Source organism: Centropristis striata, chromosome 18 (genome assembly GCF_030273125.1).
Source record: "Centropristis striata isolate RG_2023a ecotype Rhode Island chromosome 18, C.striata_1.0, whole genome shotgun sequence".
Taxonomy (NCBI): domain Eukaryota; kingdom Metazoa; phylum Chordata; class Actinopteri; order Perciformes; family Serranidae; genus Centropristis; species Centropristis striata.
In genome coordinates, this window is record NC_081534.1 from 33,237,950 (window position 1) to 33,382,128 (window position 144,179).

At 40.1% G+C, this 144,179-nt stretch overlaps 3 protein-coding genes and 1 pseudogene across 3 annotated transcripts in view; all 4 read left to right on the plus strand.

Annotated features, from left to right (window-relative positions):
- The first annotated feature begins 18,823 nt into the window (after positions 1-18,823).
- On the plus strand, positions 18,824-35,400 carry LOC131990704 (NLR family CARD domain-containing protein 3-like; annotated as a pseudogene).
- Positions 35,401-52,172: 16,772 nt separating this feature from the next.
- On the plus strand, positions 52,173-85,937 carry LOC131990706 (NLR family CARD domain-containing protein 3-like). Its single transcript, XM_059355822.1, has 9 exons — positions 52,173-52,270; positions 52,738-52,851; positions 57,404-57,470; positions 57,661-57,898; positions 58,092-59,892; positions 59,984-60,157; positions 68,146-68,319; positions 84,813-84,859; positions 85,017-85,937. Exons 1-9 carry the CDS (start codon positions 52,203-52,205, stop codon positions 85,559-85,561), a joined length of 3,228 nt encoding a protein of 1,075 aa, XP_059211805.1. The 5' UTR covers positions 52,173-52,202; the 3' UTR covers positions 85,562-85,937.
- Positions 85,938-89,720: 3,783 nt separating this feature from the next.
- LOC131990750 (NACHT, LRR and PYD domains-containing protein 6-like) lies at positions 89,721-118,513 on the plus strand. Its single transcript, XM_059355865.1, has 14 exons — positions 89,721-89,736; positions 92,891-93,026; positions 93,983-94,096; positions 98,233-98,346; positions 99,962-100,075; positions 100,680-100,801; positions 101,854-102,259; positions 103,576-103,617; positions 104,937-105,178; positions 105,373-107,170; positions 107,262-107,435; positions 108,046-108,219; positions 117,765-117,811; positions 117,969-118,513. The coding sequence occupies exons 1-14, from the start codon at positions 89,721-89,723 to the stop codon at positions 118,511-118,513; spliced, it is 4,044 nt and encodes a 1,347-aa protein (XP_059211848.1).
- Positions 118,514-137,077: 18,564 nt separating this feature from the next.
- LOC131990705 (NLR family CARD domain-containing protein 3-like) overlaps positions 137,078-144,179 on the plus strand; it is a 7,562-nt gene continuing 460 nt past the window's right edge. The window contains exons 1-7 of the mRNA XM_059355821.1: positions 137,078-137,250; positions 137,445-139,245; positions 139,337-139,510; positions 139,908-140,081; positions 140,208-140,381; positions 143,607-143,653; positions 143,808-144,179. The exon at positions 143,808-144,179 is cut by the window's right edge and continues 460 nt beyond it. Of these exons, the coding sequence (XP_059211804.1) occupies positions 137,214-137,250; positions 137,445-139,245; positions 139,337-139,510; positions 139,908-140,081; positions 140,208-140,381; positions 143,607-143,653; positions 143,808-144,179 (2,779 nt within the window). The 5' untranslated portion in view covers positions 137,078-137,213. The remainder of the gene's footprint in view (positions 137,251-137,444; positions 139,246-139,336; positions 139,511-139,907; positions 140,082-140,207; positions 140,382-143,606; positions 143,654-143,807) is intronic.

Consider the following 144,179-nt stretch of genomic DNA (forward strand, 5'->3'; position numbering starts at 1 on the left):
ATATGAACCCAAACTGCTTTCAGTAGCCTTGATTCAGATACAATTCTGAAGAGAAATTTTGAAATGTTGCATTAAAGAAGTTGTGGATTAGTGAATTTTAATCAGCTGGTTCAGAGCAAATAAACAAAGCTGCAGTAACGTTCTTTGGTCAGCAGTGGGCAGTGTGATGTGTTACTGTAGGATAATCATCAGTAAACAGGAGAAGAGGATAGAAAACAACAACATAATGAACAATGGATGTAATATCGTTTAAAAAGGAAGTAATATTTGCATGAAAATCTTTCTGTTTCCTCTTTATATACAGTGAGCTATAGAAGCTGTAAACACAAAACAAAGACACTGTCTTCAGTTCCCCACAATCATGTGATGCATCAGTAACATGAACATAAAAAATAAGTAATATTAGCATTAAAATCCTTCTGTTTCCTCAATAGATATGTAGATAAACCAGCTCTAAACACATGGGAGAGACACTGTCCTCATAAACTGTAGGAGTCCCCATATAGACCCCATATACTGTTCTTGTACCCCCATGACCCCCATTAACATGCATGTTGTCCGCAACCCCCGCTCACTGAACAGAATCTCGCTTGCACAGTTCAGATCACCCAAAAAAGAATCAAAATTACCAAAAAAAGGAAACAAAATTACCAAAAAAGACACAAAATGACCAAAAAAGACACAAAATGACCAAAAAAGACACAAAATTACCCAAAAAAAGACACAAATTGACCAAAAAAGGCACAAAATTACCCAAAAAATAAACAAAATGACCAAAAAAGACACAAAATGACCAAAAAAAGACATTAAGTGACCAAAAAGACTAAAACACATGAACACTTTATCACAGTGGAGACAGAGCTGACTTCCAAAATGATTTGGCGACCCCAGAAATCATCTCAAGACCCCAATTGGGGATCCCGACCCCAAGGTTGACAATAGCTGCTGTAGAACACTGCACACAATCACACCTTCCTCAAATGTCTTTCTGCCACTTTGTATTGTTTTGTTAGTAATAAGTCACTGAGTATAAACCATATCATGAGACCTTTGTGATAATGTTTGATACTGTTAATGTTTAACTTGAGCTCACTCCAAAGTTCAGAGCTGCTCTGTCATCATATTTCCTTAAAGAACACTTTAGTCTGGAGATGAGTTCAGAGAGTTCCTGCTGTCAGTTACATGTTTGTTCTTTCTCTGGTTGGTTTGAATTCATTTCACCTTCCCTCGTCAGCGTGATGCAGATTATTTCCACCATCAGAAGGTAAAGTAACCAAACGTTTTCATCCTGTTTGTGTCAGCGTGAGTTAAACTGATCTGATAACAGTAGAGATGGTGCTGATGTTGCTTTGTTAAAAGTGGATACAAGATAATTTAGTTTTGCTGGTTTTGTTGGTACTGTAAATCAGCTATTCTCAACCTTGGGGTCAGGACCCCAATTGGGGTCTCGAGATGATTTCTGGGGGTCGCCAAATCATTTTGGAAGTCAGCTCTGTCTCCACTGTGAAAAAGTGTTCATGTGTTAATGTGTTTTAGTCTTTTTGGTCACTTAACGTCTTTTTTTTGGTAATTTTGTGTGTTTTTTGATCATTTTGTGGTCAATTTGTGTCTTTTTTGGTCATTTTGTTTCCTTTTTTGGTCATTGTGTGTCTTTTTTTTAGTAATTTTGTGTCTTTTTGGTAATTTTGTTTCTTTTTTGGGTAATTTTGTGTCTTTTTTTGGTCATTTTGTGTCTTTTCTGGTCATTTTGTGTCTTTTTTGGTCATTTTGTTTCCTTTTTTTGGGTAATTTTGTTTCTTTTTTGGGTGATCTGAACTGTGCGTGTGAGATTGTGTTCAGTGAGCGGGGGTCGCGGACAACATGCATGTTAAATTGGGGGTCGCGACTCAAAAAGGTTGAGAACTACTGTATTACAGGACTGTTTTTATCAATCGCAGTAAAAAAGACAATAACGTACGTCAGCGTGAATGTTCATGTAATTGTTTCACTCGTGCTACAGCAGCATTAACTGAACATAAAACAGTTAATGCATACGAACATGTAATTCATGCATCAAAAGACTATCTTATTAAAATAATTTCCATCTGCAACTTATTGCTCAAATATTCAGCAAATTATACAAATTTAACTGGGTGTTAAAGAGTTACAGTACAGTAGCATTGCTTTTAACACATTTGTTAAATAAAATCATATATTATGCATATCAGTTTTATTAAATGTTCATTATTAAAGTGAAGTATTTTGTTTTTAGGCGTGTCCGTTCACCCATCCCATTCTGGTGAATCTCAGGAACACCTCAAGGTAACTATGAGAGAAGTTTGAAGTGGAATTTTGTCTTTGGTTGAAGTGGATTTGTGAAATGTAACAATGGCCCAAACAATGTGTAAGAGCTCAGGAACCACTGGTGTTATATATATATAAATATTTAGTATGTTATAAATGTGAAGACCCCTCCTGCTTCCCCACTCTGCACATTTTACCGTCACTCATTAAGTGCTTGAAGTTCAGGGTCTGAAGTTATTTACAGGTGGGGTGGTTAGATATCAGCAGGTAATAAAATGTAATTAAATATTATACAGGAAAAGTTCTCAGAGCATTTTCAACAACAATGTGTTGGAAATAATTCTGTATTTATGATATTTAATCATTTAGAGCTGCAGCAACTTAAAAAGAGTTTGGGACAAACAATGTTTATCATCTTTATTATAGATGAATATGAATGATCATTAATGTTACAATATACAACAAAATGTGAATCACTGCGTTTGACCAAAGTCAACTTTTTCTGGAACAACTGAGTATCTTTATCACATTGTGTCTTCATTTTATATTTAATCAGACAGACTTCAGACATTCTGTCAATCATACATTTATCACTCAAACAATTCAACCATAAAATCATGAAAACTTTCCACTGGCGTCCTCATCATCCAAGAATGATTAAAGTCCAAAAGTCCTATCAAGATAAAGTCAATAAAATAAGATTAAATATGATACGACCGTAGCAAGTGTCCAAGAAAATGATGGACTCACGATACAAAGATGCCTTTCATTTAAATACATTAACAATAACATGTCAACCCTGTAAAATTAGGTTTTATTATTACTGATTTGAACAGCTAATAGGACTTGAGAAACATGATGCCATCCAGATAGATCAACTCAATCAGCATAAAAAACTAAACAGATGAAAGTATTTCCTTTGCTTTCCAAATGTTAATTGTTTTAAATGTTCTGTTTTGACACTTTCTTGGATAAAAATGGGAAAAAGTCAACAGTACAACTTCTATGTGTTCCAAAAACTGATCCCTCCCTTCAAACTGAATATAATTATTTCAATAATTACATTTTCTTTTAAAAATATTTTTTTGGTGGCTAGTTTTGCTGTCTAATCTAAATAAGTATTGTTTCGTGTAATGACAGGCCGAAAAAAAATGAGCGAAAAAGAACAATAATTGGAGATTTTTAAACATCTACTTCTCTGGCATAATTTCACCTAGAGACTCCATTTAAACTTTAAACAGTAGACACAAGTCTTGTGTATCGGTGTATTAATCCACGTTTCAATAGGTCATATAGTTTTTTATCAATCCCTGTTCAATGACCATGATGATTTTTGGAGAAATTCTGAGATTATAATGGGTGTGTATTGCACGGAATGTTCGTGTCACAGTGTGTGACATCATCACCAGAGTGTAGAGGGGGAGAAAAACTGTCAAAAAATAAATTTGAAAACTGCGCTCCAGGCCGCAAATTTAACTCTACAGAAATAATCTATACATAGAAACGTAGGAAAATTAGTCTTCTCACTCACAATCCTCTGGTAAAGCTGTCAGAGTTATAGTTTGGGCGTAGGACGCACAGATGATCCACCAACACGCACCAACAGCCTCATTGGCTCCCATATTAAAAACCCCGGAAAATTTATGAAAAAGGGAGATGTAACAGTTTTTTTAGATCGATCTAACAAAGCTATTTTTTCATTTTTCTTAAAAAGAAAACATATGTAGACGTTCAGGATGAATTCAGGACTCTCAAAGTGAAGTCGAATCAGTGATAGGTATTATGGTTTTGCCAAAAATGCTTTCTGTTCGAGGCCAGAAATTCCAGTCTGTCCACCTCTGTTACGGACATTGGCAGTTGGTGGCAGTTAATTCTGTTGATTGCTTTGATCTGATTGCCTTTGATCTTTGATGTGATTACAGTTACAGATACACACACACACACACACACACACACACACACACACACACACACACATGCGCGTTAGCACACACACAAACACACATGCGTGTTAGCACACACACACACACATAACTTTGTACGATTTTCGTTACACACGCACACTCCTCCAGATACACATGGTTCACACACACACACACACACACACACACACACACATTTTGAGGTTAAAGGGCATAGGTTGCTGTATAAATAAATACTTGAAAAGGAATGCTTGTTGTAGGTGTGCTCCTTGTATATAATATAGTATCATAACATTACTAGTATTAATTGTTATAAATCTCTGAATAATCTCATCATAGTGTACACACACCGGCAGTAGCCCCCGTGGCCCTTTCAGAATTTCCCCAGAGGAAATTTTCTAGTTTTAATGTTGAAGTTGTGTTGCAGTATCAAGGGTCACTGCAAACTGACAAACATTTTACTGTTGCTCATTAAGTGCTTGAAGTTCAGAGTCTGAAGTTATTTACAGGTGGGGTGGTTAGATATCAGCAGGTAATAAAATGTAATTAAATATGATACAGGTAAAGTTCTCAGAGCATTTTCAACAACAATGTGTTGGAAATAATTCTGTATTTATGATGTTAAGTCATTTAGAGCTGCAGCAACTTAAAAAGAGTTTGGGACAAACAATGTTTATCATCTTTATTTTTGATGAATATGAATTATCAAAGTAAACTTTTTCTGGAATAACTGGAAGAACTGAGTATCTTTATCACATTGTGTCTCCATTTTATATTTAATCAGACAGACTTCAGACATTCTGTCAATCATACATTTATCACTCAAACAATTCAACCATAAAATCATGAAAACTTTCCACTGGCGTCCTCATCATCCAAGACTGATTAAAGATAAAATCACTTTATCAAATCAAGATAAAGTCAATAAAATAAGATTAAATATGATATGACCTTAGCAAGTGTCCAAGAAAATGACAGACTCACAATACAAAGATGCTTTTCATTTAAATACATTAACAATAATATGTCAACCCTGTAAAATTAGGTTTTATTATTATTGATTTGAACAGCTAATCGGATTTGAGAGAAACCTGATGCCATCCAGATAGATCAACTCAATCAGCATAAAAAATGTTAACAGATAAAAGTATTTCCTTTGCTTTCCAACTGTTAATTGTTTTAAATGTTCTGTTTTGACACTTTCTTGGATAAAAATGGGAAAAAGTCAACAGTACAACTTTTATGTGGTACAAAAACAGACCCCTCCCTTCAAACTGAATATAATTATTTCAACTAGAAAATTTCCTCTGGGGAAATTCTGAAAGGGCCACGGGGGCTACTGCCGGTGTGTGTACACTATGATGATATTCTTCAGAGATTACAAACTATGCTCTTTAACCTCAAAATGTGTGTGTGTGTGTGTGTGCACGTGTGTGTTTGAAGCATATGTATGCATGTGTGAGGAGTGTGCGCGCTTACGCGCATGTGTGTGTGTGTGTTTCTGTAACTGTAATCACATCAAAGATCAAAGGCAATCAACAGAATTAACTGACACCTGTTCCGGCTTAGTGACAGCAGAGGTGGACAGACTGAAATTTCTGGCCTCGAACAGAAAGCATTTTGGGCAAAACCATAATACCTATCATTGATCCGACTTCACTTTGAGCGTCCTGAGTTCTTCCTGAACGTCTACATATGTTTTGTTTTTTAAAGAAAAATGAAAAAATAGCTTTGTTAGAGCGATCTACAAAAACTGTTAAATGTCCCTTCTTCAGAAATCTTCCTCCGTTTTTAATATGGGAGCCAATGAGGCTGTTGGTGGCGCATCTGTGCGTCCTACGCCCAAACTATAACTCTGACAGCTTTACCAGAGGATTGTGAGGGAGAAGACTAATTTTCCTACGTTTCTATGTATAAATTATTTCTGTAGAGTGGAATTTGCGGCCTGGAGCGCAGTTTTAAAATTAATTTTTTGACAATTTCTTCTCTCCCTCTACACTCTGGCGATGATGTCACACACTGTGACACGAACATTCCGTGCAATACACACCCATTATAATCTCAGAATTTCTCCAAAAATGATCATGGTCATTGAACAGGGATTGATAAAAAACTATATGACCTATCGAAACGTGGATTAATACACCGATACACTAGCCTGGCTAACACCAGACCAAATCTAATTGGAGATTAGGTCTGGACACCTTCAATGCATTTCTCCGTAGAGGAGGTGTGGTTTACGATCCTCCGGAGCCGTTTATTGGACGCTTAGAATGTCTATCAAAGCGTCTGTAGGTAGCTCTTAGCCAATCAGATCAGTTATACCAGATGACGTAGTAGAGCAACAGAGATGGATGTTTGTTGTGTGTGTGTCTGTGAGAGAGTGTTGCTGCTGCTTTGCTTCTCCAGTTCTCGCTTTCTGCAAGATTATTTATTTTCACGCTTTATTCCCCCTCATGTCATTCAGCCACACACATCCACTGATTTTATGGGCAATAAACAAGCTGCTGGGGGTCTCTGGGGGCTCCGCTGTCCCCCGATTCGGAGCGAGATCACCGGCGGTGACCGGCGGTCTCACCGGCTCGGCGCAACGAGCCGCAGAAGCCGCCCGTGCGGCGCTAATAGCCCCGCTACCGGTGATCTCGCTACCAGCCGGGGGACAGCGGAGCTGCCGAGAGACCTTTCCCCTTTCAACTTTCGCTCTAAACTATTTAAAACACCGTCTACAGCTAAAGAGAGTTTCGCGTCCGCAGCAGCCATGTTGGATCCGGAAAGCTTCCAAGTGCCGAGTAGTACGCGTCATCGTCTCACCGTCCCTCCCCGCTCTGTGATTGGATCCCTAAAACAGGGCTAAGATAATCGCCTCGTTTCCAGACTGCCTGGAGGTTCGAAATCAAATTCGAGCGCGCAAGGCAGTCTGGGTATACCCAGGCTACCGATACACAAGACTTGTGTCTACTGTTTAAAGTTTAAATGGAGTCTCTAGGGGAAATTATGCCGGAGAAGTAGACGTTTAAAAATGTTTTGCTATTTCCACTATTTTCATAAACATATACCAAATTTCACTCCGGAGATAAATAAAGTATTTCTGATTCTGATTAATATGGAGCACACACATTTTTCACAGATAACATTAAGCCTTAATCACTGTGTCAAAATCCCGATCGCTGACTGTTTCCCCTTTGGTTTAACATGGAGATGTTAACGCTGCAGGTGCACAGCGATCCATGACACACAGATCTCTCTCCGAACTCCATTTGTTTAACAAGTGTAAATCTATTTCAGTTTTAAAAACACTATGTTAAATTTGTTTGTTTTTAATAAGATAAAGGACATTTGTATTTCTATCGTATGTCTGTCTGGTTTCTTTAAGTATTCTCATAATTTTATGTGAACCCCAGGAAGATTAGCAGTGCACAAGCTAATGAGTTTAACGAAACACACATATCCTCAAATATCCTCTCTCTTAATCAGGCCAAAACTAACGAAACTTGGGAGAGAAAGAGCCCTAAAATTCTAAGGCAAATGCATTTAGGGATCACAGCCAGTAGGGGGGATCATGTAACACACCAATAACATGAACATAAAAAAATAAGTAGCATTACCATGAAAATCCTTCTGTTTTCTCACTATATATAGAGATATATATTTTCAAACTCTAAATTAATGGCAAAGACAATGTCCTTATAAACACTAGGAAAACCCCAGTCCCCATATAGACCACTGTTCTTTAGTACAATATACATACACATTGTTGTTTTATCTACTTCTTCAAATATCTTCTACTTAAGTACATTAAGTAACGTGTTCTCTCACACACACACTGTCCTCATAAACCCTGTTTGAAACTATGTTCATCATACAGGCTGGAGTCCTCACACACACTGTAGACCATCACACTTCTCTCTCTCAGCTCCCACATGCTCCCCTTTGTTTGTTTGCTTCGTTTGTTAGTTTAGTTGTTCCCTCGTCCATTCACTCATCTACATTACTGATTATTCACATAATATAACTTCATTCATGTGAATAGTTTAATCAAGCACGTGTGTTCTCCCTCCTTCTTTGTCTGGACTGTGAGTCAGTTCATGACAGAATAAGGCTCCTTTAAGTTAGTGAGAGGACCTGTGTTTGTTTCAGCCTCATTCTAACTGCTAGTTCAGTCAGTGTTGTGTCACATCTGATGATCTTTGGTGTTTGACTGTTTCTGTGGAAGAATGAAACATGTTGGTTTGATATATTTGGTGATTGTAGTGATGAGTGAGAGCTCAGTCACTTCTGTCAGTTTGGATCCAGTTTTATTAAAGTGTGCTCAGAACCAGTTTGGCTTTTAGTTTGGAGAGCTCTTCTGTTTAAAAAGTTTTTCTTGTTGCCAGGAGTTGTGTGTGCCATTAGTTTTATTGTTGAAGTTGTGTTGCAGTATCAAGGGTCACTGCAAACTGACAAATTTATTGTCACTCATTAAGTGCTTGAAGTTCAGGGTCTGAAGTTATTTACAGGTGGGGTGGTTAGATATCAGCAGGTAATAAAATGTAATTAAATATGATACAGGAAAAGTTCTCAGAGCATTTTCAACAACAATGTGTTGGAAATAATTCTGTATTTATGATATTTAGTCATTTAGAGCTGCAGAAACTTAAAAAGAGTTTGGGACAAACAATGTTTATCATCTTTATTATAGATGAATATGAATTAATGTTACAATATTTAACAAAATGTGAATCACTGCATTTGACCAAAGTAAACTTTGCTGGAATAACTAGAACAACTGAGTATCTTTATCACATTGTGTCTTCATTTTATATTTAATCAGACAGACTTCAGACATTCTGTCAATCATACATTTGTCACTCAAAAAATTCAACCATAAAATCATGAAAACTTTCCACTGGCATCTTCATCATCCAAGACTGATTAAAGTCCAAAAGTCCTATCAAGATAAAATCAATAAAATAAGATTAAATATGATACGACCGTAGCAAGTGTCCAAGAAAATGACAGACTCACGATACAAAGATGCTTTTCATTTAAATACATTAACAATAACATGTCAAACCTGTAAACTTAGGTTTTATTATTACTGATTTGAACAGCTAATAGGATTTGAGAAACCTGATGCCATCCAGATAGATCAACTCAATCAGCATAAAAAATGTTAACAGATAAAAGTATTTCCTTTGCTTTCCAAATGTTAATTGTTTTAAATGTTCTGTTTTGACACTTTCTTGGATAAAAATGTGAAAAACATTTCTTGGTTTTGCTTCAGAAACAGCATTTTTGATGTCACCCCACAAGTTCTCAATTGGATTAAGGTCCGCGGATTGGGCTGGCCACTCCATAACATCAATGTTGTTGGTTTGGAACCAAGATTTTGCTGGTTTACTAGTGTGTTTGGGCTCATTGTCTTGTTGAAACACCCATTTCAAGGGTCATGATTTGATATTTATCACATGCCATGATCCCTGGCATGTAATAAATAGGCCCAATACCATCCAATGGGGTTTACACTACACACATTCACACACACATTCATACTGGTGGCCGAGGCTACCAGGGCACACCGGTGCCACCTGCCACCATTGGGAATTCATTCACACACTGATGAATGCAGCATCAGGAGCAATTTGGGGTTCAGTATCTGCTTCGACATGTAGGCTGCCATGGTCAGGGATCAAACCACCAACCCTCCGATCGCTGGACGAACGCTCTACCAACTGAGCCGCAGCCGCCCCATAGTAGAGAAACATGCCCATATCATGATGCTGCACTGTCTTCACTGTGTGCTGTGGCTTGAATTCAGAGTTTGGGGCTCGTCTCACAAACTGTCTGCGGCCCTCGGACCCAAAAAGAACAATTTTACTCTCATCAGTCCACAAAATGTTCCTCCATTTCTCTTAAGGCCAGTTGATGTGTTCTTTGGCAGATTGTAACTCTTCTGCCTTTTTTCAACAGAGGGACTTTGCGGGGGATTCTTGTAAATAGATTAGCTTCACACAGACGTCTTCTAACTGTCACAGCACTTCCAGGTAACTCCAGACTGTCTCTGATCATCCTGGAGCTGATCATTGGCTGAACCTTTGCCATTCTGATTATTCTTCCATCCATTTTGATGGTTGTCTTCCGTTTTCTGCCATGTGTCTCTGGTTTTCCTCTCAATTTTAAAGCACTGGAGACCATTTTAGCTGAACAGACTATAATTGTTTGCACCTCTTTATAAGTTTTCCCCTCTCCAATCAACTTTTTAATCAAAGTACGCTGTTTGTCTTGAACGACCCATTTTCCTCAGGCTTTCAAAGAGAAATGCATGTTCAACAAGTGCTGCTTCATCCTTAAATAGGGGCCACCTGATTCACACCTGTTTTTTCACTAAATTGATGACCTCAGTGATTGAATGCCACACTGCTATTTTTTTTAACACACCCCTTTCAACTAATTGCCCAATTGCACAGCCTTAAGAGCTGCATATCACCAATGCTGGGTCTTGTTGGTTTTCTGAGAATCTACTGCACCTACTGGTACCTTGTTTGCCATGTAGCAATAAAAAATACACTAAAAACCTGGATTAATCTGGTTAGTCACATTGGACTATTATTATTTTGAAGACTACATCACACCTAAATATTTTGTTTTAGCTCTTCTTTAAATAAAGAGACATTTTAAGGTTTTGTAACAGATTCTCTTTTTTGTATGAAAACTCAACATGCTTATTCCTTTTTGTATGTATAAGGCAAAAATGAAGACATGGAGAAAAATGCAGTTTTCCGCCCTCTATAACCCGTTATAAATATGAGGAGGATATGATTTTTATCATCTATTATTATGTTTTATATTTCACCTGCATACTGCTGTTTATTTGTGCAATAATAGTAAATTGAAGTCTGTATACTTTTGCGTCTGTTTGTTTTTTAAGATTGTATATTTACTAAAGTCCACATATTTTTTTGTTTTTCCACTATTTTTATAAACATTTATACCGAATCCCTCTGGGGATCAATAAAGTACTTCTAATTCTGATTAATATGGAGCAGACAATTTTTTCCACAGATAACAACATTAAGCCTTAATCACTGTTTCAAAGTCCCGATCGCCAGTTGTTTCTCCTTTGGTTTAACAGATGTTAACGCTGCAGGTGTACATCAATCCATGACGCACAGATCTCTCTCCTCAGAGAAAAAACGTGTGTGGGAAATCCTTTCAGCATAAATCAGGTGTGGTGAATAATTGATCCCGTATGTGATGTTTAATTGGGATAACAAGTAATGCGTAAGCACAGTTTGCGAACGTACTTTTCTAGTTTTGGGATAACGCCATATTTCAGCATGAAAGCTACGTACTCTTTGATACATGAGGCTCCTGGTGAGGATTATATATATTCTTCCTCACAGCAGAATGGAAGTATTTCCATGTCCTTTGTTTTTACACATATAACTATAAATTGTTGTGGTGTTTTGAATTATTATTTACTTTAATGTCATCTGCTGGTAGAATGAAGTATGACAGTGTGTCCTGTGATGTGCAGCTTGTTGTAATGACTGAGCATGTTGTGTTTGTGTGAAGGTGTGGACTCTGCTATGGATCAGTGTGAAGACGGAGAGGAGGGAGTCCCTGTATACTGCAGGAAGTCCATCAAGGATCTCCGGTTGTTGTTTGAACCTCCTGAGCTCAGAAATGTGCAGCAGTCTGCAGTTCCAAGGTGAGCATGGCTTGACACTAACGTTTTTTTTCGCCAGCTACTTTGGCTCATGGTTTTTAGTTATGCTTACCTGAAAGATCGTATCAGTTATGCAGAAGATGAGCTCTGTTAACCCTCCACAGCTGCGCTGTAGGAAATTATTTGGCCACAAAGGTTGGCTTTTAAAGTTTCCAACAAAGTGTTCTGGACATATTTTATTGCATCAAATGTTTGAAATGTGGTGAGTGATTGTATGGGTATTAAGGAAACACCTAATTAACTTAGCAGATATTGTCAGTGATTGGGTTTTTATTCGATGACCTTTCTAGTTTGAGGTCAAAGGCACAGTTACAGTCACCAACCCATGATTAGGACATGAGTACGTAAATCAGGAAGGTATGAAACATTTTTTGAAAGGAAATGCTCATCATCACAGTTACGGATGTAAACATTAGCTTAAAATAGGTGTGTTATGTAGTGTTATGTGTGACATGTTATGTCTGTTTAAATAAAATGGCACCATGCCGTCTCTCTTCAGATTTTGTCTTTAGTCCTTTTTAAATATCTCATGGCTTTATATAGCAGATAAAGTTCCACAGTTGTAAAATGAATGTTTTACTTGTTATCAGGTGAAACCCCAAAGTTTTAAGACACAATTATAGCGTTAGATTATTTGCAGATAATTTTATTGAGACTTTAAACTTTTTCTCAGGATCCATAAGCAGAGACCGGACTCTCCTGAACCCAGCTGTGTGTCCATGAAGAGTGACCGGTCTATGTTTAAACCTATTGACTTCAGAGATGGACACCACTCAGCTCAGCAAAGGTAAGAATCTAAACTCATGGTACCCTTTTTCTTTGTAGACTTTCAATCTTGTAAATTAATTCATTTTTGGGTTCCCATGAGGTGTTTCTTTGGGTTTATGCAGGATGACATAGTTTTCGGGGGTTCTGCTTTTAAATCCATCAGGGGGAAGTGGCACAATGTGTTTTTCACTTTAATTTTACAATTTTTGTTCAGTACTTTTTAAATTTTGTGAGGGGTGAGATCAGCTTTAGCTTTAGTCAACTTTTTTTGCTCTTGCTATAAACATACTGGCCAAATCAGCAGAGGCAGAGTGTAGAGGCCCCCTTTCCAAGTTAGGTGTACGCCCGCCACCAATTCTGGCATTCATGGACAACCTCAAAGTATGTCCACAACATTGGCCCCAGGCTGCAGATGGCTGCTGAAGAGCCTGGAGAAGCTTGTCTCATGAGCACAGATGAGCTTCAAACCAACAAAGGCCAGGTCCTTAGTGCTGATAAAAGGAAAGGTGGCTAACCCCCACACCACATAGAAAGACCTACTGGTAACAACCCTTGCTCAGGCCTGGAAGAACTCCACAGAGCCTGTAACCTCCTGCACCTGTAGCTTCATGCCCAAGTAATCCATCAGAACAGCAAATTAAATGGCCTCGAACCAGCTAGATGGAAGAATGACGGCAGTTTGAGGATGTGAGCACAGTCCCTTGGACACTTCAGCCAAAGAGGATGCAGACAGGGGGCTTGAGTGTATGATAATTATTATCCTTGGAGCAGAGAGGTTTGGATTGGAGAAAAAACAATAGGGAAGGACCCCTCAGTTAAGAACCAAAGGGCAGCAAAGATTAGCCAGCTACGCTATGTTCTAAGAAAAACTTAACACTCTCTGAAGGTTAGATTCTCACAGGCACCTCGAAAAGAGAGGACCAGCGAGCAGGTACTCTTCATAGTGGACCCGTTTGGGTTCTCTAGGTAGCTAAGTGGCTGAAACGCAATGGCAATTAGATTATTTACAGGTAATTTTATTGAGACTTTAAACTTTCTCTCAGGATCCATAAGCAGAGACCAGATTCTCCTGAACCCAGCTGTGTGTCCATGAAGAGTGACCGGTCTATGTTTAAACCTATTGACTTCAGAGATGGACACCACTCAGCTCAGCAAAGGTAAGAATCTGAACGTATGGGACCCTTATATTACACTTTACTTTTAGGTTAAGTCAACTCTCAAGAGGAAACATGTATGAGCCATATTTCCTCATCACCAGTGTCCAATTTGTTTTTCTCTCTCACCAACTGTCTGGTTTGTTGTGTTGTATTTTTTCTTCGTAAACTTTCAATCTTGTCAGTTTGTTAATTTTTGAGGTTTGGATTGGAGAAAAAACAATAGGGAAGGACCCCTTCAGTTAAGAACCAAAGGGCAGCAAAGATTAGCCAGGTGCGCTGTGTTCTAAGAAAAACTTAAATCTCTCTGAAGGTTAGATTCTCACAGGCACCTCGGAAAGAGAAGACCAGCGAGCAAGCAGCCTTCATAGTGGATCCTTTGGGTTCTCCAGTCAGCTACTTGTCCAAAATCACAGTGGCATGCTTTTGTTACCCAAGGAAGATGTTTACATGTATCTCCACAACACACACGTGGAAACAGAGAGAAAAGAACCTGGGTGCCTGCCAAATCCTGGTGAGGCCACCAGCACCAAACATTGAGCAGTTGAGCACCTTTTTGCTGCTCAGTGTGAAGGGAAAGGTGTTCTTAAGCTATATTGCCTGAAGCCTGATTGAATATCTCTTAAAGAACCAGTACCTCCATACAGCAGTGCAGATGGGGGGGATTCCTCAAGTACCTGGGTTCCTTGAACATACAGGTGTAGTCACCAGCTGGTCCGCGAAGCACTATAAGAGAGAAGAAATCTATCTGTGCTTTGGTTTGACCTGACCAATGCTTATGGCTACATAAACCAGAAGCTTTTTTGTAGCTGCCCCAGATCACCACCATGTCCTAGGGGAGGTCAGAGACCTTATACTTTAGTCAGCTTTTTTTGCCCTTGCTATAAACATACTGGCCAAATCAGCAGAGGCAGAGTGTAGAGGCCTCCTTTCCAAGTTAGGTGTACGCCCGCCACCAATTCTGGCATTCATGGACAACCTCAAAGTATGTCCACAACATCGGCCCCAGGCTGCAGATGGCTGCTGAAAAGCCTGGAGAAGCTTGTCTCATGAGCACAGATGAGCTTCAAACCAGCAAAGGCCAGGTCCTTAGTGCTGAGGAAAGGAAAGGTGGCTATCTCCCACACCACATAGAAAGACCTACTGGTAACAACCCTTGCTCAGGCCTGGAAGAACTCCACAGAGCCTGTAACCTCCTGCACCTGAAGCTTCACGCCCAAGTAATCCATCAGAACAGCAGCGGGTTAAATGGCCTCGAACCAGCTAGATGGAAGAATGACGGCAGTTTCAGGATGTGAGCACAGTCTGTTGGACACTTCAGCCAAAGAGGATGCAGACAGGGGGCTTGAGTGTATGATAATTATTATCCTTGGAGCTGAGAAGTTTGGATTGGAGAAAAAACAATAGGGAAGGACCCCTCAGTTAAGAGCCAAAGGGCAGCAAAGATTAGCCAGCTACGCTGTGTTTTAAGAAAAACTTAACACTCTCTGAAGGTTAGATTCTCACAGGCACCTCGAAAAGAGAGGACCAGCGAGCAGGTACTCTTCATAGTGGACCCGTTTGGGTTCTCTAGGTAGCTAAGTGGCTGAAACGCAATGGCAATTAGATTATTTACAGATAATTTTATTGAGACTTTAAACTTTCTCTCAGGATCCATAAGCAGAGACTGGATTCTCCTGAACCCAGCTGTGTGTCGATGAAGAGTGACCGGTCTATGTTTAAACCTATTGACTTCAGAGATGGACACCACTCAGCTCAGCAAAGGTAAGAATCTGAACGTATGGGACCCTTATATTACACTTTACTTTTAGGTTAAGTCAACTCTCAAGAGGAAACATGTATGAGCCATATTTCCTCATCACCAGTGTCCAATTTGTTTTTCTCTCTCACCAACTGTCTGGTTTGTTGTGTTGTATCTTTTCTTCGTAAACTTTCAATCTTCTCAGTTTGTTAATTTTTGAGGTTTGGATTGGAGAAAAAACAATAGGGAAGGACCCCTTCAGTTAAGAACCAAAGGGCAGCAAAGATTAGCCAGCTGCGCTGTGTTCTAAGAAAAACTTAAAACTCTCTGAAGGTTAGATTCTCACAGGCACCTTGGAAAGAGAGGACCAGCGAGCAGGCAGCCTTCATAGTGGATCCTTTGGGTTCTCCAGTCAGCTACTTGTCCAAAATCATAGATGCCAGCTTTTGTTACCCAAGGAAGATGTTTACATGTAACTCCACAACACACACGTGGAAACAGAGAGAAAAGAACCTGGGTGCCTGCCAAATCCTGGTGAGGCCACCAGCACCAAACATTGAGCAGTTGAGCACCTTTTTGCTGCTCAGTGTGAAGGGAAAGGTGTTCTTAAGCATTGTTGCCTGAAGCCTGATTGAATATCTCTTAAAGAACCAGTACCTCCATACAGCAGTGCAGATGGGTGGGATTCCTCAAGTACCTGGGTTCCTTGAACATACAGGTGTAGTCACCAGCTGGTCTGCGAAGCACTGTAAGAGAGAAGAAATCTATCTGTACTTTGGTTTGACCTGACCAATGCTTATGGCTCCATAAACCAGAAGCTTTTTTGTAGCTGCCCTAGATCACCACCATGTCCTAGGGGAGGTCAGAGACCTTATACTTCAATCAGCTTTTTTTGCACTTGCTATAAACATACTGGCCAAATCAGCAGAGACAGAGTGTAGAGGCCTCCTTTCCAAGTTAGGTGTACGCCCGCCACCAATTCTGGCATCCATGGACAACCTCAAGATGTTCATCAGCTCACTAAATGATGCTGATTACATCAAAGCAACAGGGCAAGAAGTGGAGAATCACCTGAGGGCAGTAGACAAGACTGGCCTCCCAGACACATTCAAGACCGAGATCTACCAGCACACAATCCTTCCTCGAATCCTGTTGCCTCCTTTTGTGTATGAACTCTCAATGTCCACAGTCGGTCAGAAGATCAACCAGTATCTCCACAGGTGGCTGGGGCTCCGTTTGGGTCTAAGCAGTATTACACTATATGGGCAGGAGAACAGACACACACTACTACTCAGCATTGTTAAGGAGGGGTTATGGTCACATGCACAAGAGAGGTACTGCTGTACAGAGATTCCGGGGAACCTAAGGCATCTGGTGCCGAAAATTGAGGTGAGGACAGGGAGGTAGTGGAATGCTTTTATGCTATGAGTCCTGGCTTTGGCACAGGATGCTTGTGGGCCATGTGCTGTTAGGAAGGGCTGGGTTAGGCAGCAACCCATCAAAATGCTGAGACCAGGCACTGGATCACAAAATAGGCTGGTCCTCAGCATATCAGGTTCCTTATTCAGTCAGTTTACGATGTGCTTCCAACCCCAGTGAACCTCTGCTGCTTGGGAATAGCCAACACCCATGCTTGCTCCTTGCGTTCTGGGACTGGGACTTTGGAGGACATTCTCAGCTGCTGCCCAAAAGCCCTCAGAGAGGGCCATGACCATCTGCTCCATGACCAGCTGCTGAAGACAGGAGCTGTGTCCATCTGCTCAGCCATCGCCCTCTCCAAACATCAGAAACCAGCAAAACAGACCATCCACTTCATTAAAGCTGTAGAGACATCAGGACGACACCAGAGGGCACTGACAGGTCTCCTGGCAATGGCCAACGATTGGCAGTTGATGGTGGACCTGGGCGAACAGCTCCAGTTCCCAGAATTCATTATAACAGTCAATCTGAGACCAGATATAGTCCTCCTGACAGAAACAACAAGACAGGTGGTCATGCTTGAGCTCACAGTACCATGGTAGGACCAGATTTCGCAGGCTACAGAGTGAAAGCGAGCCAGGTAAGCTGACCTGGTAGACGACTGCCACAGACAAAGGTGGAGGACTTCCTTCCTGCCTGTTGAAGTTGGCTGCAGAGGATTTGCTGCCGGAATAGTCTGCAGGGCATACAATCTCCTGGGCATCGCAGGTGTCCACAAAAGGCAGACCATCAAGCACAGCATTGAGGCAGCAGAGAAGGTCTCAAGATGGTTGTGGTTAAGGAGGAGTGAGCCGTGGAGGAATGCTATTCGGACACAAGTCAGGATCTGATCAGCCCCGGTTTCAGAGGATTTCAGTGTATATATATATATATATATATATATATATGTTATATCATCTGCCTCTCATCCACATACACACACACACACACACACACACGCACATACACCTGTGATGCCTCTGTGCACATCGTTGTACATTTGTGTTTTTCTTTGTTGTTGTCTGCGCTGTATGTCTGCTGTCTTTACTTGTGGTCCACATGGTGTAGTGTATTTGTTCCTCATGTCACCTTGTTTGTTACGTCATTTCACCAATAAAAAAAATTAATTAAAAAAATCAGAAAAACATCAGGATGATCATGTTATTTGACAACTGTATCGCTCGCAGCGCTGGGACCAGCAGCTAACTCTCTAACTTTCTGCCACCGGTTAGGCTCCGCCCAGAAAATACATCATCATTGTTGGTAAACAGTAAACTGGTCTATTAAAAATGATTTCCTACTGTACAAGCCCGCTGTGAAAGCGCACTTTCATACTTTCATTTTCATTATTTATTTATTTGATTAAACTCTTTTAATTGTTCCATTCAACATTTTCAGAGTGAAGATTTCAACTTTGAATAATTTGTGACCGAACAACTTCTGCACGCATGTTTTATTTACAGACTTGATCCAGAGACCTCAGAGATCTTGAGTGGTCAGCGTTCACAACAGCAGGACTCTATATTTATGGTGTGTATTGGAAGTGTACAGAGTTACAACTGGCACCTACAACCATAAACAAAATACTGAAATATCATTCTGATCAGAACATTTTCCATCCTGTACTCCTTCAACTGTTTTTCTGTCTTTGACAGATGAACTGGAGTTTTCTTCTTTTTCTTCTTTTCTTCTTCTTGTACTGAAAGCAACATTTATGTACTATTCTGTTCCAGCTGCTGGAGGAGAACATTGTCAGTTTTGTGAAGAACGAGCTGAAGAAGATCCAGAGAGTCCTTAGTCCAGATTTCCCAGAATGCTTAGAGAGTCAGAGGGAGGATGAGGAGGTGTTGGACGGTGAGGATGAAGAGCAGAGGAGGAGCAGCAGAGAGGCATTTCTGAAGATCACACTGATCTTCCTCAGGAGAATGAAGCAGGAAGAGCTGGCTGACTGTCTGCATAACAGTAAGAGGATTTTAGTAGATTAAACATGAAGGAACAAGTTTGTATCACGTCTATGAATTATTCTTCGCTGTCGCCAGAAACTGTCCTAGAGCGATGAGAGCAGGTTAAAAAAAACACTTTGATTTCTTTAACTCTAAACTTATCAGATTTATAGCATCCAATTAGTAATTCAATATTTTTCTTTGTTCATTAAGGAACTGTTGTTCCAGTGTGCCGTCGTAACCTTCAGTCTAACCACCAGAAGAAGTTCCAGTGTGTGTTTGAGGGAATCTCTAAAGCAGGAAACCCAACCCTTCTGAATCAGATCTACACAGAGCTCTACATCACAGAGGGAGGGACTGCAGAGGTCAATGTTGAACATGAGGTCAGACAGATAGAAACAGCATCCAGGAAACCAGACAGACCAGAAACAACAATCAGACAAGAAGACATCTTTAAAGCCTCACCTGGAAGAGATGAACCAATCAGAACAGTGCTGACAAAGGGAGTGGCTGGCATTGGGAAAACAGTCTTAACACAGAAGTTCACTCTGGACTGGGCTGAAGACAAAACCAACCAGGACATCCACTTCACATTTCCATTCACTTTCAGAGAGCTGAATGTGCTGAAAGAGAAAAAGTTCAGCTTGGTGGAACTTGTTCATCACTTCTTTCCTGATATCAAAGAAGCAGGAATCTGCAGTTTTAAAGAGTTCCACATTCTGTTCATCTTTGACGGTCTGGATGAGTGTCGACTTCCTCTGGACTTCCACAACACTGAGATCCTGACTGATGTCACAGAGTCCACCTCAGTGGATGTGCTGATGACAAACCTCATCATAGGGAATCTGCTTCCCTCTGCTCGCCTCTGGATAACCACACGACCTGCAGCAGCCAATCAGATCCCTCCTGGCTATGTTGACATGGTGACAGAGGTACGAGGGTTCACTGACCCTCAGAAGGAGGAGTACTTCAGGAAGAGATTCAGAGAAGATGAGCAGGCCGGCAGAATCATCTCCCACATCAAGACAACACGAAGCCTCCACATCATGTGCCACATCCCAGTCTTCTGCTGGATCTCTGCTACAGTTCTGGATCTGTTGAAGACCAGAGAGGGAGGAGAGCTGCCCAAGACCCTGACTGAGATGTACATCCACTTCCTGGTGGTTCAGTCCAAAGTGAAGAACATCAAGTACGATGGAGGAGCTGAGATAGATCGACACTGGAGTCCAGAGAGCAGGAAGATGATTGAGTCTCTGGGAAAACTGGCTTTTGATCAGCTGCAGAAAGGAAACCTGATCTTCTATGACTCAGACCTGACAGAGTGTGCCATCGATATCAGAGCAGCCTCAGTGTACTCAGGAGTGTTCACACAGGTCTTTAGAGAGGAGAGAGGACTGTACAAGGACAGGGTGTTCTGCTTCGTCCATCTGAGTGTTCAGGAGTTTCTGGCTGCTCTTCATGTCCATCTGACCTTCATCAAGTCTGGAGTCAATCTGATGGCAGAAGAACAAACAACTGCCAGACAGCCAAAATTCTTCAGAGAGAAACCTAAACTAAAACATCTCTACCAGAGTGCTGTGGACAAGGCCTTACAGAGTCCAAATGGACACCTGGACTTGTTCCTCCGCTTCCTCCTGGGTCTTTCTCTGCAGACCAATCAAAGACTCCTACGAGGCCTGCTGACACAGACAGGAAGTAGCTCACAGACCAATCAGAAAACAGTCCAGTACATCAAGAAGAAGATCAGTGAGGATCTGTCTGCAGAGAGAAGCACCAACCTGTTCCACTGTCTGAATGAACTGAATGATCGCTCTCTAGTGGAGGAAATCCAACAGTCCTTGAGATCAGGACGTCTCTCCACAGATAGACTGTCTCCTGCTCAGTGGTCAGCTCTGGTCTTCATCTTACTGTCATCAGAAACAGATCTGGACTTGTTTGACCTGAAGAAATACTCTGCTTCAGAGGAGGCTCTTCTGAGGCTGCTGCCAGTGGTCAAAGCCTCCAACAAAGCTCTGTGAGTAGATATATGAACAACATGAAACATGCTTTCTGTAATACAAGACAAGTAAAACATTTTGTTCACGTTCATCTGTAATCCTCTCCAGGTTGAGTGGCTGTTACCTCTCAGAGGAAAGCTGTGAAGCTCTGTCCTCAGTCCTCAGCTCCCAGTCCTCTAGTCTGAGAGACCTGGACCTGAGTAACAACAACCTGGAGGATTCAGGAGTGGAGCAGCTGTCTGTTGGACTGAAGAGTCCAAACTGTACACTGGAAACTCTCAGGTCAGTATTAAACTTCTCCTAAAGTATCACACTGGTTTTGAAGAGCCATTTCCTTTAGTTAATCTCCAATTTCATTGATACAGAAAAATCTCAAATCTACCTGCTTATCTTCGGTTTGTTTTTTTGTTTGTTTGTTTGTTTGTGTTATTTGTCATTAGCAAACTGAAAAACAAGACACAGATGATAATCAAATTACATTTTAAACACAGTTATTTCAATTATGTACATCTCTGTTAAAGCTGACTGTCAACCACAAATCTGCACAGACAAATGTCTCTTAGCTCAAAAAATAAAATAAAATTAACACACTAAAATAGGAAATTTAGATAATTGAAAACATGTCCAAACAAGTTAAATATTTAAACCAATGCTGATGAATGTCTACATTTCTTTTAAGGGTAACGGGCTGTAACCTCTCAGGGAGAAGCTGTGAAGCTATGTCCTCAGTCCTCAGCTCCCAGTCCTCTAGTCTGAGAGAACTGGACCTGAGTAACAATGACCTGAAGGATTCAGGAGTGGAGCAGCTGTATGTTGGACTGAAGAGTCCAAACTGTACACTGGAAACTCTCAGGTCAGTATTAAACTTAGTTTAATGTATCACACTGGTTTTGAAGAGCCATTTCCTTTAGTTAATCTTCAATTTCATTGAAACAGAAAAATCTCAAATCTACCTGCTTATCTTTGGCTTGTTTTTTTTGTTTGTGTGTGTTGGGCCTACGCAACGGGGCATCAAATATGTTGAGGTATTTCATTTCATTTCACCTTTATTTATTCAGGGAGGGCCAATTGAGAGCAAGCTCTCATTTCCAATGGCACCCTGATTACAGCACAAATACAATTCAACACATTACAATACATATCCATAATAATATATACTTAAGAGAAGCACATAATGAATTCAACAAGCACATGTACATTCAGAAATCATTAGATCAATAAGAATGTCTTTAAAATGATTAAAATGAATCAGTGTATCCAACTGAAGCTGAGACAGTAGATTATTCCATTTAAAAGGAGTGAAATAAACAAAAGCGAATTTCCCTACCTCCGTTTTAACAGCAGGGATATTAAGAGCCAGCGGGTTATTTGAACGAGTGGGATAGTTAAAAGATCTGAAGCTCAGTAGGCTCGATAAGTAGAGTGGAAGTTTTTTTAGTAGTGCCTTATAAATAAACAATATACAGTGTTGCTCCCTTCTTAGAGCCAGGGAAGTCCAAGCTACATTCTGATAGAGATGGCTATGAGGGGTCATGAACCCATCACCACTAATAAATATAATAGCAGAATGATAAATTGTATCAAGTGGTTTAAGGACAGGCATGCATAAATAATGTCACCATAATCTAAAACAGATAGAAATGTAGCATGCACTATCTGCCTTCTACAGTGCTGAGGAAGACAGGATATATTTCTATAAAAGAATAACAATATAGGCTTCAGCGTCTTTAAGAGTGCTGCAACATGTAATTTAAAAGACAATTTATCATCCAACCAAATACCCAAATACTTATAACAAGAAACCCTTTCCAAGGGAGTCCCATCTTCTGTGTCGAGGGTGAACTTATTTAAGTCAACAGTACGTTTTTTGGTAAAAATCAAGTACTTTGATTTTCCTGGATTTAGAACCAATTTAAGGTTAGAGAGAGTTCTCTGGATAATGCAGAAATCATCTTGAAGATTATTTAGAGCGTGTTCAACTGATGAAGGTTAATAATAAATGATTGAATCATCAGCATAAAGATGAATTAAGTTATTAGTGACACCACAATTAAAATCATTGATATAACAGAAAAAAGCAGAGGTCCTAAAACCGAACCCTGCGGTACACCTTTGTATATGTTTAAAAATTCTGATGTAAAACCATTGCCAGCCACAGCTTGGGATCGATCAGATAAATAATTCTCTACCTATTTACAAGAGTTATAATCAAAACCAATATTATGCAAATGCTCAAGAAGGATGGTATGGTCAACCGTATCAAAGGCCTTAGAGAGGTCTCTAAGAAGGGCAACACAATCAAGATTGTTGTCTAGTGCTTCAGCAATATCGTTCACAACCTTAGAAGTAGCTGTAACAGTGCTATGCCCAGGCCTAAAACCAGACTGAAAAACATTTCAAACTGAAAATTCAGATAACAAAGATCTAATTTGGTTGCTAATCAAGCGTTCTAAAATTTTCGCCAAGCAGGGTAATTTTGAGATTGGACGGTAATTATTCAATTAATTTGTAGGGCCACCTTTGTGCAGGGGAATTACAAATGCTGTTTTCCATATATTAGGAATACAACCAGTTAAAAGGGTTAGATTAAAAATGTGCAAAAGGATGTCAACAATAACAGGTGCAGCTCGTATAAGAAGTCGGGTATTCAACTGGTCAGCCCCAGTTGGCTTCCTAGGATCAAGACTACACAGAGCACTGAGAACTTCAGATCTAAAGGGCCTAAAAGAAAAAGATATGGGGACTAGTATTTGCAAGAGTAGGATTAAAATTGCTGACCGAACTGGTAGTATGAAAGATATCACCTGCAGCAATAAAATGTCTGTGAAAAAGAAGACATTGTTTTTTTTTATCAGAAATGGAGATGGAGCCCTGAAAAATCTGAGTGGGTAAAGATGAGGTTGTTCTATTTGAGAGCGTTTTGATTGTTCTCCAGAACTTAGATGGGTTACCAGAACAATCTGATAAGGATGTGACATAGTAAAGAGATTTAGCATTACGTATAGATACAAACATTTATTACGAAGATGACGAAAATATTTCCAATCACTAGTTAAACCTGAGGTGCAAGCCTTATTCCAAGCAGTATCCCTAGCATGCAATAATTCAGCAATTTCTTGTGAGAACCAGGGGTTGCATCTGTTCTTTATTCTCAATTTCTTAAAAGGGGCATGTCTATTTGCTACTGAATTAAAAGCTATAATAAAATTATTTAAAGCTAGGGTAGGATCAGAGAAATATCATTTAAAAAATCCTGGTCCACAAACTTTTTTAAATTCCTCTTTTCTTTTTTGTAATGAACTTTTTATTGAAGTTTAACAAACAAATATTACAGACAGGGAGGAATACATTCATTCAATCAGGGAGCCATCAAGGCCAGGAATTCACTCCCTAAGTTGTTTTCTTTCCTTTTTTTTCAGTAAATGGGTTGAAAAAACAAACAAACAAAAAAACAACAACAAACAAACACAACCACAGATCACCACACTGACACCTCTCAACAGATAAGCACACCAAATCAATGACAACACTGCGTTGTGACGGCAACCATTAACCCACAGACAACCAGTCAGTAAAAGGGCTCCAAGTGAGCATATATTGATTCAGTTTATCCAGTAGGGAGTATGTCACCCTCTCGTAGGCAGATAACTGTGCCATCGTTGTAGTCCATTCTTCATAAGGAGGTGGCTGTTTTTTCCTCCAGTGTCTTAGTAGTGTCCGTTTTGCTGTAGTGAGAGCTAAAATAATCTATCTTTTTTCAAAACATGTAAAGTCATTGTCCTTAAGCTCAGTGGTCGATCCCAAGACACACACTTCTGCAGAGATTTGAAACCTTTTGCACAGGACTTCAAATATCACCTGATGAATGTTGTTCCACCAGTCCTTAAGCGCTGGACATGTCCAAAGTATATGTAGTATAGAGGCACCATTCCCGTCACATCTCCAGCAAGAGTCTACAGGTATTAAGTTCCATTTATAAAGTTGTTGTGGCGTCCGATGCTGTTACGACCCTGACAGAGCAGAAAGTAGTCCAGGGGAATATAGGGAGGCAACAATTAAAACAACGACAAAGGTAACTAATGACCGTCTGCAATCGCAGGGATTTATTCACCAAAAACACAGGTATCACAAACAAAAGGCTTTCTTAAGAATGACACGACGCCGGCCAGAAACGTCCACACCGCACACACAGCGCACACCACGACCCACTGGCTGCAGGAGCACACTCCTTACTGAAATAGCCGGCCGCTGTCAATCAGCTTATCACCTAATTGAGGCCGAGAGGTAATGGGAAAAGAGAAACAAAAACAACAAGCCATACCCAGGCCCGTAACAGATGCCATCTATGTAGTATTTTCAATTGAATAAATCTACTACCCATTTCTTTATACATTGTATTGATGTTATTTAAACATGACTTCCAATCTTCAGGAGATATGTCTATAGCCAAGTCACCTGCCCAGTGTTTCTTAACCTTGAGCAAAGGGTCACATAATTGTTCCTGTAATAAACTAACAATCTTAAAAGTAATGCCCCTACCTGAACTTGATTTATTTAGCAGTTCCTCAATTGGGCTGCCTTTAGGGCAGGTAAACGGGCCTCCTATCCATTTAGACAGGGTGCTTTGCATTTGGACATATCTCCAATATTGATTACGAGGTAATTTGTATCTATCCACTATTTGGTTAAAGCTTAAAAATAACTTGGTGTTACTATCAAATAAATGTAACATGTAGTTTATCCCTGCTTTTTGCCAAATAGGCCAGTTAACTGTTTTGTTCCCGATTAGTATTCGCTTGTTATTATACATAAAAAAATAAAAAAAAAGTCAAAGAAAATTGACCGGCTCCATTGACATAGTAGTATCAGAATAATCATTACATTATAATTAGGAGCCCATCAGAGTTTAATATTTAACCCCAATTTTATCTTTAGCTCAGCTTTCCTTTATAATCTTCCTCTTAACGAACTCCGATGCTTCCTTGGCCGAGGTGAAGCGGTGACGTGCCCCGTTATGTTTAATCTCCAGGGTGGCAGGGAAGCGGAGCATGTATTCTACTCCTCTATTCCTCAAATCGGTTTTAACTTGCTTGAAGGACGCCCTCCGCTCAATGGTCTGCTTAGAGTAGTCTGGAAAAAACATGATCCTGGCTCCTTGCCACATGATCTGACCTTTTTCCCTGGCTGCTCTTAGTATCTCCTCTTTCCCCTGGTAGCGGAGCATGTTGATCATCACGGGCCGCGGTCTGCCCCCCTCTCTCTGCTCTTGTCTCGGCGGGCCAGTGGGAACTCGATGTGCGCTCTGTATCTCCAGTGTCGGGAACCGATGCTCCAGCATGACTGGGATTTCTTGTTGTAGAAAATGAATCATGTCGTTCCCTTCTTTTAACTCCGGTATGCCAAGGATTTTGATATTGCAGCGTCGTCCTCTAATATCCAAATCCTCAATGCGCTCCTGAAGTTGTTGTATTTTCTCCTGGAAAGTTTTGGCGTGCTGCTTGGTTGTGTCAGCGGTGCTTTCCAGTGCGGCGACCCGTTCTTCTGCCTCGTCCATGCGGGAGCTTAACGAGCTAATCTTCCCTTCAATGTCCTCCACAATAGTCTTGATTTCTTTTGTATCCTTCTCGATGTTCTGTGTTGACATACGGATTGCTCTTATCTCTGTAGCAAGGAAGCTCAGCGAGGGCTCCTCAGCAGCAGCTGTACTTGACATAGCGGCTGCATGCAGTGCAGCTGGAGTGTCGTCTGAAGCCTGGCTAATATAGTCATCCATTTTCTTGCTAGCTCTCGTTGACCATGCTAGTGGTGAATCCTTGAGGCCCTGAAGCATCCGGAGTTCTTGGTTAGACATTTGTATTTTGCGCTCGAAAAGAAGAAAATATATCCCCGTTACTGAGACACTATAATTCTTGTAGAATAATAGGAATAATTATCCATAGTATCGATTTTTTGTGTCGGGTTTTACAGAGCAACTCTCTACGCCGCCATCTCCGTCGAGAGCCCATGTGATCCTCCCTTTTAAATTCCTCCTAACAATTAAATGAGGCTTTGATTTTACTTGTTTAACATCTCTAATACAAGCAATTGGACAATGGTCACTAAAATCAAGCGGGAGAACCCCAGATAATTTAAAATTATGTGGCTTATTTGTTAGTGTAAGATCCAATAATGTAGAATTCCCGAGATTTGATGGGTCTGGTCTTGTAGGAGCAGATATCAGTTGAGAGAGATTTAAGCCAGTGCACAGATCTTTTAGACCATCAGATGCGTTACTAAGCCAATCAAGGTTTAGGTCACCCATTAAAATGATCTCGGAGGAAAGGTAAGATGAGATCAGATTAGCCAAATCAGAAATGGCAGTTGATGGTGCAGACGGGGGACGACAGACACCCAAGACAGTGATTTTTCCACCGTTAGCACTGTTACTTAAGGAGACACTTAAGGCCAAGTATTCAAAGCATTTTGGCATGGCCACAGAGTCAACAACAGTTACAGAAAAACTCTTCTTAACAAAAATGGCCACACCACCACCTCTTGTAGGCTTACATCTATCTGTTCTGAAAACATTATAACCATCAAGAGCAATATCATTATCACAATGGATTATCAATCCATTTTCAAAATCAGACGCACATTCATATGAATAAAACTCAGTCCATTTTGCACCTTAAAATATGCCTGAGACTTAAGGACAGATTTAGAAGATACCTGCTGTGAATTGCAGCACTGAATAGTTATTGTTTTAATCTTAATTAAATTAGAAGGGTTTCTGAACGAAATCTGCTTCATTTGATTACCAAACCATTTAGTACTCGAATTTGGAATAGCATAAGTAGACAGTGGGGTAAAAACAAGCTCAGGTCTTTCAGAAATCCTCACAGGAATGAGAGAGTCATACATGGGGAGAGCCCCACCATTTTTTACAGCATTTTTTACAGCAGCAACAAGACCCGCACTGTCAGGTACAGGGCTGTGAGGAGAGCAGGTTGTAGACTGGGCAGGGTCTTGCTGCAGACAGCATCAATGTGAACTAGAAGCAATGAAATTTATAAAGTTGCGAGTCAACTTTTCAGCCCCCATCTTGTTCAAATGTAGACCATCCACTTTGAACAAGTCACGCTCAGTCCAAAAATAATCAAAATTGCTTATGAAGCCAAGTCCAGTGGCAGTGGCAAAGTTGCGCATCCAGTGATGTAGACTGTAAAGGCGACTGAAACGCTCTGATTTTTGTTGACAATGGGGGTATTGGGCCAGACAAAACACAAATCTTCCCAAGACTTTCAACTGTGTTTACTAGTGATTCCAGATCATGATGGAGTTTAACAGATTGTCTAGACATAACATCATTTGTACCCGTGTGTAACAGGACATGATGAACAGAAGGATGGAGATCAATAACGATAGGAATTAGCTCTATGAAGTCAGTTGTTTCCCCACCAGAGAGACACTGAGTAATAGAGCCTGGGAGATTCACGTTTCTAATAATGGAGTCACCAATTACAAGAATTTCCAGAAGCTGGTCTTTACAGCCTTTATCATACACAGACAGTCTAGGCGACAGGAGTACAGTTAGAGTCACCGGCACAGATGACGTCATCACTCACCGTCCCGGTGAGCGTCTCCACGAATGCCGGAGGGAGCGAGGACTGTGGGGCAGGGAGAGGGGGCCAGGATTCAACATCGGTTACTGGTGGAGATGGTGAACATCTAGCCTGTTTACTATGGGACATCGGAGGAGTAGTTGGAGGAGTACGGCGCTTTCTGCCCCGCGGGTGAAGCGCGGCTGGAAGCTCTGGCATGTTGTTTGAACGTGTAGCCGGTAGCATTAGCTCAGCTAGCGGAGCGAAGAAGCTTGACAGCGAAATGAGGCCATCATCATGTTCTATATCAGACGTAAACAGGGGGAGAGAAATCCGTTTCTGCGTCTTATCAACAGACGACCATGAGGAAGAGTGAGCGTCCGATATGCGGGGGACATCAGGGTTGGCAGATGCGGCGAGGACATCTTCGGGAGCCGACGCCGCCAAGGACAGAGTGAGTGTTCGGAGCTTCGAGGATTGCCAGGCGGGAGCACAGGTCGGATTGCCGCTGGAGGAGCTCATTGGTGAGACGTTCTATGGACTGGAGTTCCCCCTTTAGGACCATGAACTCTGTGGTGGGAGCCATATGCAGTGGCGAGTTGGTCTTGTTCTTGTTAGCCCGCTTGCGCTAGCACGCTATCGATCGGCGGCTAACTACCTCATTATTTGAGAGTCTGAGCACCTTTTATTAGAACATTCAACACTGTAATGTTGACTGTAAAGCCTGATAGAGAAGCTTCAGATTTCTAAAGCTGTTTGTCCAACAAACCGGCACTTATGAGAGTCTACGCAGGAGAGAAACAGATACCAATTGCCTCCATCACGGGTCACCAAAAATGTTGGGAATTAAGGATGGCTCTTTTATGAATAAATGACGACCTTACACAGGCCGTCAAATATGTTAATAAAAGGGCGTTATCATAAATGCTATCCCTCCCATAAGGATACCAAATATGTAGGGATGAACCTGAGCAACACTTATGTGAGTCTCACGGTTCAAAAGTGTGGTTAGATGGCTATAAGAATTATTAATAATTATCATAAATAATTGTTAATTATAAGCATGAGTCCCACACAATGAGTCGTAAAAATTCTGGTGAATCCAGGCCTCTGGATTCCCTCCTGAAGAAGAGGGGTTGCTTCTCTGGGGAGCGGTGGAGAGAGAGAGAGAAGGGAGGGAGGACTGGCTCCCTTGTAGCAGACCAGTGGACCTCCTGTAGTGTCAAGGTGCCTTGAACAATGAGGTGAACTGGGAGGTGTCGTAAATTTCGAGCATTCTGAGAGGGAAGTTCTTGAGAGGGGACAAAATGGTGCTGACCTGCCATTTTGTGAGTTGACTCAGAAAGTGGTTTCATTCAGTCCACAAATGTTAAAGTCCACAAATGAACCCAAGATTCACCTGTGGTACGATCCCAACATTTGTTTGTTTGTGTTATTTGTCATTAGCAAACTGAAAAACAAGACACAGATGATAATCAAATTACATTTTAAACACAGTAATTTCAATTATGTACATCTCTGTTAAAGCTGACTGTCAAACACAAATCTGCAGAGACAAATGTCTCTTAGCTCAAAAAATAAAATAAAATTAACACACTAAAATAGGAAATTTGTATCATTGAAAACATGTCCAAACAAGTTAAATATTTAAACCAATGCTGATGAATGTCTACATTTCTTTTAAGGGTAACGGGCTGTAACCTCTCAGGGAGAAGCTGTGAAGCTCTGTCCTCTGCTCCCAGTGCTCTAGTCTGAGAGACCTGGACCTGAGTAACAATGACCTGGAGGATTAATTATTAATTATTCAGTTAATCTTTTTTCTTCCGCTCATCCTGCTTTAGGCTCATGTTTGGGAAGACTGTCAACATCTTTTGAATTTCCTGTCCTCTGATTTTTTCTATCAGTCTATCAGGCTGTCTGATCTCAGAGGAAGGCTGTTCTTCTCTGGCCTCAGCTCTGAGCTCCAACCCCTCCCACCTGAGAGAACTGGACCTGAGCTACAATCATCCAGGAGACTCAGGAGTGAACCAGCTGTCTGCTCTACGAGAGGATCCACACTACAGACTGGAGACTCTCAGGTATGGACAGACAACAGGAGCTTACACTGCAGGTGTCTCCAGTTTCTTTATTTAAATTTTCTTCAACTCTTTCTTAGAACAGGAACCGTGAAAACAAGCTTTCATACCGAAGTTCATTATTGACCTTGACAATAATAATTTGAATGCCATGTGTTGTGGTTTCAACCTCTGGACAGAGATTCTTTCATTAAAAAAAAATCAAATATATATTCTGGAGAATATATGTATGAGTCATCAATATTACATGCATGCAATTACATTGTAAATGGTTTTCTGCTGGGGGAAAAAAAGTCTTTTTTTAAAGCAGAGACTGTCCCCGGAAAAAAAACACCATTGTTTTTATTTTTTTCAAACCTTAGAAATCTGCCCTAAAAGGCTTACATTCCGACAGCCCTTTGAGTGCTCTGAGTGTGAGATGTGAAAAAATAAAACTTTGTCATAGAGCTAATCCATCACCAGAAAGGTCTAGGCCTGGAGAGTAACATATATCAATTTGAAGGTTCTATAATATTCTTGCTTTGAGATATTGACCTTTGAACCTTAACCCTGGGGCATATTTTAATTATTATAACTAAGAGACAAAAAGGGTTACAGACATGAGACCTACTGTTATAGAAAGGTGTTGACATGGACTATAATGTGAGCATAGTCACTAAGGGGTGGGAGTGGGGGGGCTTCAGGATATAGGGTTGTGAAAACCTAATTCTACCCAATATATGGAATATCAAACACTGTCTAATGAATAACTACACTGCATGTATATTATCTATGCTAAAAAAAGACGTTTGTTTAATGAAGATATTTTAACTAAAACAGGAGAGCAGCGCTGACTGCTCTGCTCACAAAATGGAATGGAAGCGCAATTCAATGAGATCGCACCACATCCGGTAGGATCGCACCACATCCGGTAGATTACAAAATAAAATACCGGACAAACATAGATCGTAACTCGTAGATCGTAACTCGTCACTTTGTCAACATTAGTGTCTCCCGCTGCAACAGAATAACATGTTGATCAGCAAATCAACCTCAAACACAAGGCATGTAATGGGCGAAGGTTTGATTCGTTAAATACACATTGAGTGAATATTTAGAAAATAAAACATATATTTATCGCTAGAAATGTAATCAAAATCCATTTTTATGCAGAAACAAAGTCAAAATATTGATTTTTTTCACTAAAATTAAGAGAACTGTCCGCCATGTTTTTTGTTCTGACCGCCGGAACCTTGAAAGTCACGTGACTTGGAACAAACCAATAGGAAAAAAAATCCATGGAATAGCCGCGGGATCTGACTGTCATTAACTTGCATTGTAGGGAAATCCGTGTAAGTTTCACGGAAATTTGAGTGATTCCGTGGCTATTCTACGTATTTTGAGTTAAGCAAATCCGTGGCTATTCCACGGATTTCTGTGAGACCATGTTGTCTATGGTGCCAGATAAGCAAGAAAAAGAGCATTAGTGTTTGAAATGACCAAAATGAAACATATAGATGTCCCGTTTTTACAAGAAACACACAGTGATGTTGGTAACGAGGCAGACTGGAGCAGAGAATGGGAAGAATTCATTTTAAGTCACAACACCACCCTCAGTGGAGGAGTGGGCTTCCTATTCTCGCGACGTTATACTCCAACCTCCCTGGAGGTCAGACATGGTGTGGAGAGGAGGTGCCTTTTAGTAAAGGCTATTTTTGAACATTTTAATATTGTTTTTATCAATATTTATGCTCCAAACAAAGGTACAGAGAGGAAGCACTTCTTTGAGAGTTTGAATGATATTTTAAATGGCATTAGCTCGGAGGATTATTTATTTGTGGGTGGGGATTTTAATTGTACTGAAAATTATATTTTAGATGGTAACCATGCAGAGCCTCATCCAGTATCCCAGCATGCCTTGAGGCAGCTGGTCTCCTCCCGTGGCCTGGTGGACGTGTGGAGAAGGATGCACACAGGCTGCAGACAGTATACATGGTCCCATGTTAGTGAAAACAGAATCTCCTCAGCTCGACTAGATCGGTTTTATGTTTTTAAGCACAGAATAAGTGCTGTGAAAATGTGTTGAATTTTACCAGTTGGTTTTACTGATCATTCTCTGGTTTTATGTAGCGTTTTTATTAGAAATATTTCATCCAAAAGCGCCTATTGGCATTTTAACTCAGTTTTAACTGTTGATAAATCTTTCAAGGAGGCTTTAAGCTTTTTTTGGAACGATTTTAAACAGAGAAAAAGCGAGTTTGTCAGTCTGAGGCAGTGGTGGGACCATGGAAAGGTTCAAATTAAGCTTTTATGTGATGTGATGAGATCTGGAGATTGATATTGTGGATCTCGAGTGTGAAAGTGAGTCCACGGGAAATCGAGGATATTTTGAAATCCTCAAGACTAAAAAGATGGCGTTAGCCAACCTGCTGGACACTAAAGTACAGGGTGCGCTGGTCCGGTCCCGGGTTCAAAACATTAAGGAGATGGATGCTCCATCAAGCTACTTCTTTGGACTAGAGAAGAGACAAGCGCAGAGGAAACAAATTCACTCTCTGCTCTCTGAGACGGGGCAAGAGCTGACAGAGCCAGGCCTGATTAGGAAGAGAGCTGTTGAGTTTTACGCCTCACTATTCAAAAGTGAATTAAAAGAAAACGAGGATCTCATGGAAGAGGTCTGTGGTAGACTGCCTCAGTTACCTGAAGAGACCAGTTCACAGCTGGACAGGCCACTGACTCCACAGGAGCTCTACGCTGCAGAGCTGCAGGGGCCAAAGGCTCCAGGCATTGACGGCCTTACTGTGGAGTTTTATAAGGCTTTCTGGGACATCTCGACCCACGACCTTTTAGATGTTTTTAATGAAAGCTTGGTGTCGGGGTCACTGCCTTTGTCTTGTCGGAGAGCCATAATCACCGTCTTGCCAAAGAAAGGGAACTTGCAAGACATCAAAAACTGGCGTCCTATCTCTCTCCTCTGCACAGACTATAAAATAATGTCCAAAGTCTTGGCCAATAGGCTGAGAGGAGCCATGGAGCAGATTCTCCCCCGGGACCAGACGTACTGTGTGCCCGGCAGGTCCATGGTAGATAATATCTACCTCATTCGGGATGTTATGGAGGTCTCCAGTTCATGAGGCATAAATACAGGATTGATCTCATTAGATCAAGAAAAGGCTTTTGACGGCATTGAACACGGCTTCCTCTGGGAGGTCATGGAGAAGTTTGGGTTCAGCGCTGGTCTCATAGCCAGGATCAAAGTCGTTGTACAGTGACATTGAGAGTGCGCTGAAGATTAATGGTAGCTTGTGGTAGTATGGTAGTAACTAATTTTTTTAATAAGTAACTGTTTGTTTTTTATGTGCCAACTGTCAATAGAGTGCTGTTTAAAAATAAAGATACAATCTTCTTCTTCTTCTTCTTCTTCTTCTTCTTCTTGTCTTTTCTCTCAGAAATCATGCAGACAGTTGACTCAGAAGAGTTTCAGCCTGTTTCTCTGTCACACTGACAAACTGAGGAGCTCTGCTTCATGTTGAACAGCAGTTAGGACTCATGTTGGATAGAAAATCATTGTGACTGTGTTTCTTCCTCCAGGGTGGACCATGGTGGAGAGCAGTGGTTAACACCTGGTCTGAGGAAGTGTAAGTGTGATATTTATTCATTAAAACATGACTGAAAACACGTGTCATCATTAAACTTTATAGAAATGAACAACATCAGGACACACAGAAAGAATAAACCCTTCAGATGAGTCTGATGATAAACTGCTGCTGTGTTGTGTCTTTTTCGCTCCATCAGATTTCTGTCAACTCACACTGGACACAAACACAGTAAACAGAAGACTCAAACTGTCTGAGAACAACAGGAAGGTGACAGCAGTGACAGAGGATCAGTCATATCCTGATCATCCAGACAGGTTTGACTCCTGGCAACAGCTGCTGTGTAGAGATGGTCTGACTGGTCGCTGTTACTGGGAGGTCGAGTGGAGAGGAAGAGTTCATGTAGCAGTGAGTTACAGAGGAATCAGACGGAAAGGATTCAGTAAGGACTGTGTGCTTGGAGAGAATGATCAGTCCTGGATTCTGTACTGCTCTGATGATGGTTACTCTGTCTGCCACAATAACATTAGAACAGACCTCTCCTCCTCCTCCTCCTCCTCCTCCTCCTCCTCCTCCTGGTCTGGTAGAGTAGGAGTGTATGTGGACTGTCCTGCTGGCTCTCTGTCCTTCTACAGAGTATCCTCTGACTCTCTGATCCACCTCCACACCTTCAACACCACATTCACTGAACCTCTTCATTCTGGGTTTGGGTTGTTCTCTGGTTCCTCAGTGTCTCTGTGTCGTCTGTAGGACAGAGACAACTTCCTGTCCTGTGGTTTAAATGTTGGACAAGGCTTCACTTTGGCTCATATATAATTCACTGATTGTTCCTTTAATATCAGACTTTTTATTGTGCAGGAAAATGTTGAAACGATCTCCTGAACTTGTTGTGTACAAACTGTGTTGAACATTTGTTTTTATGAATCTATTTCAGTTTTTAAGACACTGAATGTTAAAACTGTGTGTTTGAGATGTCTGACCTGCTGGTGAACTCTTGTGAAGAAACTGAGGCAAAACTTTGACCTTTGACATGTCATTTTTAGATAAAGGAGTTTGGGTCTGTTTTGCACCAAATTAATGTATATTGCCTCATTTAAAACATGCAAATCAAACCATCAATAAAAAAATATATATTAGTAAATAATGTTCTGTCTGTTTTTACACATCCGGTCACAAACATCTATTTCAGTTTTATTTATTAACTTATTTGTTTTTTCCCTTTATTTTTTACTCTTAAATGAATACACTTTCCCTCCAGTTTTAATGCTTTATTTAAAACATTTTTAAACTTTTAAACCTTCATTTTTCTAAATTGATTAAATTATTATTATTATTATTGTTATTATTATTAATAATAATAATAATAATAATAATAATAAAGACATTAATAAGTTTCCTCCATTATGAAAATCAAAATAAAGAAATAAACTTTCCCTCCAGTTTTTTTTTATGTTTCTAAATTATCTTCAATAAATAAGTAAATATAAATAAAATAAATAAACCTTCCCTCCTCTCTAATATACTTTCATGTTTCTAAATAAATTATATTCAGTAAAAAAATAAATAATAATATATGTATATATATATATATATATATATATATATATATATATATATATATATTCCCAGTTAATGATTCTAAATAATATTCAATTACTACATAAGTAAATATAAATAAAATAAATGAATGTTCCCTCCAGGGCTCTCCCCAGACCGACGGACGAGGCGGCCCCCAGGATCAGGTTATAGGGTGATAACTAAATGGGTTGCAAAAGTTTAAGTTAAAAAAAAAAAAAATTCTGCTCCCCAGAGACACTGTGATTGATTCTGCTGAGACCAACGGTGATGTGACAAATACTCACTGAGCAGAGAGGAGAGGACAGGAGACAATACTTCAATATGTACAATATGTGGAGAAAACTTCATTTTTAAATTGTGAAATTCAGGACACGTGTGAAAGGAAAATGACTCAAACTGTGTCTCATTGGTGAGACTGTTTGTCCTTTACATCTTTCTTTAGTCACCACCATTTAGTGGACAGATAGTCAAACTACATCACCTGATTTCTCTCACTCTGAAACACGTCACTGTTTACGAAATTTTTATCCCATTTTTATTTATCACCCAGTTTGTCCTATTTCATGATCCTGGGCGCTACCTCGTCCCTGAACTGGCCACATGCTTCCTCCCATACATGCAGAGTTAGCAGACCGCTTCTTGTCACCTGAGATTCCCCGACCGACCAGAGGGAGGCTCTACAGCCACCAGGATCAATGCATGTTTTTGTGAGAGGTCCCTGTAAGGGGATCCACCGTGCCCCTCACTGTGAAGTGTTGAGGGTTTGACTTCCTCAACTTAGACACTCAAACACACCAGGAAGAAGAAACGAGCAGCTTTTTCTCTCCCAGAGTTTCCTCGGCACATGAAGGTGGAAAGTGTCTTTAAGTCCTACCAGAGGAATCTGTAAATGTTTTACAGTTGTTGTTTGTCGTGCTGCGTCACTGTTGAACTGCCAGAACTTCCCCTTCTCTCTTCCTCTAGACTGATTGATCTCTGGCTTGCTGTTGTCATGTTATCTCAGCTTGTGACTGCTCCAGCGAGGGTCTTTATAGGGACCCAGTAGTATCTCATGTGGTGTTAGAACCATCATTGGTATTGTGTGATGTCATTTCTAACTAAACAGATGTCTGTCAGCTTGCATTCAATTCATATCCTGGAATTAATCTAAAATGCTTATTGTAGGTACGCTATCTGCTCATTAAATACTCAAATTTTATAACTATATTTCCTTTTAATCGTGTACTCTTAACCTTCTGCCTTAGAAAAAATGTTGGACCACCTGCAGCACTACTATTGGGCCCGGGTGGGCCTGGGCCCACCCATTTTGACCCAGGCCTATCGTGAGTAGTGAGTGATTTTTTTCCCGCTGTTCATCCAGCTTGGGAAAGTGAGTGAAAGCTTCTCAGCCAATCAGCGGCTTCTACCCCACGTGTGGACTCTTAAGCCCGCCCACAGGCTGCATCGTCACCAGCAAGCGATCCAATGAAATGAGTGAAGTTCGCGTGCAAGCTTTTCAAGCAAACTAAATACAGACAGGCTAGTTAAAATAAAACTTAAACATGGCAAAGCAAAGGAGCTTGTTTTCCTTTAAATTTACACATAAACGCTCCGAGGAGCAGGAGGAGGAAACTCCTGGCAGTTTGCCATCCAGCTCAGACGCCCTCTCTCCATCACGTCCTCTCGTAGCCACACCCTCATACCAGCAAGGCAAGTAACAGTTAGGCCAACATTAACGTTCGTGTCTGGCTGTCTGGAAGCACATTTTCTAGAGGGAAAATAAAAATAATATTGGCAGTAGGCAGAGGTAACTTATGATAGCGTTTTATGTGTTATAGGAGACAGGGTTCAGCAGCCGAGCACAAACGGCGTTCCCCAAGAAGACCTGTCACAACCTCCGCTAGACCTGTCATCCATAGATGAGCCGGCAAGCCAGCCCAAACTCCGGAAATTCCCTGCCACACAAATATCGCGGAAAGATAGGAGTTTTTCTGACAGGTGGTACTCAAAATTCCCGTGGCTGGAATACAGCATCTCAAGAGATGCTGTTTTTTGTAAGTCCTGTCGTCATTTCCCTGAAGCAGCATATGGGGATAGATTCATTAACACAGGCTTCAAAGACTGGAAACATTTATCTGAGGGTTGTGGCAAACATGAAGCCAGCAGGGCACATGCTGCAGCACTGGGGAAAATGGGTGGTTTTAAGCAAAGACACCTGCCAGGACGGGGAAATATTATTAACCAGCTGAACAACGATGCGAGCAACAAGTCCTTCATTGAAAAACATAGACAGCACATCATGATGGTAATAGATCTCGTCCTGTTCTGTGCAAAACAAGAAATCCCATTGCGTGGGCATCGGGAAAACCCAGACACGTTAAACAAGGGTAACTTTTTGGAACTACTTGACCTGGTTTCCAAATATGACCCAGAAATAAAAAGGCGACTGGATGAATTACCCAAGAACGGTAAACTACTGCACCACGACATACAAAACGAGATACTGGAAATCGCAGCATCACTCCTTCTAAAAAAAATATGGCAGATTTGCATGATGAGCCGGACACATATTATGCTATTTTAGCAGATGAGTGCAAAGACTTGTCAAAAAGAGAGCTAGTGGCAGTATGCGTCAGATACCTGCACAACGCCACATTGAAAGAACGGGCTGTGGGATTTGTGGAAACGGACAACATGACTGCAGAGGCAATATCGGCTAAGATTTTGGAAGTGCTGGAGCCATTGCAGCTGGACCCGGGGCTGTGCGTCGGATTTGGGTTTGACGGCGCATCAGTCATGTCGGGGAACAGAGGAGGGGTACATGTGATACTGAAGAAGACGTTTCCCCACGCTATATATGTGCATTGTAACTCACATAGACTTAACCTTGTCCTGTGCACAGCAGCTAAAGTGTCTCCTGGCATTTCAATGTTTTCGATGTTATAAACAGCTTGCATACCTTTGCATGACTGGGGCGCACAGACATGCCAAATTTCTGGAAGTTCAAAAGCAGATGCGACCAGGGCAAAAAACACTGGAGCTGGAGAGATCCTGTGATGTGAGGTGGAGCTCATGGTCAAATGCAGTCAGTAAGGTGTTGACGCTCCTGGGACCTATTTTGGAGACCCTCGCCACATTCTCCGAAAGTTCTGGCCAAACAAAGCTTGAAGCTGACTCCCTACTGCACCAAATGCAAACGAAAAAGTTTTTGTTTCTGCCTGTCGCTTTCCACCAGATATTTGAAGTCAGCGACTACGCCACCAAGGGCTTGCAATCGTCCACACAGTCAGTTACAGATTGCATTGATCTGATTGAAGGGCTCAAGGAAAGCTACACCCAATTCAGGAATGAAAATGTTGCATTTGATAAAGTAATGGCACTGACAGATGAGCTGATGAATCAACATGAGATTTTGCGCTGGGATATCAGTGGATCACGCAAGAGGAAGTTGCCGGCCAAGTTAGACAACACGCACGTTGATTCTACTCTGGGCAAATCATCACCTGTACAGCAAAACTCGGACCTACAGAAATTATGGAATGACATCCTGGACAAGCAGATGATGGAGCTGAACACTCGTTTCAAGCCCGACACATACGGCTTTATGAGAGCCGCTGCTGCCTGCTTGCCACGGTCAGACACCTTTGGACGCCTGCGCACACTTTTCCATCATCGTGGAAGACGCAAAGCACACTGTGTTTGTGCAGCAGCTTAAAAGAAAAGCAAAGGCAAATATGACCACAAACGAGAAAAAAGTGCTCGACGCATGCCCCCGTGATATTTTCCCCAACATGAATGGTCTCCTCCGGGCTCTCCTCACATTGCCAATGACGACATGCACTGTGGAGAGACTCTTTTCAGCTGTCAATCGGGTAAAAACAGGCACCAGGGCAACAATGTTGACAGGTAGACTGAACTCTTTGTCCCTGCTTTCACTTGAAAGGGAATTAACTGATTCACTTGAATATAAAGACATTCTTGCTGTGTTCAGCATGAAACCCCGCCGTCTCCTGCTGTAACAAGCCCCAAGTCCCACAAGCAAGTTTGAGTTTAACTGTGTACATGTGTGATAATTGATCAGTTATCTCGTATTGTTATGATGTTGTTCAAATGGTTAGATATGGTATTCTTATAGTATTCTTGTAAATCATTTTGAATGGTTTTCTTGCTCTTTGTGTTGCAGTCGGATTTAATGCTGCTGTTATTTCATGTCTAATTCATGTCGATCCAGTTCTTCTATCATTCTGTATTTTAAAAAATCAGTTAAATCAATTTGTACAGTTCCCTGCCCGCCGTGCTGGATAAATAAATGGAGAGAGAAACAGACCCTCCAAAGATATAATTCCGTTTCAGTCTTTTTGTGCATTTAACGTCCAAAAGAGATAAATGAAGTTACTGCCAAGGTGTATGTCTTGTCCGTTTCAGCACTGAGCTGAGGACAGCGACACAAGAGCCACACAGGTAGGCTACTGATTCGCTGCCCTCAGTGCGGCAGAAAAGCACTGAAACGGAGATGAAGGGGAACACTTTTTTTTTTTGTGGCTTATTTTAACTGTCCCATCCCAGGAGTGTGTGTGTGTGTGTGTGTGTGTGTGTCTGTGTGTGTGTGTGTGTGTCTGTGTGTATAGACCCCAGATACTGTTCTTGTAGAACAGTAGATCTCAACCTTTTTGAGTCGCGACCCCCAATTTAACATGCATGTTGTCCGTGACCCCCGCTCACTGAACACAATCTCACACGCAGTTCAGATCACCCAAAAAAGAAACAAAATTACCAAAAAAAGGAAACAAAATGACCAAAAAAAGACACAAATTGACCACAAAATGATCAAAAAAGACACAAAATGACCAAAAAAAGACACAAATTGACCAAAAAAAGACACAAATTGACCAAAAAAAGGCACAAAATTACCCCAAAAAAAGGCACAAAATTACCCCAAAAAATACAAAATGACAAAAAAAAGACACAAACTGTCCAAAAAAAGACACAAAATGACCAAAAAAAGACATTAAGTGACCAGAAAGACTAAATCACATTACCACATGAACACTTTAACACAGTGGAGACAGAGCTGACTTCCAAAATGATTTGGCGACCCCCAGAAATCATCTCGAGACCCCAATTGGGGTCCCGACCCCAAGGTTGAGAATAGCTGTTGTAGAACACTGCACACAATCACACCTTCCTCAAATATCTTTCTGCCACTTTGTATTGTTTTATTAGAAATAAGTCACTGAGTATAAACCATATCATGAGACCTTTGTGATAATGTTTGATCCTGTTAATGTTTAACTTGAGTTCACTCCAAAGTTCAGAGCTGCTCTGTCATCATATTTCCTTAAAGAACACTTTAGTCTGGAGATGAGTTCAGAGAGTTCCTGCTGTCAGTTACATGTTTGTTCTTTCTCTGGTTGGTTTGAATTCATTTCACCTTCCCTCGTCAGCGTGATGCAGATTATTTTCACCATCAGAAGGTAAAGTAATCAAACGTTTTCATCCTGTTTGTGTCAGTGTGAGTTAAACTGATCTTTTTTCTGGTTTTGTTGGTATTGTAAATGACCAAAAAAAGACACAAAATGGCTAAAAAAAGACACAAAATGACCAAAAAAGACACAAATTGACCACAAAATGATCAAAAAAAGACACAAAATGACCAAAAAGACACAAATTGTCCAAAAAAAGACACAAAATGACCAAAAAGACACAAAATTACCCAAAAAATTAACAAAATGACAAAAAAAGACACAAAATGGCTAAAAAAAGACACAAAAAATTAACAACAAAGACAAATTGACCACAAAATGACCAAAAAAAGACACAAAATGACCAAAAAAGACACGAAATGACCAAAAAAAGACATAAATTGACAAAAATATGCACAAAATTACCCCAAAAATAAACAAAATGACCAAAAAAAGACACAAAATGGCTAAAAAAAGACACAAAATGACCAAAAAAGACACAAATTGACCACAAAAAGACACAAAATTACCCCAAAAATAAACAAAATGACAAAAAAAGACACAAATTGTCCAAAAAAAGACACAAATTGACCAAAAAAAGACACAAAATTACCCAAAAAATTAACAAAATGAAAAAAAGACACAAAATGGCTAAAAAAAGACACAAAAAATTACCAAAAAAGACACAAATTGACCACAAAATGACCAAAAAGACACAAATTGACCAAAAAAAGACACAAAATGACCAAAAAAGACACACAATGACCAAAAAAGACACAAAATGACCAAAGAACACACAAAATGACAAAAAACACACACAAAATGACCAAAAGAAGACGTTAAGTGACCAAAAAGACTAAAAACACATGAACACATGAACACTTTAACACAGTGGAGACAGAGCTGACTTCCAAAATGATTTGGCGACCCCCAGAAATCATCTCGAGACCCCAATTGGGGTCCCGACCCCAAGGTTGAGAATAGCTGTTGTAGAACACTGCACACAATCACACCTTCCTCAAATATCTTTCTGCCACTTTGTATTGTTTTGTTAGTAATAAGTCACTGAGTATAAACCATATCATGAGACCTTTGTGATAATGTTTGATCCTGTTAATGTTTAACTTGAGTTCACTCCAAAGTTCAGAGCTGCTCTGTCATCATATTTCCTTAAAGAACACTTTAGTCTGGAGACGAGTTCAGAGAGTTCCTGCTGTCAGTTACATGTTTGTTCTTTCTCTGGTTGGTTTGAATTCATTTCACCTTCCCTCGTCAGCGTGATGCAGATTATTTTCACCATCAGAAGGTAAAGTAACCAAACGTTTTCATCCTGTTTGTGTCAGCGTGAGTTAAACTGATCTGAGAACAGTAGAGATGGTGCTGATGTTGCTTTGTTAAAAGTGGATACAAGATCATTTAGTTTTGCTGGTTTTGTTGGTATTGTAAATCACACTACACTGTAAAAAGATAAACAATAGCTACTCAATAACATTGAGGCAACAGATTGCACGCAATATTATTAATTAAATCTAACTACGTTACAAGTTGAGTTAATAACAACTTAACAGGAAGTGCCTGTAAATTAAAAACGGACTAATTCTATTGTGTTGGATTCATTCAAAATTCTCTTGATTTAGAATTACATACACATAAAGATTATATTTAATGTGATCAGAATAAGTAGATTCCATCTCAAACATTTTTATATTAAAGTTACTTAAACAACTGCCTCAAAATCAAGGACGCATTTATATTTAATACATTTTATCACATATATTAAGTAAAATGAAATGACTACAGAATAATTTATTACAGTGTACGTTAGGGTGCATCAAATTTGAATGGGAATTTTTAATTTCAAAATATCAATTTGGCTGGGATTGCATTTTGTTCCACTTAACATAAAAATGACTTTTGCAAAGTTTTGAGGAATTCCATTGAGATTTAGGGGTGCCACCTAACAAATGAACTTTGGTGAAATTTCGAAAAATTTGCAATTTTTGGTCTAATTGCCAAAAGGTTGACCTGGAAATGTTGAGTACAGTGAACTTTTATACACTAACATGTTCTATAGGGTTATCAAAGCAAAAGTTGTTTGTTTGCCCTTTGGGCAACTAGGGCATTTCCCAGAATTCAACTTTCAAGATTGTCCATTCATTTGTCCAATAGACGAAATGAATGGAAGTCAATGGGACATGTTCACATGGCCTTACCCTGAATTTTGTGCAGCAGTGATGGATGTTGGACACACATATAAAGTTTAATTGACTTTATTGCTAAACACAAGGTGCGTTACTGAGACACCCTCTCTAGTGGCTAACTCACTGGCAACTAACAGGGCCTAATGGTAAGAGCTGACACTAACTAAACTTGTGCCAGAGTCTGCTCCACTGAACAACATCACCAGGGAGAAAGAGAGAGGAAATGGAACCTGACCTCTGAACCTAGCCAGTGCACCACAGCAATGTTTGGCTGTTGGTAGGTCATGCTCAACTGCCTGCTGCACTATATAGTAGTAGTGGATAGTAGTAGTGTACAAGGATGGTGATAGTAGTAGTGGTCTAAGTGGTAAATGGATGGACTGCACTTATATTTTATCCAAAGTGCTTTGCACTACAGATGGCGCATTCATTCATTCACCCATTCACACTAGTGCCACCTGCCACCATTGGGAGTTCATTCACTGATGAACGCAGCATCGTGGGCCTTTTGGGGTTCAGTATTGCCCAAGGATACTTTGACATGTGGCTGCCATGGTCAGGGATCGAACCACCAACATTCCAATCAGTGGGCGAATTGCTTTACCAACTGAGCCACAGCCGCCTCTAGTCTATGATGTGATAGGAGTACTGGTCTGTGGTGATGTGATAGGAGTACTGGTCTGTGGTGATGTGATAGGAGTACTGGTCTGTGGTGATGTGATAGGAGTACTGGTCTGTGGTAATGTGATAGGAGTACTGGTCTGTGGTGATGTGATAGGAGTACTGGTCTGTGATGATGTGATAGGAGTACTGGTCTGTGGTGATGTGATAGGAGTACTGGTCTGTGGTGATGTGATAGGAGTACTGGTCTGTGGTGATGTGATAGGAGTACTGGTCTGTGGTAATGTGATAGGAGTACTGGTCTGTGGTGATGTGATAGGAGTACTGGTCTGTGGTGATGTGATAGGAGTACTGGTCTGTGGTAATGTGATAGGAGTACTGGTCTGTGATGATGTGGTAGGAGTACTGGTCTCTGATCATGTGATAGGAGTACTGGTCTGTGGTGATGTGATAGGAGTACTGGTCTGTGGTGATGTGATAGGAGTACTGGTCTGTGGTGATGTGGTAGGAGTACTGGTCTGTGATGATGTGGTAGGAGTACTGGTCTCTGATCATGTGATAGGAGTACTGGTCTGTGATGATGTGATAGGAGTACTGGTCTGTGGTGATGTGATAGGAGTACTGGTCTGTGGTGATGTGATAGGAGTACTGGTCTGTGGTGATGTGATAGGAGTACTGGTCTGTGGTAATGTGATAGGAGTACTGGTCTGTGATGATGTGGTAGGAGTACTGGTCTCTGATCATGTGATAGGAGTACTGGTCTGTGGTGATGTGATAGGAGTACTGGTCTGTGGTGATGTGATAGGAGTACTGGTCTGTGGTGATGTGGTAGGAGTACTGGTCTGTGATGATGTGGTAGGAGTACTGGTCTCTGATCATGTGATAGGAGTACTGGTCTGTGATGATGTGATAGGAGTACTGGTCTGTGGTGATGTGATAGGAGTACTGGTCTGTGGTGATGTGATAGGAGTACTGGTCTGTGGTGATGTGATAGGAGTACTGGTCTGTGGTGATGTGATAGGAGTACTGGTCTGTGGTGATGTGATAGGAGTACTGGTCTGTGGTGATGTGATAGGAGTACTGGTCTGTGGTGATGGCAATAGTAGTAGTGGCCTATGGTCATGTGATAGTAGATACTCAAATTTTAACTGTATATAGTCTAAATACCTAAAAATATGACTTAAATGACTTATGATAAATAAGTATACAAAGACACAACTACAGATATGATGGTAATATGTAATAATACATACCCAACACAGAAAGATCACCTCAAACAGAAAGATTACCTCAGTTTTCTTGAGCTCTAGTATTGTTTAACTCAGATCTCCATGGCGACCACTGAGCACTGTTAACCACTTTATCCAACAAAAACAGGTGTGCGGTGGCACCCCTAAATCATCATGTACTGGGGAAATATTTTGCATGTGTTGTTTCTACATATATTGGAACACTTTTAGCACCCAGCCATATCAAAATTCAAGAATTGTGTTTTTTGATGCACCCTAGTGTACGTGATCAGAAAAAACACTTGTGTGATGTTTAAGTTTTGACTGAATTATTATTATTTTTTTCATATTGAGCCTCGACTTTGTGCTGGTGTCGCAGTTATGTGTTAATATTTTGTCTGCAGCATTTACATACATTTATAGAGGAGAAGAAATATTAGAAATACAATAAAATGTTCCTGCCATCGACAATTATCTAAAGTTCCACCAAGGTTTGATTTATTACAGCAGCTATTCTCAACCTTGGGGTCGGGGCCCCAATTGGGGTCGCGAGATGATTTCTGGGGGTCGCCAAATCATTTTGGAAGTCAGCTCTGTCTCCACTGTGTTAATGTGTTCATGTGTTAATGTGTTTTAGTCTTTTTGGTCACTTAACGTCTTTTTTTGGTCACTTAACGTCGTTTTTGGTCATTTTGTGGTTTTTTGATCATTTTGTGTGTTTTTTTGATCATTTTTTGTCTTTTTTTGGTCATTTTATGTCTTTTTTTTGCCATTTTGTGTCTTTTTTTGTCATTTTGTTATTTTTTTTGGGTAATTTTGTGTCATTTTTTGTCATTTTGTTAATTTTTTGGGTAATTTTGTTTCTTTTTTTGTCAATTTGTGTCTTTTTTGGACAATTTGTGTCTTTTTGGTGATTTTGTGTCTTTTTTGGTGATTTTGTGTCTTTTTTTGATCATTTTGTGGTCAATTTGTGTCTTTTTTTGATCATTTTGTGGTCAATTTGTGTCTTTTTTGGTCATTTTTTGCCATTTTGTGTCTTTTTTTTGTCATTTTGTTTATTTTTTGGGTAATTTTTTTTTTTTTGGTCAATTTGTGTCTTTTTTTTGTAAATTTGTGTCTTTTTTTGGACAATTTGTGTCTTTTTGGTCATTTTGTGTCTTTTTTGGTAATTTTGTGTCTTTTTTGATCATTTTGTGGTCAATTTGTGTCTTTTTTGGTCATTTTGTTTCCTTTTTTTGGTAATTTTGTTTCTTTTTTGGGTGATCTGAACTGTGCGTGTGAGATTGTGTTCAGTGAGCGGGGGTCGCGGACAATATGCATGTTAAATTGGGGGTCGCGACTGAAAAAGGTTGAGAACTACTGTATTACAGGACTGTTTTTATCAATCGCAGTAAAAAAGACAATAATGTACGTCAGCGTGAATGTCCATGTAATTGTTTCACTCGTGCTACAGCAGCATTAACTGAACATAAAACAGTTAATGAATACGAACATGTAATTCATGCATCAAAAGATGATCTTTTAAAAATAATTTCCATCTGTAACTTACTGCTCAAATATTCAGCAAATTATACAAATTAAACTGGGTGTTAAAGAGTCACAGTACAGTAGCATTGCTTTTAACACATTTGTTAAATAAAATCCTAAAATATGCATGTCAGTTGTGTTTAATGTCGACTGTTAAAGTGAAGTATTTTGTTTTTAGGCGTGTCCGTCCACCCGTCCCATTCTGGTGAATCTCAGGAACACCTCAAGGTAACTATGAGAGAAGTTTGAAGTGGAATTTTGTCTTTGGTTGAACTGGATTTGTGAAACGTAACAATGGCCCAAACACTGTGTAAGAGCTCAGGAACCACTGGTGTTATATATGTATAAATATTTAGTATGTTATAAATGTGAAGAGCCCTCCTGCTTCCCCACTCTGCTTGGTTTGTTCAGTCTCCTCTTTGTTTGTTTGCTTTGTTTGTTAGTTTTGTTGTTCCCTCGTTCATTCACACATCTACATTACTGATTATTCACATCACATAACTTCATTCATGTGAATAGTTTAACCAAGCACGTGTGTTCTCCCTCCTTCTTTGTCTGGACTGTGAGTCAGTTCATGACAAAATAAGGCTCCATTCAGGCCCCGTTTACACCAGGACGTTTGCGGGTAAAAATGACAAAATATTTTATCAGAAGTGCCTTTCGTTTAGACGGTGACGGCGTTTTGGGGGCTTAAAAACGCAAAAATCAGTTGAATCCGCTCCACCGCAGCGTGTCCGTCTACACTGCCAAGACACAAAACTCTGCTCAGATCTGCTCACGTCACGTACGTGTTTACATCCATGCTCCAGTACAGGGAAATAAACAAATCAATCATACATTTATCACTCAAACAATTCAACCATAAAATCATGAAAACTTTCCACTGGCGTCCTCATCATCCAAGACTGATTAAAGTCCAAAAGTCCTATCAAGATAAAGTCAATAAAATAAGATTAAATATGATATGACTGTAGCAAGTGTCCAAGAAAATGACAGACTCACAATACAAAGTTGCTTTTCATTTAAATACATTAACAATAACATGTCAACCCTTACGTTGCAAAATACTGCCCAAAATTTTGCATTGAAATGAATGGGACGGCCGAAAACAAATGAGCGAAAAAGAACAATAATTGGAGATTTTTAAACGTCTACTTCTCCGGCATAATTTCACCTAAAGACTCCATTTAAACTTTAAACAGTAGACACAAGTCTTGTGTATCGGTGTATTAATCCACGTTTCGATAGGTCATATAGTTTTTTATCAATCCCTGTTCAATGACCATGATCATTGAACGAGAAATTCTGAGAATATAATGGGTGTGTATTGCACGGAATGTTCGTGTCACAGTGTGTGACATCATCACCAGAGTGTAGTGGGAGAGAAAAAATTGTCAAAAAATAAATTTTAAAACTGCGCTCCAGGCCGCAAATTCCTGTTTTTTTTTAAGAAAAATAAAAAAATAGCTTTATTAGAGCGATTTAAAAAAAACTGTTAGATCTCCCTCTTTCAGAAATCTTCCTGCGTTTTTAGTATGGGAGCCAATGAGGCTGTTGGTGGTGTTGGTGGATCATCTGTGCGTCGTACGCCCAAACTATAACTCTGACAGCTTTACCAGAGGATTGTGAGGGAGAAGACTAATTTTCCTACGTTTCTATGTATAAATTATTTCTGTAGAGTGGAATTTGCGGCCTGGAGCGCAGTTTTCAAATTTATTTTTTGACAGATAAAAAACTATATGACCTATCGAAACGTGGATTAATACACCGATACACAAGACTTGTGTCTACTGTTTAAAGTTTAAATGGAGTCTCTAGCTGAAATTATGCCGGAGAAGTAGACGTTTAAAAATCTCCAATTATTGTTCTTTTTGCTCATTTTTTTTCAGCCGTCCCATTCATTTCAATGCAAAATTTTGGGCAGTTTTTCACGACTTATGTCGCGAAAAATTCATTTTCTGTAGAGAAAAGTAATAGCACACCGATCCCGATCAAACCGCACGTTTTGATATATAATTTGTCCTGCAACTCTTCAAGTTGTGGGACTAGTAGCGGGACGAAATTGCGTCCGGAAGAGGAAGAAGAAGAAATCCACAGTATAACAGTAGTGCAGCACTGGTCCCTACAGTTATTGCTGTATGGGACCAGTGCTCGGTGAGATTGCCCCGAGGCCCTAATTACTGTGTCAAAATCCCGATCGCTGACTGTTTCCCCTTTGGTTTAACATGGAGATGTTAATGCTGCAGGTGCACAGCGATCCATGACACACAGATCTCTCTTCGAACTCTATTTGTTTAACAAATGTAAATCTATTTCAGTTTTAAAAACACTATGTTAAATTTGTTTGTTTTTAATAAGAAAAAGGACATTTGTATTTCTATCGTGTGTCTGTCTGGTTTCTTTAAGTATTCTCATCATTTTATGTGAACCCCAGGAAGATTAGCAGTGCACAAGCTAATGAGGTTAACGAAACACACATATCCTCAAATATCCTCTCTCTTAATCAGGCCAAAACTAACGAAACTTGGGAGAGAAAGAGCCCTAAAATTATAAGGCAAATGCATTTAGGGATCACAGCCAGTAGGGGGGATCATGTAACACACCAATAACATGAACATAAGAAAATAAGTAGCATTACCATGAAAATCCTTCTGTTTCCTCACTATATAGAGATATATATATTTTTAAACTCTAAATGAATGGCAAAGACAATGTCCTTATAAACACTAGGAAAACCCCAGTCCCCATATAGACCACTGTTCTTTAGTACAATATACATACACATTGTTGTTTTATCTACTTCTTCAAATATCTTCTACTTAAGTACATTAAGTAACGTGTTCTCTCACACACACACTGTCCTCATAAACCCTGTTTGAAACTATGTTCATCATACAGGCTGGAGTCCTCACACACACTGTAGACCATCACACTTCTCTCTGTCAGCTCCCACATGCTCCTCTTTGTTTGTTTGCTTTGTTTGTTAGTTTTGTTGTTCCCTCGTCCATTCACACATCTACATTACTGATTATTCACATCATATAACTTCATTCATGTGAATAGTTTAATCAAGCACGTGTGTTCTCCCTCCTTCTTTGCCTGGACTGTGAGTCAGTTCATGACAGAATAAGGCTCCATTCAGTTCGTGAGAGGACCTGTGTTTGTTTCAGCCTGATTCTAACTGCTAGTTCAGTCAGTGTTGTGTCACATCTGATGATCTTTGGTGTTTGACTGTTTCTGTGGAAGAATCAAACATGTTGGTTTGATATATTTGGTGATTGTAGTGATGAGTGAGAGCTCAGTCGCTTCTGTCATCAGTTTGGATCCAGTTTTATTAAAGTGTGCTCAGAACCAGTTTGGCTTTTGGTTTGGAGAGCTCTTCTGTTTAAAAAGCCTTTCTTGTTGCCAGGAGTTGTGTGTGCCATTAGTTTTATTGTTGAAGTTGTGTTGCAGTATCAAGGGTCACTGCAAACTGACAAACATTTTACTGTCACTCATTAAGTGTTTGAAGTTCAGAGTCTGAAGTTATTTACAGGTGGGGTGGTTAGATATCAGCAGGTAATAAAATGTAATTAAATATGATACAGGAAAAGTTCTCAGAGCATTTTCAACAATAATGTGTTGGAAATAATTCTGTATTTATGATATTTAGTCATTTAGAGCTGCAGCAACTTAAAAAGAGTTTGGGACAAACAATGTTTATCATCTTTATTATAGATGAATATGAATTATCGTTAATGTTACAATATATAACAAAATGTGAATCACTGCGTTTGCCCAAAGTAAACTTTTTCTGGAACAACTGAGTATCTTTATCACAACGTGTCTTCATTTTATATTTAATCAGACAGATTTCAGACATTCTGTCAATCATACATTTATCACTCAAACAATTCAACCATAAAATCATGAAAACTTTCCGCTGGCGTCCTCATCATCCAAGACTGATTAAAGTCCAAAAGTCCTATCAAGATAAAGTCAATAAAATAAGATTAAATATGATATGACCGTAGCAAGTGTCCAAGAAAATGACAGACTCACGATACAAAGATGCTTTTCATTTAAATACATTAACAATAACATGGCAACCCTGTAAAAGCAGAATGGAAGTATTTCCATGTCCTTTGTTTTTACACATATAACTATAAATTGTTGTGGTCTTTTGAATAATTATTTACTTTAATGTCATCTTGTGGTAGTATGAAGTATGACAGTGTGACCTGTGATGTGCAGCTTGTTGTAATGACTGAGCATGTTGTGTTTGTGTGAAGGTGAGGACTCTGCTATGGATCAGTGTGAGGACAGAGAGGAGGGAGTCCCTGCACACCGCAGGAAGTCCATCAAGGATCTCCGGTTGTTGTTTGAATCTCCTGAGCTCAGAAATGAGCAGCAGTCTGCAGTTCCAAGGTGAGCATGGCTTGACATTAACGTTTTTTTTTCACCAGCTACTTTGGCTCATGGTTTTTAGTTATGCTTACCTGAAAGATCGTATCAGTTATGCAAAAGATGAGCTCTGCTCGCCCTCCACAGCTGCGCTGTAGGAAAGGATTTGGCCACAAAGGTGGGCTTTTAAAGTTTCCAACAAAGTGTTCTGGACATATTTTATTGCATCAAATGTTTGAAATGTGGTGAGTGATTGTATGGGGATTAAGGAAACATCTAATTAATTTAGCAGATATTGTCAGTGATTGGGTTTTTATTCGATGACCTTTCTAGTTCGAGGTCAAAGGCAAAGTTACAGTCACCCATGATTAGAACATGAGTACGTAAATCAGGAAGGAAAAACTTTTTGAAAGGAAATGCTCATCATCACAGTTATGTAAACATTAGCTTAAAATAGGTGTGTTATGTAGGTGGACAGTGACCACAACAAACCTACCAGATGGACCAGAAGTAACATGGGAGGGAGGAAAGGAGTGTTCCTATTTAATAAAATTGCAGTTTCCCAAAATTAAAATGGACGCTTGAGTGAAACATTTGGGTGACTTACCATTTTACAACAAATGTTCTTGGCTTTTTCAAATGTTTCCTATAGAAATTCAATTTTTCAGTTTTATAAAATGAGTCAAAGCTTTTCCCTCTTTCACAACGTTACAAAGAAATCCTGAACAAACAGTGGGGTGGTGGTCAGCAAAAATTAGGTCTGTCTAAATAAAATGGCACCATGCCGTTTCTCTTCAGATTTTGTCTTTAGTCCTTTTTAAATATCTCATGGCTTTATATAGCAGATAAAGTTCCACAGTTGTCAAATGAATGTTTTACTTGTTATCAGATGAAACCCCATAGGTTTTAGACACAATTATAGCATTAGATTATTTACAGATAATTTTATTGAGACTTTAAACTTTCTCTCAGGATCCATAACCAGAGACTGGACTCTCCTGAACCCAGCAGTGTGTCCATGAAGAGTGACCGGTCTATGTTTAGACCTATTGAGTTCAGAGATGGACCCTACTCAGCTAAGCAAAGGTAAGAATCTGAACGTATGGGACCCTTATATTACACTTTACTTTTCGGTTCAGTCAACTCTCAAGAGGAAACATGTATGAGCCATATTTCCTCATCACCAGTGTCCAATTTGTTTTTCTCTCTCACCATATGTCTGGTTTGTTGTGTTGTGTTTTTTCTTTGTAAACTTTCAATCTTGTCAGTTTGTTAATTTTTGAGGTTTGGATTGGAGAAAAAACAATAGGGAAGGACCCCTCAGTTAAGAACCAAAGGGCAGCAAAGATTAGCCAGCTATGCTGTGTTATAAGAAAAACTTAACACTCTCTGAAGGTTAGATTCTCACAGGCACCTCGGAAAGAGAGGACCAGCGAGCAGGCAGCCTTCATAGTGGACCCGTTTGGGTTCTCTAGGTAGCTAAGAGGCCGAAAACGCAATGGCAATTAGATTATTTACAGATATTTTTATTGACACTTTAAACTTTCTCTCAGGATCCATAAGCAGAGACTGGACTATCCTGAACCCAGCTGTGTGTCCATGAAGAGTGACCGGTCTATGTTTAGACCTATTGAGTTCAGAGATGGACCCTACTCAGCTAAGCAAAGGTAAGAATCTGAACGTATGGGACCCTTATATTAGACTTTACTTTTAGGTTCAGTGAACTCTCAAGAGGAAACATGTATGACTCATATTTCCTCATCACCAGTGTCCAATTTGTTTTTCTCTCTCACCAACTGTCTGGTTTGTTGTGTTGTGTTTTTTCTTTGAAAACTTTCAATCTTGTCAGTTTGTTAATTTTTGAGGTTTGGATTGGAGAAAAAACAATAGGGAAGGACCCCTCAGTTAAGAACCAAAGGGCAGCAAAGATTAGCCAGCTACGCTGTGTTCTAAGAAAAACTTAACACTCTCTGAACATGCTATTGCTATAAATATACTGGCCAAATCAGCAGAGGCAGAGTGTAGAGGCCCCCTTTCCAAGTTAGGTGTATGCCTGCCACCAATTCTGGCATTCATGGACAACCTCAAAGTATGTCCAAAACATCGGCCCCAGGCTGCAGATGGCTGCTGAAAAGCCTGGAGAAGCTTGTCTCATGAGCACAGATAAGCTTCAAACCAGCAAAGGCCAGGTCCTTAGTGCTGATAAAAGGAAAGGTGGCTAACCAGTTCCGCTTTTCTTTAGTGACACTCAGATTTCATCCATCTCAGAAAAAAAGTATAGGGACTGGGCTAGATGTTCATCAGCTCACTAAATGATGCTGATTACATCAAAGCAACAGGGCAAGAAGTGGAGAATCACCTGAGGGCAGTCGACAAGACTGGCCTCCCAGGCACGTTCAACACCGAGATCTACCAGCACACAATCCTTCCTCCAATCCTGTTGCCTCCTTTTGTGTATGAAGTCCCAATGTCCACAGTCGGGCAGAAGATAAACCAGTATCTCGACAGGTGGCTGGGGCTCCGCATGAGTCTAAGCAGTATTACACTATGTGGGCAGGAGAACAGACACACACTACCACTCAGCATTGTTAAGGAGGGGTTATGGTCACATGCACAAGAGAGGTACTGCTGTACAGAGATTCCGGGGAACCTAAGGCATCTGGTGCCGGAAATTGAGGTGAGGACAGGGAGGTAGTGAAATGCTTGTATGCTGTGAGTCCTGGCTTTGGCACAGGATGCTTCTGGGCCATGTGGTGTTAGGAAGGGCTGGGTTAGGCAGCAACCCATCAAAATGTTGAGACCAGGCACTGGATCACAAAATAAGCTGGTCCTCAGCGTATCAGGTTCCTTGTTCAGTCAGTTTACGATGTGCTTCCAACTCCAGTGAACCTCTGCTGCTTGGGAATAGCCAACACCCATGCTTGCTCCTTGCGTTCTGGGACTGGGTCTTTGGAGGACATTCTCAGCTGCTGCCCAAAAGCCCTCAGAGAGAACCATTACCATCTGCTCCATGACCAGCTGCTGAAGACAGGAGCTGTGTCCTTCTGCTCAGCCATCGGCCTCTCCAAACATCAGAAACCAGCAAAACAGACCATCCACTTCATTAAAGCTGTAGAGACATCAGGACGACATCAGAGGGCACTGACAGGACTCCTGGCAATGGCCCACGATTGGCAGTTGATGGTGGACCTGGGCGAACAGCTCCAGTTCCCAGAATTCATTGCAGTCAATCTGAGACCAGATAAAGTCCTCCTGTCAGAAACAACAAGACAGGTCGTCATGCTTGAGCAAGCAGTACCATGGTAGGACCAGATTTCGGAGGCTACAGAGTGAAAGCGAGCCAGGTAAGCTGACCTGGTAGACGACTGCCGCAGACAAAGGTGGAGGACTTCCTTCCTGCCTGTTGAAGTTGGCTGCAGGATTCACTGCCTGAATAGTCTGCAGGGCATACAATCTCCTGGGCATCACAGGTGTCCACAAGAGGCAGACCATCAAGCACAGCATTGAGGCAGCAGAGAAGGTCTCAAGATGGTTGTGGTTAAGGAGGAGTGAGACGTGGAGGAATGCTATTTGGACACAAGTCAGGATCTGATCAGCCCCGGTTTCAGAGGATTTCACTGTATATGTCTGTTGCTGACACTCAACGGAGGCGGTCGCATCTTTTTTTCTCTCTCCCTCCCTGTGTTTTTCCCTGCTTCGCTCCTCTCGTCTCCTCTTGTCTCGTCTCGTCCACTGTCTAACTTTTGGAAGACTCTCTCTACACTGCTCTCAAAAACCAAAAACCATGGATTTGATCAACTGGTCTCTTAACGCAATTGACACCATCTTCTCGACGAGAAGCCGGGGCTCAGGGGAGCCCGCCTGTCCCGAGGGGACTTTTGTGGCCGGTTAAACGATGGACGCCTGGAGCAGGTGGCGTGTCTTGTGCCTGGCACCTCTGTCTCTGGAGGACATTGAAGATCTTTACCTATTCGGAACCGTGATAACAGGGTTTTCGCTGATGGGATTGGGCTTTGCTCTGGTTTATCGAAACACAAAGGAAACGGTGTCAGCTGTAAAAGGCCCCATCAAGCTGCCCGTGATGATTGAATCAATGGCCAGGGCTGTCGGAACTCAGACTGTGGTTACAAACCGCACCGTGGATACCATTCAGGGAAGGGTGACAGCCCTGGAAAGGGATCGAATCGGAGACCAGTAGGGACATTTTTACCATCGAAAGGATTAGTAGCAGAAAATCGCTGCAACTTCCTCCCTCAGTACAAATTCCAATCTTATCTGGCTTCCCCAAACAACAGCCTTGGCTCGATGGCCGTTGCTAATCTTCCCTGCTGAGGAATGTAGTGAGACACTACCATCCCATCCTCCCCCCTCTCAACTCCCACAACCACCTGTTGAACTGTCTGCCTTTGCCTCGGAGCCCAGGAAGGAAGGTCATCTCCTTAGCAACGTCCAGGCTTATCGCTTTTGTTATTCCAGCGAACTGAGACGAACTGTTTGGTGCTTGACAAAGGCGGGTCTCAGGCCTACACACACGAACTTCCACATAAACAGACATGCATACACCCCCCCCCTACCTACCCCCCAACCCAACGCCTCCGACGCTTCGTACCCCCAGCGAGACAGGCGGGTACGTCGAATGCGCGGTAATCTCTGCAGGTCCGGATGACCGCCTGGCTATGCCGGTTCCCCCCTTCCCATGTGGCATGTCAAAAGCCTGTTCATGTTGTTGTGAAAATGTATTATGCTGATGTGCTGAGGTTTTTTTCACGCTTTTTTCCTCCTTTCCTCTCCTCACGTGTGCTGTATTTCTCTCTCTTCTCACCCTGTCGTCCTGTCCCGTTTACCTTCGTCATATTGATTGTTTGTGTGTGTTGTATACGTTTGGATAGGATGATGGCCAATTTCGTTGTAATGGTACTTGTTACTTGATCAATTACAATAAAGGGAATACTGAACTGTACTGATACTGATATATATATATATATATATATATATATATATATATATGATTGTATAGAGCTATTGGTGACTTCAGATTCCTGCTCTAATTTAGCTAATCATCACAGGCTGAGAGGATTTGTCCAGTCCGCCGTTTAACGTCTGCAACCATAAACGTATCCGTTCAGCTCCAAAAGGAGTGTTTGATGAAGTAATTGATAAGAATGAATGACAGTTCTTTTTCAACTATTCCTGTTCTGACATCCAACAGCAGCGAAATATCGTTACCCTGAAACTCTTCTGTTTCTCTCTATTTCCTTATTGTTTTTATAGATTATTGTTAGTAGTAGTTGTTTCTCTCTGAGTTTCTGCAGACTTAAAGTAACATTTACATACATAGTAGCAGTACCTCTGTCAATAACACACAAAAATCCTCTGACAAATCTTGATGTTCAGCCTCTCTAATGTTGGCCATTTAAGCTTTTGGGTCCTTTACCATCCTGACAGTGAAACAGGAAATCTCACAGCATTGTTAAGGGTTAGCTTACTCGTGTCTTTTGCTGATAAACCATTTATATAATCAGAAAAAGCGACCCAAGGCAAAATCAAGAAAAAAAAAAAAAAATAGGAGCTCTTGTTCTGTCTTACCTGCCTCCCACTGGGGCGCCCGACTGTGCTACTTGGGGCCGGTTTGGAAGTCCCCTGGCCTGCCCCCCTGATGCTCTGGTCTAGCCTCGCCCCCTCACTGTGGCGTATGTTGTTGTTATGGTTGTCATTGTCATGATGTGTTGGTTTATGTTGGGTTGATTATGTGTATGATCTTGTTCTGTGTTGTACATTTGTGTTTTTCTTTGTTGTTGTTTGCGCTGTATGTCTGCTGTCTTTACTTGTGGTCCACATGGTGTAGTGTATTTGTCCCTCATGTCACCTTGTTTGTTACGTCATTTCACCAATAAAAAAAATCAGAAAAACATCAGGATGATCATGTTATTTGACAACTGTATCCCTCGCAGCGCTGGGACCAGCAGCTAACTCTCTAACTTTCTTCCACCGGTTAGGCTCCGCCCAGAAAATACATCATCGTTGTTGGTAAACAGTACACTGTTCTATTAAAAATGATTTCCTACTGTACAAGCCCACTGTGAAAGCGCACTTTCATACTTTCATTTTCATTATTTATTTATTTGATTAAACTCTTTTAATTGTTCCATTCAACATTTTCAGAGTGAAGATTTCAACATTTGTGATCGAACAACTTCTGCATGCATGTTTTATTTACAGACTTGATCCAGAGACCTCAGAGATCTTGAGTGGTCAGCGTTCACAACAGCAGGACTCTATATTTATGGTGTGTATTGGAAGTGTACAGAGTTACAACTGGCAGCTACAACCATAAACAAAATACTGAAATATCGTTCTGATCAGAACATTTTCCATCCTGTACTCCTTCAACTGTTTTTCTGTCTTCGACAGATGAACTGGAGTTTTCTTCTTTAAGCTTGTACTGAAAGCGACATTTATGTACTATTCTGTTCCAGCTGTTGGAGGAGAACATTGTCAGTTTTGTGAAGAACGAGCTGAAGAAGATCCAGAGAGTCCTGAGTCCAGATTTCCCAGAATGCTTAGACAGTCAGAGGGAGGATGAGGAGGTGTTGGACGGTGAGGATGAAGAGGATGAAGAGCAGAGGAGGAGCAGCAGAGAGGCATTTCTGAAGATCACCCTGATCTTCCTCAGGAGAATGAAGGAGGAAGAGCTGGCTGACTGTCTGCATAACAGTAAGACGATTTTAGTAGATTAAACATGAAGGAACAAGTTTGTATCACGTCTATGAATTATTCTTCGCTGTTGCCAGAAACTGTCCTAGAGTGATGAGAGCAGGTAAAAAAAACATTTTGATTTCTTTAACTCTAAACTTATCAGATTTATAGCATCCAATTAGTAATTCAATATTTTTCTTTGTTCATTAAGGAACTGTTGCTCCAGTGTGCCGTCGCAACCTTCAGTCTAACCACCAGAAGAAGTTCCGGTGTGTGTTTGAGGGAATCTCTAAAGCAGGAAACCCAACCCTTCTGAATCAGATCTACACAGAGCTCTACATCACAGAGGGAGGGACTGCAGAGGTCAATGATGAACATGAGGTCAGACAGATTGAAACAGCATCCAGGAAACCAGACAGACCAGAAACAACAATCAGACAAGAAGACATCTTTAAAGCCTCACCTGGAAGAGATGAACCAATCAGAACAGTGCTGACAAAGGGAGTGGCTGGCATTGGGAAAACAGTCTTAACACAGAAGTTCACTCTGGACTGGGCTGAAGACAAAACCAACCAGGACATCCACTTCACATTTCCATTCACTTTCAGAGAGCTGAATGTGCTGAAAGAGAAAAAGTTCAGCTTGGTGGAACTTGTTCATCACTTCTTTCCTGATATCAAAGAAGCAGGAATCTGCAGGTTTGGAGAGTTCCACGTTGTGTTCATCTTTGACGGTCTGGATGAGTGTCGACTTCCTCTGGACTTCCACAACACTGAAGTCCTGACTGATGTCACAGAGTCCACCTCAGTGGATGTGCTGCTGACAAACCTCATCAGGGGGAAACTGCTTCCCTCTGCTCGCCTCTGGATAACCACACGACCTGCAGCAGCCAATCAGATCCCTGCTGACTGTGTTGACATGGTGACAGAGGTCAGAGGGTTCACTGACCCACAGAAGGAGGAGTACTTCAGGAGGAGATTCAGAAATAAGAAGCAGGCCGGCAGAATCATCTCCCACATGAAGACATCACGAAGCCTCCACATCATGTGCCACATCCCAGTCTTCTGCTGGATCTCTGCTACAGTTCTGGATCTGTTGGAAACCAGAGAAGGAGGAGAGCTGCCCAAGACCCTGACTGAGATGTACATCCACTTCCTGGTGGTTCAGTCCAAAGTGAAGAAGATCAAGTACGATGGAGGAGCTGAGACAGATCCACACTGGAGTCCAAAGAGCAGGAAGATGATTGAGTCTCTGGGAAAACTGGCTTTTGATCAGCTGCAGAAAGGAAACCTGATTTTCTATGATTCAGACCTGACAGATTGTGCCATCGATATCAAAGCAGCCTCAGTGTACTCAGGAGTGTTCACACAGGTCTTTAGAGAGGAGAGAGGACTGTACCAGAACAGGGTGTTCTGCTTCGTCCATCTGAGTGTTCAGGAGTTTCTGGCTGCTCTTCATGTCCATCTGACCTTCATCAAGTCTGGAGTCAATCTGATGGCAGAAGAACAAACAACTGCCCGACAGCCAAAATTCTTCAGAGAGAAACCTAAACTAAAACATCTCTACCAGAGTGCTGTGGACAAGGCCTTGCAGAGTCCAAATGGACACCTGGACTTGTTCCTCCGCTTCCTCCTGGGTCTTTCTCTGGAGACCAATCAAAGACTCCTACGAGGCCTGCTGACACAGACAGGAAGTAGCTCACAGACTAATCAGAAAACAGTCCAGTACATCAAGAAGAAGATCAGTGAAGATCTGTCTGCAGAGAGAAGCATCAACCTGTTCCACTGTCTGAATGAACTGAATGATCGTTCTCTAGTGGAGGAAATCCAACAGTCCCTGAGATCAGGAAATCTCTCCACAGATAAACTGTCTCCTGCTCAGTGGTCAGCTCTGGTCTTCATCTTACTGTCATCAGAAACAGATCTGGACTTGTTTGACCTGAAGAAATACTCTGCCTCAGAGGAGGCTCTTCTGAAGCTGCTGCCAGTGGTCAAAGCCTCCAACAAAGCTCTGTGAGTAGATATATGAACAACATGAAACATGCTTTCTGTAATACAAGACAAGTAAAACATTTTGTTCACGTTCATCTGTAATCCTCTCCAGGTTGAGTGGCTGTAACCTCTCAGAGAAAAGCTGTGAAGCTCTGTCCTCAGTCCTCAGCTCCCGGTCCTCTAGTCTGAGAGACCTGGACCTGAGTAACAATGACCTGGAGGATTCAGGAGTGGAGCAGCTGTCTGTTGGACTGAAGAGTCCAAACTGTACACTGGAAACTCTCAGGTCAGTATTAATCTTCTCCTAAAGTATCACACTGTTTGTTTGTTTGTTTGTGTTATTTGTCATTAGCAAACTGAAAAACAAGACACAAATGATAATCAAATTACATTTTAAACACAGTAATTTCAATCAAGTACAGCTCTGTTAAAGCTGACTGTCAAACACAAATCTACACAGACAAATGTCTCTTAGCTCAAAAAAATAAAATAAAATTAACACACTAAAATAGGAAATTTGAATCATTGAAAACATGTCCAAACAAGTTAAATATTTAGACCAATGCTGATGAATGTCTACATTTCTTTTAAGGGTAACGGACTGTAACCTCTCAGGGAGAAGCTGTGAAGCTCTGTCCTCAGTCCTCAGCTCCCAGTCCTCTAGTCTGAGAGACCTGGACCTGAGTAACAACGGCCTGAAGGATTCAGGAGTGGAGCAGCTGTATGTTGGAATGAAGAGTCCAAACTGTACACTGGAAACTCTCAGGTCAGTATTAAACTTCTTCTAAAGTATCACACTGGTTTTGAAGAGCCATTTCCTTTAGTTAATCTTCAATTTCATTGAAACAGAAAAATCTCAAATCTACCTGCTTATCTTCGGCTTGGTTTTTTGTTTGTTTGTGTTGGGCCTACGCAACGGGGCGTCAAATATGTTGGGGTATTTCATTTCATTTCACCTTTATTTATTCAGGGAGGGCCAATTGAGAGCAAGCTCTCATTTCCAATGGCGCCCTGATTACAGCACAAATACAATTCAACACATTACAATACATATCCATAATAATATACACTTAACAGAAGCACAATAAATTCAACAAGCACATGCACATTCAGAAATCAGATCAATCAGATCAATAAGAATGCCTTTAAAATGATTAAAAGGAATCATTGTATCCAACTGAAGCTGAGACAGTAGATTATTCCATTTAAAAGGAGCAAAATAAACAAAAGCGAATTTCCCTACCTCCGTTTTAACAGCAGAGATATTAAGAGCCAGTGGGTTATGTGAACGAGTGGGATAGTTAAAAGATCTGAAGCTCAGTAGGCTCGATAAGTAGAGTGGAAGTTTTTTTTAGTAGTGCCTTATAAATAAACATTATACAGTGTTGCTCCCTTCTAAGAGCCAGGGAAGTCCAAGCTAAATTCTGATAGAGATGGCAGTGATGGGTCATGAACCCATCGCCACTAATAAATATAATAGCAGAATGATAAATTGTATCAAGTGGTTTAAGGACCGAGGGACAAGCATGCATATAAATAATGTCACCGTAATCTAAAACAGATAGAAATGTAGCATGCACTATCTGCCTTCTACAGTGCTGAGGAAGACATGATTTATTTCTATAAAAGAATGTCAATATAGGCTTCAGCTTCTTTAAGAGTTCTGCAACATGTAATTTAAAAGACAATTTATCATCCAACCAAATACCCAAATACTTATAACAAGAAACCCTTTCCAAGGGAGTCCCATATTCTCTGTTGAGAGTGAACTTATTTAAGTCAACAGTACGTTTTTTTGAAAAAAAAAAAAAAAAAAATCAAGTACTTTGATTTTCCTGGATTTAGAACCAATTTAAGGTTAGACAGAGTTCTCTGGATGATGCAGAAATCATCTTGAAGATTATTTAGAGCTTTTTCAACAGATGAAGCAAAATAATAAATGATTGAATCATCAGCATAAAGATGAATTAAGCTATTCGTGAGACCACAATTAAAATCATTGATATAAATAGAAAAAAGCAGAGGTCCTAAAACCTAACCCTGCGGTACACCTTTAGTTTAAAAATTCTGATGTAAAACCATTGCCAGTCACAGCTTGGGATCGATCTGATGAATAATTCTCTACCCATTTACAAGAGTTATAATCAAAACCAATATTATGCAAACGCTCAAGAAGGATGGTATGGTCAACCGTATCAAAAGCCTTAGAGAGGTCTACAAAATGGGCAACACAATCAAGATTGTTGTCTAGTGCTTGAGCGATGTCGTTCACAACCTGAGAAGTAGCTGTAACAGTGCTATGCCCAGGCCTTAAACCAGACGGAAAAAATTTTAAAACAGAAAATTCAGATAAAAAAGATCTAATTTGTTTGCTAATCAAGCGTTCTAAAATTTTCGCCAAGCAGGGTCATTTTGAGATTGGACGGTAATTATTAAATTCATTTGTAGGGCCACCTTTGTGCAGAGGAGTTACAAATGCTCTTTTCCATATATTAGGAATACAACCAGTTAAAAGGGTTAGATTAAAAATGTGTAAAAGGACGTCAACAATAACAGGTGCAGCTAGTATAAGAAGTCGGGTATTCAACTGGTCAGCCCCAGTAGGCTTCCTAGGATCAAGACTACACAGAGCACTGAGAACTTCAGATCTATTAAAGGGCCTAAAAGAAAAGATATGGGGACTAGTATTTGCAAGAGTAGGATTAAAATTACTGACCGAACTGGTAGTATGAAAGATGTCACCTGCAGCAATAAAATGTCTGTTAAAAAGAACACATTGTTCTTTTTTATCAGAAATGGAGATGGAGCCCTGAAAATCTGAGTGGGTAAAGATGAGGTCGTTCTATTTGAGAGCATTTTGATTGTTCTCCAGAACCTAGATGGGTTACCAGAAACTTGTCAAACACAAATCTACACAGACAAATGTCTCTTAGCTCAAAAAAATAAAATAAAATTAACACACTAAAATAGGAAATTTGAATCATTGAAAACATGTCCAAACAAGTTAAATATTTAGACCAATGCTGATGAATGTCTACATTTCTTTTAAGGGTAACGGACTGTAACCTCTCAGGGAGAAGCTGTGAAGCTCTGTCCTCAGTCCTCAGCTCCCAGTCCTCTAGTCTGAGAGACCTGGACCTGAGTAACAACGGCCTGAAGGATTCAGGAGTGGAGCAGCTGTATGTTGGAATGAAGAGTCCAAACTGTACACTGGAAACTCTCAGGTCAGTATTAAACTTCTTCTAAAGTATCACACTGGTTTTGAAGAGCCATTTCCTTTAGTTAATCTTCAATTTCATTGAAACAGAAAAATCTCAAATCTACCTGCTTATCTTCGGCTTGGTTTTTTGTTTGTTTGTGTTGGGCCTACGCAACGGGGCGTCAAATATGTTGGGGTATTTCATTTCATTTCACCTTTATTTATTCAGGGAGGGCCAATTGAGAGCAAGCTCTCATTTCCAATGGCGCCCTGATTACAGCACAAATACAATTCAACACATTACAATACATATCCATAATAATATACACTTAACAGAAGCACAATAAATTCAACAAGCACATGCACATTCAGAAATCAGATCAATCAGATCAATAAGAATGCCTTTAAAATGATTAAAAGGAATCATTGTATCCAACTGAAGCTGAGACAGTAGATTATTCCATTTAAAAGGAGCAAAATAAACAAAAGCGAATTTCCCTACCTCCGTTTTAACAGCAGAGATATTAAGAGCCAGTGGGTTATGTGAACGAGTGGGATAGTTAAAAGATCTGAAGCTCAGTAGGCTCGATAAGTAGAGTGGAAGTTTTTTTTAGTAGTGCCTTATAAATAAACATTATACAGTGTTGCTCCCTTCTAAGAGCCAGGGAAGTCCAAGCTAAATTCTGATAGAGATGGCAGTGATGGGTCATGAACCCATCGCCACTAATAAATATAATAGCAGAATGATAAATTGTATCAAGTGGTTTAAGGACCGAGGGACAAGCATGCATATAAATAATGTCACCGTAATCTAAAACAGATAGAAATGTAGCATGCACTATCTGCCTTCTACAGTGCTGAGGAAGACATGATCTATTTCTATAAAAGAATGTCAATATAGGCTTCAGCTTCTTTAAGAGTTCTGCAACATGTAATTTAAAAGACAATTTATCATCCAACCAAATACCCAAATACTTATAACAAGAAACCCTTTCCAAGGGAGTCCCATATTCTCTGTTGAGGGTGAACTTATTTAAGTCAACAGTACGTTTTTTTGAAAAAAAAAAAAAAAAAAAAAAAATCAAGTACTTTGATTTTCCTGGATTTAGAACCAATTTAAGGTTAGACAGAGTTCTCTGGATGATGCAGAAATCATCTTGAAGATTATTTAGAGCTTGTTCAACAGATGAAGCAAAATAATAAATGATTGAATCATCAGCATAAAGATGAATTAAGCTATTCGTGAGACCACAATTAAAATCATTGATATAAATAGAAAAAAGCAGAGGTCCTAAAACCTAACCCTGCAGTACACCTTTAGTTTAAAAATTCTGATGTAAAACCATTGCCAGTCACAGCTTGGGATCGATCAGATGAATAATTCTCTACCCATTTACAAGAGTTATAATCAAAACCAATATTATGCAAACGCTCAAGAAGGATGGTATGGTCAACCGTATCAAAAGCCTTAGAGAGGTCTACAAAATGGGCAACACAATCAAGATTGTTGTCTAGTGCTTGAGCGATGTCGTTCACAACCTGAGAAGTAGCTGTAACAGTGCTATGCCCAGGCCTTAAACCAGACGGAAAAAATTTTAAAACAGAAAAATTCTGATAAAAAAGATCTAATTTGTTTGCTAATCAAGCGTTCTAAAATTTTCGCCAAGCAGGGTCATTTTGAGATTGGACGGTAATTATTAAATTCATTTGTAGGGCCACCTTTGTGCAGAGGAGTTACAAATGCTCTTTTCCATATATAAGGAATACAACCAGTTAAAAGGGTTAGATTAAAAATGTGTAGAAGGACGTCAACAATAACAGGTGCAGCTAGTATAAGAAGTCGGGTATTCAACTGGTCAGCCCCAGTAGGCTTCCTAGGATCAAGACTACACAGAGCACTGAGAACTTCAGATCTAGTAAAGGGCCTAAAAGAAAAGATATGGGGACTAGTATTTGCAAGAGTAAGATTACAATTACTGACCGAACTGGTAGTATGAAAGATGTCACCTGCAGCAATAAAATGTCTGTTAAAAAGAAAACATTGTTCTTTTTTATCAGAAATGGAGATGGAGCCCTGAAAATCTGAGTGGGTAAAGATGAGGTCGTTCTATTTGAGAGCATTTTGATTGTTCTCCAGAACCTAGATGGGTTACCAGAAACTTGTCAAACACAAATCTACACAGACAAATGTCTCTTAGCTCAAAAAATAAAATAAAATTAACACACTAAAATAGGAAATTTGGATCATTGAAAACATGTCCAAACAAGTTAAATATTTAAACAAATGCTGATGAATGTGTCCATTTCTTTTAAGGGTAACGGGCTGTAACCTCTCAGGGAGAAGCTGTGAAGCTCTGTCCTCAGTCCTCAGCTCCCAGTCCTCTAGTCTGAGAGACCTGGACCTGAGTAACAACAAACTGAAGGATTCAAGAGTGGAGCAGCTGTATGTTGGACTGAAGAGTCCAAACTGTACACTGGAAACTCTCAGGTCAGTATTAAACTTCTTCTAAAGTATCACACTGGTTTTGAAGAGCCATTTCCTTTAGTTAATCTTCAATTTCATTGAAACAGAAAAATCTCAAATCTACCTGCTTATCTTCGGCTTGGTTTTTTGTTTGTTTGTGTTGGGCCTACGCAACGGGGCGTCAAATATGTTGGGGTATTTCATTTCATTTCACCTTTATTTATTCAGGGAGAGCCAATTGAGAGCAAGCCCTCATTTCCAATGGCGCCCTGATTACAGCACAAATACAATTCAACACATTACAATACATATCCATAATAATATACACTTAACAGAAGCACAATAAATTCAACAAGCACATGCACATTCAGAAATCAGATCAATCAGATCAATAAGAATGCCTTTAAAATGATTAAAAGGAATCATTGTATCCGACTGAAGCTGAAACAGGAGATTATTCCATTTGAAAGGAGCAAAATAAACAAAAGCGAATTTCCCTGCCTCCGTTTTAACAGCAGAGATATTAAGAGCCAGTGGGTTATGTGAACGAGTGGGATAGTTAAAAGATCTGAAGCTCAGTAGGCTGGATAAGTAGAATAGAAGTTTTTTTTAGTAGTGCCTTATAAATAAACAATATACAGTGTTGCTCCCTTCTTAGAGCCAGGGAAGTCCAAGCTACATTCTGATAGAGATGGCAGTGATGGGTCATGAACCCATCGCCACTAATAAAGATAATAGCAGAATGATAAATTGTATCAAGTGGTTTAAGGACCGAGGGACAAGCATGCATATAAATAATGTCACCGTAATCTAAAACGGATAGAAATGTAGCATGCACTATCTGCCTTCTACAGTGCTGAGGAAGACATGATTTATTTCTATAAAAGAATGCCAATATAGGCTTCAGCTTCTTTAAGAGTTCTGCAACATGTAATTTAAAAGACAATTTATCATCCAACCAAATACCCAAATACTTATAACAAGAAACCCTTTCCAAGGGAGTCCCATATTCTGTGTTGAGGGTGAACTTATTTAAGTCAACAGTACGTTTTTTTGTAAAAAAAAAAAAAAAAAAAAAAAAAAATCAAGTACTTTGATTTTCCTGGATTTAGAACCAATTTAAGGTTAGACAGAGTTCTCTGTATGATGCAGAAATAATCTTGAAGATTATTTAGAGCTTGTTCAACAGATGAAGCAAAATAATAAATGATTGAATCATCAGCATAAAGATGAATTAAGCTATTTGTGAGACCACAATTAAAATCATTGATATAAATAGAAAAAAGCAGAGGTCCTAAAACCTAACCCTGCGGTACGCCTTTAGTTTAAAAATTCTGATGTAAAACCATTGCCAGTCACAGCTTGGGATCGATCAGATGAATAATTCTCTACCCATTTACAAGAGTTATAATCAAAACCAATATTATGCAAACGCTCAAGAAGGATGGTATGGTCAACCGTATCAAAAGCCTTAGAGAGGTCTACAAAATGGGCAACACAATCAAGATTGTTGTCTAGTGCTTGAGCGATATCGTTCACAACCTGAGAAGTAGCTGTAACAGTGCTATGCCCAGGCCTTAAACCAGACGGAAAAAAATTTAAAACAGAAAATTCAGATAAAAAAGATCTAATTTGTTTGCTATCAAGCGTTCTAAAATTTTCGCCAAGCAGGGTCATTTTGAGATTGGACGGTAATTATTAAATTCATTTGTAGGGCCACCTTTGTGCAGAGGAGTTACAAATGCTCTTTTCCATATATTAGGAATACAACCAGTTAAAAGGGTTAGATTAAAAATGTGTAAAAGGACGTCAACAATAACAGGTGCAGCTAGTATAAGAAGTCGGGTATTCAACTAGTCAGCCCCAGTAGGCTTTCTAGGATCAAGACTACACAGAGCACTGAGAACTTCAGATCTAGTAAAGGGCCTAAAAGAAAAGATATGGGGACTAGTATTTGCAAGAGTAGGATTAAAATTACTGACCGAACTGGTAGTATGAAAGATGTCACCTGCAGCAATAAAATGTCTGTTAAAAAGAAAACATTGTTCTTTTTTATTAGAAATGGAGATGGAGCCCTGAAAATCTGAGTGGGTAAAGATGAGGTCGTTCTATTTGAGAGCATTTTGATTGTTCTCCAGAACCTAGATGGGTTACCAGAAACTTGTCAAACACAAATCTACACAGACAACTGTCTCTTAGCTCAAAAAATAAAATAAAATGAACACACTAAAATAGGAAATTTGGATCATTGAAAACATGTCCAAACAAGTTAAATATTTAAACCAATGCTGATGAATGTGTCCATTATTTTTAAGGATAACGGGCTGTAACCTCTCAGGGAGAAGCTGTGAAGCTCTGTCCTCAGTCCTCAGCTCCCAGTCCTCTAGTCTGAGAGACCTGGACCTGAGTAACAATGACCTGGAGGATTCAGGAGTGAAGCAGCTGTCTGTTGGACTGAAGAGTCCATTATGTAAACTGAAAACTCTCAGGTGAGTGTCTGTATGTAAACAGTTAATCTTTTTTCTTCCGCTCATCCTGCTTTAGGCTCATGTTTGGGAAGACTGTCAACATATTTTGAATTTCCTGTTGTTCCTCTGATTTTTTCTATCAGTCTATCAGGCTGTCTGATCTCAGAGGAAGGCTGTTCTTCTCTGGCCTCAGCTCTGAGCTCCAACCCCTCCCATCTGAAAGAACTGGACCTGAGCTACAATCATCCAGGAGACTCAGGAATGAACCAGCTGTCTGCTCTACGAGAGGATCCACATTACAGACTGGAGACTCTCAGGTATGGACAGACAACAGGAGCTTACACTGCAGGTGTCTCCAGTTTCTTTATTTACATTTTCTTCAACTCTTTCTTAGAAGTTATTATTAAGCTAACAGGAACCGTGAAAACAAGCTTTCATGCCGAAGTTCATTATTGACCTTGACAATAATAATTTGAATGCCATGTGTTGTGGTTTCAACCTCTGGACAGAGATTCTTTCATTAAAAAAATCAAATATATATTCTGGAGATTATATGTATGAGGCATCAATATTACATGCATGCAATTACATTATAAATGGTTTTCTGCTGGGGGGCGGCTTTTTTTAAAGCAGAGACTGCCCCCGAAAAAAATCCACCATTGTTTTTATTTTTTTCAAACCTTGGAAATCTGCCCTAACAGGCTTACATCCCAACAGCCCTTTGAGTGCTCTGAGTGTGAGATGTGAAAAAATAAAACTTTATCATAGAGCTAATCCATCACCAGAGAGGTCTAGGCCTGGAGAGTAACATATATCAATTTGAAGGTTCTATAATATTCTTGCTTTGAGATATTGACCTTTGAACCTTAACCCTGGGGCATATTTAAATTATTATAACTAAGAGACAAAAAGGGTTACAGACATGAGACCTACTGTTATAGAAAGGTGTTGACATGGACTATAATGTGAGCATAGTCACTAAGGGGTGGGAGTGGGGGGGCTTCAGGATATGCTGAAAAAATAAAAAAATCCCCCATTGAACAAGACAATATTTAAACTCTGATGCCAAAAATGTGATTGACATCCCCTCAAACCCCTGGAAAGCCAATAATTAAGTATTTCCAACTTCCAATTTTAGGGCAAACCCTGTTTTATTAAAAAAACTACAACTCTTCAGTACTTTTGTCGACATCAGCACCATTGTTGTAGTTCTTCCGTTTTAGGGTTGTGAAAACCTATTTCTACCCAATATATCGAATATCACACACTGTACTGCTTCATCCAGTGTAACCAGTGTTGTATACTGAAATTCACAGCCAGCTAAACTCTCTCTGTCATTTTCCATCCAAGGAACAGGCAAAGTTGTATTTGGATCATGTTTATTGGCAGAAATTGTGAAAATTCAAGAAATAGAAAGAAAGTATAGATAGAAATAAATAGAATAGAAAGTTTATATGAAGCCTCCTACAGAGGTAGCGGATCTAATAGCACAATGGTCAAAGTCCATGATAGCGCCTCGCTGGTTTCATTAACAAATTACACACTGATAAACTATGGTAGAATTTGCAATCTATTAACTGTAAATAAAATTTTACTTACTCATATTGCCACTACAAAGGGCTACAGACAAATGCGTGAGGAGGAGCATCTCTTGCTACCAGCTTGCTATGGAGAAGGTAAACACAATAACATCCGGGTAACCTACATCACTTCCTGTGACCTGTCACAAAACATGGATGCCATAAAAAAACACCTAAATGAACGTACTGCGCCCTCTACTGGCTCAAAATGCAACTGCAAGTATATATGAACACAGTTCCAAGACACACACTGTCTAATAAATAATTATACTGCATGTATATTATCTTTGCTAAAAAAAGACAACAATGTTTGTTTAATGAAGATATTTTAACTAAAACAGGAGAGCAGCGCCGACTGCTCTGCTCGCGAAATGGAATGGAGCCCGAGGCATTTACACTGAAGCGCAAATCAATGAGATCACACCACATCCGGTAGGATCGCACCACATCTGGTAGATTACAAAATAAAATACCGGACAAACGTAGATCGTAACTCGTAGATCGTAACTCGTAGATCGTAAGTTGTCACTTTGTCAACATTAGTGTCTCCCGCTGCAACAGAATAATATGTTGATCCGCAAATCAACCTCAGACACAAGGCATGTAATGGGCGAAGGTTTGATCCGTTAAATACACAGAGGATCAGGGAGATTTCAAAATAAAACACAGTGTATCGTCTTTTTCTGGCAAGATCTTTGCCACAAAGTGATTTTGTACATTCACTGAGTGAATATTTAGAAAATAAAACATATATTTCTCGATAGAAATTTAATCAAAATCCATTTTTATGCAGAAACAAAGTCAAAATATTGATTTTTTTCACTAAAATTAAGAGAACTGTCCGCCATGTTTTTTGTTCTGACTGCCGGAACCTTGAAAGTCACGTGACTTGGAACAAACCAATAGGAAAAAAAATCCATGGAATAGCCACGGGATATGATTGTCATTAACTTGCATTGTAGGGAAATCCGTGTAAGTTTCACGGAAATTTGAGTGATTCCGTGGCTATTCCAAGTATTTTGAGTTAAGCAAATCCGTGGAATAGCCACGGATTTCTGTGAGACCATGTTGTCTATGGAGACGGAGAAGCAAGAAAAAGATCATTAGTGTTTGAAATGACCAAAATGAAACATATAGATGTCCCGTTTTTACAAGAAACACACAGTGATGTTGGTAACGAGGCAGACTGGAGAAGAGAATGGGAAGAATTAATTTTAAGTCACAACACCACCCTCAGTGGAGGAGTGGGCTTCCTATTCTCGCGACGTTTTACTCCAACCTCCCTGGAGGTCAGACATGTTGTGGAGGGGAGGTGCCTTTTAGTAAAGGCTGTTTTTGAACATTTTAATATTGTTTTTATCAATATTTATGCTCCAAACAAAGGTACAGAGAGGAAGCACTTCTTTGAGAGTTTGAATGATATTTTAAATGGCATTAGCTCGGAGGATTATTGATTTGTGGTGGGGATTTTAATTGTACTGAAAATGATATTTTAGATGGTAACCATGCAGAGCCTCATTCAGTATCCCAGCATGCCTTGAGGCAGCTGGTCTCCTCCCATGGCCTGGTGGACGTGTGGAGAAGGATGCACACAGGCTGCAGACAGTATACATGGTCCCACGTTAGTGAAAACAGAATCTCCTCAGCTAGACTAGATCGGTTTTATGTTTTTAACACTTTATTGCAAGGCTTCTTACTTTCACAAACATAATGAGTCATTTCGTTTTCTTTACAATATTGTACCTTGCATTTTTTCCCCCCTTTTTTTCAAGGTATATATTCACAAAGTAAATAACAAAAACATAAGGTAAACAGACAAACAATATATGCAAGGCAAACTGGTATTCCCCAAATGAGGATCTCTAATAAAAGAAATAAACAACAAACTAAAAAAAAAAAAAAAGCTAATATAATGAAAAAATGAGCGGTGGTGCATGTATGCGTGTTCATGAATCTCTCTCTGTGTGTGTGTGTATGCATGTGAGTGTTCGTGTTGGGGAGGGGAACATTTAGTTCATCTCCTTAATTTGATTAAATATTTCCACTGTTTTTACCAGCCTTTCTTTACAGTATAACTTGTTCCAAATATGTATTTGTTCCCTATTTCTAAAAGTTAGTTTTTCCATCTCTAAACTTTGTTCTGCTGTTAATACCCATGATGTTAATTTTGTGTCCATGCTTTAATCACCTGCTTCACCTACTTCAAGTTTACTCTCAGTAAATTAAAAAAATAAATGTCCTTTGCTCTTATCTTCCCTTTTAAATAAATACCTAACCAATGTTGTACCTGCAAAGGTTCTTTAAACTCAAAAATGTACTTTAGTATTTCCTCAACTCCTTCCCAGTATGTTGTTAATACTGGGCATGTAAAAAGCATATGCATATAATTAGCCTCATGTTCTCCACATCTTCGCCAACATCCCTCGTCTAATCCAGGGAAGCATTTCTTGAGATTCTTAGGTGTAAAAAAAAATCTCATGCACACTTTCCATGAAAACTCTCGCCAATATTTTGATTGTGAGATTCTGAAGGTTTCACCTAATGCTCTTCTCCACTCTTCTGTTGTTATGTTGATTTTTAAATCTTTTTCCCACTTCTCTTTTGTTACTCTCTACCTCATTATACTTCTGCAAGATCTTATACATTTTTGACAGGTGTCCTTTGTTTTTATTTCTATTTTGCGTCATATATTTAATCAGTTCATGCTCTGATGTCCCCTCTTCTAAAAATCTACTCATGTAGCTTCTGACCTGCAGGTACTTAAAGAAATGTTTCGATTCTATTTCATATTTGCTAGATATAATTTCATAGGAGTTTATTGTATGATTTGTAATTAATTGTGAATATTTTGTCAGTCGCTTTTTAGCCCAACTTTCCAGGATTTTATCTGTTCTATTGGGGATAAAGTCTGGATCTTCTGCCATTTCTCTAACTAATACACATTCGTTATCCATTTTTGAAATTTTACACACGCGTTTCCAATTGGCCAATGTATTGTCAATGCAGTAGTTCTGACCTGTATAATTTTTCCATTGCGTTCTTCCGATGAAGGGCAATGTCCCTATGGATATTCTTGCCATTTCTTTTTCTATATTAATCCATTTAGTTTCTGTTTCCTTTTCTGTCCATTTCATTATTGCGAGGAGTTGTGTAGCCAGGAAATAACCCTGTAAATTTGGGAGCCCTAATCCACCTTCCTCTTTTGGTTGACATAAAGTTTTAAATTTAATTCTCTGCTTTTTGTTGTTCCAGATAAAATTTGAAATAGTTCTGTTGCAGTTTTTAAAGTATTTCTCTGGTACTACAATAGGCAATGTGTGGAATAGAAATAAGAATTGTGGAAGAACCATCATTTTAATAGTTTCTACTCTGTTAAGGAAACTCTGTGGCATTAATCCCCATCCACTCAAATCTTGCCTTATCTTAGTAATCAACGCACAGTGGTTGTTCTCATACAGTTCCTCTAGATGTTCACTAATATTAATCCCTAGGTATCTTACCTTCTTATTCACCCATTTAAAGCTGTAACACTCTTTCAATGCCTGGCTGGGTTGTCTCCCTATTATTAAGGATTCACATTTACTCCTGTTTAGTGTGTACCCAGAGACTTTACCAAATTCTGCAATTGTTTTCATTAATTCATGTATTGAATCCTCTGGTGATGTTAGGTATACAATAATATCATCGGCATAAAGTGACATCTTGTGAGTTTCTTTTCCAATCTGTATCCCTTTTATCTCAGTATTCTGTCTCACTGCAGCTGTTATATTTCAATGTACATAGCAAAGATAAGGAGAGAGGGTCTCCCTGTCTAGTACCTCTCTGTATTCGAATTCTTCTTGACAAGGTGCCATTAGTTTTAATTCTTGAGGTTGGGTTACTATATATCGCTTGCATCCATGAACAAAATGTATGATCTACCCCAAAACTGTCTAGCATCTCAAACATAAAGGGCCAGCTCACTAAATCAAAGGCCTTTTGAGCATCTAATGTTAATAATACCGCATCAATCTTTTTATTTTGAGCATAGTCAATTAAATTTATTGTTCTCCTAATGTTGTCTGCCAAATACCTTCCAGGAATGAATCCACATTGATCTGCATCAATAAAATCAGTGATTATGGTCTTTAGTCTGTTTGCTAATATTGCTGATATTATTTTATAGTCTGTATTTAGCAATGATATAGGTCGATATGATGAGCATTTTGTAGTATCCTTTCCCTCTTTCGGAATTAATGTTATAATTGAAGATTGCCATGTTTGAGCCCATTTTCCTGTTTCTAATGCATAATTATATGCTTTCTTAAGTATTGGTGCTATTTGCAATTTAAATTTTTTGTAAAATTCATTTGTGAATCCATCATCACCTGGTGATTTTCCTCTTTTCAATCTTTGTTTTTGTTGATTAATTTCTTCTATAGTGATTGCTTTCGTCAAAACCCTATTTTTTTCCTGGGATACTTTTGATAACTGAAGCTCCCTTAAAAACATTTTAATCTGAGTATTATCCATTTTAAATTCATCTTTGTACAGGGATTCACAATATTTGGCAATTTCCTCTGCTATTTCTTAATTGTCTGTTATTATTTCACCTTGTTCTACTTTTAATTTTGTAATATAAGCTTTTTTTATTTGACTTTTAAGTTTATATGCCAGGATTTTCATAGAATTTGGTCCTCCCTCATATGTTTCCTGTTGTGTAAATCTTATTAATCTATCGATCTCAGATATACGCCCATTATCTAACTCAGTCCGTTTTCCCTTTAATTTCTTCCAGTCCTCATCACTTTTAGTCTCCCTATGTCTGACCTCTAATTGTGTAATTTGTTCTGATAGCCTTTTAAGCTGTGCTTCTCAAGTCATTTTCTTTGCCGATGCATATGCAATAATATGTCCCCTTATAACTGCTTTGGCTCCTTCCCATAGTATAATTGGGTCTATTTCTTCAGTGTCATTTATTTTTACATATTCAGTTATTATACTTTGTGTTCTTTCTACAAAACTTTTATCTTGCAGAAGAGAGTTGTTTAAACTCGAAATTGATGTTCTTTTTGTATTTTTTAGTTTAACTGTGAGTGAGATTGCAGCATGGTCCGCTATATTTATAGAGCTAATTGTACAGTTTTGAACCAGTGATACATCTTTTTTAAACATAAAGAAATAATCTAATCTGTTGTAAACTAGATGCCTCCCTGAGTAAAATGTAAACTCTTTCCTGTATGGGTGGAGGGTCCTCCATATGTCCACTAGACCTATCTCTGGACACGTTGTTCTGAGGATGCTGGCCTTTTTCTCTGCTCTATGTGTATTAGCATTAGATGCATCTCATTTTGGATTTAATAGCAGATTGAAATCCCCCCCCCCCCCCCCCCCCCCCCCCCCCATGGTCATTCATTCTATTAATTCTAGCATGTAATCTGATCCTATGTCTAGCGGGTAGTAAACATTAAGAAATTATATTTCCATGCTATCTATTTTTCCAACTACTAACACAAATCTCCCCTCTTTGTCTTTAATACAACTTTCTTTGTCAAAGCCTATTTTGGACTTAATTATTGTTACCACTCCTCCACTGGCTGATGTATATGTGCTATAGTATACCTGACAATTTAATTCTTTCTTTAATTTTTCGTGCTCCTGACTCCTCAAGTTTGTTTCTTGCAGAAATATTACATCTGCTTTATCTCTCTCCATCTGCAGTAGAATCTTCTTCCTTTTTACTGCATTGTTCAATCCATTAGCATTCAATGATATTATCTTCAAATCACTCATTTAGCAGGTGACAAAAGCATGGGTCTATCTGTCCTCTCCCCCTTGTTAGTAAGTATGAGATTATCAGTAATGGTGTAGTGCAAAGAAAAGAAAAAATAAATTAACTTACCCCACCAGCAGGTACATAAGATAGAAACAAAACAAGAAATGCAAATCAAAACATATTGTCTACAAGTGTCAGTTCCATAAACATTTTTTATTTCAACCACGTATCCCATCATGATTGTTGTAGCGGCACTCCGTTTGGTCTTCCTTCTTAACTGCGCCACTTCTATAGTCAGTCGATAAAAACACTCTTTTTCCACGCGAGCGACGAGACATGACAACTTCTTTGTCTTTTAAAATGTTTACTTAAAAACAACAAAGTAAATTACAAGTCTGACGCACGGTCAAAAGACTGTGTTGCTTCCACCATGTTCTGACTAAAAACGAAACTTAAGATACACAGTCAGTTACCATAGTTACCACTATATAGTGACATTACAATGTAAAATTTAAAGGCATAGAAACATTTTCAACCCTTTAACCATTTCTAATTGTATATTTTAAACTAACATACTCTTAGCATTTCATGAATTACAATGAAATTATTATCATTCATTTTTAACTGTTTTTTAACTTAAATTATTATTGATGAACTGGCCCTTATTGGCCCTTACAATTGTATTGGCGTACTTTTAGTCGCCTCTAGAAATTATACTAACCAAGTTTACTATATACTCATGTCCACAGTGTCAACCGTTCCTCTTACCCCACTATCTATGTTCTTTTCATCCTGTAGCCTACAAAAAGCTAATATGAAGCACGAAATGAAGAAAGACAAATAAATCACAACTAAACAAATACACAGATTTACTTCTCCTAATCCCCCCATCCCATCTTCATCTCCAAAGTTCTTGTTTCCTCACTTACAGCTTCGCCTATGGCGATTGGCCCTCAGTTCTTTGGACTGGGATAGACGTTGTCCATTCAGCCTCCGCTCCTTCTTTTGCTGTGAAGATACCGCTCTGCTCCAAGTCCCTCCTTGCCGCCTCTGCGTTTATGTAGGTTGTTGTAGTGCCATCCGCGTTAAACACCTTAAGTCTCGCAGGGGCCAGAATGTGTGATTTGATCTTGTGCTGTCGTAGATGTTCCCGTATCTTTCTACATGCCGCTCGTTGTTGTTTCACTCTGGTCGTGAAGTCATGATCCATATAGATCCTTGCTCCGTTAAATAACAGCTCCTTCTTTGACCAAGCTGCTTTAAGCAGATCTCTTTTACCATCATAGTTCGCCAGACTTACTATGGTCGGTCTCCTGGCACGTTCCCCTTCCTTCCATGTGCCAATTCTGTGCGCTCAGGTAATTTGGGGTACAGTTTCCATGAGTAAAGTATCTTTAAAAAGCTTCGGTATGAAGGCATTAATGTTATTGCCCTCAACCCGTTCGGCAATGTTGTAGATACACACATTTTTCTGTCTAGACTTGTTTTCAATATAGTCCACCTGATCCCCCATCTCCACAATGATGCTCTTACATTGTTTCAGAGTTTTCTGATGAGTTATACTCTCGTCCTCGAGCACGCTTACCCTGGCTTCCAGTTCCAATACTCTGGCGTTTGTGGTTTCCGCGTCTCGTCTAAGTTTCGTAGTTTGTTGCATTATTTTCTTCATGCCCTGCCCTGAGTGCTTTGATTTCTCCCGTAATTGAGTCTTTCAAATCAGCAAGCAGGTGTTTAATCTCACCTGCGTCTGACATTGTTTGTGCCTGTGCTGTTCGGCTTAAGTTTCGATCTCGCCCAGCGTTGTTTCCTCTCAGGTCTCTCGCTCTTGTCCTCGTTGGCATCCCACAAACTTTTTCCTCATTACATGCTTCCTTTTCAGTTTACATTATCTCTAGTTTTAACACTTCCTTTGGGGCTCTGAGGCCGCGTTTTCACACTGTCGCCATTAGTCACATGACCGGAACCCCTGACTTAAAGTTTTATGTTTTTAAGCACAGAATAAGTGCTGTGAAAATGTGTTGAATTTTACCAGTTGGTTTTACTTATCATTCTCTGGTTTTATGTAACGTTTTTATTAGAAATATTTTATCCAAAAGCGCCTAATGGCATTTTAACTGAATTTAACTAACGTTTTAACTGTTGATAAATCTTTCAAGGAGGCTTTAAGCTTTTTTTGGAACGATTTTAAACAGAGAAAAAGTGAATTTGTCAGTCTGAGGCAGTGGTGGGACCATGGAAAGGTTCAAATTAAGCTTTTATGTGATGTGATGAGATCTGGAGATTGATATTGTGGATCTCGAGTGAGAAAGTCAGTCCACAGGAAATCGAGGATATTTTGAACCCCTCAAGACTGAAAAGATGGCGTTAGCCAACCTGCCGGACACTAAAGTACAGGGTGCGCTGGTCCGGTCTCGGGTTCAAAACATTAAGGAGATGGATGCTCCATCGAGCTACGTCTTTGGACTAGAGAACAGACAAGCGCAGAGGAGACAAATTCACTCTCTGCTCTCTGAGACGGGGCAAGAGATGACAGAGCCAGGCCTGATAAGAGTTTTACGCCTCACTATTCAAAAGTGAATTAAAAGAAAATGAGGAACTCATGGAAGAGGTCTGTGGTAGACTGCCTCAGTTACCTGAAGAGACCAATTCACAGCTGGACAGGCCACTGACTCCACAGGAGCTCTACGCTGCACTGCAGAGCATGCAGGGGCAAAAGGCTCCAGGCTTTGACGGCCTTACTGTGGAGTTTTATAAGGCTTTCTGGGACACCTCGGCCTACGACCTTTTAGATGTTTTTAATGAAAGCTTGGTGTCGGGGTCACTGCCTTTGTCTTGTCGGAGAGCCATAATCACCGTCTTGCCAAAGACAGGGAACTTGCAAGACATCAGAAACTGGCGTCCTATCTTTCTCCTCTGCACAGACTGTAAAATAATGTCCAAAGTCTTGGCCAATAGGCTGAGAGGAGCCATGGAGCAGATCCTCCCCCGGGACCAGACGTACTGTGTGCCCGGCAGGTCCATGGTAGATAATATCTACCTCATTCGGGATGTTTTGGAGGTCTCCAGTTCATGAGGCATAAATACAGGATTGATCTCATTGGATCAGGAAAAGGCTTTTGACCGCGTTGAACACGGCTTCCTCTTCATCGCTGGTCTCATAGCCAGGATCAAGGAGTTGTACAGCGACATTGAGAGTGTGCTGAAGTTTAATGGTAACTTGCGTGCTCCTTTTAGAGTGCATAGAGGCGTCCGGCAGGGCTGTGCCCTGTCTGGGATGCTCTATGCACTCTCCCTGGAACCCCTCCTACAAAAGATCAGATCATCTGTCCAGGGCCTGTTTTTACCTGGTTTTAATAGTAGGGTTGTTTTATCTGCTTACGCTGATGATGTTGTTGTTTTTATCAAAGACCAACAGGATGTGTGTATTTTAGAATCTGTAATCCAGAAGTTTTCTGTTGCGTCGGCGGCGAGGGTGAACTGGAGGAAGAGTGTGGCTCTTGCTGTTGGTGAGTGGCGTGATGGCTCCCCTGTTCTCCCTCAAAGCCTGACCTGGAAGAGAGAGGGCTTAAAATATCTGGGCATTTATTTAGGAAACAATGACATCAACAAAAAAAACTGGGATAGCATATTAAATAAAGTAGATAGCAAATTGGCTAAGTGGAGGTGGCTCCACCCACAAATGTCTTTTAGAGGGAGGGTCCTGGTCTTAAATAATCTGGTGGCCTCCCTGTTATGGCACTGATTAGTCTGTCTGGACCCTCCGTCAGGTCTTATTGCTCAGATTCAAGCAAAGAAGGTCAATTTCTTCTGGAATAAATTTCATTGGGTACCACAATCTGTGTTGTTTTTATCTAGAGATGAGGGGGGCCAGGGCCTGGTCCACCTGGCCACTAGGACAGCCACCTTCAGGCTCCAGTTTATTCAGAGATATCTGACTGGACTGGAGGATTTGGTGTGGAGAGACGTGACCAGCTGCATATTCAGGCGTGTTAACAACCTGGGGCTGGATACTGCTCTGTTTTTAACTGATTTAAAATTTTTAAAGTTAGGTGGGTTGCCTCCATTTTATCAGGGTGTTTTTAAATCCTGGGCACTATTTAAGAGTAAAAGAAGTGAGAAGTGTGACTCTCTGTACTGGTTGTTAAAAGAGCCTCTAATATGTGGTGCCAGGCTAGATGTGTGCTGCAATGCTGTGCCTGGACTGATGGGGGCACTGTGCAACTCAAAGGTCACCTGCCTGAGTCAGCTGGTGAATGCAGCAGGACCGGCGCTCACAGACAGCCAAGCTCTGGGCTCTCTACTGGGAGTGCGCTCTGTCCAGCTGATGGAGAGGAGCCTGGAGTTCTGGAGGAAGAAGCTGACTGAGAAGGAAAGAAGTCTTCTCCTCAGGTACAGCAGGGGAGGAGCTGAACCTGACCCCAGAGACTCTTACCCAGAAATCCATCTGAGCCCTGGGTTCGCGGAGCTCAGCGGCCCTCTCTTAACAAGAGGCAATGAAGAACAGTTAAGCCTGCACAAAGCCGGGAAAAAGACTTTATACACAAATTGTGTTAAAATAATACACAAAACAAGTTTGTGCAATAGAACGGAGTGTGTGTGGACTGAGAAGCTGGGTGGGCTGAGGCCACAGTGGAGAACACTGTACAAACCTCCTTTAAAAAAGAGAGTTGGAGATCTCCAATGGAGAATTTTACATGGTGCCATTGCAACCAATGCCTTTTTATCCGTGTTTAATCACAGTGTGTTAAATAAATGTCCTTTCTGTGGTCTGACTGAAAACATTTTTCATGTTTTTTACTGAGTGCAGGAGATTGACAGGAATTTTTAATGTTTTAAATCATGTTTTTAACCTTTTTGGTGTCATTTTTGCTATCCCTGGTTTTATTTGTGGAGTTAGACAAAAAAAGACAGAAAAAGAAAAGTGTCAACTCCTAAACTTTTTAATTGGAGAAGGTAAAATGTAAATCTACGTGACTCGAAGGGACAGACTACAGGGAGGGCCGACTCTTGACGCTGTGACCCTGTGGAGGCACAACGTGAAGGCCAGACTGAAGCTGGAGTTTTGCTTCCACAGGGTCACATGAAACTTAGATGTTTTTGCACAACAGTGGGCTCATAAAGAGCTTTTGTGCCGGGTAAACAGTGGAGAACTGGAATTTTTAATGAATGAATGAATGCTTTATTTCGGTTACAAAAAACAACAAAAAAAAGACAACAAAATAAAATCATGTTTTTGCCTCTCCTGTACCATCTACATGCATATACATTACATTATATACATTACATTAACTGAGTAATTCACATTGTTACAAAACACATGATACCTTAAACTAAAAAATCAAATTCAATCAAATTTCATTGTAACCCTTGATAATTTTAGATTTTAAAGTCTTCTTGAAAACTAACATAGAATTACACATCTTTATTTCATCATTTAGTCCATTAATCCATAATTTTACACCCAAAACGGACACACATCTGTACTTGAGATTAGTTCTGACTTTCTGAGTTTCAAACATTAGCAATCCTCTTAAGTTATAAATCCCCTGCCTTAATTTAAACATTTTTTGAATACAAACAGGAATTGACATGTTTACCACTCGAAACATAATTTCTAATGTTTTTCAATATACAATGTCCTGAAATTTCAACGTGTGATCTTATAAAAAGCTGATTTGATCACGGTATCCAACTCCATTTATTATACTGATAGCTCTTTTCTGCTGTTTAATTATTGGATCTAGGTTTGTTTTATATGCATTTCCCCAAATTTCAACACAGTATGTCATATAAGGCAACACAAGTGAAAAGTACAGCAAATGAAGGCAGTTCTTATTCAGTAGATCTCTTGTTTTGTAAAGGATAGAAATAGACTTGGGTAATTTCTGTTTTATATATTTTAGCTGAGGCTTCCAACAAATTTTATCTTTTATCTTTATCTAATTTCATCTATTATTACTCCCAAAAACTTTGTTTCATGTACTCTTTCAATTTCAACATTATTAAGATTTATTTTTACCTCAGTGTTAGTCCTTTTACCACCAAACAACATAAATTTGGTTTTACTTTCATTTAGCGACAGCTTATTTAAAGCAAACCATTTGTTTAATTTCATCAATTCCATTTCTACAGTTTTTAACAACTCCTTTATATTGCCTCCAGAACAAAATAAATTAGTATCATCTGCAAACATAACATATTTTAATGTATCACTTACAGTACAAATATCATTTATGTAAAGTATGAATAACTTTGGTCCCAACACTGATCCTTGTGGAACTCCACAGGTTACATGTTTAAGTTGAGATTTAATATCATCAATACTCACATATTGAAACCTATTATTTAAATAACTTCTTAACCAAAGTTGTGCTATACCTCTTATGCCATACCGTTCACATTTCTGTAGAAGTAAAGAGTGATCGATCGTATCAAATGCTTTACGCAAATCAATAAACACACCTACTCCAAACTGCTTATTATCACTTTGGCTGTTTTCATCTTATCTGGAAAAATACCAGTTTGAAAAGATTTGTTACAAATATAAGTTAATGGCTCAAGGACACAAAAAATAACCTCATTTATAAGTGACATATTTAGATCATTGCAATCAGTAGATGTTTTACTCTTAAATTCTCTTACTACTTCTAAAATGTCACTTTCACAAACTCCCCCGAGAAACATTGTGTTACATTTATTGAAAGCTAAATTAAAGGTTTCATTTTTTCCACCTGTAATGGGAATCTCTTTTGCTAAGTTAGGACCAACATTAACAAAGTAATCGATGAACTCATTAACCATACTCTCAATATCCTCAGTCACTGAATTGTCACCTTTAACTATGTTTCTTGGAAAACACCTGTCAAACACCTGTCATTACGATTTTTGATCACCTCATTCAATACACTCCAGGTAGCCTTAATATTCTTTTTATATTTTCGAAACAATTGTTCGTAATACATCTTCTTTTGACATCGCATAATAGATGTCAGTCTGTTTCTATATTTTTTATAATTATCCTCCCTTTCCTTTGTTCGATGCTTTAAAAATTCCCTATATAGCTTGTTTTTCTTTTTACAAGCCTTCTCCAGTCCATTTGTTAACCATGGTTTTCTACTCTTTTTAGAATTTTGTGTAAACTTTTTCACTGGACAATATCTGTCATAAAGTGTCAAAAACGTTTTCAAAAAATGCATTGAAGCATCATTGGGATCCTCCACATAAACTTCCTGCCAGTCATGATTTGCCAATCCAGTTTTGAGAGCTGCAATTGCTTCTGGTGTTTTCACTCTACCTGAATAATGACTGTGAATTTTTTCAGAAAAAATAATCTTATTGTTCTTTTCAAGAATTGCAAAGACTGTCACTATATCTGTCACTAACAGTCCACTATTTATCTTCCCATCAATCATGCTTATAAAAATATTATCAATCAAAGTAGCACTGTCCTTAGTTATCCTGCTGGGCTTTGAGATCAACGGATATAAACCAAAACTGAACATAGCATCAATAAATTCAGCAGTTTTCTTATGATCATTTGACTTTAGTAAATCAATGTTAAAGTCACCACAAACAAAAGTCATCCTCCCTTTTTGTTTTTCAAGTATTTCCAAAATCTTTGTGTTAAAATGATCAATGCAGGACCCTGGTGTGCGATAAATGCAGCTAATTAACATATTTTTTTTCTCTTTCCACCTGAATTTCAATGGTCAAACATTCCATCAGATTATCAATTGCAGCTGACATATTGTTAATAACTTTACATTTGAAACCCAAAGCTACAAATATAGCAACCCCCCCTCCCCTTCTGTTCACTCTGTTTTGCCAAAACATTTCATATCCCTCTAGTCCATCTTCCAGCTCTTTATCATTACTCAACCACGGCTCTGATGTTGCTACAACAGTAAACTTTTCTTCGAACTGGTTAAGATAGTCTTTAATTTTGGAAAAATTACTATGAAGACTCCTGCTGTTAAAGTGGATCACAGTTTTTAACTCTTCCTCATAATAATATTCACAGGTCATATTAACATTCTAATAGAAATGGATTTCTGGATCAATGCCATTTTCTAACTCATAAAACCTATGATCTTGAAAATCAAAAGATTTTAACTTTGTGTGTTCACACATTGTCATGCCCAAGTATTGTTTCCTACATGTATCATATTGATCACATCACACAGTAAACACAAAAAGAATAACATTTCTCCATTAATTTATCATTTATATCTCTCGAGGTCCTTGATATCTCTGACAGCAATGACTTTGGCCTGTTCTGGTCTACCATTGAGTCTAATGAATACCTTGCAGTTCCTTGTCCAGGTGTCTTGAATGCGCTTTTCCTTCTTCAGGAGTCTTGCCTGCCGTGCGATTTCAGCATTTCTCTTTGTGAGATGCTCGTTAACATAAACTCCTGTTCCCTTCAGTTTCTTTCCCAGCTTTAGCACCTCCATTTTATGTTTTCTGTTCACAAATTTGGTTATGATAGTTGGCCTCTTGTTTTGTTTTTGTAGGATAGTGTGACATGCTGCTATATTTTTACTGTCCAAGGGAATGTCTTTATCATTGAAGAATTTAATGACTTGCTGCTCAAGTAGAAGTTTTTCACCTCTTGGTGCGTCCTCCCGCTCCTTGTCTCCTGCTGTGATCCGTGCGTAGGAGTAGTGGTTTATCTCCAGCCCAGATATCACCAAATCTTCCATTCCTGTGTACTGTTCCAGGTCTTCTACTCTTCTTCCCAGCTCCTCTATCTTCATGTCTTTTTCTTTTATCACAGCCTTCAGTTGTCTGACTTCATCAATTAAATCCAGTAGGCCCACCTGTTGTTTACCCACCTTGCTCAGCTCCTCTGACATAAAGTTAAGGGACTTGTTAACTTCTTCCATATCTTCTGATAACTTCTTAGTTGCCATGTTTCTCTTCATCAATAGACGTTCTTAGAAAAGGTTAAGTTCAGTAGAAACAGAAGACTTTGAGGTTCCAGGTAATCCAGTGATGTTGACTGCAGAGCACATGTCATGAAAAATACCAACATTTTCAAAAATACCAAAAGATAACCCTGCAAACTGGCTTAAGATTTCTTTGTGAAGTTAAGAAACGTAACTAATCTCTCAGATGTTAAATGATTCCCATGATATTCAGGAGATTGTTAGAGCTGATCAGCACAGAGCTTCCAACCAGCAGCCATTTTGTGACACCTGATGAGGTGAATTTGCTTCATTTTTAAACTGATTCTTTGAATAAGTAACTGTTTGTTTTGATAAGTGCCAATTGTAAATAAAGTGCTGTTTAAAAATCAAATCTTCTTCTTCTTCTTCTTGTCTTTTCTCTCAGAAATCATGCAGACAGTTGACTCAGAAGAGTTTCAGCCTGTTTCTCTGTCACACTGACAAACTGAGGAGCTCTGCTTCATGTTGAACAGCAGTTAGGACTCATGTTGGATAGAAAATCATTGTGACTGTGTTTCTTCCTCCAGGGTGGACCATGGTGGAGAGAGGTGGTTAACACCTGGTCTGAGGAAGTGTAAGTGTGAGATTTATTAATTAAAACATGACTGACAACATGTGTCATCATTAAACTTTATAGAAATGAACAACATCAGGACACAAAGACAGAATAAACCCTTCAGATGTGTCTGATGATAAACTGCTGCTGTGTTGTGTCTTTTCCTCTCCATCAGATTTCTGTCAACTCACACTGGACACAAACACAGTAAACAGAAGACTCAAACTGTCTGAGAACAACAAGAAGGTGACACATGCTGGAGAGTATCAGTCATATCCTGATCATCCAGAGAGATTTGACTACTGGGAACAGCTGCTGTGTAGAGATGGTCTGACTGGTCGCTGTTACTGGGAGGTCGAGTGGAGAGGAGAGGTAACTGTAGCAGTGAGTTACAGAGGAATCAGCAGGAAAGGATACAGTAAGGACTGTTGGTTTGGATGGAATGATCAGTCCTGGAGTCTGAGGTGCTCTGATGATGGTTACTCTGTCAGGCACAATAACATTAGAACAGTCCTCTCCTCCTCCTCCTCCTCCTCCTCCTCCTCCTCTGGTAGAGTAGCAGTGTATGTGGACTGTCCTGCTGGCTCTCTGTCCTTCTACAGAGTCTCCTCTGACTCTCTGATCCACCTCCACACCGTCAACACCACATTCACTGAACCTCTTTATCCTGGGTTTGGGTTCTCGTCCCCTGGTTCCTCAGTGTCTCTGTGTCGTCTGTAAGACAGAGACGACTTCCTGTCCTGTGGTTTAAATGTTGGACATGGCTTCACTGTGGCTCATATATAATTCACTGATTGTTCCTTTAATATCAGACATTTTATTGTCCAGGAAAATGTTGAAACGATCTCCTGAATTTGTTGTGTAGAAACTGTGTTGAACATTTGTTTTTATGAATCTTTTTCAGTTTTTAAGACACTGAATGTTAAAACTGTGTGTTTGAGATGTCTGACCTGCTGGTGAACTCTTGTGAAGAAACTGAGGCAAAACTTTGAGTTGGACATGTCATTTTTAGATACAGGAGTTTGGGTCTGTTTTGCACCAAATTAATGTATATTGCCTCATTTAAAACATGCAAATCAAATCATCAATAAAGAAATATATAATAGTAAATAATGTTTTGTCAGTTTTTTTACACATCCGGTCACAAACATCTATTTCAGTTTTATTTAATAACTTATTTGTTTTTTCCCTTTATTTTTTACTCTTAAATGAATAAACTTTCCCTCCAGTTTTAATGCTTTATTTAAACATTTTTTTAATGTACCTTCATTTTTCTAAATGAATTAGATTATTATTATTAATAATAATAATAATAAAGACATGAATAAGTTTCATCCATTCTGAAAATCAAAATAAAGAAATAAACTTTCCCTCCAGTTTTTTTAATGTTTCTAAATTATCTTCAATAAATAAGTAAATATAAATAAACGTTCCCTCCTCTCTAATATACTGTCATGTTTCTAAATAATGGGTTACAAAAGTTTAAGTTAAAAAAAAAAAAAATTCTGCTCCCCAGAGACACTGTGACTGATTCTGCTGAGACCAACGGTGAAGTGACAAATTCTCACTGAGCAGAGAGGAGAGGACAGGAGACAATACTTCTATACTTTCAATATGTGGAGAAAACTTAATTTTTAAATTATGAAATTCAGGACACTTGTGAAAGGAAAATGACTCAAACTGTGTCTCATTGGTGAGACTGTTTGTCCTTTACATCTTTCTTTAGTCACCACCATTTAGTGGACAGATAGTCAAACTACATCACCTGATTTCACTCACTCTGAAACACGTCACTGTTTACGAAATTTTTATCCCATTTTTATTTATCACCCAGTTTGTCCTATTTCATGATCCTGGGCGCTACCTGGAGTTGTAGGGCAGGGGAGTGTGTGTGTGTGTGTGTGTGTGTGTGTCTGTGTGTGTGCGTGTGTGTGTGTGTGTCTGTGTGTGTGCGTGTGTGTGTGTGTGTGTCTGTCTCTGTGTCTGTGTGTGTGTCTGTGTGTGTGTGTGTGTGTGTGTGTCTGTGTGTGTCTGTGTATAGGTGTGTGTCTGTGTGTGTCTGTGTATAGGTGTGAGTCTGTGTGTGTGTCTGTGTGTGTGTGTGTGTGTGTGTGTGTGTCTGTGTGTGTGTGTGTGTCTGTGTGTATAGACCCCATATACTGTTCTTGTAGAACAGTAGTTCTCAACCTTTTTGAGTCGTGACCCCCAATTTAACATGCATGTTGTCCGCGACCCCCGCTCACTGAACACAATCTCACACGCACAGTTCAGATCACCCAAAAAAGAAACAAAATGACCAAAAAAGACACAAATTGACCACAAAATGATCAAAAAAGACACAAAATGACCAGAAAAGACAAAAAATGACCAAAAAAAGACACAAATTGACCAAAAAGACACAAATTGTCCAAAAAAGGCACAAAATTACCCAAAAAATTAACAAAATGACCAAAAAAAGACACAAAATGGCTAAAAAAAAAGACACAAAATGATCAAAAAAGACACAAAATGACCAAAAAAGACACACAATGACCAAAAAAGACACAAAATGACCAAAAAGACACAAATTGTCCAAAAAAAGACACAAATTGACCAAAAAAAGGCACAAAAAAAGACACAAAATGGCAAAAAAAGACACAAAATGGCAAAAAAAAAGACACAAAATGATCAAAAAAGGACACAAAATGACCAAAATACACATAAAATGAACAAAAAAATATGTTAAGTTACAAAAAAGACTAAAACACATGAACACTTTAACACAGTGGAGACAGAGCTGACTAACAAAATGATTTGGCGACCCCCAGAAATCATCTCAAGACCCCAATTGGGGTCCCGACCCCAAGGTTGAGAATAGCTGCTGTAGAACACTGCACACAATCACACTTTCCTCAAATATCTTTCTGCCACTTTTTATTGTTTTATTAGTAATAAGTCACTGAGTATAAACCATATCATGAGACCTTTGTGATAATGTTTGATACTGTTAATGTTTAACTTGAGTTCACTCCAAAGTTCAGAGCTGCTCTGTCATCATATTTCCTTAAAGAACACTTTAGTCTGGAGATGAGTTCAGAGAGTTCCTGCTGTCAGTTACATGTTTGTTCTTTCTCTGGTTGGTTTGAATTCATTTCACCTTCCCTCGTCAGCGTGATGCAGATTATTTTCACCATCAGAAGGTAAAGTAACCAAACGTTTTCATCCTGTTTGTGTCAGCGTGAGTTAAACTGATCTGATAACAGTAGAGATGGTGCTGATGTTGCTTTGTTAAAAGTGGATACAAGATCATTTAGCTTTGCTGGTTTTGTTGGTATTGTAAATCACACTACACTGTAAAAAGAGATAAACAATAGCTACTCAATAACATTGAGGCAACAGATTGCACGCAATATTATTAATTAAATCTAACTACGTTACAAGTTGAGTTAATAACAACTTAACAGGAAGTGCCTGTCATTTAAAAACGGACTAATTCTATTGTGTTGGATTCATTCAAAATTCTCTTGATTTAGAATTACATACACATAAAGATTATATTTAAGGTGATCAAAATAAGTAGATTCTATCTCAAACATTTTTATATTAAAGTTACTTAAACAACTGCCTCAAAATCAAGGACGCATTTATATTTAATACATTTTATCACATATATTAAGTAAAATGAAATGACTACAGAATAATTTATTACAGTGTACGTGATCAGAAAAAACACTTGTGTGATGTTTAAGTTTTGACTGAATTATTTTTTGTTTTTTTCATATTTAGCCTCGACTTTGTGCTGGTGTCGCAGTTATGTGTTAATATTTTGTCTGCAGCATTTACATACATTTATAGAGGAGAAGAAATATTAGAAATACAATAAAATGTTCCTGCCATCGACAATTATCTAAAGTTCCACCAAGGTTTGATTTATTACAGCAGCTATTCTCAACCTGGGGGTTGGGGCCCCATTTGGGGTCGCGAGATGATTTCTGGGGGTCGCCAAATCATTTTGGAAGTCAGCTCTGTCTCCACTGTGTTAAAGTGTTCATGTGTTAATGTGTTTTAGTCTCTTTGGTCACTTAACGTCTTTTTTTGGTCATTTTGTGTCTTTTCTGGTCATTTTGTGGTCAATTTGTGTCTTTTTTGGTCATTTTGTGTCTTTTTTTGCCATTTTGTGTCTTTTTATTGTCATTTTGTTTATTTTTTGGGTAATTTTGTTCATTTTTTTGGTCAATTTGTGTCTTTTTTGGGACAATTTGTGTCTTTTTGGTCATTTTGTGTCTTTTTTGGTCATTTTGTGTCTTTTTTTATCATTTTGTGGTCAATTTGTGTCTTTTTTTCTTCTTTTTTTTGGTGATCTGAACTGTGCGTGTCGCAGACAACATGCATGTTAAATTGGGGGTCGCGACTCAAAAAGGTTGAGAACTACTGTATTACAGGACTGTTTTTATCAATCGCAGTAAAAGAGACAATAATGTACGTCAGCGTGAATGTTCATGTAATTGTTTCACTCGTGCTACAGCAGCATTAACTGAACATAAAACAGTTAATGCATACGAACGTGTCATTCATGCATCAAAACATGATCTTTTAAAAATAATCTCCATCTGCAACTTATTGCTCAAATATTCAGCAAATTATACAAATTAAACTGGGTGTTAAAGAGTTACAGTACAGTAGCATTGCTTTTAACACATTTGTTAAATGAAATCATAAAATATGCATGTCAGTTTTATTAAATGTTCATTATTAAAGTGAAGTATTTTGTTTTTAGGCGTGTCCGTCCACCCGTCCCATTCTGGTGAATCTCAGGAACACCTCAAGGTAACTATGAGAGAAGTTTGAAGTGGAATTTTGTCTGTTTTGTTTGGTTGAACTGGATTTGTGAAACGTAACAATGGCCCAAACACTGTGTAAGAGCTCAGGAACCACTGGTGTTATATATATATATATATATATATATAAATATTTAGTATGTTATAAATGTGAAGACCCCTCCTGCTTACCCACTCCGCACATTTTACTGTCACTCATTAAGTGCTTGAAGTTCAGAGTCTAAAGTTATTTACAGGTGGGGTGGTTAGATATCAGCAGGTAATATAATGTAATTAAATATCATACAGGAAAAGTTCTCAGAGCATTTTCAACAACAATGTGTTGGAAATAATTCTGTATTTATGATATTTAGTCATTTAGAGCTGCAGCAACTTAAAAACAGTTTGGGACAAACAATGTTTATCATCTTTATTATAGATGAATATGAATTATCATTAATGTTACAATATATCACAAAATGTGAATCACTTCGTTTGACCGAAGTAAATTTTTTCTGGAACAACTGAGTATCTTTATTACATTGTGTCTTCATTTTATATTTAATCAGACAGACTTCAGACATTCTATCAATCATACATTTCAACTCAAACAACTCAACCATAAAATCATGAAAACTTTCCACTGGCGTCCTCATCATCCAAGACTGATTAAAGTCCAAAAGTCCTATCAAGATAAAGTCGATAAAATAAGATTAAATATGATACGACCGTAGCAAGTGTCCAAGAAAATGACAGACTCACAATACAAAGATGCTTTTCATTTAAATACATTAACAATAACTTGTCAACCCTGTACAATTAGGTTTTATTATTACTGATTTGAACAGCTAATATGATTTGAGAGAAACATGATGCCATCCAGATAGATCAACTCAATCAGCATAAAAAATTTTAACAGATAAAAGTATTTCCTTTGCTTTCCAAATGTTAATTGTTTTAAATGTTCTGTTTTGACACTTTCTTGGATAAAAATGGGAAAAAGTCAACAGTACAACTTTTATGTGGTACAAAAACAGACCCCTCCCTTCAAACTGAATATAATTATTTCAATAATTACATTTTCTTTTTAACATAATTTTTTGGTGGCTAGTTTTTCTGTCTAATCTAAATAAGTATTGTTTCGTGTAATGAAGTCACGAAAAACTGCTCAAAATTTTGCATTGAAGTAAATGGGACGTCCGAAAAAAAATGAGCGAAAAAGACACAATAATTGGAGATATTTAAACGTCTACTTCTCCGGCATAATTTCAGCTAGAGACTCCATTTAAACTTTAAACAGTAGACACAAGTCTTGTGTATTGGTGTATTAATCCACGTTTCGATAGGTCATATCGTTTTTTATCAATCCCTGTTCAATGACCATGATAATTTTTGGAGAAATTCTGAGATTATAATGGGTGTGTATTGCACGGAATGTTCGTGTCACAGTGTGTGACATCATCACCAGAGTGTAGAGGGAGAGAAGAAACTGTCAAAAAATTAATTTGAAAACTGCGCTCCAGGCCGCAAATTCCACCCTACAGAAATAATTTATACATAGAAACGTAGGAAAATTAGTCTTCTCCCTCACAATCCTCTGGTTAAGCTGTCAGAGTTATAGTTTGGGCGTAGAACGCACAGATGCGCCACCAACACCACCAACAGCCTCATTGGCTCCCATATTAAAAACGCAGGAAGATTTATGAAAAAGGGAGATGTAAATTTTTTTTTAGATCGCTCTAACAAAGCTATTTTTTTCATTTTTCTTAAAAAGAAAACATATGTAGACGTTCAGGAAGAACCCAGGACGCTCAAAGTGAAGTCGGATCAATGATAGGTATTATGGTTTTGCCAAAAATGCTTTCTGTTCGAGGCCAGAAATTCCAGTCTGTCCACCTCTGTTACGGACATTGGCAGTTGGTGGCAGTTAATTCTGTTGATTGCTTTGATCTGATTGCCTTTGATCTTTGATGTGATTACAGTTACAGATACACACACATGCGCGTTAGCACACAAAAACACACACACACACACACACACACACACACAGATAACTTTATATGATTTTTGTACACACACACACACACACACACACACAAATGCGCACATAAGCGCGCACGCTCCTCCAGATACACATGGTTCACCATCTATTGTGGCTCTGCTCACACTACTGATTGGACCACACACACACACACACACACACACACACACACACACACACACACACACACACACACATTTTGAGGTTAAAGGTCATAGGTTGCTGTAAAAATAAATAATTGAAAAGGAATGCTCGTTGTAGGTGTGCTCCTTGTATATTATATAGTATTATAACATTACTAGTATTAATTGTTATAATTCTCTGAATAATGTCATCATAGTGTACACACACTGGCAGTAGCCCCCGTGGCCCTTTCAGAATTTCCCCAGAGGAAATTTTCTAGTTTTATTGTTGGAGTTGTGTTGCAGTATCAAGGGTCACTGCAAACTGACAAACATTTTATTGTCACTCATTAAGTGCTTGAAGTTCTTGAAGTATTTACAGGTGGGGTGGTTAGATATCAGCAGGTAATAAAATGTAATTAAATATGATACAGGAAAAGTTCTCAGAGCATTTTCAACAACAATGTTCTGGAAATAATTCTGTATTTATGATATTTAGTCATTTAGAGCTGCAGCAACTTAAAAAGAGTTTGGGACAAACAATGTTTATCATCTTTATTATAGATGAATATGAATTATCATTAATGTTACAATATTTAACAAAATGTGAATCACTGCGTTTGACCAAAGTAAACTTTTTCTGGAACAACTGGAAGAACCGAGTGTCTTTATCACATCGTGTCTTCAGTTTATATTTAATCAGACAGACTTCAGACATTCTGTAAATCATACATTTCAACTCAAACAATTCAAGCATAAAATCATCCAAGACTGATTAAAGTCCAAAAGTCCTATCAAGATAAAGTCAATAAAATAAGATTAAATATGATACGACCGTAGCAAGTGTCCAAGAAAATGACGATACAAAGATGCTTTTCATTTAAAAACATTAACAATAACATGTCAACCCTGTAAAAGCAGAATGGAAGTATTTCCATGTCCTTTGTTTTTACACATATAACTATAAATTGTTGTGGTCTTTTGAATTATTATTTAGTTTAATGTCGTCTGGTGGTAGAATGCAGTATGACAGTGTGTCCTGTGATGTGCAGCTTGTTGTAATGACTGAGCATGTTGTGTTTGTGTGAAGGTGAGGACTCTGCTATGGATCAGTGTGAGGACGGAGAGGAGGGAGTCCCTGCACACTGCAGGAAGTCCATCGAGGATGTCCGGTTGTTGTGTGAACCTCCTGAGCTCAGAAATGTGCAGCAGTCTGCAGTTCCAAGGTGAGCATGGCTTGACATTAACGTTTTTTTTCACCAGCTACTTTGGCTCATGGTTTTTAGTTACGCTTACCTGAAAGATCGTATCAGTTATGCAAAAGATGAGCTCTGCTCGCCCTCCATAGCTGCGTGTAGGCAATTATTTGGCCACAAAGGTGGGATTTTAAAGTTTCCAACAAAGTGTTCTGGACATATTTTATTGCATCAAATGTTTGAAAGGTGGTGAGTGATTGTATGGGTATTAAGGAAACATTTAATTAATTTAGCAGATATTGTCAGTGATTGGGTTTTTATTTGATGACCTTTCTAGTTTGAGGTCAAAGGCACAGTTACAGTCACCAACCCATGATTAGGACATGAGTACGTAAATCAGGAAGGTATGAAACACTTTTGAAAGGAAATGCTCATCATCACAGTTACGGATTTAACATTAGCTTAAAATAGTTGTGTTATATAGGTGGACAGTGACCACAACAAACCTACCAGATGGACCAGAAGTAACATGGAAGGGAGGAAAGGAGTGTTCCTATTTAATAAAATTGCAGTTTCCCAAAATTAAAATGGAAGTTTGAGTGAAACATTTGGGTGACTCACCATTTCGCAACAAATGTTCTTGGTTTTTTCAAGTGTTTCCTATAGAAATGCAATTTTACAGTTTTATAAAATGAGTCAAAGCTTTTCCCTGTTTCACAACATTGCAAAGAAATCCTGAACAAACAGTGGGGTGGTGGTCAGCAAAAATTAGGTCTGTCTAAATAAAATGGCACCATGCAGTTTCTCTTCAGATTTTGTCTTTAGTCCTTTTTAAATATCTCATGGCTTTATATAGCAGATAAAGTTCCACAGTTGTCAAATGAATGTTTTACTTGTTATCAGGTGAAACCCCATAGGTTTAAGACACAATTATAGCATTAGATTATTTGCAGCTAATTTTATTGAGACTTTAAACTTTCTCTCAGGATCCATAAGCAGAGACCGGACTCTCCTGAACCCAGCTGTGTGTCCATGAAGAGTGACCGGTCTATGTTTATACCTAATGACTTCAGAGATGGACACCATTCAGCCAAGCAAAGGTAAGAATCTAAACTCATGGTACCCTTTTTCTTTGTAGACTTTCAATCTTGTCAATGAATTAATTTTTGGGTTCCCATGAGGTGTTTCTTTGGGTTTATGCAGGATGACATAGTTTTCGGGGTTCTCCTTTTAAATCCATCAGGGGGAAGTGGCACAATGTGTTTTTAACTTTAATTTTACAATTTTTGTTCAGTACATTTTAAATTGTGTGGGGGGTGAGATCCCCACATAGAAAGACCTACTGGTAACAACCATTGCTCAGGCCTGGAAGAACTCCACAGAGCCTGTAACCTCCTGCACCTGAAGCTTCACGCCCAAGTAATCCATCAGAACAGCAACGGGTTAAATGGCCTCGATCCAGCTAGATGGAAGAATGACGGCAGTTTGAGGATGTAAGCACAGTCCCTTGGACAGTTCAGCCAAAGAGGATGCAGACAGAGACCAGAGATGTTTGGGTTGGAGAAAAAACAATAGGGAAGGATCCCTCAGTTAAGAACCAAAGGGTAGCATAGATTAGCCAGCTACGCTGTGTTATAAGAAAAACTTAACAGTCTCTGAAGTTCAGATTCTCACAGGCACCTCGGAAAGAGAGGACCAGCGAGCAGGCAGCCTTCATAGTGGATCCTTTGGGTTCTCTAGGGAGCTAAGTGGCTGAAACGCAATAGTGGAGCAGCTAAGTGCTCATTTTTGCCAGAATCTTTCAGTTTATGATACAAGCGTGAAAATTGGCATGAACATTCTCCATGGGTCACTTAACAAGAAAATTGTCCGAGACATTTGAAATTTTAAGATGGCAGCCATTTTTCAAGATGGCCGACACCTAAGTGGAGCAGTTAAGTGATATAATGGTTTATTTGGTAATACAAGCATAAAAATTGGCATGAGCAGTCTCCGTTGGTCACTTGACAATGACCCACCCACAGTTATTTGAATTTCCAAAATGGCGGCCATTTTTCAAGGTGGCCGACACCTTAATGGAGCAGTTAAGTGATATAATAGTTTATTTGGTGATACAAGCATACAAATTGGCATGAGCAGTCTCTGTTGGTCACTTGACAATGACCCACCCACAGTTATTTGAATTTCCAAGATGGCGGCCATTTTTCAAGATGGCCGACACCTTAATGGAGCAGTTAAGTGAAATAATGGTTTATTTGGTGATACAAGCATACAAATTGGCATGAGCAGTATCTGTGGGTCACTTGACCATAACCCACTCACAGTTACTTGAAATTCAAAGATAGCGGCCGTTTTTCAAGATGGCCGACACCTTAGTGGAGCAATTAAATTATATAATGGTTTATTTGGTGATACAAGCATAAAAATTGGCATGAGCAGTCTCCATGGGTCACTTGACAATAAGTCACCCACAGTTACTTGGGTTGACAAAAAAACACTCCCAGCCACTTGAAATTTCTATTTTCAAGATGGCCGCCCCCTGGATCCTCAAAAGATCAATTTTCTCATAGAAATGTATTGGGTTTTAGATTATTCTGGAAAACAAGTTTTAACACATCGTAATACAGTTGTGTTGATTTGTTGATCATGGACAGATTAGACACGAGTGAGTATCTGCACTACCAGGGCACACTGGTGATATATGACTGCTGTTAAACTCAGAGTGGGGTTCAATGTCAGCCAATTGTAAAGTTAGTCAAAGAAGAGACGACAACTCTCTGAGTAGTTTTAGTTAACTGGGTGGTGTACAGATTGTACAGGGTAAAAATGTCATTGGATGAACGATTGGACTAAGTGTAGGGTTAAGGCATGAACTTAGGCAAGATAGTTGTATCCCATACATCAACGTGCTTATTAAAAGGTGGTAAAAGGCTAGACCCTCGGCCTCTGCCTTTGAATTTGCTGCAGACATTGCAGAAGCCATCATAACAGTTGAGAAAACAAACAGCAGGACACCAAGATCATACTGGTTATGATACCATTGCAAGAAATGTTCCATTATTTCATAAAATAAATGCTCTGCCTATCTTACGTAGTCCAACCCGACTAGATGAAGGTGATGGCATAGAAAGCACATTGACAAGAAACAGAGCAAAATATCATTCAAGCTGTAAACTTATGTTCAACAACACACAGCTGGAAAGGGCACAAAAAAGGCATCTACTGCTGCTAAAGACACTAAAGATAACAAAGATATCCATGTCAAGAGGTCAAGAAGATCCCAGACTTCTTATGAGGCTGGATATGTGTGGGGACAGGCATTGAAGAGAGACATCCACAAATGCCGAGCCCGTCCGACTGGGGATGGGTTAAACAGGACAAGGAGTAGAAAGTCTTCTGGACTCCACTTCCACCTATTGCGGAGAGTTGTTGGGAGTTGACAAAATGTGGGTGCACCAAGGCTTGTACTGGAAAGTGTAAGTGCTACAGATATGGACTCAGTTGCCCCTGCTAGAACTTATTTGCTTGTTTCTTTTGCCAGTGTTATTCCTTGTTGTCCTTTGTGTTTTCAAGTGTAGGCCTATGGCTCGGCTTCCCCTCGCCACATCGGCGCATTATGTTCTATTTTGTCACCAGCCTATTACTGTGACATGTTCAGTTTTCACTTTGTAACAATGCTTTCACATTTTCAGTTTAGTTCCCTAGTATAGTTTCAGATACTGTTTGTCATGGTTCCGTGTCAGCCAGAGCTGCTGTTGCCTCTGGATCTGTCATTATTGCCATTTAGTATTAACCATTGCTCAATTATTATTTTGGAGCACTGTCCGTTCAGCACCACAACTTTGTTTCCCCACCCCTTAGTATTTATTTGGCATGTTTAATGGCAGTAGTAATGGTAAGTTATAAAAAAAGTCATTTAAAAAAGTATTTTAAAAAGCCCTCATTGTAAGGGAGCCTGTGTACCTCGGTGAACCCGGAGAGCTACGCCGGTGGGAGGGAACTCCTGTCAGGTTTTACCAAACTGGGCAGGTCGTGGGCAAGGAGTCAGACAAAGCACAGTCAAACAACCTCTCTTGAGGAACCCAATACATTTCTATGAGAAAATTCATAATTTAAAGGTCCACATGGCAGGCGGCAGTCATCCTGAAAAAAAAAATTGCCGCCTTGAAATTTCAAGTAGCTGTTGCTGGCTTATTGTCAAGTGACCCACAGATACTGCTCATGCCAGTTTTTATGCGTATATCACCCAATAAACCATTGTATCACTTAACTGCTCCACTAAGGTGTCAGCCATCTTGAAAAATGGCCGAAATCTTGGAATTTCAAGTAACTGTGGGTGGGTTATTGTGAAGTGACCCACAGATACTGCTCATGCCAATTTTTATGCTTGTACCACCAATAGACCATTATATAATTTAATTGCGCCACTATGGTGTCGGCCATCTTGAAAAATGGCCGCCATCTTACAATTTCAAATGTCTCGGACAATTTTCTTGTTAAGTGACCCATGGAGACTGCTCATGCCAATTTTTTTGCTTGTAGCACCAAATAAACGATTATATCATTCAATTGCTCCACTAAGGTGTCGGCCATCTTGAAAAATGGCCGAAATCTTGGAATTTCAAGTAACTGTGGGTGGGTTATTGTGAAGTGACCCACAGATACTGCTCATGCCAATTTTTATGCTTGTACCACCAATAGACCATTATATAATTTAATTGCGCCACTATGGTGTCAGCCATCTTGAAAAATGGCCGCCATCTTACAATTTCAAATGTCTCGGACAATTTTCTTGTTAAGTGACCCATGGAGACTGCTCATGCCAATTTTTTTGCTTGTAGCACCAAATAAACGATTATATCATTCAATTGCTCCACTAAGGTGTCGGCCATCTTGAAAAATGGCCGCCATCTTACAATTTCAAATGTCTCGGACAATTTTCTTGTCAAGTGACCAACAGAGACTGGTCATGCCAATTTGTATGCTTGTATCACCAAATAAACCATTACATCACTTAACTGCTCCACTTAGATGTCGGCCATCTTGAAAAATGGCCGCCATCTTAAAATTTTAAATGTCTCGGACAATTTTCTTGTCAAGTGACCCATGGAGAGTGTTCATGCCAATTTTCACGCTTGTATCATAAACTGAAAGATTATATCACTTAGCCGCTCCACTACAATGGCAATTAGATTATTTACAGATAATTTTATTGAGACTTTAAACTTTCTCTCAGGATCCATAAGCAGAGACCGGACTCTCCTGAACCCAGCTGTGTGTCCATGAAGAGTGACCGGTCTATGTTTAAACCTATTGACTTCAGAGATGGACACCACTCAGCTGAGCAAAGGTAAGAATCTGAACGTATGGGACCCTTATATTACACTTTGCTTTTAGGTTCAGTCAACTCTCAAGAGGAAACATGTATGAGCCATATTTCCTCATAACCAGTGTCCAATTTGTTTTTCTCTCTCACCAACTGTCTGGTTTGTTGTGTTGTGTTTTTTCTTTGTAAACTTTCAATCTTGTCAGTTTGTTAATTTTTGAGGTTTGGATTGGAGAAAAAACAATAGGGAAGCACCCCTTCAGTTAAGAACCAAAGATCAGCAAAGATTAGCCAGCTACGCTGTGTTCTAAGAAAAACTTAAAACTCTCTGAAGGTTAGATTTTCACAGGCACCTCGGAAAGAGAGGACCAGCGAGCAGGCAGCCTTCATAGTGGATCCTTTGGGTTCTCCAGTCAGCCACTTGTCCAAAATCATAGTGGCCAGCTTTTGTTACCCAAGGAAGATGTTTACATGTATCTCCACAACACACATGTGGAAACAGAGAGAAAAGAACCTGGGTGCCTGCCAAATCCTGGTGAGGCCACCAGCACCAAACATTGAGCAGTTGAGAACCTTTTTGCTGCTCAGTGTGAAGGGAAAGGTGTTCTTAAGCATTGTTGCCTGAAGCCTGATTGAATATCTCTTAAAGAACCAGTACCTCCATACAGCAGTGCAGATGGGTGGGATTCCTCAAGTACCTGGGTTCCTTGAACATACAGGTGTAGTCACCAGCTGGTCCACGAAGCACTGTAAGAGAGAAGAAATCTATCTGTGCTTTGGTTTGACCTGACCAATGCTTACGGCTCCATAAACCAGAAGCTTTTTTGTAGCTGCCCCAGATCACCACCATGTCCTAGGGGAGGTCAGAGACCTTATACTTCAGTCAGCTTTTTTTGCCCTTGCTATAAACATACTGGCCAAATCAGCAGAGGCAGAGTGTAGAGGCCCCCTTTCCAAGTTAGATGTACGCCCGCCACCAATTCTGGCATTCATGGACAACCTCAAAGTATGTCCACAACATTGGCCCCAGGCTGCAGAAGGCTGCTGAAAAGCCTGTAGAAGCTTGTCTCATGAGCACAGATGAGCTTCAAACCAGCAAAGGCCAGGTCCTTAGTGCTGAGAAAAGGAAAGGTGGCTAACCCCCACACCACATAGAAAGACCTACTGGTAACAACCCTTGCTCAGGCCTGGAAGAACTCCACAGAGCCTGTAACCTCCTGAACCTGAAGCTTCACGCCCAAGTAATCCATCAGAACAGCAGTAGGTTAAATGGCCTCAAACCAGCTAGATGGAAGAATAACGGCAGTTTGAGGATGTGAGCACAGTCCCTTGGACACTTCAGCCAAAGAGGATGCAGACAGAGACCAGAGATGTTTGGATTGGAGAAAAAACAATAGGGATGGACCCCTCAGTTAAGAATCAAAGTGCAGCATAGATTAGCCAGCTACGCTGTGTTATAAGAAAAACGTAACACTCTCTGAAGGTCAGATTCTCACAGGCACCTCAGAAAGAGAAGACCAGCGAGCAGGCAGCCTTCATAGTGGATCCTTTGGGTTCTCTAGGTAGCTAAGTGGCTGAAATGCAATGGATATTAGATTATTTGCAGATAATTTTATTGAGACTTTAAACTTTCTCTCAGGATCCATAAGCAGAGACCAGACTCTCCTGAACCCAGCTGTGTTTCCATGAAGAGTGACCGGTCTATGTTTAAACCTATTGACTTCAGAGATGGACCCTACTCAGCTGAGCAAAGGTAAGAATCTGAACGTATGGGACCCTTATATTACACTTTGCTTTTAGGTTCAGTCAACTCTCAAGAGGAAACATGTATGAGCCATATTTCCTCATCACCAGTGTCCAATTTGTTTTTCTCTCTCACCAACTGTCTGGTTTGTTGTGTTGTGTTTTTTCTTCGTAAACGTTCAATCTTGTCAGTTTGTTAATTTTTGAGGTTTGGATTGGAGAAAAAACAATAGGGAAGGACCCCTTCAGTTAAGAACCAAAGATCAGCAAAGATTAGCCAGCTGCGCTGTGTTCTAAGAAAAACTTAAAACTCTCTGAAGGTTAGATTCTCACAGGCACCTCGGAAAGAGAGGACCAGCGAGCAGGCAGCCTTCATAGTGGATCCTTTGGGTTCTCCAGTCAGCCACTTGTCCAAAATCACAGTGGCTAGCTTTTGTTACCCAAGGAAGATGTTTACATGTATCTCCACAACACACACGTGGAAACGAGAGAGAAAAGAACCTGGGTGCCTGCCAAATCCTGGTGAGGCCACCAGCACCAAACATTGAGCAGTTGAGAACCTTTTTGCTGCTCAGTGTGAAGGGAAAGGTGTTCTTAACCATTGTTGCCTGAAGCCTGATTGAATATCTCTTAAAGAACCAGTACCTCCATACAGCAGTGCAGATGGGTGGGATTCCTCAAGTACCTGGGTTCCTTGAACATACAGGTGTAGTCACCAGCTGGTCCACGAAGCACTGTAAGAGAGAAGAAATCTATCTGTGCTTTGGTTTGACCTGACCAATGCTTATGGCTCCATAAACCAGAAGCTTTTTTGTAGCTGCCCCAGATCACCACCATGTCCTAGGGGAGGTCAGAGACCTTATACTTCAGTCAGCTTTTTTTGCCCTTGCTATGAACATACTGGCCAAATCAGCAGAGGCAGAGTGTAGAGGCCCCCTTTCCAAGTTAGGTGTACGCCCGCCACCAATTCTGGCATTCATGGACAACCTCAAAGTATGTCCACAACATCGGCCCCAGGCTGCAGATGGCTGCTGAAAAGCCTGTAGAAGCTTGCCTCATGAGCACAGATGAGCTTCAAACCTGCAAAGGCCAGGTCCTTAGTGCTGAGAAAAGGAAAGGTGGCTAACCAGTTCCGCTTTTCTTTAGTGACAGTCAGATTTCATCCATCTCAGAAAAAAAGTATAGGGACTGGGCAAGATGTTCATCAGCTCACTAAATGATGCTGATTACATCAAAGCTACAGGGCAAGAAGTGGAGAATCACCTGAGGGCAGTAGACAAGACTGGTCTCCCAGGCACGTTCAAAACCGAGATCTACCAGCACACAATCCTTCCTCGAATCCTGTTGCCTCCTTTTGTGTATGAAGTCCCAATGTCCACAGTCGGGCAGAAGATCAACCAGTATCACCACAGGTGGCTGGGGCTCTGCATGAGTCTATTCAGTATTACAATATTTGGGCAGGAGAACAGACACACACTACCACTCAGCATTGTTAAGGAGGGGCTATGGCCACATGTACAAGAGAGGTACTGCTGCACAGAGATTCCGGGGAACCTAAGGCATCTGGTGCCGAAAATTGAGGTGAGGACAGGGAGGTAGTGGAATGTTCATATACTGTGAGTCCTGGCTTTGGCAAAAGATGCTTGTGGGCCATGTGTTGTTAGGAAGGGCTGGGTTAGGCAGCAACCCATCAAAATGTTGAGACCAGGCACTGGATCACAAAATAGGCTGGTCCTCAGCGTATCAGGTTCCTTGTTCAGTCAGTTTACGATGTGCTTCCAACTCCAGTGAACAACTGCTGCTTGGGAATAGCCAACACCCATGCTTGCTCCTTGTGTTCTGGGGCTGGGTCTTTGGAGGACATTCTCAGCTGTTGCCCAAAAGCCCTCAGAGAGGGCCATGACCAGCTGCTGAAGACAGGAGCTGTGCCCATCTGCTCAGCCATCGCCCTCTCCAAACATCAGAAACCAGCAACACAGACCATCCACTTCATTAAAGCTGTAGAGACATCAGGACGACACCAGAGGGCACTGACAGGTCTCCTGGCAATGGCCCACGATTGGCAGTTGATGGTGGACCTGGGCGAACAGCTCCAGTTCCCAGAATTCATTACAACAGTCAATCTGAGACCAGATATAGTCCTCCTTTCAGAAACAACAAGACAGGTTGTCATGCTTGAGCTAGCAGTACCATGGTAGGACCAGATTTCGGAGGCTACAGGGTGAAAGTGAGCCAGGTAAGCTGACCTGGTAGACGACTGCAGCAGACAAAGGTGGAGGACTTCCTTCCTGCCTGTTGAAGTTGGCTGCAGAGGATTCGCTGCCTGAATAGTCTGCAGGCCATACAATCTCCTGGGCATCGCAGGTGTCCACAAAAGGCAGACCATCAAGCACAGCATTGAGGCAGCAGAGAAGGTCTCAAGATGGTTGTGGTTAAGGAGGAGTGAGACGTGGAGGAATGCTATTTGGACACAAGTCAGGATCTGATCAGCCCCGGTTTCAGAGGATTTCACTGTATATATATATATATATATATATATATATATATATTAGGGTGACCATATTTTGATTTCCAAAAAAAGAGGACAATCGTCACGGCCTCGAGACACAAATTCAGACAGGCCTCTCGGAGGTTGATGAACATGCTTTATTATGCTTCAATGGTGCAAAATTAACTTCTGTAATAAAATAAAATGAAATCTGTAAAAACTTGTAACAAAATAATAGCTCTCGTAGACTCTTTTCAAATAAATGAATAAATAATATGAAATAATGTTCTAAATATGAACTCTTCTGTTAGAAAATCTAGCTTCAACAATACATCTCTTAATAACTGTAATAAGATAAATAATAGCTGTTGTGGTGTTTCACAGTATGAAATGCCATTGCACCTTCCACTGCATTTACAGCATCCTCTGTTTTCCCAGGTCTAACAAAGAACTCAACTTTGCAGAAGAACTCTCACCTCTTTGAGATCTCCAGCACCTTTATTAGACACTGAGACATATGTGCCAGCTTTGCAGACGGTGCACTCCGCCTCCCACCTGTCCCAACCGGGACGGTATGTCGGAAATATTTTTTGCAGTTCATCTGTGAAGCTGCACTTACGGTTCGGCATTTCCCGTGCAATGGTGCTCCACTGTTCGATCTGCCCTCTGTCTGCTCTGCTCTCTGTCTCTCTCTGTGTGTGCGCGGCGCTGACCCGCCCACAAGGCAGCCTCTTGGTAATTACGTCTCACAAAATTGTGTGCAAAGCGCCGGTCAATTTACGTGCACGTGTACTGGTCCTATGGAAAACAGTGAACACCGGACATTTTCGTGAATTTATAAAACCCGGCCGGACGCCCCGGACAGGACGTAAAAAGTGGACATGTCCGGGCAAAAGAGGACGCTTGGTCACCCTAATATATATATATATATATATATATATATATATATATATAGATTATTGTTAGTAGTAGTTGTTTCTCTCTGAGTTTCTGCAGACTTAAAGTAACATTGACATACATAGTAGCAGTACCTCTGTCAATAACACACATAAATCCTCTGACAAATCTTCATGTTCAGCCTCTCTAATGTTGGCCATTTAAGCTTTTGGGTCCTTTACCATCCTGACACTGAAACAGGTAGCTTACTTGTGTCTTTTGCTGATAAACCATTAAAATAATCAAAAAAAGCATCCCAAGGCACAATCAAGAAAAAAATAATAATAGGAGCTCTTGTTCAGTCTTACCTGCCTCCCGCTGGGGCGCCCGACTGTGCTACTTGGGGCCGGTTTGGGGATCCCCTGGCCTGCCCCCCTGATGCTCTGGTCTAGCCTCGCCCCCTCACTGTGGCGTACGTTGTTGTTATGGTTGTCATTGTCATGATGTGTTGATTTATGTTGGGTTGATTATGTGTATGATCTTGCACTGTGTTTGTGTAAGATGTTGTGCTGCATCACATCAAGCTATATTGTGTGGTGATGTCTCCCGTCCCCCTGTGTTATTATATTATATATTGGTTTTTTTTTCTTTTCTCTTTTTCTTTCCTCTTCCCTCTCTTCTCGCGTTAGTGCTTCTTGCTTTGTTATATCATCTGCTTCTCATCCACATACACACAAGCATACACACACACACACGCACATACACCTGTGATGCCTCTGTGCACATCGTTGTACATTTGTGTTTTTCTTTGTTGTTGTCTGCGCTGTATGTCTGCTGTCTTTACTTGTGGTCCACATGGTGTAGTGTATTTGTCCCTCATGTCACCTTGTTTGTTACGTCATTTCACCAATAAAAAAAATCAATAAAAAAAATCTGAAAAACATCAAGACGATCATGTTATTTGACAACTGTATCGCTCGCAGCGCTGGGACCAGCAGCTAACTCTCTAACTTTCTGCCACCGGTTAGGCTCTGCCCAGAAAATACATCATCATTGTTGGTAAACAGTAAACTGGTCTATTAAAAATGATTTCCTACTGTACAAGCCCGCTGTGAAAGCGCACTTTCATACTTTCATACTTTCATTTTCATTATTTATTTATTTGATTAAACTCTTTTAATTGTTCCATTCAACATTTTCAGAGTGAAGATTTCAACTTTGAATAATTTGTGATGGAACAACTTCTGCATGCATGTTTTATTTACAGACTTGATCCAGAGACCTCAGAGATCTTGGGTGGTCAGCGTTCACAACAGCAGGACTCTATATTTATGGTGTGTATTGGAAGTGTACAGAGTTACAACTGGCACCTAAAACCATCAACAAAATACTGAAATATCATTCTGATCAGAACATTTTCCATCCTGTACTCCTTCAACTGTTTTTCTGTCTTCAACAGATGACAGTTTTCTTCTTTAAGCTTGTACTGAAAGTAACATTTATGTACTATTCTGTTCCAGCTGCTGGAGGAGAACATTGTCAGTTTTGTAAAGAACGAGCTGAAGAAGATCCAGAGAGTCCTGAGTCCAGATTTCCCAGAATGCTTAGAGAGTCAGAGGGAGGATGAGGAGGTGTTGGACGGTGAGGATGAAGAGCAGAGGTGGAGCAGCAGAGAGGCATTTCTGAAGATCACACTGATCTTCCTCAGGAGAATGAAGCAGGAAGAGCTGGCTGACTGTCTGCATAACAGTAAGAGGATTTTAGTAGATTAAACATGAATGAACAAGTTTGTATCATGTCCATGAATTATTCTTCGCTGTTGCCAGAAACTGTCCTAGAGTGATGAGAGGAGGTAAAAAAAAACATTTCGATTTCTTTAACTCTAAATTTATCAGATTTATAGCATCCAATTAGTAATTCCATATTTTTCTTTGTTCATTAAGGAACTGTTGCAGTGTGCCGTCGTAACCTTCAGTCTAACCACCAGAAGAAGTTCCAGTGTGTGTTTGAGGGGATCTCTAAAGCAGGAAACCCAACCCTTCTGAATCAGATCTACACAGAGCTCTACATCACAGAGGGAGGGACTGCAGAGGTCAATGTTGAACATGAGGTCAGACAGATTGAAACAGCGTCCAGGAAACAAGATAGACCAGAAACAACAATCAGACAAGAAGACATCTTTAAAGCCTCACCTGGAAGAGATGAACCAATCAGAACAGTGCTGACAAAGGGAGTGGCTGGCATTGGGAAAACAGTCTTAACACAGAAGTTCACTCTGGACTGGGCTGAAGACAAAACCAACCAGGACATCCACTTCATATTTCCATTCACTTTCAGAGAGCTGAATGGGCTGAAAGAGAGAAAGTTCAGCTTGGTGGAACTTGTTGATCACTTCTTTCCTGATATCAAAGAAGCAAGCATCTTCAGGTTTAAAGAGTTCCACATTCTGTTCATCTTTGACGGTCTGGATGAGTGTCGACTTCCTCTGGACTTCCACAACACTAAGATCCTGACTGATGTCACAGTGTCCACCTCAGTGGATGTGCTGCTGACAAACCTCATCAGGGGGAATCTGCTTCCCTCTGCTCGCCTCTGGATAACCACACGACCTGCAGCAGCCAATCAGATCCCTCCTGGCTATGTTGACATGGTGACAGAGGTCAGAGGGTTCACTGACCCTCAGAAGGAGGAGTACTTCAGGAAGAGATTCAGAGAAGAGGAGCAGGCCAGCAGAATCATTTCTCACATCAAGACAACACGAAGCCTCCACATCATGTGCCACATCCCAGTCTTCTGCTGGATCTCTGCTACAGTTCTGGATCTGATGGAAACCAAAGAGGGAGGAGAGCTGCCCAAGACCCTGACTGAGATGTACATCCACTTCCTGGTGGTTCAGTCCAAAGTGAAGAACATCAAGTACGATGGAGGAGCTGAGACAGATCCACAGTGGAGTAAAAGGAACAGGAAGATGATTAAGTCTCTGGGAAAACTGGCTTTTGATCAGCTGCAGAAAGGAAACCTGATCTTCTATGACTCAGACCTGACAGATTGTGCCATCGATATCACAGCAGCCTCAGTGTACTCAGGAGTGTTCACACAGGTCTTTAGAGAGGAGAGAGGACTGTACCAGGACAGGGTGTTCTGCTTCGTCCATCTGAGTGTTCAGGAGTTTCTGGCTGCTCTTCATGTCCATCTGACCTTCATCAAGTCTGGAGTCAATCTGATGGCAGAAGAACAAACTACTGCCCGACAGCCAAAAGTCTTCAGAGAGAAGCCTAAACTAAAACATTTCTACCAGAGTGCTGTGGACAAGGCCTTACAGAGTCCAAATGGACACCTGGACTTGTTCCTCCGCTTCCTCCTGGGTCTTTCTCTGGAGACCAATCAAAGACTCCTACGAGGCCTGCTGACACAGACAGGAAGTAGCTCACAGACCAATCAGAAAACAGTCCAGTACATCAAGAAGAAGATCAGTGAGGATCTGTCTGCAGAGAGAAGCATCAACCTGTTCCACTGTCTGAATGAACTGAATGATCATTCTCTAGTGGAGGAAATCCAACAGTCCCTGAGATCAGGAAGTCTCTCCACAGATAAACTGTCTCCTGCTCAGTGGTCAGCTCTGGTCTTCATCTTACTGTCATCGGAAACAGATCTGGACGTGTTTGACCTGAAGAAATACTCTGCTTCAGAGGAGGCTCTTCTGAGTCTGCTGCCAGTGGTCAAAGCCTCCAACAAAGCTCTGTGAGTAGATATATGAACAACATGAAACATGCTTTCTGTAATACAACACAAGTAAAACATTTTGTTCACGTTCATCTGTAATCCTCTCCAGGTTGAGTGGCTGTAACCTCTCAGAGAGAAGCTGTGAAGCTCTGTCCTCAGTCCTCAGCTCCCAGTCCTCTAGTCTGAGAGACCTGGACCTGAGTAACAACGACCTGGAGGATTCAGGAGTGGAGCAGCTGTATGTTGGACTGAAGAGTCCAAACTGTACACTTGAAACTCTCAGGTCAGTATTAAACTTCTTCTAAAGTATCACACTGGTTTTGAAGAGCCATTTCCTTTAGTTAATCTTCAATTTCATTGATACAGAAAAATCTCAAATCTACCTGCTTATCTTCGGCTTGTTTTTTTGTTTGTTTTTTATTTGTCATTAGCAAACTGAAAAACAAGACACAAATGATAATCAAATTACATTTTAAACACAGTAATTTCAATCGAGTACATCTCTGTTAAAGCTGACTGTCAAACACAAATCTACACAGACAAATGTCTCTTAGCTCAAAAAATAAAATAAAATTAACACACTAAAATAGGAAATTTGGATCATTGAAAACATGTCCAAACAAGTTAAATATTTAAACCAATGCTGATGAATGTCTACATTTCTTTTAAGGGTAACGGGCTGTAACCTCTCAGGGAGAAGCTGTGAAGCTCTGTCCTCAGCTCCCAGTCCTCTAGTCTGAGAGACCTGGATCTGAGTAACAATGACCTGGAGGATTAATTATTAATTATTCAATTAATCTTTTTTCTTCCGCTCATCCTGCTTTAGGCTCATGTTTGGGAAGACTGTCAACATCTTTTGAATTTCCTGTTGTTCCTCTGATTTTTTCTATCAGTCTATCAGGCTGTCTGATCTCAGAGGAAGGCTGTTCTTCTCTGGCCTCAGCTCTGAGCTCCAACCCCTCCCATCTGAGAGAACTGGACCTGAGCTACAATCATCCAGGAGACTCAGGAGTGAACCAGCTGTCTGCTCTACGAGAGGATCCACATTACAGACTGGAGACTCTCAGGTATGGACAGATAACAGGAGCTTACACTGCAGGTGTCTCCAGTTTCTTTATTTACATTTTCTTCAACTCTTTCTTAGAAGTTATTATTAATATTGTGTCAGATTTTCTTAAGCTAACAGGAACCGTGAAAACAAGCTTTCATACCGAAGTTCATTATTGACCTTGACAATAATAATTTGAATGCCATGTGTTGTGGTTTCAACCTCTGGACAGAGATTCTTTCATTAAAAAAATTGAAATATATATTCTGGAGAATATATGTATGAGTCATCAATATTACATGTATGCAATTACATTGTAAATGGTTTTCTGCTGGGGGAAAAAAGCCTTTTTTTAAAGCAGAGACTGTCCCCGGAAAAAAAACACCATTGTTTTTATTTTTTTCAAACCTTGGAAATCTGCCCTGAAAGGCTTACATTCCAACAGCCCTTTGAGTGCTCTGAGTGTGAGATGTGAAAAAATAAAACTTTGTCATAGAGCTAATCCATCACCAGAAAGGTCTAGGCCTGGAGAGTAACATATATCAATTTGAAGGTTCTATAATATTCTTGCTTTGAGATATTGACCTTTGAACCTTAACCCTGGGGCATATTTTAATTATTATAACTAAGAGACAAAAAGGGTTACAGACATGAGACCTACTGTTATAGAAAGGTGTTGACATGGACTATAATGTGAGCATAGTCACTAAGGGGTGGGAGTGGGGGGGCTTCAGGATATAGGGTTGTGAAAACCTATTTCTACCCAATATATCGAATATCACACACTGTCTAATAAATAATTATACTGCATGTATATTATCTATGCTAAAAAAAGACGTTTGTTTAATGAAGATATTTTAACTAAAACAGGAGAGCAGCGCCGACTGCTCTGCTCACGAAATGGAATGGAAGCGCAATTCAATGAGATCGCACCACATCCGGTAGGATCGCACCACATCCGGTAGATTACAAAATAAAATACCGGACAAACGTAGATCGTAACTCGTAGATCGCACTTTGTCAACATTAGTGTCTCCCGCTGCAACAGAATATTATGTTGATCAGCAAATCAACCTCAGACACAAGGCATGTAATGGGCGAAGGTTTGATCCGTTAAATACACAGAGGATCAGGGAGATTTCAAAATAGAACACAGCGTATCGTCTTTTTCTGGAAAGATCTTTGCCACAAAGTGATTATGTACATTCACTGAGTGAATATTTAGAAAATAAAACATATATTTTGCGCTAGAAATGTAATCAAAATCCATTTTTATGCAGAAACAAAGTCAAAATATTGATTTTTTTTTCATTAAAATTAAGAGAACTGTCCGCCATGTTTTTTGTTCTGACCGCCGGAACCTTGAAAGTCAGACTTGGAACAAACCAATAGGAAAAAAAATCCATGGAATAGCCACGGGATCTGACTGTCATTAACTTGCATTGTAGGGAAATCCGTGTAAGTTTCACGGAAATTTGAGTGATTCCGTGGCTATTCCACGTATTTCTGTGAGACCATGTTGTCTATGGTGCCAGAGAAGCAAGAAAAAGAGCATTAGTGTTTGAAATGACCAAAATGAAACATATAGATGTTTTTACAAGAAACACACAGTGATGTTGGTAACGAGGCAGACTGGAGCAGAGAATGGGAAGAATTAATTTTAAGTCACAACACCACCCTCAGTGGAGGAGTGGGCTTCCTATTCTCGCGACGTTTTACTCCAACCTCCCTGGAGGTCAGACATGTTGTGGAGGGGAGGTGCCTTTTAGTAAAAGCTGTTTTTGAACATTTTAATATTGTTTTTAGCAATATTTATGCTCCAAACAAAGGTACAGAGAGGAAGCACCTCCTTAGCTCGGAGGATTATTTATTTGTGGGTGGGGATTTTAATTGTACTGAAAATTATATTTTAGATGGTAACCATGCAGAGACTCATCCAGTATCCCAGCATGCCTTGAGGCAGCTGGTCTCCTCCCATGGCCTGGTGGACGTGTGGAGAAGGATGCACACAGGCTGCAGACAGTATACATGGTCCCACCTCCCCTTCCCTCAAGTGGCCCTTGTCGCTTGTCAGGCCGCCATTGTAAATAAGTAATAATTTTAAACAATAATTTGTTCTTAATGACCTGCCTGGTTAAATAGGTGAATGAATGAATGAATGAATTTTATGTGATGTGATGAGATCTGGAGATTGATATTGTGGATCTCGAGTGTGAAAGTGAGTCCACGGGAAATCGAGGATATTTTGAAATCCTCAAGACTAAAAAGATGCCGTTAGCCAACCTGCTGGACACTAAAGTACAGGGTGCGCTGGTCCGGTCCCGGGTTCAAAACATTAAGGAGATGGATGCTGCATCAAGCTACTTCTTTGGACTAGAGAAGAGACAAGCGCAGAGGAGACAAATTAACTCTCTGCTCCCTGAGACGGGGCAAGAGCTGACAGAGCCAGGCCTGATTAGGAAGAGAGCTGTTGAGTTTTACGCCTCACTATTCAAAAGTGAATTAAAAGAAAATGAGGAACTCATGGAAGAGGTCTGTGGTAGACTGCCTCAGTTACCTGAAGAGACCAGTTCACAGCTGGACAGGCCACTGACTCAACAGGAGCTCTACGCTGCACTGCAGAGCATGCAGGGGCCAAAGGTTCCAGGCATTGACGGCCTTACTGTGGAGTTTTATAAGGCTTTCTGGGACATCTCGGCCCACGACCTTTTAGATGTTTTTAACGAAAGCTTGGTGTCGGGGTCTGCCTTTGTCTTGTCGGAGAGCCATAATCACCGTCTTGCCAAAGAAAGCGAACTTGCAAGACATCAAAAACTGGCGTCCTATTTCTCTCCTCTGCACAGACTATAAAATAATGTCCAAAGTCTTGGCCAATAGGCTGAGAGGAGCCATGGAGCAGATCCTCCCCCGGGACCAGACGTACTGTGTGCCCGGCAGGTCCATGGTAGATAATATCTACCTCATTCGGGATGTTTTGGAGGTCTCCAGTTCATGAGGCATAAATACAGGATTGATCTCATTGGATCAGGAAAAGGCTTTTGACCGCATTGAACACGGCTTCCTCTTCAGCGCTGGTCTCATAGCCAGGATCAAGGAGTTGTACAGTGACATTGAGAGTGTGCTGAAGTTTAATGGTAGCTTGTGTGCTCCTTTTAGAGTGCATAGAGGCGTCCGGCAGGGCTGTGCCCTGTCTGGGATGCTCTATGCACTCTCCCTGGAACCCCTCCTACAAAAGGTCAGATCATCTGTCCAAGGCCTGTTTTTACCTGGTTTTAATAGTAGGTTTGTTTTATCTGCTTACGCTGATGATGTTGTTGTTTATATCAAAGACCAACAGGATGTGTGTATTTTAGAATCTGTAATCCAGAAGTTTTCTGTTGCGTCGGCGGCGAGGGTGAACTGGAGGAAGAGTGAGGCTCTTGCTGTTGGTGAGTGGCGTGATGGCTCCCCTGTTCTCCCTCAAAGCCTGACCTGGAAGAGAGAGGGCTTAAAATATCTGGGCATTTATTTAGGAAACAATGACATCAACAACATTTTTTTTTGTTGATGTCATTGATGTCTGGGATAGCATATTAGATAAAGTAGATTGCAAATTGGCTAAGTGGAGGTGGCTCCACCCACAAATGTCTTTTAGAGGGAGGGTCCTGGTCTTAAATAATCTGGTGGCCTCCCTGTTATGGCACCGATTAGTCTGTCTGGACCCTCCATCAGGTCTTATTGCTCAGATTCAAGCAAAGATGGTCAATTTCTTCTGGGATAAATTTCATTGGGTACCACAATCTGTGTTGTTTTTATCTAGAGATGAGGGGGGCCAGGGCCTGGTCCACCTGGCCACTAGGACAGCCACCTTCAGGCTCCAATTTATTCAGAGATATCTGGATTTGGTGTGGAGGGACATGACCAGCTGCATATTCAGGCGTGTTAACAACCTGGGGCTGGATGCTGCTCTGTTTTTAACTGATTTAAAATTTTTGAAGTTAGGTGGGTTGCCTCCATTTTATCAGGGTGTTTTTAAATCCTGGGCACTATTTAAGAGTAAAAGAAGTGAGAAGTGTGACTCTCTGTACTCGTTGTTAAAAGAGCCTCTAATATGTGGTGCCAGGCTAGATGTGTGCTGCAATGCTGTGCCTGGACTGATGGGGGCACTGTGCAACTCAAAGGTCACCTGCCTGAGTCAGCTGGTGAATGCAGCAGGACCGGCGCTCACGGACAGCCAAGCTCTGGGCTCTCTACTGGGAGTGCGCTCTGTCCGGCTGATGGAGAGGAGCCTGGAGTTCTGGAGGAAGAAGCTGACTGAGAAGGAAAGAAGTCTTCTCCTCAGGTACAGCAGGGGAGGAGCTGAACCTGACCCCAGAGACTCTTACCCAGAAATCCATCTGAGCCCTGGGTTCGCGCAGCTCAGCGGCCCTCTCTTAACAAGAGGCAATGAAGAAGAGTTAAGCCTGCACAAAGCCGGAAAAAAGATTTTATACACAAATTGTGTTAAAATTATACACAAAACGAGCTTGTGCAATAGAACGGAGTGTGTGTGGACTGAGAAGCTGGGTGGGCTGAGGCCACAGTGGAGAACACTGTATAAAACCTCCTTTAAAAAAGAGAGTTGGAGATCTCCAATGGAGAATTTTACATGGTGCCATTGCAACCAATGCCTTTTCATCTGTTTTTAATCACAGTGTGTTAAATAAATGTCCTTTCTGTGGTCTGACTGAAAACATTTTTCATGTTTTTTACTGAGTGCAGGAGATTGACAGGAATTTTGAATGTTTTAAATCATGTTTTTAACCTATTTGGTGTCATTTTTGCTATCCCTGGTTTTATTTGTGGAGTTAGACAAAAAAAGACAGAAAAAGAAAAGTGTCAAGTCCAAAACTTTTTAATTGGAGAAGGTAAAATGTCAATCTACCTGACTCGAAGGGACAGACTACAGGGAGGGTCGACTCTTGACACTGTGACCGCTCATAAAGAGCTTTTGTGCCGGGTAAACAGTGGAGAACTGGAATTTTTAATGAATGAATGAATGCTTTATTTCGGTTACAAAAAACAACCAAAAAAAGACAACAAAATAAAATGATGTTTTTACAAAAGAATACATCAGACAGCAACCAAAAAAGGAACAGGCTGAAGCCCCAAGGCTTATTTTTGCCTCTCCTGTACCGTCTACATGCATATACATTACATTAATTCACATTGTTACAAAACACATACCTTAAACTAAAAAATCAAATTCAATCAAATTTCATTGTCACCCTTGATAATTTTAGATTTTAAAGTCTTCTTGAAAACTAACATAGAATTACACATCTTTATTTCATCATTTAGTCCATTAATCCATAATTTTACACCCAAAACGGACACACATCTGTACTTGAGATTAGTTCTGACTTTCTGAGTTTCAAACATTAGCAACCCTCTTAAGTTATAAATCCCCTGCCTTAATTTAAACATTTTTTTGAATACAAACAGGAATTGACATGTTTACCACTCGAAACATAATTTCTAATGTTTTTGAATATACAATGTCCTGAAATTTCAACGTGTGTGATCTTATAAAAAGCTGATTTGTAGAATCACGGTATCCAACTTCATTTATTATCCTGATAGCTCTTTTCTGCAGTTTAATTATTGGATCTAGGTTTGTTTTATATGCACTTCCCCAAATTTCAACACAGTATGCCATATAAGGCAACACAAGTGAAAAGTACAGCAAATGAAGGCAGTTCTTATTCAGTAGATCTCTTGTTTTGTAAAGGATAGAAATAGACTTGGGTAATTTCTGTTTTATATATTTTAGGTGAGGCTTCCAACAAATTTTATCATCTATTATTACTCCCAAAAACTTTGTTTCATATACTCTTTCAATTTCAACATTATTTAGATTTATTTTTACCTCAGTGTTAGTCCTTTTACCACCAAACAACATAAATTTGGTTTTACTTTCATTTAGCAACAGCTTATTTAGAGCAAACAATTTGTTTAATTTCATCAATTCCATTTCTACAGTTTTTAACAACTCCTTTATATTGCCTCCAGAACAAAATAAATTAGTATCATCTGCAAACATAACATATTTTAATGTATCACTTACAGTACAAATATAATTTATGTAAAGTATGAATAACTTTGGTCCCAGCACTGATCCTTGTGGAACTCCACAGGTTACATGTTTAAGTTGAGATTTAATATCATCAATACTCACATATTGAAACCTATTATTTAAATAACTTCTTCACCAAAGTTGTGCTATACCTCTTATGCCATACCATTCACATTTCTGTAGAAGTAAAGAGTGATCGATCGTATCAAATGCTTTACGCAAATCAATAAACACACCTACTCCAAACTGCTTATTATCTATAGCTGTTGCAATGTTTTCTACAAATTCCATCGCTGCTAATGATGTTGAGCGATTTCTCCTAAACCCATACTGATGGTCATTCAATAAATCATATTTATCAATAAAAAAATCTAATTTCTTTACAAACAATTTCTCAATAATTTTACAAAATTGAGGTAGTAAAGAAACAGGTCTGTAATTTGACACAGATTGCTTATCTCCGTTTTTATAGATTGGGATCACTTTGGCTGTTTTCATCTTATCTGGAAAAATACCAGTTTGAAAAGATTTGTTATAAATATAAGTTAATGGCTCAAGGACACAAATAATAACCTCCTTTATAAGTGACATATTTAGATCATTGCAATCAGTAGATGTTTTACTCTTAAATTCTCTTACTACTTCTAAAATGTCACTTTCACAAACTCCCCCGAGAAACATTGTGTTACATTTATTGAAAGCTAAATTAAAGGTTTCATTTTTTCCACCTGTAATGGGAATCTCTTTTGCTAAGTTAGGACCAACATTAACAAAGTAATCGTTGAACTCATTAACCATACTCTCAATATCCTCAGTCACTGAACTGTCACCTTTAACTATGTTTCTTGGAAAACACCTGTCATTACGATTTTTGATCACCTTATTCAATACACTCCAGGTAGCCTTAATATTCTTTTTATATTTTTGAAACAATTGTTCGTAATACATCTTCTTTTGACATCGCATAATAGATGTCAGTCTGTTTCTATTTTTTTTATAATTATCCTCCCTTTCCTTTGTTTGATGCTTTAAAAATTCCCTATATAGCTTGTTTTTCTTTTTACAAGCCTTCTCCAGTCCATTTGTTAACCATGGTTTTCTACTCTTTTTAGAATTTTGTGCAAACTTTTTCACTGGACAATATCTGTCATAAAGTGTCAAAAACGTTTTCAAAAAAGCATCATTGGGATCCTCCACATAAACTTCCTGCCAGTCATGATTTGCCAATCCAGTTTTGAGAGCTGCAATTGCTTCTGGTGTTTTCACTCTACCTGAATAATGAGTGTGAATTTTTTCAGAAACATTAATCTTATTGTTCTTTTCAAGAATTGCAAAGACAGGGAAATGATCACTTATATCTGTCACTAACAGTCCACTATTTATCTTCCCATCAATCATGCTTATAAAAATATTATCAATCAAAGTAGCACTGTCCTTAGTTATCCTGCTGGGCTTTGAGATCAACGGATATAAACCAAAACTGAACATAGCATCAATAAATTCAGCAGTTTTCTTATGATCATTTGACTTTAGTAAATCAATGTTAAAGTCACCACAAACAAAAGTCATCCTCCCTTTTTGTTTTTCAAGTATTTCCAAAATCTTTGTGTTAAAATGATCAATGCAGGACCCTGGTGTGCGATGAATGCAGCTAATTAACATATTTTTTTCTCTTTCCACCTGAATTTCAATGGTCAAACATTCCATCAGATTATCAATTGCAGCTGACATATTGTTAATAACTACATTTGAAACCCAAAGCTACAAATATAGCAACCCCCCCCCCCTCCTCCTCTTCTGTTCACTCTGTTTTGCCAAAACATTTCATATCCCTCTAGTCCATCTTCCAGCTCTTCATCATTACTCAACCATGGCTCTGATGTTGCTACAACAGTAAACTTTTCTTCAAACTGGTTAAGATAGTCTTTAATTTTGGAAAAATTACTATGAAGACTCCTGCTGTTAAAGTGGATCACTGATAAACCCTTCATTTTAGTTTTTAACTCTTCCTCATAATAATATTCACAGGTCATATTAACATCCTGATAGAAATGGATGTCTGGATCAATGCCATTTTCTAGATCATAAAACCTATGATCTTGAAAATCAAAAGATTTTAACTTTGTGTGTTCACACATTGTCATGCCCAAGTATTGTTTCCCACCTGTATCATATTGATCACATCACAAAGTAAACACAAAAAGAATAACATTTCTCCATTAATTTATCATTTATATCTCTCAAGGTCCTTGATATCTCTGACAGCAATGACTTTGGCCTGTTCTGGTGTACCATTGAGTCTAATGAATACCTTGCAGTTCCTTGTCCAGGTGTCTTGAATGCGCTTTTCCTTCTTCAGGAGTCTTGCCTGCCGTGCGATTTCAGCATTTCTCTTTGTGAGATGCTCGTTCACATATACTCCTGTTCCCTTCAGTTTCTTTCCCAGCTTTAGAACCTCCATTTTATGTTTTGTGTTCACAAATTTGATTATGATAGTTGGCCTCTTGTTTTGTTTTTGTAGGATAATGTGACATGCTGCTATATTTCTACTGTCCAAGGGAATGTCTTTATCATTGAAGAATTTAATGACTTGCTGCTCAAGTAGAAGTTTTTCACCTCTTGGTGCGTCCTCCCGCTCCTTGTCTCCTGCTGTGATCCGTGCGCAGGAGTAGTGGTTTATCTCCAAATCTTCCATTCTTGTGTACTGTTCCAGGTCTTCTACTCTTCTTCCCAGCTCCTCTATCTTCATGTCTTTTTCTTTTATCACAGCCTTCAGTTGTCTGACTTCATCAATTAAATCCAGTAGGCCCACCTGTTGTTTACCCACCTTGCTCAGCTCCTCTGACATAAAGTTAAGGGACTTTTTAACTTCTTCCATATCTTCTGATAACTTCTTAGTTGCCATGTTTCTCTTCATCAATAGACGTTCTTAGAAAAGGTTAAGTTCAGTAGAAACAGAAGACTTTGAGGTTCCAGGTAATCCAGTGATGTTGACTGCAGAGCACATGTCATGAAAAATACCAAAATTTTCAAAAATACCAAAAGATAACCCTGCAAACTGGCTTGGATTTCTTTGTGAAGTTAAGAAACGTAACTAATCTCTCAGATGTTAAATTATTCCCATGATATTCAGGAGATTGTTAGAGCTGATCAGCACAGAGCTTCCAACCAGCAGCCATTTTGTGACACCTGATGAGGTGAATTTGCTTCATTTTTAAACTGATTCTTTGAATAAGTAACTGTTTGTTTTGTTATGTGCCAACTGTAAATAAAGTGCTGTTTAAAAATCAAATCTTCTTCTTCTTCTTCTTCTTGTCTTTTCTCTCAGAAATCATGCAGACAGTTGACTCAGAAGAGTTTCAGCCTGTTTCTCTGTCACACTGACAAACTGAGGAGCTCTGCTTCATGTTGAACAGCAATTAGGACTCATGTTGGATAGAAAATCATTGTGACTGTGTTTCTTCCTCCAGGGTGGACCATGGTGGAGAGCAGTGGTTAACACCTGGTCTGAGGAAGTGTAAGTGTGAGATTTATTAATTAAAACATGACTGACAACATGTGTCATCATTAAACTTTATAGAAATGAACAACATCAGGACACAAAGACAGAATAAACCCTTCAGATGTGTCTGATGATAAACTGCTGCTGTGTTGTGTCTTTTTCTCTCCATCAGATTTCTGTCAACTCACACTGGACACAAACACAGCACACAGAGAGCTCAAACTGTCTGAGAACAACAAGAAGGTGACACGTGTTAGAGAGGATCAGTCATATCCTGGTCACCCAGAGAGATTTGACTCCTTTAGTCAGCTGCTGTGTAGAGATGGTCTGACTGGTCGCTGTTACTGGGAGGTCGAGTGGAGAGGAGGAGTTAATGTAGCAGTGAGTTACAGAGGAATCAGCAGGGAAGGAAACAGTAAGGACTGTTGGTTTGGAGGGAATGACCAGTCCTGGAGTCTGACCTGCTCTGATGTTGGTTACTCTGTCAGGCACAATAACATTAGAACAGTCCTCTCCTCCTCCTCCTCCTCCTCCTCCTCCTGGTCTGGTAGAGTAGCAGTGTATGTGGACTGTCCTGCTGGCTCTCTGTCTTTCTACAGAGTCTCCTCTGACTCACTGATCCACCTCCACACCTTCAACACCACATTCACTCAACCTCTTTATCCTGGGTTCTGGTTTAGGTTCTATGACTCCTCAGTGTCTCTGTGTCCTCTGTAAGACAGAGACAACTTCCTGTCCTGTGGTTTAAATGTTGGACAAGGCTTCACTTTGGCTCATATGCAATTCACTTATTGTTCCTTTAATATCAGACATTTTATCGTCCAGGAAAATGTTGAAACGATCTCCTGAACTTGTTGTGTACAAACTGTGTTGAACATTTGTTTTTATGAATCTTTTTCAGTTTTTAAGACACTGAATGTTAAAACTGTGTGTTCCAGATGTCTGACCTGCTGGTGAACTCTTGTGAAGAAACTGACGCAAAACTTTGACCTTGGACATGTCATTTTTAGATAAAGGAGTTTGGGTCTGTTTTGCACCAAATGAATGTATATTGCCTAATTTAAAACATGCAAATCAAACCATCAATAAAAAAATATATATTAGTAAATTATGTTTTGTCTGTTTTTACACATCCGGTCACAAACATCTATTTCAGTTTTATTTAATAACTTATTTGTTTTTTCCCTTTATTTTTTACTCTTAAATGAATAAACTTTCCCTCCCGGACAAGGTAGCGCCCAGGATCATGAAATAGGGTGATAACTAAATAGGTTACAAGATCGTGGGATAAAAGTTTAACTTAAAAAAAAAAAAAAATTCTGCTCCCCAGAGACACTGTGATTCTCACTGAGCAGAGAGGAGAGGACAGGAGACAATACTTCAATATGTACAATATGTGGAGAAAACTTAATTTTTAAATTATGAAATTCAGGACACTTGTGAAAGGAAAATGACTCAAACTGTGTCTCATTGGTGAGACTGTTTGTCCTTTACATCTTTCTTTAGTCACCACCATTTAGTGGACAGATAGTCAAACTACATCACCTGATTTCTCTCACTCTGAAACACGTCACTGTTTACGAAATTTTTATCCCATTTTTATTTATCACCCAGTTAGTCCTATTTCATGATCCTGGGCGCTACCTCGTCCCTGAACTGGCCACATGCTTCCTCCCATACATGCAGAGTTAGCAGACCGCTTCTTGTCACCTGAGATTCCCCGACCGACCAGAGGGAGGCTCTACAGCGACCAGGATCAATGCATGTTTTTGTGAGAGGTCCCTGTAAGGGGATCCTCGGGGGACACGGAGACATGGAGGTGGGGACACGCCTCCACGCCACCGTGCCCCTCACTGTGAAGTGTTGAGGGTTTGACTTCCTCAACTTAGACGCTCAAACACACCAGGAAGAAGAAACGAGCAGCTTCTTCTCTCCCAGAGTTTCCTCGGCACATGAAGGTGGAAAGTGTCTTTAAGTCCTACCAGATGAATCTGTAAATGTTTTACAGTTGTTGTTTGTCGTGCTGCGTCACTGTTGAACTGCCAGAACTTCCCCTTCTCTCTTCCTCTAGACTGATTGATCTCTGGCTTGCTGTTGTCACGTTATCTCAGCTTGTGGCTGCTCCAGCGAGGGTCTTTATAGGGACCCAGTAGTATCTCATGTGGTGTTAGAACCATCATTGGTATTGTGTGATGTCATTTCTAACTAAACAGATGTCTGTCAGCTTGCATTCAATTCATAGCCTGGAATTAATCTAAAATGCTTATTGTAGGTACGCTATCTGCTCATTAAATACTCAAATTTTATAACTATATTTCCTTTTAATCGTGTACTCTTAACCTTCTGCCTGAGAAAAAATGTTGGACCACCCGCGGCACTACTATTGGGCCCGGGTGGGCCTGGGCCCACCCATTTTGACCCAGGCCTATCGTGAGTAGTGAGTGATTTTATTCCCGCTGTTCATCCAGCTTGGGAAAGTGAGTGAAAGCTTCTCAGCCAATCAGCGGCTTCTACCCCACGTGTGGACTCTTAAGCCCGCCCACAGGCTGCATCGTCACCAGCAAGCGATCCAATGAAATGAATGAAGTTCGTGTGCAAGCTTTTCAAGCAAACTAAATATAGACAGGCTAGTTAAAATAAAACTTAAATATGGCAAAGCAAAGGAGCTTGTTTTCCTTTAAATTTACACACAAACGCTTCGAGGAGCAGGAGGAGGAAACTCCTGGCAGTTTGCCATCCAGCTCAGACGCCCTCTCTCCATCACGTCCTCTCGTAGCCACACCCTCATACCAGCAAGGCAAGTAACAGTTAGGCCAACGTTAACGTTCGTGTCTGGCTGTCTGGAAGCACATTTTCTAGAGGGAAAATAAAAATAATATTGGCAGTAGGCAGAGGTAACTTATGATAGCGTTTTATGTGTTATAGGAGACAGGGTTCAGCAGCCGAGCACAAACGGCGTTCCCCAAGAAGACCTGTCACAACCTCCGCTAGACCTGTCATCCATAGATGAGCCGGCAAGCCAGCCCAAACTCCGGAAATTCCCTGCCACACAAATATCGGGGAAAGATAGGAGTTTTTCTGACAGGTGGTACTCAAAATTCCCGTGGCTGGAATAGAGCATCTCAAGAGATGCTGTTTTTTGTATGTCCTGTCGTCATTTCCCTGAAGCAGCATATGGGGATAGATTCATTAACACAGGCTTCAAAGACTGGAAACATTTATCTGAGGGTTGTGGCAAACATGAAGCCAGCAGGGCACATGCTGCAGCACTGGGGAAAATGGGTGGTTTTAAGCAAAGCCACCTGCCAGGAGGGGGAAATATTATTAACCAGCTGAACAACGATGCGAGCGACAAGTCCTTCATTGAAAAACATGGACAGCACATCATGATGGTAATAGATCTCGTCCTGTTCTGTGCAAAACAAGAAATCCCATTGCGTGGGCATCGGGAAAACCCAGACACGTTAAACAAGGGTAACTTTTTGGAACTACTTGACCTGGTTTCCAAATATGACCCAGAAATAAAAAGGCGACTGGATGAATTACCCAAGAACGGTAAACTACTGCACCACGACATACAAAACGAGATACTGGAAATCGCAGCATCACTCCTTCTAAAAAAAATAAAGGCAGATTTGCATGATGAGCCGGACACATATTATGCTATTTTAGCAGATGAGTGCAAAGACTTGTCAAAAAGAGAGCTAGTGGCAGTATGCGTCAGATACCTGCACAACGGCACATTGAAAGAACGGGCTGTGGGATTTGTGGAAACGGACAACATGACTGCAGAGGCAATATCGGCTAAGATTTTGGAAGTGCTGGAGCCATTGCAGCTTGACCCGGGGCTGTGCGTCGGATTTGGGTTTGACGGCGCATCAGTCATGTCGGGGAACAGAGGAGGGGTACATGTGATACTGAAGAAGACGTTTCCCCACGCTATATATGTGCATTGTAACTCACATAGACTTAACCTTGTCCTGTGCACAGCAGCTAAAGTGTCTCCTGGCATTTCAATGTTTTTTTCGATGTTATAAACAGCTTGCATACCTTTATGACTGGGGCGCACAGACATGCCAAATTTCTGGAAGTTCAAAAGCAGATGCGACCAGGGCAAAAAACACTGGAGCTGGAGAGATCCTGTGATGTGAGGTGGAGCTCATGGTCAAATGCAGTCAGTAAGGTGTTGACGCTCCTGGGACCTATTTTGGAGACCCTCGCCACATTCTCCGAAAGTTCTGGCCAAACAAAGCTTGAAGCTGACTCCCTACTGCACCAAATGCAAACCAAAAAGTTTTTGTTTCTGCTTGTCGCTTTCAACCAGCTATTTGAAGTCAGCGACTACGCCACCAAGGGCTTGCAATCGTCCACACAGTCAGTTACAGATTGTATTGATCCGATTGAAGGGCTCAAGGAAAGCTACACCCAATTCAGGAATGAAAATGTTGCATTTGATAAAGTAATGGCACTGACAGATGAGCTGATGAATCAACATGAGATTGTGCGCTGGGATATCAGTGGATCACGCAAGAGGAAGTTGCCGGCCAGGTTAGACAACATGCACGTTGATTCTACTCTGGGCAAATCATCACCTGTACAGCAAAACTCGGACCTACAGAAATTATGGAATGACATCCTGGACAAGCAGATGATGGAGCTGAACACTCGTTTCAAGCCCGACACATACGGCTTTATGAGAGCCGCTGCTGCCTGCTTGCCACGGTCAGACACCTTTGGCGACAAGGCTCTCATCCGGCCCGCCTGCGCACACTTTTCCATCATCGTGGAAGACGCAGAGCACACTGTGTTTGTGCAGCAGCTTAAAAGAAAAGCAAAGGCAAATATGACCACAAACGAGAAAAAAGAAACACTCGTAGAAGTGCTCGACGCATGCCCCCGTGATATTTTCCCCAACATGAATGGTCTCCTCCGGGCTCTCCTCACATTGCCAATGACGACATGCACTGTGGAGAGACTCTTTTCAGCTGTCAATCGGGTAAAAACAGGCACCAGGGCAACAATGTTGACAGGTAGACTGAACTGTTTGTCCCTGCTTTCATTTGAAAGGGAATTAACTGATTCACTTGAATATAAAGACATTCTTGCTGTGTTCAGCATGAAACCCCGCCGTCTCCTGCTGTAACAAGCCCCAAGTCCCACAAGCAAGTTTGAGTTTAATTGTGTACATGTGTGATAATTGATCAGTTATCTCGTATTGTTATGATGTTGTTCAAATGGTTAGATATGGTATTCTTATAGTAGTCTTGTAAATCATTTTGAATGGTTTTCTTACTGTTTGTGTTGCAGTCGGATTTAATGCTGCTGTTATTTCATGTCTAATTCATGTCGATCCAGTTCTTCTATCATTCTGTATTTTAAAAAATCTGTTAAATCAATTTGTACAGTTCCCTGCCCGCCGTGCTGGATAAATAAATGGAGAGAGAAACAGACCCTCCAAAGATATAATTCCGTTTCAGTCTTTTTGTGCATTTAACGTCCAAAAGAGATAAATGAAGTTACCGCCAAGGTGTATGTCTTGTCCGTTTCAGCACTGAGCTGAGGACAGCGACACAAGAGCCACACAGGTAGGCTACTGATTCGCTGCCCTCAGTGCGGCAGAAAAGCACTGAAACGGAGATGAAGGGGAACACTTTTTTTTTTGTGGCTTATTTTAACTGCCCATCCAGTTTTCTGGAGGCCCACCCACAATCAAAATCCTGGCGCCGCTAGTGTGTTGGACCACAGTTGACATGGAGTTGTAGGGCGGGGGAGTGTGTGTGTGTGTGTGTGTGTCTGTGTGTGTCTGTGTGTGTGTGTATAGACCCCATATACTGTTCTTGTAGAACAGTAGTTCTCAACCTTTTTGAGTCGCGACCCCCAATTTAACATGCATGTTGTCCGCGACCCCCACTCACTGAACACAATCTCACACGCACAGTTCAGATCACCCAAAAAAGAAACAAGATTACCAAAAAAAGTAAACAAAATGACCAAAAAAGACACAAATTGACGACAAAATGATCAAAAAATACACAAAATGACCAAAATAGACACAAATTGACCACAAAATGATCAAAAAAGACACAAAATGACCAAAAAAGACACAAAATGACCAAAATAGACACAAATTGACCACAAAATGATAAAAAAAAAAGCTCAGCTCAGACGCTCACACACACACCAGGAAGAAGAAACGAGCAGTTTCTTCGGCACATGAAGGTGGAAAGTGTCTGTAAGTCGACCTGAAGTGAGTTCAGCAGGTGAGAATCCTACCAGAGGAATCTGTAAATGTTTTACAGTTGTTGTTTGTCGTGCTGCGTCACTGTTTAACTGCCAGAACTTCCCCTTCTCTCTTCCTCTAGACCAGTAGTTCTCAACCTTTTTGAGTCGCGACCCCCAATTTAACATGCATGTTATGACCAAAAAAAAATGACCAAAAAAGACACGAAATGACAAAAAACACACACAAAATGACCAAAAAATGACACAAATTGACCAAAAAAAGGCACAAAATTACCCAAAAAATAAACAAAATGACCAAAAAAAGACACAAAATGGCTAAAAAAAGACAGAAAATGACCAAAAAAGACACAAATTGACCACAAAATGACCAAAAAACACACGAAATGACAAAAAACACACACAAAATGACCAAAAAAGACACAAAATGAAAAAAAAGGCACAAATTGTCCAAAAAAAGACACAAATTGACTAAAAAAAGGCACAAAATTACCCAAAAAATAAACAAAATGACCAAAAAAAGACACAAAATGGCTAAAAAAAGACACAAAATGACCAAAAAAGACACAAATTGACCACAAAATGATCAAAAAAAAGACACAAAATGACCAAAAAACACACGAAATGACAAAAAACACACACAAAATGACAAAAAAAAGACGTTAAGTGACCAAAAAGACTAAAACACATTAACACATGAACACTTTAACACAGTGGAGACAGAGCTGACTAACAAAATGATTTGGCGACCCCCAGAAATCATCTCAAGACCCCAATTGGGGTCCCGACCCCAAGGTTGAGAACAGCTGTTGTAGAACACTGCACACAATCACACTTTCCTCAAATATCTTTCTGCCACTTTGTATTGTTTTGTTAGTAATAAGTCACTGAGTATAAACCATATCATGAGACCTTTGTGATAATGTTTGATACTGTTAATGTTTAACTTGAGTTCACTCCTAAGTTCAGAGCTGCTCTGTCATCATATTTCCTTAAAGAACACTTTAGTCTGGAGATGAGTTCAGAGAGTTCCTGCTGTCAGTTACATGTTTGTTCTTTCTCTGGTTGGTTTGAATTCATTTCACCTTCCCTCGTCAGCGTGATGCAGATTATTTTCACCATCAGAAGGTAAAGTAACCAAACGTTTTCATCCTGTTTGTGTCAGCGTGAGTTAAACTGATCTATTTTGCTGGTTTTGTTGGTATTGTAAATCACACTACACTGTAAAAAGAGATCAACAATAGCTACTCAATAACATTGAGGCAACAGATTGCACGCAATATTATTAATTAAATCTAACTACGTTACAAGTTGAGTTAAAAACAACTTAACAGGAAGTGCCTGTCAATTAAAAACGGACTAATCCTATTGTGTTGGATTCATTCAAAATTCTCTTGATTTAGAATTACAGACACATAAAGATTATATTTAATGTGATCAAAATAAGTAGATTCTATCTCAAACATTTTTATGTTAAAGTTACTTAAACAACTGCCTCAAAATCAAGGACGCATTTATATTTAATACATTTTATCAAATATATTAAGTAAAATGAAATGACTGCAGAATAATTTATTACAGTGTACGTGATCAGAAAAAACACTTGTGTGATGTTTAAGTTTTGACTGATTTATTATTATTTTTTTCATATTGAGCCTCGACTTTGTGCTGGTGTCGCAGTTATGTGTTAATATTTTGTCTGCAGCATTTACATACATTTATAGAGGAGAATAAATATTAGAAATACAATAAAATGTTCCTGCCATCGACAATTATCTAAAGTTCCACCAAGGTTTGATTTATTACAGCAGCTATTCTCAACCTTGGGGTCGGGACCCCAATTGGGGTCTCGAGATGATTTCTGGGGGTCGCCAAATTATTTTGGAAGTCAGCTCTGTCTCCACTGTGTTAAAGTGTTCATGTGTTAATGTGTTTTAGTCTTTTTGGACACTTAACATCTTTTTTTGGTCATTTTGTGTGTTTTTTTTTTGTCATTTTGTGTGTTTTTTTGATCATTTTGAGGTCAATTTGTGTCTTTTTTTGTCATTTTGTGTCTTTTTTTGTCATTTTGTAAATTTTTTGGGTAATTTTGTGCCTTTTTTTTGGTCAATTTGTGTCTTTTTTGGACAATTTGTCTTTTTTGGTCATTTTGTGTCTTTTTTGATCATTTTGTGATCAATTTGTGTCTTTTTTGGTCATTTTGTTTCCTTTTTTTGGTAATTTTGTTTCTTTTTTGGGTGATCTGAACTGTGCGTGTGAGATTGTGTTCAGTGAGCGGGGGTCGCGGACAACATGCATGTTAAATTGGGGGTCGCGACTCAAAAAGGTTGAGAACTACTGTATTACAGGACTGTTTTTATCAATCGCAGTAAAAGAGACAATAATGTACGTCAACGTGAATGTTCATGTAATTGTTTCACTCGTGCTACAGCAGCATTAACTGAACATAAAACAGTTAATGCATACGAACATGTAATTCATGCATCAAAAGATGATCTTTTAAAAATAATTTCCATCTGCAACTTATTGCTCAAATATTCAGCAAATTATACAAATTAAACTGGGTGTTTAAGAGTTACAGTACAGTAGCATTGCTTTTAACACATTTGTTAAATAAAATCATAAAATATGCATGTCAGTTGTGATTAATGTCGACTGTTAAAGTGAAGTATTTTGTTTTTAGGCGTGTCCGTCCACCCGTCCCATTCTGGTGAATCTCAGGAACACCTCAAGGTAACTATGAGAGAAGTTTGAAGTGGAATTTTGTCTTTGGTTGAACTGGATTTGTGAAACGTAACAATGGCCCAAACACTGTGTAAGAGCTCAGGAACCACTGGTGTTATATATATATATATATAAATATTTAGTATGTTATAAATGTGAAGAGCCCTCCTGCTTCCCCACTCTGCCTGGTTTGTTCGGTCTCCTCTTTGTTTGTTTGCTTTGTTTGTTAGTTTTGTTGTTCCCTCGTCCATTCACACATCTACATTACTGATTATTCACATCATATAATTTCATTCATGTGAATAGTTTAATCAAGCACGTGTTCTCCCTCCTTCTTTGTCTGGACTGTGAGTCACTTCATGACAGAATAATTCTCCATTCAGGCCCCGTTTACACCAGGACGCTTGCAGGTAAAAACGACAAAATATTTTATGTGAAGTGCCTTTTGTTTAGACAGTGACAGTGAAAAATCTGAAACCACCCTCCAAAGTGGAAAAGTTTAATCTGCTCCACCGTAGCGTGTCCGTCTACACTGACAAGACGCAAAACTCTGCACAGATCTGCTCACGTCACGTATGTGTTTACGTCACATACATGCTCCAGTACAGGAAAATAAACAAACGTGGGATTATTTCCATGCGTCGGACCTTCAAGCTGCTCTGGCAGCTCTAATAAACTTACAGGAGTCTTTCCACCAAATGTACAGGATATGTACAGATAGTATTAGTGAACAGAAAAGGATCTGGAATTACCTCCATCACATTCTGGATGCAGCAATTGGTCGGAGGCGAGCCAGACGGCTTTGGAGGAGACCTGGGAGATCTAGTGGATGGTGGAGAACTTTGTGGAAGGAGTAGTAATGGACAAAAAAAAAGACAAAAGTTGACCAAAAAAGATGCAAAATAACCAAAAGAAATGACACAAAATAACCGAAAAAGACACAAAATGGCCAAAGACATAAATTTACCACAAAAAGACGCAAAATGACCAAAAAAAGACATTAAATGATCAAAAAAGATGCAAAATGACAAAAACAGCCAGACGCAAAATAACCAAAAATAGACACAAATTGACCAAAAAAAGACACAAAATAACCCAAAAAAGACATAAATTGACCACAAAAAAAGTCACTAAATGATCAAAAAAGATGTAAAATGACCAAAACAGCCAGACGCAAAATAACCAAAAAAAGACAAATTGACCACAAAAAGACGCAAAATAACCAAAAAAAGACATAAATTGACCACAAAAAGACGCAAAATGACAAAAAAAAGATGCAAAATGACCAAAAAAGATACAAATTGACCAAAAACAGCCAGACCTGGGAGATCTAGTGATGGTGGAAAACTTTGTGGAAGGAGTAGCTGATGAAAATATGTGGCGTGAAAACTTCCACATGCCCAAAGATGCTCTTATGGCTTTAAGTGATGCTGCCTGGCTGCATACAATCCAATTCTACACACTTTTGCGTTTGGAGAGCTCTTCTGTTTAAAAAGTTTTTCTTGTTGCCAGGAGTTGTGTGTGCCATTAGTTTTATTGTTGAAGTTGTGTTGCAGTATCAAGGGTCACTGCAAACTGACAAACATTTTGCTGTCACTCATTAAGTGCTTGAAGTTCAAGTTATTTACAGGTGGGGTGGTTAGATATCAGCAGGTAATAAAATGTAATTAAATATGATACAGGAAAAGTTCTCAGAGCATTTTCAACAACGTGTTGGAAATAATTCTGTATTTATGATATTTAGTCATTTAGAGCTGCAGCAACTTAAAAAGAGTTTGGGACAAACAATGTTTATCATCTTTATTATAGATGAATATGAATTATCATTAATGTTACAATATTTAACAAAATGTGAATCACTGCGTTTGCCCAAAGTAAATTTTTTCTGGAACAACTGAGTATCTTTATCACATTGTGTCTTCATTTTATATTTAATCAGACAGACTTCAGACATTCTGTCAATCATACATTTCAACTCAAACAATTCAACCATAAAATCATCCAAGACTGATTAAAGTCCAAAAGTCATATGAAGATGAAGTCAATAAAATAAGATTAAATATGATACGACCGTAGCAAGTGTCCAAGGAAATGACAGACTCACGATACAAAGATGCTTTTCATTTAAATACATTAACAATAACATGTCAACCCTGTAAAAGCAGAATGGAAGTATTTCCATGTCCTTTGTTTTTACACATATAACTATAAATTGTTGTGGTCTTTTGAATAATTATTTACTTTAATGTCATCTGGTGGTAGAATGAAGTATGACAGTGTGTCCTGTGATGTGCAGCTTGTTGTAATGACTGAGCATGTTGTGTTTGTGTGAAGGTGAGGACTCTGCTATGGATCAGTGTGAGGACGGAGAGGAGGGAGTCCCTGCATACCGCAAGAAGTCCATCAAGGATCCCCGGTTGTTGTTTGAACCTCCTAAGCTCAGAAATGTGCAGCAGTCTGCAGTTCCAAGGTGAGCATGGCTTGACATTAACGTTGTTTTTCACCAGCTACTTTGGCTCATGGTTTTTAGTTATGCTTACCTGAAAGATCGTATCAGTTATGCAGAAGATGAGCTCTGCTCGCCCTCCACAGCTGCGCTGTAGGCAATTATTTGGCCACAAAGGTGGGCTTTTAAAGTTTCCAACAAAGTGTTCTGGACATATTTTATTGCATCAAATGTTTGAAATGTGGTGAGTGATTGTATGGGTATTAAGGAAATATCTGATTAATTTAGCAGATATTGTCAGTGATTGGGTTTTTATTCGATGAACTTTCTAGTTTGAGGTCAAAGGCACAGTTACCGTCACCAACCCATGATTAGTACATGAGTACGTAAATCAGGAAGGTATGAAACACTTTTTGAAAGGAAATGCTCATCATCACAGTTACGGATGTAAACATTAGCTTAAAATAGGTGTGTTATGTAGGTGGACAGTGACCACAACAAACCTACCAGATGAACCAGAAGTAACATGGAAGGGAGGAAAGGAGTGTTCCTATTTAAAAAAAATTGCAGTTTCCCAAAAGTAAAATGGAAGTTTGAGTGAAACATTTGGGTGAGTCACCATTTCGCAACAAATGTTCTTGGTTTTTTCAAGTGTTTCCTTGAGAAATGCAATTTTTCAGTTTTATAAAATGAGTCAAAGCTTTTCCCTGTTTCACAACATTACAAAGAAATCCTGAACAAACAGTGGGGTGGTGGTCAGCAAAAATTAGGTCTGTCTACATAAAATGGCACCATGCCGTTTCTCTTCAGATTTTGTCTTTAGTCCTTTTTAAATATCTCATGGCTTTATATAGCAGATAAAGTTCCACAGTTGTCAAATGAATGTTTTACTTGTTATCAGGTGAAACCCCATAGGTTTAAGACACAATTATAGCATTAGATTATTTACAGATAATTTTATTGAGACTTTAAACTTTCTCCCAGGATCCATAAGCAGAGACCGGACTCTCCTGAACCCAGCTTTGTGTCCATGAAGAGTGACCTGTCTATGTATAGACCTATTGACTTCAGAGATGGACCCAACTCAGCTAAGCAAAGGTAAGAATCTAAACTCATGGTACCCTTTTTCTTTGTAGACTTTCAATCTTGTCAATTGATTTATTTTTGGGTTCCCATGAGGTGTTTCTTTGAGTTTATTTTGAGTGAATTTTTGTTCAGTACATTTTAAATTGTGGGGGGGGTGAGATCCCCACATAGAAAGACCTACTGGTAACAACCCTTGCTCAGGCCTGGAAGAACCCCACAGAGCCTGTAACCTCCTGCACCTGAAGCTTCACGCCCAAGTAATCCATCAGAACAGCAACAGGTTAAATGGCCTCGATCCAGCTAGATGGAAGAATGACGGCAGTTTCAGGATGTAAGCACAGTCCCTTGGACACTTCAGCCAAAGAGGATGCAGACAGAGAGCAGAGAGGTTTGGATTGGAGAAAAAACAATAGGGAAGGACCCCTCAGTTAAGAACCAAGGGGCAGCAACGATTAGCCAGCTACGCTGTGTTATAAGAAAAACTTAACACTCTCTGAAGGTTAGATTCTCACAGGCACCTCGGAAAGAGAGGACCAGCGAGCAGGTAGCCTTCATAGTGGATCCTTTGGGTTCTCTAGGTAGCTAAGTGGTTGAAAACGCAATGGCAATTATATTATTTACAGATAATTTTATTGAGACTTTATACTTTCTCCCAGGATCCATAAGCAGAGACCGGACTCTCCTGAACCCAGCTTTGTGTCCATGAAGAGTGACCTGTCTATGTATAGACCTATTGACTTCAGAGATGGACCCCACTCAGCTAAGCAAAGGTAAGAATCTAAACTCATGGTATCCTTTTTCTTTGTAGACTTTCAATCTTGTCAATTGATTTATTTTTGGGTTCCCATGAGGTGTTTCTTTGGGTTTATGCAGGATGACATAGTTTTCGGGGGTTCTCCTTTTAAATCCATCAGGGGGAAGTGGCACAATGTGTTTTTCACTTTAATTTTACAATTTTTGTTCAGTACATTTTAAATTGTGTGGGGGGTGATATCCCCACATAGAAAGACCTACTGGTAACAACCATTGCTCAGGCCTGGAAGAACTCCACAGAGCCTGTAACCTCCTGCACCTGAAGCTTCACGCCCATGTAATCCATCAGAACAGCAACGGGTTAAATGGCCTCGATCCAGCTAGATGGATGAATGACGGCAGTTTGAGGATGTAAGCACAGTCCCTTGGACACTTCAGCCAAAGAGGATGCAGACAGAGAGCAGAGAGGTTTGGATTGGAGAAAAAACAATAGGGAAGGACCCCTCAGTTAAGAACCAAGGGGCAGCAACGATTAGCCAGCTACGCTGTGTTATAAGAAAAACGTAACACTCTCTGAAGGTTAGATTCTCACAGGCACCTCGGAAAGAGAGGACCAGCGAGCAGGTAGTCTTCATAGTGGACCCGTTTGGGTTCTCTAGGTAGCTAAGTGGCCGAAAAAGCAATGGCAATTAGATTATTTACAGATAATTTTATTGAGACTTTAAACTTTCTCTCAGGATTCATCAGCAGAGACCGGACTCTCCTGAACCTAGCTGTGTGTCCATGAAGAGTGACGTGTCTATGTTTAGACCTATTGACTTCAGAGATGGACACCACTCAGCTCAGCAAAGGTAAGAATCTGAACATAAGGGACCCTTATATTACACTTTACTTTTAGGTTCAGTCAACTCTCAAGAGGAAACATGTATGAGCCATATTTCCTCATCACCAGTGTCCAATTTGTTTTTCTCTCTCACAAACTGTCTGGTTTGTTGTGTTGTGTTTTTTCTTTGTAAACTTTCAATCTTGTCAGTATGTTAATTTTTGAGGTTTGGATTAGAGAAAAAACAATAGGGAAGGACCCCTCAGTTAAGAACCAAAGGGCAGCAAAGATTAGCCAGCTACACTGTGTTCTAAGAAAAACTTAACACTCTCTGAAGGTTAGATTCTCACAGGCACCTCGGAAAGAGAGGACCAGCGAGCAAGCAGCCTTCATAGTGGATCCTTTGGGTTCTCTAGGTAGCTACTTGTCCAAAATCACAGTGGCCAGCTTTTGTTACCCAATTACATTACATTACATTACATGTCATTTAGCAGACGCTTTTGTCCAAAGCGACTTACAATAAGTGCATTCAACCTGATGGTACTAGACATAGACCATAGGAATCGAGTAAGTACATAACTTTAAGAGCTAACTGTCGTTGCTAAGGAGTGCTATATGTTAAAGAAGAAAAGAAGAGAAAAAAATAAGAATTTTGTGACCATGACTTAACCGAGGTATTGTTGGAAGAGATAGGTCTTCAGCCTGCGGCGGAAGATGTACAGGCTGTCTGAGGTCCTGATGTCGGTGGGGAGCTCGTTCCGCCATTTGGGAGCCAAGACAGAGAAAAGTCTGGAAGTGGTTTTGAGGCGAGTTGACCCACGCAAGGTGGGAGTCGCCAGCTGTTTGGCTGATGCAGAGCGGAGAGGACGGGCAGGAGTGTAGAGTTTGACAAGGTCCTGGATGTAAGTAGGACCTGAACCGTTAGCAGCAGAGTACGCCAGAGCTAGAGTCTTGAAGCGTATCCGCGCAGCCACTGGTAGCCAGTGGAGGGAGCGGAGGAGGGGTGTTGTGTGTGAAAATTTGGGAAGATTGAAGACCAATCGAGCAGCTACATTCTGTATGAGTTGTAGAGGTCGGATGGCTTTGGCAGGCAGACCTGCCATGAGGGAGTTGCAGTAGTCCAGGCGTGAGATGACCAGTGCCTGGACCAGGACCTGAGCTGCCTTCTGGGTGAGAAACGGCCTGATTCTCCTGATGTTAAGCAGCAAGAATCTGCAAGATCTGGTAGTGGCGGTGATGTTTGTTGAGAGGGACAGTTGGTTGTCAAGAGACCCAAGGAAGATGTTTACATGTATCTCCACAACACACATGTTGAAACAGAGAGAAAAGAACCTAGGTGCCTGCCAAATCCTGGTAAGGCCACCAGCACCAAACATTGAGCAGTTGAGAACCTTTTTGCTGCTCAGTGTGAAGGGAAAGGTGTTCTTAAGCATTATTGCCTGAAGCCTGATTGAATATTTCTTAAAGAACCAGTACCTCCATACAGCAGTGCAGATGGGGGATTCCTCAAGTACCTGGGTTCCTTGAACATCCAGGTGTAGTCACCAGCTGGTCCGTGAAGCACTGTAAGAGAGAAGAAATCTTTCCGTGCTTTGGTTTGACCTGACCAATGATTATGGCTCCATAAACCAGAAGCTTTTTTGTAGCTGCCCTAGATCACCACCATGTCCTAGGGGAGGTCAGAGACCTTATACTTCAGTCAGCTTTTTTGCCCTTGCTATAAACATACTGGCTAAATCAGTGTAGAGGCCCCCTTTCCAAGTTAGGTGTATGCCTGGCACCAATTCGGGCATTCGTGGACAACCTCAAAGTATGTCCACAACATCGGCCCCAGGCTGCAGATGGCTGCTGAAAAGCCTGGAGAAGCTTGTCTCATGAGCACAGATGAGCTTCAAACCAGCAAAGGCCAGGTCCTTAGTGCTGAGAAAAGGAAAGATGGCTAACCAGTTCCGCTTTTCTTTAGTGACACTCAGATTTCATCCATCTCAGAAAAAAAGTATAGGGACTGGGCAAGATGTTCATCAGCTCACTAAATGATGCTGATTACATCAAAGCAACAGGGCAAGAAGTGGAGAATCACCTGAGGGCAGTAGACAAGACTTTCCTCCCAGGCACGTTCAAGACCGAGATCTACCAGTACACAATCCTTCCTCGAATCCTGTTGCCTCCTTTTGTTTATGAAGTCTCAATGTCCACAGTCGGGCAGAAGATCAACCAGTATCTCCACAGGTGGCTGGGGCTCTGCATGAGTCTAAGCAGTATTACACTATATGGGCAGGAGAACAGACACGCACTACTACTCAGCATTGTTAAGGAGGGGTTATGGTCACATGCACAAGAGAGGTACTGCTGTAAAGAGATTCCGGGGAACCTAAGGCATCTGGTGCTGAAAATTGAGGTGAGGACAGGGAGGTAGTGGAATGCTTAAATGCTATGAGTCCTGGCACAGGATGCTTCTGGGCCATGTGGTGTTAGGAAGGGCTGGGTTAGGCAGCAACCCATCAAAATGTTGAGACCAGGCACTGGATCACAAAATAGGCTGGTCCTCAGCTTATCAGGTTTCTTGTTCAGTCAGTTTACGATGTGCTTCCAACAGCCAACACCCATGCTTGCTCCCTGCGTTCTGGGACTGGGACTTTGGAGGACATTCTCAGCTGCTGCCCAAAAGCCCTCAGAGAGGGCCATGACCATCTGCTCCATGACCAGCTGCTGAAGACAAGAGCTGTGTCCATCTGCTCAGCCATCGCCCTCTCCAAACATCAGAAACCAGCAAAACAGACCATCCACTTCATTAAAGCTGTAGAGACATCAGGACGACACCAGAGGGCACTGACAGGTCTCCTGGCAATGGCCCATGATTGGCAGTTGATGGTGGACCTGGGCGAACAGCTCCAGTTCCCAGAATTCATTACAACAGTCAATCTGAGACCAGATATAGTCCTCCTGTCAGAAACAACAAGACAGGTGGTCATGCTTCAGCTCGCAGTACCATGGAAGGACCAGATTTCGGAGGCTACAGAGTGAAAGCGAGCCAGGTAAGCTGACCTGGTAGACGACTGCCGCAGATAAAGGTGGAGGACTTCCTTCCTGCCTGTTGAAGTTGGCTGCAGAGGATTCGCTGCCTGAATAGTCTACAGGGCATACAATCTCCTGGGCATCGCAGGTGTCCACAAAAGGCAGACTATCAAGCACAGCATTGAGGCAGCAGAGAAGGTCTCAAGATGGTTGTGGTTAAGGAGGAGTAAGCCATGGAGGAATGCTATTCGGACACAAGTCAGGATCTGATCAGCCCCGGTTTCAGAGGATTTCAGTGTATATATATACATATATTGCATATGTGATTGTCTAGAGCTATTGTTGACTTCAGATTGCTGCTCTAATTTAGCTAATCATCACAGGCTGAGAGGATTTCAGTGGTCCAGTCCGCCGTTTAACGTCTGCAACCATAAACGTATCAGTTCAGCTCCAAAGGGAGTCTTTGATGAAGTAATTGATAAGAATGAATGACAGTTTTTTTTAACTATTCCTGTTCTGACATCCAACAGCAGCAAAATATTGTTACCCTGAAACTCTTCTGTTTCTCTCTATTTCCTTATTGTTTTTAATGATTATTGTTAATAGTAGTTGTTTCTCTCTGAGTTTCTGCAGACTTAGTAACATTTACATACATAGTAGCAGTACCTCTGTCAGTAACACACAAAAATCCTCTGACAAATCTTGATGTTCAGCCTCTGTAATGTTGGCCATTTAAGCTTTTGGGTCCTTTACCATCCTGACAGTGAAACAAGAAATCTCACAGCATTGTTAAGGGTTAGCTTACTCGTGTCTTTTGCTGATAAACCATTAAAATAATCAGAAAAAGCGACCCAAGGCACAATCAAGAAAAAAAAAAGAAATAGGAGGTCTTGTTCTGTCTTACCTGCCTCCCACTGGGGTGCCCGACTGTGCTACTTGGGGCCGTTTTTTGCGTCCCCTGGCCTGCCCCCCTGATGCTCTGGTCTAGCCTCGCCCCCTCACTGCAGCGTATGTTGTTGTTATAGTTGTCATTGTCATGATGTGTTGGTTTATGTTGGGTTGATTATGTGTATGATCTTGCACTGTGTTTGTGTAAGATGTTGTGCTGCATCACATCAAGCTATATTGTGTGGTGATGTCTCCCGTCCCCCTGTGTTATTATATTATATATTGTTTATTTTTTTATTTTCTCTTTTTCTTTCCTCTTCCCTCTCTTCTCGTGTTAGTGCTTCTTGCTTTGTTTGCCTATTTATTTTCAATGTGTTATATATATGTGAGCCATGTTATATATATATATATATATATATATATATATATGTGTTATATCATCTGTCTCTCATCCACATACACATACACACGCATACACACACACACACACACACACACACACACAGGCACATACACTTGCGATGCCTCTGTGCACATCGTTGTACATTTGTGTTTTTCTTTGTTGTTGTCTGAGCTGTATGTCTGCTGTCTTTACTTGTGGTCCACATGATGTAGTGTATTTGTCCCTCATGTCACCTTGTTTGTTACGTTATTTCACCAATAAAAATAATCTATTAAAAAAATCAGAAAAACATCAGGATGATCACGTTATTTGACAACTGTATCGCTCGCAGCGCTGGGACCAGCAGCTAACTCTTTCTAACTTTCTGCCACCGGTTAGGCTCCGCCCAGAAAATACACCATCATTGTTGGTAAACAGTAAACTGGTCTATTAAAAATTATTTCCTACTGTACAAGCCTGCTGTGAAAGCGCACTTTCATACTTTCATTTTCATTATTTATTTATTTGATTAAACTCTTTTAATTGTTCCATTCAACATTTTCAGAGTGAAGATTTCAACATTTGTGATCGAACAACTTCTAAACAATTGTTTTATTTACAGACTTGATCCAGAGACCTCAGAGATCTTGAGTGGTCAGTGTTCACAACAGCAGGACTCTGTATTTATGGTGTGTATTGGAAGTGTACAGAGTTACAACTGGTACCTACAACCATAAACAAAATACTGAAATATCATTCTGATCAGAACATTTTCCATCCTGTACTCCAACTGTCTTTGACAGATGAACTGGAGTTTTCTTCTTTAAGCTTGTACTGAAAGTGACATTTATGTACTATTCTGTTCCAGGTGCTGGAGGAGAACATTGTCAGTTTTGTGAAGAACGAGCTGAAGAAGATCCAGAGAGTCCTAAGTCCAGATTTCCCAGAATGCTTAGAGAGTCAGAGGGAGGATGAGGAGGTGTTGGACGGTGAGGATGAAGAGCAGAGGAGGAGCAGCAGAGAGGCATTTCTGAAGATCACACTGATCTTCCTCAGGAGAATGAAGCAGGAAGAGCTGGCTGACTGTCTGCATAACAGTAAGAGGATTTTAGTAGATTAAACATGAAGGAACAAGTTTGTATCACGTCTATGAATTATTCTTCGCTGTTGCCAGAAACTGTCCTAGAGTGATGAGAGCAGGTAAAAAAAAACACTTTGATTTCTTTAACTCTAATCTTATCAGATTTATAGCATCCAATTAGTAATTCAATATTTTTCTTTGTTCATTAAGGAACTGTTGTTCCAGTGTGCCGTCGTAACCTTCAGTCTAACCACCAGAAGAAGTTCCAGTGTGTGTTTGAGGGGATCTCTAAAGCAGGAAACCCAACCCTTCTGAATCAGATCTACACAGAGCTCTACATCACAGAGGGAGGGACTGCAGAGGTCAATGATGAACATGAGGTCAGACAGATTGAAACAACATCCAGGAAACCAGACAGACTAGAAACAACTATCAGACAAGAAGACATCTTTAAAGCCTCACCTGGAAGAGATGAACCAATCAGAACAGTGCTGACAAAGGGAGTGGCTGGTATTGGGAAAACAGTCTTAACTCAGAAGTTCACTCTGGACTGGGCTGAAGACAAAACCAACCAGGACATCCACTTCACATTTCCATTCACTTTCAGAGAGCTGAATGTGCTGAAAGAGAAAAAGTTCAGCTTGGTGGAACTTGTTCATCGCTTCTTTCCTGATATCAAAGAAGCAGGGATCTGCAGGTTTGGAGAGTTCCACGTTGTGTTGATCTTTGACGGTCTGGATGAGTGTCGACTTCCTCTGGACTTCCACAACACTGAGATCCTGACTGATGTCACAGAGTCCACCTCAGTGGATGTGCTGCTGACAAACCTCATCAGGGGGAATCTGCTTCCCTCTGCTCGCCTCTGGATAACCACACGACCTGCAGCAGCCAATCAGATCCCTCCTGGCTATGTTGACATGGTGACAGAGGTCAGAGGGTTCACTGACCCTCAGAAGGAGGAGTACTTCAGGAAGAGATTCAGAGATGAGGAGCAGGCCGGCAGAATCATCTCCCACATCAAGACCTCACGAAGCCTCCACATCATGTGCCACATCCCAGTCTTCTGCTGGATCTCTGCTACAGTTCTGGATCTGATGGAAACCAAAGAGGGAGGAGAGCTGCCCAAGACCCTGACTGAGATGTACATCCACTTCCTGGTGGTTCAGTCCAAAGTGAAGAGCATCAAGTACGACGGAGGAGCTGAGATAGATCCACACTGGAGTCCAGAGAGCAGGAAGATGATTGAGTCTCTGGGAAAACTGGCTTTTGATCAGCTGCAGAAAGGAAACCTGATCTTCTATGACTCAGACCTGACAGATTGTGCCATCGATATCACAGCAGCCTCAGTGTACTCAGGAGTGTTCACACAGGTCTTTAGAGAGGAGAGAGGACTGTACCAGAACAGGGTCTTCTGCTTCGTCCATCTGAGTGTTCAGGAGTTTCTGGCTGCTCTTCATGTTCATCTGACCTTCATCAAGTCTGGACTCAATCTGATGGCAGAAGAACAAACAACCGCCCGACAGCCAAAATTCTTCAGAGAGAAACCTAAACTAAAACATCTCTACCAGAGTGCTGTGGACAAGGCCTTACAGAGTCCAAATGGACACCTGGACTTGTTCCTCCGCTTCCTCCTGGGTCTTTCTCTGGAGACCAATCAGTCTCTCCTCACAGGTCTGCTGACACAGACAGGAAGTAGGTCAAAGACCAATCAGAAAACAGTCAAGTACATCAAGAAGAAGATCAGTGAGGGTCTGTCTGCAGAGAGAAGCATCAACCTGTTCCACTGTCTGAATGAACTGAATGATCGTTCTCTAGTGGTGGAAATCCAACAGTCTCTGAGATCAGGAAGTCTCTCCACAGATAAACTGTCTCCTGCTCAGTGGTCAGCTCTAGTCTTCATCTTACTGTCATCAGAAACAGATCTGGACTTGTTTGACCTGAAGAAATACTCTGCTTCAGAGAAGGCTCTTCTGAGGCTGCTGCCAGTGGTCAAAGCCTCCAACAAAGCTCTGTGAGTAGATATATGAACAACATGATAAATGCTTTCTGTAATACAAGACAAGTAAAACATTTTGTTCACGTTCATCTGTAATCCTCTCCAGGTTGAGTGGCTGTAACCTCTCAGAGGAAAGCTGTGAAGCTCTGTCCTCAGTCCTCAGCTCCCAGTCCTCTAGTCTGAGAGACCTGGACCTGAGTAACAACAACCTGGAGGATTCAGGAGTGGAGCAGCTGTCTGTTGGACTGAAGAGTCCAAACTGTACACTGGAAACACTCAGGTCAGTATTAAATTTCTCCTAAAGTATCACACTGGTTTTGAAGAGGCATTTCCTTTAGTTAATCTTCAATTTCATTGAAACAGAAAAATCTCAAACCTACCTGCTTATCTTCGGCTTGTTTTTTTCTTTGTTTGTTTGTTTGTGTTATTTGTCATTAGCAAACTGAAAAACAAGACACAAATGATAATCAAATCACATTTTAAACACAGTAATTTCAATTATGTACATCTCTGTTAAAGCTGACTGTCAAACACAAATCTGCACAGACAAATGTGTCATAGCTCAAAAAATAAAATAAAATTAACACACTAAAATAGGAAATTTGGATCACTGAAAACATGCCCAAACAAGTTAAATATTTAAACCAATGCTGATGAATGTCTAAATTTCTTTTAAGGGTAACAGGCTGTAACCTCTCAGGGAGAAGCTGTGAAGCTCTGTCCTCAGTCCTCAGCTCCCAGTCCTCTAGTCTGAGAGACCTGGACCTGAGTAACAACGACCTGGAGGATTCAGGAGTGAAGCAGCTGACTGTTGGACTGAAGAGTCCATTATGTGAACTGAAAACTCTCAGGTGAGTGTCTGTATGTGAACAGTTAATCTTTTTTTCTTCCGCTTATCCTGCTTTAGGCTCATGTTTGGGAAGACTGTCAATATCTTTTGAATTTCCTGCTGTTCCTCTGATTTTTCTTAATTCCAGTCTATCGGGCTGTCTGATCTCAGAGGAAGGCTGTTCTTCTCTGGCCTCAGCTCTGAGCTCCAACCCCTCCCATCTGAGAGAGTTGGACCTGAGCTACAATCATCCAGGAGACTCAGGAGTGAACCAGCTGTCTGCTCTACGAGAGGATCCACATTACAGACTGGAGACTCTCAGGTATAGACAGACAACAAGAGCTTACACTGCAGGTGTCTCCAGTTTCTTTATTTACATTTTCTTCAACTCTTTCTTAGAAGTTATTATTAATATTGTGTCAGATTTCCTCAAGCTAACAGGAACCGTGAAAACAAGCTTTCATACCGAAGTTTATTATTGACCTTGACAATAATAATTTGAATGCCATGTGTTGTGGTTTCAACCTCTGGACAGAGATTCTTTCATTAAAAAAATCAAATATATATTCTGGAGAATATATGTATGAGTCATCAATATTACATACATGCAATTACATTATAAATGGCTTTCTGCTGGGGGAAAAAAGCCCTTTTTTTAAAGCAGAGACTGTCCCCGAAAAAAAACACCATTGTTTTTATTTTTTTCAAACCTTGGAAATCTGCAGGCTTACATTCCGACGGCCCTTTGAGTGCTCTGAGTGTGAGATGTGAAAAAATAAAACTTTGTCATAGAGCTAATCCATCACCAGAAAGGTCTAGGCAGTAATCGTTGAACTCATTAACCATACTCTCAATATCCTCAGTCACTGAATTGTCACCTTTAACTATGTTTCTTGGAAAACACCTGTCATTACGATTTTTGATCACCTTATTCAATACACTCCAGGTAGCCTTAATATTCTTTTTATATTTTCGAAACAATTGTTCGTAATACATCTTCTTTTGACATCGCATAATAGATGTCAGTCTGTTTCTATATTTTTCATAATTATCCTCCCTTTCCTTTGTTCGATGCTTTATAAATTCCCGAAATAGCTTGTTTTTCTTTTTACAAGCCTTCTCCAGTCCATTTGTTAACCATGGTTTTCTACTCTTTTTAGAATTTTGTGTAAACTTTTTCACTGGACAATATCTGTCATAAAGTGTCAAAAACGTTTTCAAAAAATGCATTGTAAGCATCATTGGGATCCTCCACATAAACTTCCTGCCAGTCATGATTTGCCAATCCAGTTTTGAGAGCTGCAATTGCTTCTGGTGTTTTCACTCTACCTGAATAATGAGTGTGATTTTTTTCAGAAAAATTAATCTTATTGTTCTTTTCAAGAATTGCAAAGACAGGGAAATGATCACTTATATCTGTCACTAACAGTCCACTATTTATCTTCCCATCAATCATGCTTATAAAAATATTATCAATCAAAGTAGCACTGTCCTTAGTTATCCTGCTGAGCTTTGAGATCAATGGATATAAACCAAAACTGAACATATCATCAATAAATTCAGCAGTTTTCTTATGCTCATTTGACTTTAGTAAATCAATGTTAAAGTCACCACAAACAAAAGTCATCCTCCCTTTTTGTTTTTCAAGTATTTCCAAAATCTTTGTGTTAAAATGATCAATGCAGGACCCTGGTGTGCGATAAATGCAGCTAATTAACATATTTTTTTCTCTTTCCACCTGAATTTCAATGGTCAAACATTCCATCAGATTATCAATTGCAGCTGACATATTGTTAATAAATTTACATTTGAAACCCAAAGCTACAAATATAGCAACCCCCCCTCCCCTTCTGTTCACTCTGTTTTGCCAAAACATTTCATATCCCTCTAGTCCATCTTCCAGCTCTTTATCATTACTCAACCATGGCTCTGATGTTGCTACAACAGTAAACTTTTCTTCGAACTGGTTAAGATAGTCTTTAATTTTGGAAAAATTACTATGAAGACTCCTGCTGTTAAAGTGGATCACTGAAAAACCCTTCATTTTAGTTTTTAACTCTTCCTCAGAATAATATTCACAGGTCATATTAACATTCTGATAGAAATGGATGTCTGGATCAATGTCATTTTCTAACTCATAAAACCTATGATCTTGAAAATCAAAAGATTTTAACTTTGTGTGTTCACACATTGTCATGCCCAAGTATTGTTTCCCACATGTATCATATTGATCACATCACAAAGTAAACACAAAAAGAATAACATTTCTCCATTAACTTATCATTTATATCTCTCGAGGTCCTTGATATCTCTGACAGCAATGACTTTGGCCTGTTCTGGTGTACCATTGAGTCTAATGAATACCTTGCAGTTCCTTGTCCAGGTGTCTTGAATGTGCTTTTCCTTCTTCAGGAGTCTTGCCTGCCGTGTGATTTCAGCATTTCCCTTTATGAGATGCTCGTTAACATATACTCCTGTTCCCTTCAGTTTCTTTCCCAGCTTTAGCACCTCCATTTTATGTTTTCTGTTCACAAATTTGATTATGATAGTTGGCCTCTTGTTTTGTTTTTGTAGGATAGTGTGACATGCTGCTATATTTCTACTGTCCAAGGGAATGTCTTTATCATTGAAGAATTTAATGACTTGCTGCTCAAGTAGAAGTTTTTCACCTCTTGGTGCGTCCTCCCGCTCCTTGTCTCCTGCTGTGATCCGTGCGTAGGAGTAGTGGTTTGTCTCCAGCCCAGATATCACCAAATCTTCCATTCTTGTGTACTGTTCCAGGTCTTCTACTCTTCTTCCCAGCTCCTCTATCTTCATGTCTTTTTCTTTCATCACAGCCTTCAGTTGTCTGACTTCATCAATTAAATCCAGTAGGCCCACCTGTTGTTTAACCACCTTGCTCAGCTCCTCTGACATAAAGTTAAGGGACTTTTTAACTTCTTCCATATCTTCTGATAACTTCTTAGTTGAAATGTTTCTCTTCATCAATAGACATTCTTAGAAAAGGTTAAGTTCAGTAGAAACAGAAGACTTTGAGGTTCCAGGTAATCCAGTGATGTTGACTGCAGAGCACATGTCATGAAAAATACCAACATTTTCAAAAATACCAAAAGATAACCCTGCAAACTGGCTTAAGATTTCTTTGTGAAGTTAAGAAATTTAACTAATCTCTCAGATGTTAAATTATTCCCATGATATTCAGGAGATTGTCAGGAGATTGTTAGAGCTGATCAGCACAGAGCTTCCAACCAGCAGCCATTTTGTGACACCTGATGAGGTGAATTTGCTTCATTTTTAAACTGATTCTTTGAATAAGTAACTGTTTGTTTTGATAAGTGCCAACTGTAAATAAAGTGCTGTTTAAAAATCAAATCTTCTTCTTCTTCTTCTTGTCTTTTCTCTCAGAAATCATGCAGACAGTTGACTCAGAAGAGTTTCAGCCTGTTTCTTTGTCAAACTGACAAACTGAGGAGCTCTGCTTCATGTTGAACAGCAGTTAGGACTCATGTTGGATAGAAAATCATTGTGACTGTGTTTCTTCCTCCAGGGTGGACCATGGTGGAGAGAAGTGGTTAACACCGGGTCCGTGGAGGTGTAAGTGTGATATTTATTCATTAAAACATGACTGACAACATGTGTCATCATTAAACTTTATAGAAATGAACATCAGGACACAAAGACAGAATAAACCCTTCAGATGAGTCTGATGATAAACTGCTGCTGTGTTGTGTCTTTTTCTCTCCATCAGATTTCTGTCAACTCACACTGGACACAAACACAGTAAACAGAGAGCTCGAACTGTCTGAGAACAACAGGAAGGTGACATGTGTTGAAGAGGATCAGTCATATCCTGATCATCCAGAGAGATTTGACTACTGGCTTCAGCTGCTGTGTAGAGATGGTCTGACTGGTCGCTGTTACTGGGAGGTCGAGAGGAGAGGAAGAGTTAATGTAGCAGTGAGTTACAGAGGAATCAGACGGAAAGGAGGCAGTAAGGACTGTTTGTTTGGATCTAATGATCAGTCCTGGAGTCTGAGGTGCTCTGATGATGGTTACGATGTCTGGCACAATGACATTAAAACACGCCTCTCCTCCTCCTCCTCCTCCTCCTCCTCCTCTG

Bases quoted from the DNA above. Each gene is read 5' to 3' on its own strand.
- LOC131990706 (XM_059355822.1), top strand. From the start codon at position 52,203: ATGAAGAGTGACCGGTCTATGTTTAGACCTATTGAGTTCAGAGATGGA. The intron at 52,852-57,403 runs GTAAGAATCTGA...TTTTATTTACAG, and splicing joins CCCTACTCAGCTAAGCAAAG to ACTTGATCCAGAGACCTCAG. The intron at 84,860-85,016 runs GTAAGTGTGAGA...CCTCTCCATCAG, and splicing joins AACACCTGGTCTGAGGAAGT to ATTTCTGTCAACTCACACTG.
- LOC131990750 (XM_059355865.1), top strand. The intron at 100,802-101,853 runs GTAAGAGAGAAG...TTCCAACTCCAG, and splicing joins CAGCTGGTCCACGAAGCACT to TGAACAACTGCTGCTTGGGA. The intron at 103,618-104,936 runs ATCTTCATGTTC...ACATTTATGTAC, and splicing joins ACACATAAATCCTCTGACAA to TATTCTGTTCCAGCTGCTGG.